The 144,179-nt window shown below is 33.5% G+C and overlaps 8 protein-coding genes, 2 long non-coding RNA genes and 1 other non-coding gene across 13 annotated transcripts; 4 read left to right on the top strand and 7 right to left on the bottom strand.

Annotated features, from left to right (window-relative positions):
• The first annotated feature begins 1,069 nt into the window (after nucleotides 1–1,069).
• Nucleotides 1,070–9,176, top strand: LOC130954340 (uncharacterized). Its single transcript, XM_057881080.1, has 11 exons — nucleotides 1,070–1,613; nucleotides 2,914–3,218; nucleotides 3,887–4,089; nucleotides 4,212–4,321; nucleotides 4,933–5,051; nucleotides 5,160–5,257; nucleotides 6,583–6,670; nucleotides 6,754–6,888; nucleotides 7,006–7,120; nucleotides 8,004–8,137; nucleotides 8,643–9,176. The coding sequence occupies exons 3-11, from the start codon at nucleotides 4,028–4,030 to the stop codon at nucleotides 8,691–8,693; spliced, it is 912 nt and encodes a 303-aa protein (XP_057737063.1). The 5' UTR covers nucleotides 1,070–1,613; nucleotides 2,914–3,218; nucleotides 3,887–4,027; the 3' UTR covers nucleotides 8,694–9,176.
• Nucleotides 9,177–33,864: 24,688 nt separating this feature from the next.
• On the top strand, nucleotides 33,865–39,497 carry LOC130956311 (uncharacterized). 2 transcript variants are annotated; one of them, XM_057883349.1, is made up of 4 exons: nucleotides 33,865–34,076; nucleotides 35,845–36,411; nucleotides 37,504–38,346; nucleotides 39,152–39,497. In XM_057883349.1, the coding sequence occupies exons 1-4, from the start codon at nucleotides 33,986–33,988 to the stop codon at nucleotides 39,262–39,264; spliced, it is 1,614 nt and encodes a 537-aa protein (XP_057739332.1). In that variant the 5' UTR covers nucleotides 33,865–33,985; the 3' UTR covers nucleotides 39,265–39,497. The 2 variants fall into 2 exon arrangements, with proteins under 2 accessions (XP_057739332.1, XP_057739333.1); XM_057883350.1 differs by having other exon boundaries at nucleotides 33,867–34,076; nucleotides 35,848–36,411.
• Nucleotides 39,498–46,865: 7,368 nt separating this feature from the next.
• Nucleotides 46,866–50,598, top strand: LOC130955658 (ras-related protein RABH1e). The gene is made up of 6 exons (XM_057882577.1): nucleotides 46,866–47,172; nucleotides 48,732–48,802; nucleotides 48,911–48,999; nucleotides 49,359–49,470; nucleotides 49,759–49,849; nucleotides 50,146–50,598. Exons 1-6 carry the CDS (start codon nucleotides 47,056–47,058, stop codon nucleotides 50,287–50,289), a joined length of 624 nt encoding a protein of 207 aa, XP_057738560.1. The 5' UTR covers nucleotides 46,866–47,055; the 3' UTR covers nucleotides 50,290–50,598.
• A 535-nt stretch (nucleotides 50,599–51,133) lies between these two features.
• Nucleotides 51,134–55,117, bottom strand: LOC130955657 (uncharacterized). The gene is made up of 7 exons (XM_057882576.1): nucleotides 54,791–55,117; nucleotides 54,199–54,310; nucleotides 54,036–54,094; nucleotides 53,125–53,406; nucleotides 52,840–52,915; nucleotides 52,088–52,196; nucleotides 51,134–51,566 (listed from the first exon to the last, which is right to left on the bottom strand). The coding sequence occupies exons 1-7, from the start codon at nucleotides 54,812–54,814 to the stop codon at nucleotides 51,491–51,493; spliced, it is 738 nt and encodes a 245-aa protein (XP_057738559.1). The 5' UTR covers nucleotides 54,815–55,117; the 3' UTR covers nucleotides 51,134–51,490.
• Nucleotides 55,118–76,129: 21,012 nt separating this feature from the next.
• Nucleotides 76,130–76,322, bottom strand: LOC130959702 (U2 spliceosomal RNA). The gene has a single exon (XR_009078771.1). It is a non-coding gene; the product is annotated as a U2 spliceosomal RNA (small nuclear RNA).
• A 1,870-nt stretch (nucleotides 76,323–78,192) lies between these two features.
• Nucleotides 78,193–78,633, top strand: LOC130956789 (uncharacterized). Its single transcript, XM_057883773.1, has 2 exons — nucleotides 78,193–78,342; nucleotides 78,421–78,633. The coding sequence occupies exons 1-2, from the start codon at nucleotides 78,193–78,195 to the stop codon at nucleotides 78,631–78,633; spliced, it is 363 nt and encodes a 120-aa protein (XP_057739756.1).
• Nucleotides 78,634–79,629: 996 nt separating this feature from the next.
• On the bottom strand, nucleotides 79,630–81,482 carry LOC130956788 (uncharacterized). The gene is made up of 4 exons (XM_057883772.1): nucleotides 81,076–81,482; nucleotides 80,706–81,017; nucleotides 79,835–80,585; nucleotides 79,630–79,749 (listed from the first exon to the last, which is right to left on the bottom strand). Exons 1-4 carry the CDS (start codon nucleotides 81,480–81,482, stop codon nucleotides 79,630–79,632), a joined length of 1,590 nt encoding a protein of 529 aa, XP_057739755.1.
• Nucleotides 81,483–83,066: 1,584 nt separating this feature from the next.
• On the bottom strand, nucleotides 83,067–84,230 carry LOC130956690 (uncharacterized). The gene is made up of 3 exons (XR_009077189.1): nucleotides 84,092–84,230; nucleotides 83,253–83,381; nucleotides 83,067–83,153 (listed from the first exon to the last, which is right to left on the bottom strand). It is a non-coding gene; the product is annotated as an uncharacterized LOC130956690 (long non-coding RNA).
• Nucleotides 84,231–85,643: 1,413 nt separating this feature from the next.
• Nucleotides 85,644–87,176, bottom strand: LOC130956689 (uncharacterized). The gene is made up of 2 exons (XM_057883702.1): nucleotides 87,083–87,176; nucleotides 85,644–86,573 (listed from the first exon to the last, which is right to left on the bottom strand). Exons 1-2 carry the CDS (start codon nucleotides 87,168–87,170, stop codon nucleotides 86,044–86,046), a joined length of 618 nt encoding a protein of 205 aa, XP_057739685.1. The 5' UTR covers nucleotides 87,171–87,176; the 3' UTR covers nucleotides 85,644–86,043.
• A 27,059-nt stretch (nucleotides 87,177–114,235) lies between these two features.
• LOC130954385 (ubiquitin carboxyl-terminal hydrolase 4-like) lies at nucleotides 114,236–119,313 on the bottom strand. Its single transcript, XM_057881122.1, has 6 exons — nucleotides 118,939–119,313; nucleotides 117,829–117,945; nucleotides 116,830–116,928; nucleotides 115,864–116,052; nucleotides 115,598–115,779; nucleotides 114,236–115,089 (listed from the first exon to the last, which is right to left on the bottom strand). The coding sequence occupies exons 1-6, from the start codon at nucleotides 119,053–119,055 to the stop codon at nucleotides 114,684–114,686; spliced, it is 1,110 nt and encodes a 369-aa protein (XP_057737105.1). The 5' UTR covers nucleotides 119,056–119,313; the 3' UTR covers nucleotides 114,236–114,683.
• A 2,187-nt stretch (nucleotides 119,314–121,500) lies between these two features.
• On the bottom strand, nucleotides 121,501–124,460 carry LOC130954765 (uncharacterized). 2 transcript variants are annotated; one of them, XR_009076413.1, is made up of 4 exons: nucleotides 124,285–124,460; nucleotides 123,833–124,046; nucleotides 122,046–122,321; nucleotides 121,501–121,858 (listed from the first exon to the last, which is right to left on the bottom strand). It is a non-coding gene; the product is annotated as an uncharacterized LOC130954765 (long non-coding RNA). The 2 variants fall into 2 exon arrangements; XR_009076412.1 differs by having other exon boundaries at nucleotides 123,833–123,999.
• Nucleotides 124,461–144,179: the final 19,719 nt, after the last annotated feature.

Below are 144,179 nucleotides of genomic sequence, written 5' to 3'. Positions count from 1 at the left end.
TTCTTCTTCCTTCTTCTTTCTTTTCCAATCATTCAATAAAACTTCAGTTATTCATTTTCTTGTTTTCATATTTACTCTTCTGCATCTGCATATGTGTGCGGACTACCGCCACATCTAACCTCATACCTAACCTGCATATGCATGCGGACTACCGCCGCATCTAACTTCATATTTATTTCCTTGCTCTTGCATCTGCATTCATTTTTATGACATTTGCTTTTGCCACCTTCTTCTCCTTTTCCCTCCTAGATCCCCCACATCTAAACTGATATATATAATTAATAATATTGTATTATATTTAAATTTTTACTTTAATTTATGTTATGTATGTAAATGATGGTTATATAATTTTTAAAATTTGATTTTATTTGTTGGATTAAATAATTATAAGGGCAGGTTAGGGTTTAACATTTTACTATCCGGTCGAGACGGATTTGATGCAGGTTTTTGTAGGGCGAGACGGGTCGAGTAGAGTAAAAACCTGCCCCTACCCATTCCGTTGCCACCCTTAGGAAAAGGGGCTGGGCAAAAAGCCAAAAGTTCTATTTTTTTAGTTGTTTATAATTTTATAATATTTTTAATTAGGTTTTATATTTTTCTTTTAAATTTTAAATTTGTAATTAAATATTTTTTAATGTAAAAAATATTTAGAGTTAATTGAGTATTTTTTTATAAATTAAAAGTATTTATAATTTAAAATCTACATAGATATTTGACTGTATGTATTTTGAGAGAAATATTCAATTGAGTTTAATGGTTTTAATATAAAAAAATCTAATTATAAAATTAAAAATAGTTTAGAGATCCAACTAAAAAAATACAAAAAAATAATTAAAAAAAAGTAAAACTATAAAGAACAAGAGTAATTAAATTTTTTTTAACTTTAATCCAAAACAATGTTGTTTCATACAAACACGGTTCGGACAAAAGATAAAATCGCCAAATTCAAGAACCGAAGTTGAACTGCCAAGAATCGGTAGGTTGAACCGAATCGTGGCTCGGTCGATTTTCTAAATTTTGCCAAAAACGCTGCGTTTTGACAACAGATCCAGAAACGAGCCCGAGCCTTCAGTCTTCAGTCTTTAGTTCACTCAGACTGTCAGACACCACTCTCGAGCCTCCACCCTGCAGCCCTCCACTCTCACCTCTCGCACTCAGTGGCCACGCCTGCAGTCTCCACCTCGTGCTTCCGGCGCAACCTCCGTCCAGCCACCGCCGCCGTCGCAACACCTCCGTCGAAGTCACTCACCGTCGCAAGTTCGTGGAGCCAGCTTGGAGATTGCGCATCCCTTTCCATCGCGAAGTCAGCCGTGGAAATCGCAGCCACCGCCACCACTCCTTGCCGTCGCGCAGTGTCGTCCTGAGTGACCTGAAGCCCTTGCCCCCCTCTCGAGCCCCATTCCTGATTCCTCAGTCTCATACATACTCTCATTATTTCTCCCCAAAACAAAACCCTAGTCTCATCGCGCCGCTGTTGGTCGCACTGTCGCCGCCTGGTTCCTCGTGGTCGTTCTTCAATCCTCCTGTTTCGTCGTACTCGAAGGCCCTTCCATTCCCCCAACGCCAATCCTCCTACTGATTGATGATAAATTGATACCGATAAATTGTTACTGGTTTGTACATGCTCTTATTTTTTTGCTGTTGTTAAATTTTGTTAAAGTTTCTTGATGATAAATTTTGTGCTCATTGCCTAAAGGAATACTTGTATCACATAGCTCACTACTAGTGCCTGCTGTTCGTGTTTGTTTTTTAGTTCATAAATTATCAAATTAGATTGATTATTGAATGGCTCTGCTCACTACTGCTATGCTTTGTTGTACTCTGGTTTGTGTCTTCTTTGCTGCTGTGCTGTGTTTTTTTTGCTCTCTGTTGTTCACTGCTGAGCATTTTTGTGTTTTATTAAGTCAATTAAAACTATGCTTTGGGCTTAATTGTGCTTAGATTTTTAAGTTAGTTAATCCAGCATATGTTCTGCTGTGCTGTTATTGTGCTGATGTTTTGTGTTTTGTGATTTCTTTGCGTAGTGATGTGCTGATGGAAACTGAATTGCTGCTGTTTTGTGTGTGTTTGTGTTTGTTTTACTGTTTTGTGATTTAATTATGCTTAGATGGTGCTGTCTTCATGATTATTTATTTCAGTTAAGTAGGATTTTGTGATTTCTTTGCATAGTGATGTGCTGCTGGAGATTGAATTACTGCTGTTTGTGTTTGTGTTTTACTGTTTTGAGACATAATTATACCTAGATGGTGACTGTCTTCATGATTTATTGATTTCAGTTTTCTAGGATTTTGGTGTTTTTTGCATGGTGATGTGCTGCTGGAGACTGTATTGCTGCTGTTTTGTGTTTGTGTTTGTGTTTGTGTTTTACTGTTTTTGTGACTTAGTTATGCTTACATGGTGACTATCTACATGATATATTGATTTTAGTTATATAGTGTTTTGTGATTCTTTACTTAGTGATGTACTGCTGGAGACCGAATTGCTGCTGTTTTGTTTTTGTGGGTTTCAATTTTGAGTTTGTATTTAAATAAGTTCATAGACTTTGGTTGATGATATTTGTGCAGTGTTTTAAATTTAGAAGACATCTTAAGATTTATATTAGACTAAAATTATGTTTTAGGATATTTATTTATAATTTATTTATTATTTTATTATAACAATTTTTCCGGTTGGACCACGATTTAACCGGTTAGACCAATAAACCAATGAACCAATGATTAGAACGGTTCAATGACCGGTTCGGTTTTTAGAACCTTAGATTTTTCAGTTTATTAAGGTAGTTAAGAACAGTACTATAGTTTTTCAGTTCATAAATGACTTGTATGTGAACAAAGATATTAAGGTTTATATTAGACTATAATTATGATTTAGGATGTTTATTTATAATTTATTTATTATTTTATTATAAAACAGTTCTTCCGGTTGAACCACGGTTAGACCGATTGGACCAGTAAATCAGTGAACCAATGACTAGAGCGGTTCGATGACCGGTCCGATTTTAAAACCTTGCTCCCTCACTCCTCAGTCCTCGCCCAGCCCCTCTCTGGGTCACTGCACTGCTGCCTGCTTGAGTACCTGACTCTGCCTTACTCTTCCGCGGTGCCGCTGGCCGCCGCCTCTACCTCGCTGCTGCATTGCTGCCTGCCTCTGCCTTGCTCTTCTGCGACGCCACTGCCCCTGCTTCTCTCTGCCCGAAGCCAGCCATCTCAGCCTTTAAGGTTTGCAATTTTTAATATTTACATTTACAACGCAGAAGTGAGTACAAATATTATCTAATTTATTTATATTTACATTTGCCTAAACCCTAAACTCTAATATTACAGTCGAGTCTATAGATGTTTTTATATCATTCTTTTTAATTTTGTGCCTGTCAGCTTGTTGAATATCATGTAGCATAGACAAGGATGAGTCGTGATAGCTAAAATGAAATAGTGCACATAAGAAAGTATATTATTTAATCCTTGAAACTTAGGGTTTGGAAATCAGATGAATGGGAGGTTCAAGTGCCTGCCAATGGGATGATTATTAAGAACCATCTAGGTAATTGTTTTCGTGCTGTGTCCAACACTGCAAAATTTAGAATTGAAGGCTTGAAGGGATTTATGCAGATTCAGGAAAGAGAAATATAGGTATTAAGGAAAACAATCTGAGCGATATGTAGGCAAGTAAGCAATTATTCGTGATAAAATTTAAATTAAATGGATTGAAAAAGATGACAAGTTATCTGACGTTGCTTGGGTCTACACCTTAGAATTTCTTATGGTTAATTGGTATCAGGTTATGGATTTTAATTTTCATTTTAATTATCCCAATGACAATACCTTTGCATTTTTTGCAAGTTTATTTGTATGGAAATATTTTAGTTTATCAAATGACGTCGTTCCAGGGAAACACAACTGCACAAGTTCCTTTCTTCTTCATAGCTCGCAGCCGCCGCTCCTGCAACTTCTTGTTTACACGCGCTGCCGTCAACACTATTGTCAAAGCCACTGGAATCAAAAGTCCCCTTTAAAACCCTACTCCAAAGATGCAGCATGATGAGGTTATATGGCACGTTATTAGGCACAACCATTGTAGTTTCATGGCCAAGTAAAGAAACACTACCATTCTCTACTTCAATTATTTTCATTACTCTCACGGTTCTTTCTCCTTGTTTTTGTCTAAAGTTCCAAATTTTCACAGCTTTTTGGTTTATTTTTCTTTTTGTGTAGAATTACAACGGGGAATTTTTGTAGAAACCCTTACAATGTTACTGGACTTTGCAATCGAAGCTCCTGCCCCTTAGCTAACAGTCGCTATGCTACTATACGAGAGGAAAATGGTAACTTTGCTCATAAACCATATTTGCTTTTTATTAAGCTCTTCTTTTTTATTTGTTCTCTTGGATTTTTTAAATTTATTTTTTGGTTGAGTTTTTTTTTCTTGAAATTAGTGCATAGTGAATGATATTATGCTTGTGGGGTTTGTGTTTGTCAAGCATATTCTAAGTTGATGTTAAACTTTGTTTCCTTTGGAAAGCACACTATATTACTATAAGAAGATGGCATATTGAGACCATGCTTTACAGCGAGTTTGATATGATACCTTGATGTGGAACTTGTTTTCCATATTTCAATATAGTATAGGAGTTTACTTTTGATGCATTGAGAATGTAAAGGCTTTTTGCACAATGAATCCATCATATTAGTTTATTTTGCATGATTATTCAAGTAGTAGTGGGTGTGGGACTTGAACCATATTTTGTGATATAGTCATGTGATTGAATGATAGTATAAGTTTTGGACCATTTGTGCATCAAAATTAATTTCATAGGGTAGGAGAAATTCATTATGGTTGGTGCATAGTATGTTAGTTATTAAATGGTGACCTTGCAATAAGTTGAGTTTGGTGATGAATATGTAGATAGTAATCGAATTATGTTGGGTACTGCAGGTGTGTTTTACCTTTACATGAAAACTATAGAAAGAGCTCATATGCCAAACAAGTTGTGGGAAAGAGTTAAGCTGCCAAGGAATTATGAAAAGTCACTTGAAGTCATTGACAAACATCTGGTACTGCAGATCCATGCGTGTTTTTATGTTTGAAAATTTGAATATTCGATGTTTTTACTCGTAATTTTCAGAATTGGTTCTCACCTTTTTGCACTGATTCATTGATAGATGTATTGGCCTAAGCTTCTTATACACAAAACAAAGCAACGATTGACCAAAATGACCCAGATGCGGATACGTATGAGGAAACTTGCGTTGAAGACAAGGTATGAACTATGAAGTTGAATTGTTGGTTATTTATCGTCTTTTAATGTCAAGGAATGCCTAATTTCTTCATAGTAAGGTCATCTCTTTGGTGCTCTAAATTGTTTATTAATTGATTTCTGCTTGTGGTTTGGAAGATATAGGGTCAGTTTGGATTGATTTTTGAAAAAAGTTCTTATTTTTTTTCATCTTTTTTTAATAGACAAAAGCTATTTCACATTTGGATAGGTTTTTTTTAATTGTTTTCAAGTATTAAAAACATCTTTTGCTTTTGTTTTTTTTTTTAAAGCAAGGTATTGTTAGCTTTTAGAAAAAGCAAATAATTTTCTTTTTTTAATAAAAGTACTTCTTTAAAGAGATGTATCCAAATAGGTTTAAAGTTGAATAAAAGTACTTTATTTTTGAAAAAAAGTACTTTTTTAACTCAAAAAAGCCAATCCAAACCAATACAAATTATGATTAGTCAAGATCTGTATGTGGGAGGAAAACATATAATTAGTTAGGATTTATGAAGAAATGAAATTTTGTTGGAATGAATTTACCATTTAAATTCAATCTTGTGGACATATCAATTAAATCTAAGTGACGAAGATTTTCTACTAACAGTGAGTTTGGGTTTGCATCATAGAATAATAAAATTGTAATCTGATGCTTCATTTAGATCCGAGCTATCAATATAGTGTGATATATATGTTTAAGCAGACATCAAGTATGTGCGTGTTTTTTTGTTTTTAACTTTAAAAAAATTGTGTGGGGGTGGGTTTTGTGTTTTTTTTTGTTTTTTTTCCCAAAAAGAAAAGGGGGGGGGGGGGGGGGTGTAGATGACATATCTCAAGCCCTCAGGGTTAGTGTATCACAGACCAAATTAATGGCATGTTTGATTTTTGTTTGAACTACTAGACATCATTGTGGGGAAACCAGATAAGCCAAATAGATGTTTGGCTGCTACCAACATGCTTAATTCTGTGTTACAATCTCATGTATTGTGTCTGGAGTCTACCCCACCTGTTCCACCCCAGGAGAGGTTAAGATAGTATAGGATATACAAGTTTGATAATCATTGAAGATGTGAGAAACTTGAAAATATATTTGTGCATATATGTAGCTTGTGTCTTCCTTGGGCTAATATTGTTTGTGATTTTAGGGATTCATCGGATTTTTGCTAATTGATCTGTTTTCCTACAATTACAAAATTACATACATATAACAAATTTTCTTCTCCTTCATCAATTATTTATTTACTTTTTGTGTGCTCTCGTTGAAAGTTAATTTCAGTTTCTCCATATTACTGATCTAATTTATCATGTTTATAATGGTTGTCTTAAAGGGAGAAAATAATGACAACTCCAAGGAAGGAGATAAAGAGAGAGGCTAGAAGAGAAGAGAAGGCTGAAAAGGCAGCTTTGCTAGAAAAGGTTATAGTTAATACTAGTGTTTCCTGTACACATGAATTTTGTGTTGTATTTGGTTTCCTCACCAGTGCTTATATTTTACTTAGTCTATTGAGAAAGAGCTACTGGAGCGCCTTCAAAAAGGAGTTTATCAACAAAGTGACATTTACAATTATCCTATTGAACAATACAATAAAGTTCTTGATATGGACAACCTTCAACCTGCTGAGGAAGAGGAGGAGGTATGCATCTGCATTTTCTGTTGTCATATATGTTCCATGCAAAACTGTTTGAAATTTTACTTGAACAATATGTTGCGTTGTATTTAATTTCTTTATTCGTTTTTGGTTATTAAACAGGAAGCAGAGATTGAATATGTGGAAGGTTATGATGAACTTGAAGAGGAAGATGACATGGAGGATTTTGTTAATTTTAGAATTGATGATGCTGGTGGTGATGACAATGATGAAAATGGTATGGATTAGACAGTTAAGTTTAGAGAATAGATCTTAAAGCAATTTCAAAAAATATTCTTTAATGGAAAAATTTTTTTATTTTGCATTGTTCAAACCCAGTTGCATGGATTTTGGATAGGATATGATTGTGTGATGGCTGCAACAGTGATTTCAGCAAAATATATTCCTCAATGTTTAATTGAGACCTGAAAACCAAGTCATATATAAATCCAATACCAATATGCAGAATTACAAGAGTGATAAGAAAGTTTAGGAAGTTGTAGAGAAGTATTTGTGGGGTTTTCTATGATTGTATGTATAAAGTACGAGTGAAGGGATACAGAGAAGTAAAGATGTGAACTAACCAGAAGTAGAATTGGAGGATATATTCAGGAACAAAACTGAGCTATACTACATTTGAGGCATCTCTTAGCTTGGAGTTGGTTATTTTGGCTGAGACCTTTGCCCATTTCTACTACTTGTGAATTTACAGCTATGTGTTCCTCAGTATTTTGCTGGTTGTTTCTGTTATTGGCCTTTTGTATCACAACAGATTGATATTTTAGTGAGTCGAGTGATTCATTTCACCTGAGCTGGATAAACATCATAATCACATATCAGATAGTGGTATTTTCTCATCAAATATACTGTAATTTTGATGCCATTTGTTGTACATTCCAACATATTTGTTGGCTTCTAGCAAATAAAATAAAATGTCATATAACAGTTACCATGATACAATACATTTTTTTTTTTTTTGAGTCTATTATTTTTCTTATATGTTGGAGGAAAAAAGTTGTGCATGTGGAGTTGGAGCTCTGTGGTTGAGTTTAGAAAAATGAAATAAACTAGGAAATGAACGCATTTGCAAATCAAAAGCATAACACAGTTTTCTAATGCAGCTGGAAGCTCTGAAGATGAAGAGGCAGAAGCAGCTGCTCAGAGAAGGGTAAAACGGAAGAATAAATTAGCTTCAATGAAATCTGAGAAGGATTCTGTTGATCTTAAATCAAAGAAGGCAAAGGTCCTTGTTGAGGTAAATATATATTGCTCCCTTCAATTGAAAAAATTATGTCATTTCTCTTTTAAACGCTGGTTTTTGTTCTGATATGAATTAATTTCTGTAAACGAAAACTTGTCCAGAAGTTAACCACTTCTTAATGGTGCTTTAGGGTATAGGGATTCCAAAATTAATAAATAGATGATGTCATAGACTAGATCTTTGATTGATCTGCCTGTATGTATATACTCAATGTTGCAGAATGCATAATTTTCCTTAACATTTTGGGATTGAAAAAAGAATTGAATGCTCCACTTAAGGAAACTATTTACAAAACCCGATTGCTTCAGCTTTCAGATTTATGTTATTTGTACGTCCATTATCCATGTACTAACAATGATTTGTGACTGGTCAAATCCTTACTCGTACAATCCCACTCGTGATTGATATATAAACTTCTGGTTATGTTTTGCTTATAACAAGAACATACCAATTGTGTTTCTTTGCAACCTGATATTACAACCATGATTTCTCATTTCAGGTTGAGCGTGATGATGCCGATGAAAGACAAAGGGAGGTATCCGTACGGTAGTTGCACTTGGTGACTCGGCACTGGTCATTGATAGGAGAGGAATCAGGAAACGAGAGGCGCGATAGGAGAAACAAAATTTTGGTTCAGTTTTATTAGTTTGTTTTGTACCCAGACGAGAAGAAAGCGCAGAAATTCATTTTTTTTTATTTCCAACTTTTGAAGGGCAGTGTTGTCAAATTTCATAACACGAGTCTAGGTTGGTTGGAAATTGAAATGGTATGGAGCATCAGCATCTCAATCCAATGTTAGTCTCCGTTATATGACGGAGAGTAATGATGTGTACTAAAATCTTGGATAACATGTAAGATGGTGTTTGACTGTTTGCTATATTTAGATCCCTTAAGAAAGCTGAGACTCCTTAAGCTAAGACATGTTATATTTTACTAATATGAATGAATACAAACTCTCTCTATCCAACAAGCAGAATATTTATATCCCCGAGTAGTCTTTTTGTATTATTGCTTTTTGATGGAAACAATTGTTTACTTTAGTTGTAGATATGGTTAGGATATTATTTTATAAGATATTGTTGTAAGAGGAAGTTACTTTATTTTACAAGATTACGTTTATGTATATAACTTTTATCCTTTTCTACTATTTCTTTGTACCAATGAGGACGTAGTACGTAACAATTTAAGTAAGTACCGTAAGAATTTAAGTAATGAGGACGTAGTACCGTAGCAATTTAAGTAAGGAAAGTTTTATGGTGTGGATGGAAAAAAAAAAATTTATATCTGTAGATATTATGTGGCAAGCTTGTTAGATGAACATGTTTTGGTTAGTCATAGACAGTAGTTCAGTTGATGGGACACTAGGTCAGGAAGAAGCAACTGCACATTATAAAAAAATTAATAAATGTAATTAGATGTTAATTATTTTTGACAAGTTTAGACTATTGGACAAGTTTTATTTTTTTTCTGTGTATGTGGTCATGAATAGATTTTGGGTTTGGGTCACATTTATTTATTATGCAAGTGAATAAAAATTAGTCAAAGATAACATTAAAAAGGAAATGGACTAAAATTTTTTTTTGGACTTATCTAGGTTAACCGGTTTTTTAATTTCTATGAAATGTGGCTAACTCATTATAAACCCATTTTATATACCATCCATGTAAGATACATCCCCACACAACTTGTACCCACATCTCATATGAGTGTTCACTGCTGATCATAATAATATAGTAACTGTTAATATTAAAAACATTAATAAAAATAAGAACAATAAGAAAAAAATTTACAAATTGATATCTTTATTCGGATGAATAAAAATATTAACGAGAAAAAATGTTAAATATCTGTATTTATTTATTCTTTTAACGCCTTTCATAAATATTATAATAAATTGCGTACTCATAACGATTTCATTTACATTATTAATATGAGATACGTAATGTTTAAAAGGAATTCTTTATTTTTATAGTTCACTGAAACTATGCAAATTTATGCTATATAAATAATTACTAACAACACACTAATAAAGGATAACATTCAAAAAATAATAAAAATATTATTTTTCTATTTTAAATATTATTTTATTGTCTTATTAGTAACATACGTCACATATTTCTTTCTTTATTTATTTAATTTTTTAGGTTAACTATCAAAACAATGCAATACACTACATCCTTTTGTTTTCTTTCTCCATTTAATAATATACAATCCCTTCTATTTTATGAGAACACCATAACAAAACAACAGTTACAGAAGCTTAGCCACATTCCTTGGAAATTAAAAAACCGGTTAACCCAGACAAGTCCAAAAAAATTTTTAGCCCATTTTTTTTAATGTTATCTTTGACTAATTTTTATCGACAAGAAAACTTATTTCTGCACACTTGCATAAAAAAAATGTGACCCAAACCCAAAACCCATTCATAGCCACATACACAGAAAAAAAATAAAACTTGCCCAATAGCCCCAACTTGCCAAAAATAATTAGCATCTAATTACATTTATTAATTTTTTTACAATGTGCGCAAAACTGCTGCTTCTCCCTGACCTAGTGTCCCATCAGCTGAACTTGTGTCTATGGCGGCCAACCAAAATGTGTTCATCTAACATGCTTGCCACATAATATTCACAGTTGTGGATTTTTTTTCCATCCACACCATAGAACTTCCCTTTAAGTAATACGATTTTTTATGAAGATTTTTTATTGAGCAATCCTACATTGTAGAATTGCTAGTAAATATTATTTTTGACTAGTATTTAATTAGCAATAATTTGTACCTATATTTATAAGGATTTTACCCACAAGTTTATTATTTACACTTATATTTATCAGAATTTGCACACATGAATCAATATGTTTGCACTCACATCTTTTAGAATTTGAACACATAAATTAGTAAAATTTTATTTGTTAAACTTCGACTACTATCGAAAGATTCGAGACTTCGAGGTAAAAGAAGGCTCTAAAGCAGATGAAAAATGGCAAGGCATTCGGACTTGATAATATTCTGATTAAAGTTTGAAAAGGTCTTGGAGAGAAAGACATCAGTTGGTTAACCAAGCTTTTTAATGAGATTTTAAGGTAAAAAAAAGATGTCAGATGAGTGGAGAAAGAGTACCTTAGTATCTATCTACAAGAATAAGGGGTGTATATAGAGTTGCAAAAACTATAAAAGAATCAAACTCATGAGTCATACCATGAAATTCTGGAAAAGGATGATAGAACAGAGGTTGAGACAAGAGACACAAGTAATAAAGAACCAATTTAGTTTTATGCCAGACAGATCCACCACTGAAGCTACATACCTGTTTAGAAGGATGATGAAGAAGTATCGAAGTAATAAATGGAATCTAGATATGGTATTTATTGATTTGGAAAAAGCGTATGATAGGGTGCCAAGGGAGGTCTTATGAAAGGTTTTAGAAAGGAAGAGAGTAATGATCACAAATATTCGTGTAAGAGGTAAATATCAAATTGGTACCCGAAAGATTCTAGCGTTAACAAAATGGTACCTGACTTTTGTTATTGACAAAATGATCCCGGAAAGATTTTAAAATTTGACAAAAACCCCAAACGTGAAAAGCATGACATCACATTGAACAAAAAACACTGATCTGGTCATCGGAAGAGCTTCAGTAATGGTGACAGAGAGCTCCAATGACGTTTTCGACGAATAGGGAAGCTTGATTCGCTAATCTCTTCCCTCACCTCCTCACCCTACCCGAAATCCTAATCCCTTCCCTCACCTCCTCCGCTTTCTTTTCTTCCTCCAAGCTTGATTTGCTTCACCATACATGGTCATAATCCAATCTCCAAGTTCATGAAAGTTGATGGTCTCAACCTTCACATTGTTAAAATCGGAACAGGTCATAATCCATTGTGCTTACATGCATTCCATTTTCTTATGGTTTTGATTTCTTAACCCTGTCACCTTCAAACTTTGTCTATAGTTTCTTATTTTTAGGTCAAAACGTTGTCGTATTCCTGCATGGGTTTCCTAAGATATGGTACTCGTGGCTCCACCAGATGATTGCCCTCACCAATGTGGGTTTCAGAGCCATTGCCCTCGATTTCAAAGGCTAGGGTCTCCCTCGCCAAACGCCACCTTCTCTCATCTTCTCGCTGACCTCTTTGTAATTCTCGGTTCTCTTGCTATTCCCAAGGTAATGCATGGTGATCTTAGTGCAAAAGCAGAGGAGGTGAAGGAAGAGATTAGAGAATCAAGCTCCCCTCTCACCGAAAATGCCATCGGAGCTCTCTGCCACCATCACTGAAGCTCTTCCGATAGCCAAGTCAACATTTTTCGTTCAATGTGATGTTATGCTTTTTACGTTTGGGTACTTTTTGTCAAATTTTAAAATCTTTTAGGGATCATTTTATCAATAACAAAGGTTAGGTACCATTTTGTTAGCCCCAGAATTTTTTGGGTACCAATTTGGTATTTACCTTTTCGTGCAATTAAAGACATGTATGATGGGGCTACAACTGGTGTGAAGATTCAAGGTGGTGTAACAGAAAAAATTTCTATTAGTATAGGATTACACCAGGGATCATCCTTAAGTCCATACCTTTTCACATTAGTCTTGGAAGTACTTACAGAGCATATCCAAGAGCCTGTGCCATGGTGCATACTTTTTTCTGATGGTATCGTTTTTATGGAAAAGTAAAGGGAAGACCTAAATAAGAAGTTGGATTTATGGAGAGAAGCTCCAGAAGTGTATGGTCTGTGCATAAGCCGTAGTGATAAACCCCATTTGTAGGGTTTATCTTGTGCTTGATTTAAGGGATTTTATGACCTTTTACCCACATTTATTCAATGAAATAGCATGGTTTTATAACTTCTCCCTTAATTGTGCTTAAGAGTGAAAACATGCTTTTTAGGACTTAAAATAGCTAAATCTAATTCTCCTTGATTCCATTAGATGCCTTGATATGTTTGTTAAGTGATTTAAGGTTTAGGAGGCAAAGATTGGATCAAGGGAATGAAGAAAGAAGCATGAAAAGTTGGAGAACTCATGAAGAAATGAAAGAACCGGAAAGCTGTCAAGTCGACCTCTTCGCACTTAAATGACCATAACTTGAGCTATAGAGGTCCAAATGATGCGGTTCCAGTTGGGTTGGAAAGTTAACATCCGGGGCTTCGAAACGATATAAGATTTGCCATATTTGCTACACGTATGGTGGCACGCACGCGCATAGTACGCGCACGCGCCGTTGCTGCCACCTGGTTCACTTAAAGCAAAACGTGGCCAGCGATTTTAGAAGCCTTGTAGGCCCAATCCAACTCATTTCTGATGCTATTTAAGCCAAGAATTGAAGGGGAATCAACATACTTAACATACTTTTCATACTTTAGATGTTAGTTACCATTAGTCATAGTTTAGTTTTAGAAGTAGTTTCTAGAGAGAGAAGCTCTCACTTCTCTCTAGGATTAGGATTAGGATTAGGTTTAGTTCTTAGATCTAGATTTTAATTCATCTTCTTCTACTTCTATTCTCTCAATTCCTTGTTGTTACATTCATTCTTCTTCCATTCTTTTGTTGTCATTTTCTTTATGTTGTTCTTATGTTTTGTTGTAGATCTACTATTGTTCCTTCCATTTTCTTTCAATTCAATAAGAGGTCATTCATGTAGATCTTGTTTCCTTTAATTGTTGTTGTTAATTCTTTACATTTGATTGTTGTTAGAATTCATTCTTGTTGTTATTTACTATGCTTTCCTTTTATGCCTTCCAAGTGTTTGATGAAATGCTTGGTTGGATTTTAGAGTAGAATTTTATACTCTTGGCTTTGAAAGGTAACTAGGGAACTCTTGAGTTACTAATATCCAAGTAATTGATGATTGGGATCCATTGACTCTAGTTCTCACTAATTGAATTAGTGGAGAGTTAGGACTTATGGACTAGGATTGATATAGCTCATTTGAATTTCCTTTACTACTAGTTAGAGGATGATTTAATGAGATTAATCCTTGCCAATTCTCATATTGTGGTTAGTGATTAGGATGGAGATCCTTGACCACCAACCCTTGCCAAGACCTTTTTAGGCCTTAGTTTACTTTCTTGCCATTTATCTTTCATGTTTCTTATTAAAACCCCAAAAATAACTCACAACCAATAACAAAACACTTCATTACAATTCCTAGGGAGAACGACCCGAGGTTCAATACTTCGGTTTATAAATTTTAGGGGTTTGTTTTAGTGACAAACAACTTTTTGTATGAAAGGATTAGTGATTGGTTTAGAAACTATACTTGCAACGAGAATTCATTTGTGAATTCTAAACCGTCAAAAATCCAATCATCAAAAAATGGCGCCGTTGCTGGGGATTTGCAATGGTGTTGTGTTATTGGTTATTGTACATATGTGAATAGTGTAAATAGTTTGTCTTTTGCTTGTTTACTAGATTTTGTTAGTTTTATTTTGTTTTTCCATAATGAATTCTCACTTTGGCTATGAGTTTGGCTCTAATTGTATTGTAGGAAATGTGAACTTCAATGCTAACATGTACCAAGGATGGAACACTCCAAGATGGGAGGAGCCTCAAGGAATTGATCACTCCTATTGGCATCAACCTCCGGACACTTATAGGTATAATTCTCATCCTAATGCATGTCAATTCAATGGTTATAGTGACTCCTTTTATGACAATCAACCACCACCATATGCCTATGAATCTTATCCTCAGCATGATGCTCAATCATACTCACAAGCCCCTTTCTACTAAGTACCTTTATGTGACCCTTATCCATCATATAACCAATCATCCATACCACATCCTTGTGATTATTATGAGCAAGAACCTTTAGAACCACCACAACCCTATCAAGATTACTACCATGAACCACCTCAATACACACAATCTCCACAACTTTACCAAGAAGAACCACCTTCCTACTATGAACCCTCTCTCCAAAATGATGAACCCTCTTATCTACCCCAAGCCCCAATAGATGATTCTCTTACCTTGCTACTTCAAGGACAAGCGGATATGCAAAGGAATACCTTAGAGTTTGTGACTAACTTGACCAAGGTAATGCATACTTTAGCCTACAAATGTTTGAACACTCAAGGTGCTTCCATAGCCACATATGGAGAATTAATTGAAGAGCGTAGCATGAAGGAGAGATTGGAAAATCCGGTGGGGGATGAGGGAGGCTATTTTGTGTTGGAACAATTAGAGGAGCCTTTGATCATTGAAGAAAAGGAAGAGGTTGTTGAAGATTTAGGAGATGTTAAAAGTCCATGGGAATGTAGCATCATGGAGGACTCTTCCAAGAAGCTTGATGTCGATGTTGAGGAGGGTGCGCAACCTCCAAGGCATATCATCGTTGGAGACTTGGAAGAGGCTTATCAAGAAATGGATTCAATCATGGATGAATTTCTCTCTATAATAGAATCCTCTCCCATTGGACATGGAGTTGAAATTATAGAAGAGTGTGCACAACCTCCCATACCCTTGGTGAGCAATGAGAGAGAGAGCTACCAAGAGGAAAAAGATGGCATGGTGTATATTGAGATTGAAGACTATGAAGAGGTTGATCAAGAGATGGATTCATTCATCAATGAATTCCTATCCAAAATTGAATCACCTCCCATTGGGCAAGATGAAGTTCTTGAAGACAACACCAAGCCAAGTGAAAAAGGGGTAAAGGTTGAAATTGAAGAAGCTTGCGAAGAGGTGGAAACAACTAAAGAAGAGCCTAAAGAAGTAGACCTTACATTGTCTAAGTGTGGGGAGGTCTCCCTCCCCAAGTCACCATCCAACACAACATTCGAGTGGGTAAAACTCTTATCCCTAAGCCTGACTTTCTCACTTGAATATGGTTTAATTGAAAATGATGGTCAACTTAGAGCTCTTTGTGGAGTCAAAAGTATAAAAGAGCTGTGTAGTGGTTGAAAATATCATTTTAAGCTCATGACGGTTGTAAGCTCAAAATTCAAGAGCAATGTTGGTGTGGAACCAAATGGCATGGGTCTAGGAAGTTGTTTGGAAGCTTCTTTGAGAATTCCAAGGCCATACCACCCGGATGGAATAATGACGATCAGTCTAAGGACGGGTGTCAAAACAAAGTGTGGGATCCCGGATCGCACAATGAAAATCAAATTTGGGAGCTCATGGTTTGTGGAGAACTCCATCTAAGCTTGAAGATATTGAAATTGAAGAATGGAGCTTATTGGAGATTCAAGCATTGGTGGAAGTTCCAAGATGAGTACAAGCACAAGCCACCTTGAGAGGAGCCCCCATAAGTCCAACTTAAGGACAATAAATAAAAATGCTAGGAGGGAGACACCCCACCATGGTAAAATCCTTTCATTTTCTCTTTTGTACATATTGGTAGAACTAGTTTAATTTCATGTTTAGATTAGTTGGTTGAGTTTAATTAGTATTTTAACATGTTAAATAAGGTTTTAGGGTGTTTTGGTAGTAGCTTGGAGGTTTGGAATGCTTGGATTGGTGCAAAAACATAGCAAAAAAAATTTTGAAAAACAGAACACCATCCACGCGTTCGCACACGTGACGCGTACGCGCACCTGAGCATTTTTCGACCACCCACGCGGACGCGCACTGTACGCGTACGCGTGGATGCAAAATTTCACCTCCAGCCAAAAAACCCGAGAGTTAGGCCTGCACTCTGCGAACATTGGGCCTAAGGCACAAGTCTATGCACGCGTGCGCGCACTTGGCGCGTACGCGCACATGATCTTAAATTGGCAATGCACGTGCATGCACATTGTGCGCGCGCGCGTCGATTGCACGATCCACACTCCTGGTACTTTTACCCGAGAGTTGTGCCAGACTTGGGCCGACATTATGCCTCCGGCCTAACTCGATGCGCGCGTGCGCGCACCTGGCGCGTACGCGTCCTTCAACCAATATGCACATCGACGCGTAAGCACGCATGACGCGCACGCGTCGGTAAAAAAAAGAGTTTTTTTTCTCATCTTCCATTTTCTTTTGTTCACTGCATTCGCATACTTCTACTCTTTCTATTTTCATTTTGTTTCTATAGCATGTTTTCAGATTTTTTTCTAAGTGTCATTTCAATAATGGTGTTGGATTCTTACACTCAATTGTTGAGAAATTCTTGCATTATTTTGGTGCTTCTTGACTTGTTTGATATTGTTGGGTGATGAAACTTTTAAATCAATGCTTCATCTTGTATGACTCTTATGTCTTTGTGCATTGATATGACCTCATATTGTCTTTCATGACCCACTTCTTCTTATGTGAACTTGATGTGCTATATGCTCTTCATGCTTCGATTTTACTCTTGCATCAGGTATTAGTTAATATGCCATTGGCTTATATTGTTTTCGCACCTGCATGCGTAGCTAACATGTAGTGAGAACCTTACTCTTATTTGGCATTAGCCCAGGCCTACGCTATACTTGTTTTGATATCTTTGTTGTAGGCCTAATTGTCGTTCTTCTTTCCTCCCCTTTTAGGTTGGCCACCAAGGAGGGAGAAAGGAAAAGCTTTTAAATGGGGCAACAAACAAGTCATCCGCACTACCATTTGAGGAGCTCATCAATTGTAGCAACCCATCCACTCTGCTCTTCTTTGCGTGCACCGAGGACGGTGCAATCTTCAAGTGTGGGGAGGTCGTTCGACCGATCTCCATGGGTAACAATTTTCTTTTTCAACACCAATGTTAGTTAGTTATTGCATTTGCATGATAGGTTGCATGTTAGATAGAATTTGTACATATTTTACTACCTTCTTCTTATTAGGACTACTTGGTGAGGGTGATGATTTCTTTTCCAAGAAACCGTTTTAGGGCACCCTACCAATTTGAAAATTTTTTGTTGAACTTGCTTGAAAGAATGTATTTTGTAACATGGTTTTTGAGCTAAGAACACAAGCTTGCGAGATTCGAGCCTAATGGTGTGGTTACATCTTATAACCACTTATTCTTCCTTCTTGTGTGCATTATTCTCTTCCTATGATTGTAATCTTTGATTTGTTTGATTCTTTATGTCCATTATTTTGTGTATTCATGCATTTATATGATTGAGGCCATCATTTCATTAGCTCACTTACCCAAATGGCCTTACCTTTTATCTTCCTTTGTTAGCCAAATTGAGCCTACGATTAACCCACTTTGTTCTTAATTTAGCACATTACAAGCCTTAAAGCAAAAAAACAATAAATGTCCTTAATTTGGATCTTTGATTGGCTTAGGCTAGTGTGTGTGAGTATCATTCAAGTGTGGGAACCTTGGGACATTGGGTGAATAAAAGGGTAGTTTTGTATTATTAGTGTAAATATTGGGAATTGGTACATACTCATGTATTGATCAAATGTAAAACCTTATGCATTGATACTCTTGTATATAAAAAAAATGAGAAAAACAAAAGAAAAAGAAAAGAAAAATAATATGGAAAAGAAAAAAATATAGAGAAAAAAATAGAAAAGAAAGAAAAATAAAAACAATAAAAAAGGGGACAAAATGCCCCAACGCGAAGCTCAAACAATAAAGAATCAATGCATATGGAATGTGAATCAAAAAGAAAATGCATGAGTATGTGAAAAAGTGAGGAATGGGTAGTTAGATTAGTACTTAATTGTATAGGTCATTATATAGGTTAGGTGGAAAAGTTTCAGTTAATCAAAGATTCAAATCCTAAGTCCACTAGCCATATATGATCCTACCTTGACCCTAGCCCCATTACAACCTAAAGAAAAGACCTCATGATACATGTATGTGTGCATTGAATAATTGTTGATTGTTAGATGAAAAACAAATCTTGGAAAGCATGATTAGGGGAGAATTGAGTGAATCAATCCCAAACACCGAGTGACTAGAGTGCAAACACTTCCGGTGAGGGTTTGATGCTCAATTCCTTGATTCCCGGCTTTCACGAGCGTTCTTCTTGCAAGTCTATTTGAACTTCAATTTTTATATTTGAATTGGTAGGATTCATGAATCGTTATATGATCTTGACCCTACTTGTGCATGTATGACTTGGAGGATTGATTTATTTTTAACCAAGTAGGTACAACAATTTTGCATCTAGTTGCATTCATGTAGATAGGATGCATATAGATAGGTTACATTGAATAAATGTTGACGCCCTTTGCTTTCTCTTGGCTTAAGCATGAGGACATGCTTGGTTTAAGTGTGGAGAGGTTGATAAACCCCATTTGTAGGGTTTATCTTGTGCTTGATTTAAGGGATTTTATGACCTTTTACCCACATTTATTCAATGAAATAGCATGGTTTTATAACTTCTCCCTTAATTGTGCTTAAGAGTGAAAACATGCTTTTTAGGACTTAAAATAGCTAAATCTAATTCTCCTTGATTCCATTAGATGCCTTGATATGTTTGTTAAGTGATTTAAGGTTTAGGAGGTAAAGATTGGATCAAGGGAATGAAGAAAGAAGCATGAAAAGTTGGAGAACTCATGAAGAAATGAAAGAACCGGAAAGCTGTCAAGCCGACCTCTTCGCACTTAAATGACCATAACTTGAGCTACAGAGGTTCAAATGATGCGGTTCCAATTGGGTTGGAAAGCTAACATCCGGGGCTTCAAAATGATATAAGATTTGCCATAGTAGCTACACGTATGGTGGCGCGCACGCGCATAGTACCCGCACGCGCCGTTGCTGCCACCTGGTTCACTTAAAGCAAAACGTGGCCAGCGATTTTAGAAGCCTTGTGGGCCCAATCCAACTCATTTCTGATGCTATTTAAGCCGAGAATTGAAGGGGAATCAACATACTTAACATACTTTTCATACTTTAGATGTTAGTTACCATTAGTCATAGTTTAGTTTTAGAAGTAGTTTCTAGAGAGAGAAGCTCTCACTTCTCTCTAGGATTAGGATTAGGATTAGGTTTAGTTCTTAGATCTAGATTTTAATTCATCTTCTTCTACTTCTATTCTCTCAATTCCTTGTTGTTACATTCATTCTTCTTCCATTCTTTTGTTGTCATTTTCTTTATGTTGTTCTTATGTTTTGTTGTAGATCTACTATTGTTCCTTCCATTTTCTTTCAATTCAATAAGAGGTCATTCATGTAGATCTTGTTTCCTTTAATTGTTGTTGTTAATTCTTTACATTTGATTGTTGTTAGAATTCATTCTTGTTGTGATTTACTATGCTTTCTTTTTATGCCTTCCAAGTGTTTGATGAAATGCTTGGTTGGATTTTAGAGTAGAATTTTATACTCTTGGCTTTGAAAGGTAACTAGGGAACTCTTGAGTTACTAATGTCCAAGTAATTGATGATTGGGATCCATTGACTCTAGTTCTCACTAATTGAATTAGTGGAGAGTGATAAACCCCATTTGTAGGGTTTATCTTGTGCTTGATTTAATGGATTTTATGACCTTTTACCCACATTTATTCAATGAAATAGCATGGTTTTATAACTTCTCCCTTAATTATGCTTAAGAGTGAAAACATACTTTTTAGGACATAAAATAGCTAAATCTAATTCTCCTTGATTCCATTAGATGCCTTGATATGTTTGTTAAGTGATTTAAGGTTTAGGAGGCAAAGATTGGATCAAGGGAATGAAGAAAGAAGCATAAAAAGTTGGAGAACTCATGAAGAAATGAAAGAACCGGAAAGCTGTCAAGCCGACCTCTTCGCACTTAAACGACCATAACTTGAGCTACAGAGGTTTAAATGATGCGGTTCAAGTTGGGTTAGAAAGCTAATATCCGGGGCTTCGAAACGATATAAGATTTGTCATAGTTGCTAAACGTATAGTGGCGCGTACGCGCATAGTACGCGCACGCGCCGTTGCTGCCACCTGGTTCACTTAAAGCAAAATGTGGCCAGCGAATTCTAAAGCCTTGTGGGCCCAATCCAACTCATTTCTGATGCTATTTAACCCAAGAAATGAAGAGAGAAACACATGTGTTAGTTACCATTAGTCATAGTTTAGTTTTAGAAGTAGTTAGAAGTAGTTTCTAGAGAGAGAAGCTCTCACTTCTCTCTAGGATTAGGATTAGGCTTAGTTCTTAGATCTAGATTTTAATTCACCTTCTTCTACTTCTATCTTCTCAATTCCTTGTTGTTACATTCATCATTCTTCTACTCCTTGTTGTAATTTCCTTTATGTTGTTCTTATACTTTGTTGTAGATCTACTTTTGTTCCTTCCTTTCTCTTTCAATTCAACTCAAGGTAAATCATAATAATTGTGTTCCTTTTGATTTGTTGTTATTAATTCTTTGCAATAATTGTTGTTAGATTCTATTCTTGTAATCAATTTACTATGCTTTCCTTTTATGCCTTCCAAGTGTTTGATGAAATGCTTGGTTGGATTTTAGTGTAGGTTTTGTTCCTCTTGGCCTAGGTAGAGTAATTAGTGACTCTTGAGTTATCTAATTCCTTTGTTGATTGATAATTAGAAGTTGCTAATTAATTTGAATGCCTCTAGAGCTAGTCTTTCCTTTAGGAGTTGATTAGGACTTGAGGAATCAAATTGATTCATCCACTTGACTTTCCTCCATGGTTAGAGGTTAACTAAGTGGGAGCAATGGACAATTTGTTATCACAATTGAAGAGGATAACTAGGATAGGACTTCTAATTCTCATATCTTGCCAAGAGCTTTGTTAGTTGTTAGTTTATTTTTTTGCCATTTATATTTCTTGTCCAAAATCTTAAAAACCCCAATTATAACTCACAATCAATAACAAGACACTTCATTACAATTCCTAGGGAGAACGACCCGAGGTTCCAATACTTCGGTTTATAAATTTTAGGGGTTTGTACTAGTGACAAACAACTTTTTGTATGAAAGGATTATTGTTTGGTTTAGAAACTATACTTTACAACGAGATTTCATTTGGAAAATTCTAAACCGTCAAAATTTCATTCATCAAAATGGCGCCGTTGCCGGGGAATTGCAATGGTGTTATATTATTGGTTATTGTATATATGTGAATAGTGTGAATATGTTTGCTTTTGTTAGCTCTTACTAGTTTTAGGATTTAATTTTCTTGCTTCTTATTTGATTTTGTTTTCATTTTCCTCTTGCTATCATGAATTCTCACCTTGGCTATGAGTTTGGTTATCAACATGTTGTAGGAAATGAGGACTATAATGAAGATGTGCATCAAGAATGGGACAATCAAAGGTGGGTGGAACCATATGCATATGATCAATCTTCATGGCAACAACCTCCACCAATGCACTATGAAGAAGAGCCATTCTATGATGCATATCAATCCAATGGCTATAGTGAATCACCTTGTGACTTTCAAGAACCACCACCATATGCCTATGAACCATATCCTCAACATAAATCTCAACCATACTCACAAGCCTCTTTTCACCAACCACCTTCATATGACCCTAATCCATATCCATCCTACCAACAACCATATGAGCCATATGAACCACACATAGAGCTACCACCATCCCAACATCAACATTTTCAAGAGCCACCCCCTCCATATTATTACCAAGATGAACCACCTCCAATATACGAAAATTTTCAACCACAAGATGAATACTACTTTCCACCACAACCTCCCATGGAAGAATACTCATATCCATTGATCCAAGAGCCACATGATCTTAATCATATTATCCAAGAGGAACAAGAGTCAAGGGATTATCTCAAGGAAGCATTGGATCAATTTCAAGCAACCATGGAGTGTGTTGTGCAACAAGTGGAAAGAATGGAAAACATTGAACCACCACAACTCTACCAAGAAGAACCACCTTCTTACTATGAACCCTTCTCCCAAAATGATGAATCCTTCCAACCACCCCAATCTCTAATGGATGAAACCCTTGGTGTTCTTGTTCAAGGGCAAGAAGAGATGAAAAGGGATGTGCAAAATTTCATGTAACAAATCAATTAGCCTCCCAATGCTTGAACACTCAAGGAACTCCCACGGCTACATGTGAAGAATCAAATGAAGAACATAGCATGAAGGAGAGATTGGAAACTTCGGTGGGAAATGAGGGAAGTTGCTTTGTATTGGAACAATTGGAGGAAGCTTTAATTGTTGAAGACAAGGAAGAAGTGGTAGAAGACTTAGGAGATGCGGAGCCTCCATGGGAACATAGAGTTGAAGAAAACCCCCCTAAGATGATTGAAATTGATGCTAGGGAGGAAAGTGCACACCTTCCAAGGCATATTCCATATGAAGACTTGGATGGGATAGAGAAAGAATTGAGTTCCCTTGGTGATGAAGATCAAGCATCAAGTCTTAGTGGTAAAGAATCCTTTGAGCATGAAGAACCTTCTCCGGTTGGATTTGAAAGCGTTGAGGAGGTAAATTTTTCTCATCCTCCCTATTATGATTTGAGTAAAGGAAAAGGTTTAGATAAAAAAAGGTTTAGATAAAATTGTTAACAAAGGATTGAGATTAAGAGATCTTGTGAAGAGGTGGAAGTCCTAGAAATGGAAAACGAGGGTTGGCTATGCTTTGTCAAGATCTTTGGAAGCATCTTTGCCTAGGTTGCCATCCACACCTTCATTTGAGTGGGTGAAATTCATTTCTATTAGCTTTATTATCCCACTTGAATATGGTTTGCTTGAAACGGATGGCCAACTTAGGGAAGTTAGTGGGATGAAGCGTAAGCGAAAAAGGTTTTGTGGTGGGCGTTGCAAATCGAGGCTCATCATGGTTGATGCATCAAACATGAGATATAAAGGTTGGAGTAGTGCTCAAATAGATGGGTCCAGGAGGATTGTTGGCCACTATATAGAGAATTCACTTTACTTACCACCCGGATGGACTAATAATGATAATCAACTTCAAGACGGGTGTGAAAATAAAGTGTGGGATCCTGGATTAGAAGAAGAGGATCAACTTTGGGAGCCCCAAGCTTGTGAAGAACTCCATCAACACTTGGCTCTATCCATGAGAAATCTTGGGGCACAATGGAGAACCAAGCATTGGTGGGAGTTCCAAGATGAGTACAAGCACAAGCCACCTTGATGAGGAGCTCCCCATAAGTCCAACTTAAGGACAATAAACAAAAGAGCTAGGTGGGAGACACTCCACCATGGTAAAATCCTTTCATTTTCTCTTTTGTACATATTAGTAGAACTAGTTTAATTTCATGTTTAGATTAGTTGGTTGAGTTTAATTAGTATTTTAACATGTTAAATAAGGTTTTAGGGTGTTTTGGTAGTAGCTTGGAGGTTTGGAATGCTTGGATTGGTGCAAAAACATAGCAAAAATTTTTGAAAAACAGAACACCATCCATGCGTTCGCGCACATGACGCGTACGCGCACCTGAGCATTTTTTGACCACCCATGTGGACGCGCACTGTACGCGTACGCGTGGATGCAAAAATTCTACCCCAGCCAAAAACCCGAGAGTTAGGCCTGCGTTGTGCGAACATTGGGCCTAAGGCACAAGTTTATGCACGCGTGCGCGCACCTGGCGCGTACGCGCACATGATCTTAAATTCGCAATGCACGCGCACGCACACTTTGCGCGCAAGCGTCGATTGCACAATCTGCACCCCCGGTACTTTTACCCGAGAGTTGTGCCAGACTTGGGCCGACACTATGCCTCCAGCCTAACTCGACGCACGCGTGCGTGCACCTGGCGCATACGCGTCCTTCAACCAATTTGCCCATTGATGCGCACGCGTCGGTAAAAAAAAAAAGAGTTTTTTTTCTCATCTTCCATTTTCTTTTGTTCACTGCATTCGCATACTTTTATTCTTTCCATTTTCATTTTGTTTCTATAACATGTTTTCAGTTTTTTTTCTAAGTGTCATTTCAATAATGGTGTTGGATTCTTACACTCAATTGTTAAGAAATTCTTGCATTATTTTGGTGCTTCTTGATTTGTTTGATATTGTTGGGTGATGAAACTTTTAAATCAATGCTTCATCTTGTATGACTCTTATGTCTTTGTGCATTGATGTGACCTCATATTGTCTTTCATGACCCACCTCTTCTTATGTGAACTTGATGTGCCATATGCTCTTCATGCTTCGATTTTACTCTTGCATCAAGTATTAGTTAATATGCCATTAGCTTATATTGTTTTCTCACCTACATGCATAGCTAACATGTCGTGAGAACCCTACTCTTATTTGGCATTAGCCCCGGCCTACGTTCTACTTGTTTTGATATCTTTGTTGTAGGCCTAATTGTCGTTCTTCTTTCCTTCCCTTTTAGGTTTGCCACCAAGTAGGGAGAAATGAATAGCTTTAAATGGGGCAACAAACAAGTCATCCGCACAATCTTTTGATAGAGCTCATCAATTGTAGCAACCCGTCCACAGTGCTCTTCTTTGCATGCACCGAGGATGGTGTAAACTTTTAAGTGTGGGGAGGTCGTCCGACCGTTCGGCAATCTTGGGTGACAAGTTTCTAATCCCAACACTTTTGCATTTCATTCTAGGATTTTAGAATTTTTGTTGCATTTTCTTAATTTTGCATATATAGACAAAATAAGCTTAGTTAAAATAATGAAATTTTTCGAGAAAATTATCTATAGGGCATCTCAATTGATTTGAGTGAAAACTTTTCATAGAACTTGCTTGAATTATATATCTTGTGGATCATGTTTTTGAGCTAAGAACACAAGCAAGTGAGACTTGAGCCTAATGGTGTGGTTACATCTTATAACCACTTATTTTTCCTTCTTGTGTGCATTATTCTCTTTCTATGATTGTAATCTTTGATTTGTTTGATTCTTTATGTCCATTATTTTGTGTATTCATAAATTTATATGATTGAGGCCATCATTTCATTTAGCTTACTTACCCAAAAAGCCTTACCTTTTATCATCCATTGTTAGCCAATTTGAGCCTACGCTTAACCCACTTGTTCTTAATTTTAGCACATTACAAGCTTAAAGTGGAAAACAATAAATGTCCTTAATTTGGATCTTTGATTAGCTTAGGCTAGAGTGTGTGAGAATCATTCAAGTGTGGGAACTTTGGGACATTGGGTGAATAAAAGGGTAGTTTTGTATTGTTATTGGAAACATTGAGAATTGGGTACATACTCATGTATTGATCAAATGTAAAACCTTATGCATTGATGCTCTTGTATATAAAAAAAATGAGAAAAACAAAAGAAAAAAAGAAAAGAAAAGAAAAAAAATAATATGGAAAAGAAAAAAAAATAGAAATAAAAGAAAGAAAAAGAAGAAAAAAAAGAAAGAAATAAAAAAGGGGACAAAATGCCCCAAAGTAAAGTCCAATAAGGGTCAATGCATAAGTGTTGTAAAGTAAAAAGAAGATGCATGAGTATGTGAAAAAGTGAGTAGGATGGGTAGTTAGGTTAGGACTTAAATTGCATAGGTTGTCATAGGTTAGGTGGGAAGTTTAAACTTATCAAAGATTCAAATTTCAAGTCCACTTGACCAAATATGCATCCTACCTTGACCCTAACCCCATTACAACCAAAGAAAAGACCTCATGATAGATGTATGCATGCATGAGATATATGTTGATTGTTAGAAGAATAACAAATCTTGGAAAGCATGATTAGAGGAGAATTGAGTGAATCAACCCTAAACACTTGAGCGAATAGAGTGCAAACACTTCCGGTGAGGGTTCGATGCTCAATTACATGTTTTCACCTACAATCATCACTCTTCATGCAAGTTTGTAAAAATATTTAATAGCTCAACTCAATTGTGGATTAGACTTGCTAGTCCTTAGCCCTTGTGCATATATGCTTCTTGGGAATTGATTTATTTTGACTAAGCAAATTGCATTCATTTAGATAGTTGCATATAGGTAGATTGCATTTAGTTAGTTCCCATTGAATAAATTCCATACCCTTACTTCATTCTTGGTTTTAGCATGAGGACATGCTTGGTTTAAGTGTGGGGAGGTTGATAAACCCCATTTGTAGGGTTTATCTTGTGCTTGATTTAATTGATTTTATGACCTTTTACCCACATTTATTCAATGAAATAGCATGGTTTTATAACTTCTCCCTTAATTGTGCTTAAAAGTGAAAAACATGCTTTTTAGGATTTAAAATCATGAAAAGTTGGAGAACTCATGAAGAAATGAAAACCGGAAAGCTGTCAAGCCGACCTCTTCGCACTTAAACGATCATAACTTGAGCTACAGAGGTCCAAATGATGCGGTTCCAGTTGGGTTAGAAAGATAACATCCGAGGCTTCGAAGCGATATAAGATTTGCCATAGTTGCTACACGTATGGTGGCGCATACGCGCATAGTACACGCACACGCTGTTGCTGCCACCTGGTTCACTTAAAGCAAAACGTGGCCAGCAAATTTTAAAGCCTTGTGGGCCCAATCCAACTCATTTCTGATGCTATTTAACCCATGAAAAGTTGGAGAACTCATGAAGAAATGAAAACCGGAAAGCTGTCAAGCCGACCTCTTCGCACTTAAACGATCATAACTTGAGCTACAGAGGTCCAAATGATGCGGTTCCAGTTGGGTTAGAAAGATAACATCCGAGGCTTCGAAGCGATATAAGATTTGCCATAGTTGCTACAGTATGGTGGCGCATACGCGCATAGTACACGCACACGCTGTTGCTGCCACTGGTTCACTTAAAGCAAAACCCAAGGAATGAAGAGGGAAACACATGTGTTAGTTACCATTAGTCATAGTTTAGTTTTAGAAGTAGTTAGAAGTAGTTTCTAGAGAGAGAAGCTCTCACTTCTCTCTAGGATTAGGATTAGGCTTAGTTCTTAGATCTAGATTTTAATTCACCTTCTTCTACTTCTATCTTCTCAATTCCTTGTTGTTACATTCATCATTCTTCTACTCCTTGTTGTAATTTCCTTTATGTTGTTCTTATACTTTGTTGTAGATCTACTTTTGTTCCTTCCTTTCTCTTTCAATTCAACTCAAGGTAAATCATAATAATTGTGTTCCTTTTGATTTGTTGTTATTAATTCTTTGCAATAATTGTTGTTAGATTCTATTCTTGTTATCAATTTACTATGCTTTTCTTTTATGCCTTCCAAGTGTTTGATGAAATGCTTGGTTGGATTTTAGTGTAGGTTTTGTTCCTCTTGGCCTAGGTAGAGTAATTAGTGACTCTTGAGTTATCTAATTCCTTTGTTGATTGATAATTAGAAGTTGCTAATTAATTTGAATGCCTCTAAAGCTAGTCTTTCCTTTAGGAGTTGATTAGGACTTAAGGAATCAAATTGATTCATCCACTTGACTTTCCTCCATGGTTAGAGGTTAACTAAGTGGGAGCAATGGACAATTTGTTATCACAATTGAAGAGGATAACTAGGATAGGACTTCTAATTCTCATATCTTGCCAAGAGCTTTGTTAGTTATTAGTTTATTTTCTTTGCCATTTATATTTCTTGTCCAAAATCTTAAAAACCCCAATTATAACTCACAACCAATAACAAGACACTTCATTACAATTCCTAGGGAGAACGACCCGAGGTTCCAATACTTTGGTTTATAAATTTTAGGGGTTTGTACTAGTGACAAACAACTTTTTGTATGAAAGGATTATTGTTTGGTTTAGAAACTATACTTTACAACGAGATTTCATTTGGAAAATTCTAAACCGTCAAAAATCCATTCATCAGAGAGTTAGGACTTATGGACTAGGATTGATATAGCTCATTTGAATTTCCTTTACTACTAGTTAGAGGATGATTTAATGAGATTAATCCTTGCCAATTCTCATATTGTGGTTAGTGATTAGGATGGAGATCCTTGACCACCAACCCTTGCCAAGACCTTTTTAGGCCTTAGTTTACTTTCTTGCCATTTATCTTTCATGTTTCTTATTAAAACCCCAAAAATAACTCACAACTAATAAAAAAACACTTCATTACAATTCCTAGGTAGAACGACCCGAGGTTCAATACTTCGGTTTATAAATTTTAGGGGTTTGTTTTAGTGACAGACAACTTTTTGTATGAAAGGATTAGTGATTGGTTTAGAAACTATACTTGCAACGAGAATTCATTTGTGAATTCTAAACCGTCAAAAATCCAATCATCACGTAGCAAGACGGAATATATGGAATGTAAATTCGGCCGCCGAAGAAAAAATCCTAATACAGAAGTGAAGATTGGAGAAAATATCATACAAAAAGTTAAAAGTTTTAAGTATCTTGGGTGCATCATATAGGAAAATGGAGAGATTGAACATGATGTAAATCATAGGATTCAAGCAGGTTGGTCAAAATAGCTGAGTGTGTCTAGTTTTATGTGACAAAAAAGTACTTTTAAAACTTAAAGGTAAATTCTATCGCACTGCTTTCAAACCGTCTATGCTTTATGATACAGAGTGTTAGGTGGCCAAAGGGGAGTACGAACATAAGTTAAGTGTGGTAGAGATGAAGATGTTAAGATGGATGAGTGTCATACACGATTGGATAGAATAAGGAACAAACATATAAGAGAGAGAATTGGAGTTGCACCTATTGTGGAAAAGATTGTAGAATTGTATCTCAGATTGTTTGGACATTTAAGAAGAAGATCAACAGAGCACCCAGTTAAGAGGGTAGATGAGATGGAAGACGGATAAGGAGTGAAAGACAGAGTAAGACCATCCATGAGGCAGTTAAAGGAGATCTATATGTAAACGGTCTCTTTGTAGACATGATACATGATAGAGCTCAATGGTATCATTTGATCCATATAGCCAACCCACCTAGTGGAACAAGCCTTTGTTGTTGTTATAAAGACAATTTAATGATTATGCTGATCAAATGATAGAAAAAAATACTAAAAATTGCTAGCCTCAAAAAATTTTTCTTTTTTTATTTTCATTTATATTTTTGTTGAACATTAACGATATGCTCACATGACATCATGAGAAAAAGAAAATTGAACAAATCTAAAAACAAGACTAAGTAGGTAAAGGAAAAAAATAAAAGAAAAAAACATCCAATCTCGAGTGTAATGATCGCATAGTAACCCATTAAAAGAAAGTTTAATTATTCTATTGATCTTTATAATTTTATCAAATTTTTAATTAGATTTTTATACTTTTTTTCCTTTTAATTGGGTCTTTACACCGTTTTTAATTTTATAATTAGGTCATTCATAGTGTAAAAGATGTTAGATAAACTAATTATTGCTAATTTCATACCTGTATAGTTAGTGAATGTTAGATAAATAAAAAAATAAAACAACTCACACTATTGTTAAAAATATAAAACATGTACATGATTGGATATTGATTTTATAGATGAGTCAATGTGTTGTTACTGCGAGGAGGCAGCAGAATATGCCATTACACGATTGCATCATCCATTATCTTTAGGCTGTTGAATTGTATCATGTTGCTAGGATTCACAATTACTAGTTTAAGCTTGATGAGACTCTTGTTAGTGCATTTATAGAGTGATGACATCCAGAGACCCATACCTTCCATATGCATTTTAGAGAGTGCACAATTACATTGCAAGATGTTGTCTACCAGTTTGGACTTCCAACAAATGGTGTGGTTGTGAGTGGTTGTTTGTCAGAGTTTGAGTTGTACATGTTCAAAAGAAGACCAACATGGGTATGGTTTCAGGATCGGAGTTATTTGGTGACTTTTCTCCTTATCAATATATTCACAAGCACACTGTCTATCATGCTTGGTTCCAGCAGAGATTTATGGTTCTCCCGCTGGATGCCAGTAAGAATACTGTTAGAATTTATGCTCAAGCGTACATTATGGTGCTCTTGTCACTGGTTGTCCTGTGTTGCAAAGATGGATGAGTTGAAAAAATATAGCTAGTGCTCCGCCACGTTGACATGGTTGTACCACTGCATGTGTCGTGTTGCCATTCAGAATGTGGTGTAGTTAGCTGGTCCATTGACCCTTCTGTAGTCATAAATATTTTGGCATTTTTCTATATTCAACCCTCATGGTTATGATTCATTTGTCTAGCCATTGGTCTCGAGGTAATTTTCTTCATTCAAATTTCCTATTTAATATAATTGTTCATTTTCTTTATATTTCATTCATAATGGTAAGATAATTGCATTACAGGTGGAAGCGATTTAGTCCTCCGTATCATGAGAGAGCGCCTAGGTTTATTCACACTAAGTTGAGGCTGGATATGTTGCGATCTATTAGGTCAGTATCTTCTTTGTCATTTATATAATGATATCGTAGAGTTAAACATTATATAGTTGTAACATAAACAATCTTTGTTATAATAGTTTCTGTACAGGCCATATGATGTTTTAGAGGTACAAGTTGCTGTGAATCCCGCTATCCTAAAGCATTGACCTCAAATATTATGGCGTTCTATTACTGCCCTGATCTACTTTACTGTTATTGAGTAGCATCAGTGATAAACCACTATTTTATGGTATATTTTGGATTGAATTGAGTAGATTTTGTAAATTATTCTCCCACTTATTTATATAAATTGCATGTTTTTAAGTTTCCTTCCTAATTTTGTGCTATGATTGAAACATCCTTCTTTTGCCTTAAAATTGATCATTTTTAATCCTCTTTTATTATTATTCGATGCCGTGATATGTGAGTTAAGTGATTTCAGAGTTTATAGGGCAGGAATGACTTAAAGTATGGAAAAGGAGCATGCAAAAGTGGAAGGAACACAAGAAATTGAAGGTTTGAGAAGCTAAAACTGACGCGCGCGCGTGGCTGAAGTGCACGTGTGATCACATCATCCTACAACCGACACGTACGCGTACGCGTGACCAGGAATTCGTCCATGCGACGCGTGCGCGTGACTGACACGTACGCGTGACGAGCGTCATGTGCTGCAATAAGTAGAATTCGCTGGGGGCGATTTTTGGGCTGCTTTTGACCCAGTTTCAGGTCCGAAAATAAAGACAAGAGGCCAGGGAGTGGAGCTGGAGAATGATCGAATCATTCATTCACACACATTAGGTTTTAGATGTAGGTTTCTAGAGAGAGAGGCTCTCTCATCTCTCTAGATTTTAGGGTTTTTAGTCTTATTTCTTCTTAACTTCAGAATTTTATCTTGCTTTAATTTAGTTTTCTTCTACTTTTATTGTTCTAGTATCTTAGTTTATCTTCTCTTGTTGATTCCTTTATTTCTCCAATTTAGTTTATGAACTCTTCTTGTTAGATTCAATTTCCTTTTAATGCAATTTGAGGTATTTCATGTTTATTGCTTCTTTTTATAATTGTTGGTTATTGATTCATTGCATTTGTTAAGCTTAGATTTTACTATTTCTTGTTATTTTTCTATGCTTTTATTTTGTGCATTTCAAGTGTTTGATAAAATGCTTGGTTGGATTTTAAAATAAATTTTTGTGTTCTTGACTTAGATTGATTAATTAGAGACTCTTGAGTTATCAAAATTCTTTTGTTAATTGGTAATTGAAAGTTGCTAGTTTGCTTGAGTCACACTAAATCTAGTTTTTTATTAGAACTTATGAACTTAAGTCGATTTTGCTCGCTTGACTTTCCTTCATTTGTTAGAGGATGACTAAGTGAAAGCGATTTGCACCTACCATCACAATTGATGATGATAATGAGGATAAGAATTCCAATTTTCAATCCTTGCTAGGACCTTTCTTAGTTGTTAGTTTATTTTTCTCGTAATTTATATTTTTTTGTTTTCAAACCCAAAACCTAAAGATATACAAAACTATAACCAATAAGAAGTACACTTCTTTGCAATTCTTTTGAGAGATGACCGAAGTTTGAATACTTCAGTTATTTTATTAGGTTTGCTTAAGTGACAAACAAATTAAACATTGACCGAAAATTGCTTGTCAATTTAAAACTATACTTGCAACAAAGTTATTTTGAGAAATTATTTACCGACAAAAATCCTCTGTCAATCAGCTCCTTTACAAAATGATAATCCAAGAACATGTGCTTCATTTTAGATTAAAAGTAGGATTAAAAGTATGTTATGTTAGGATATGTGGTAAGCTTGGTTATCTTGTTGATTAAGCATCCTTGGTTAAAATAAGATCAATGAGCCTAGGGATACTTTTGAGTTTTGAAACAGGAACAAAATGCGTGGTCCCTTGTAACGTAATTTTTCTCACACTGAGTACTCATTCTCTCAGTATAATGTTTGGTTTTTGTCATTTTGATTTTTCAAATACTTTTGTCAATACCTAAATTACTAAATTTTCAAAAAAGGTCTTATTTTCTTAATCTGTTTGAAATAATTACATCAAAATTTCATCTTTAAAGCCTTTTTAGAATATATATATATTTTTTTAATTTTTATTTACTTATTTTAATTTTTTCATGTCATTTTCGTTTTGATCTTTCTATATTCTTTTGTGGGTGGCTACATTTTCTATAATATCTTTGGTTTACTCTCATTTTTTTTCTCAACGCCATTTTTGGTTAACTCGAAGGGCCAATAATAAAATGCATGGATAGATGGATTATGCTACGTGTATACTAAAATCAGTCACTAAAATTAGTCACCTGTATAAAATATATGTTAAAATACAAATATATATATTTAAAATAAATTAAATCATACATATATTTATATATAAATATATTGGTGGCTGATTTTAGTGACTGATTTTAGTGTACAAATCACATTTTTGTGGATAAATAGATACAAAGTAATTAGAGTTACCACCTAGTGAACTCAAAATACGAGAGCATATCAAATATTGCAGTTTTGTGTAGTTAAAGGCCAACATTAATTGTCTTTTTAAGGTACCTTAGAAGCCTCTTTAGCTTATGCAGTTGAGACGAAAGAAATCAAAGAATATATATAAGTTGGAAAACACTCCACGCAACATAGTGAGTGACCCTCAATGTGAATACATTATAATCATTTTGACTCTTGGCTTTCCACTTTGGCAAAGAAAAATTCTTATTTTTTGTTCTTTTTGGTTTTCCTTTGTTAGTTGACTTGGTTTGCATGTTCTATATAAGGGTTTGGAATTGCATACCAAATTATCCACACTCTTCATCTTCACTAAAGTCTCTGCTCCTTTGTTTCATTTGAGTGATGACTAACTCAAAAGCCTGTTTTTCTTTTGTTCTTATTTTTGCATTCTTCGTCTCTTCTCATCATGTCTTAGCTCGTGAATTTCCCAATGGTGAGTCTTCTCTTTGTTGTTTTCATTCAAATGATACAAAATTCCAATATTTCATTTCTGTTAATTACGCTACATGAAACAAATGTTAGTTGCATTGTTGATGGTTTTATTTATTTTAGAATCAAATTTTGTTAAAAGGTGTTATTTTAAATAATTTGATTATAAATAGAAGCTATTTATTTTTGAATTGTAACATATTCAGTAAATGGTTAAATAAGTTTTGGAGTCCTATACAACTGTTTTTTTTTTTTAATAAAAAAATGAATTTTCATCTTATATACAAATCATCTTTAATCCATAAGTATGAAGCTAAATTGTATGCGGATAATGGTAAGGACTAGTTTCTTTCTTTTCTATTTTTTTTAATTAAAATCACATAAAATTATACAAGGACTAAAGCCATAAACCATAAACCATAAACCATTTAGTTTTGATCTAGTGGTAAGTTGATTGGAATCCTTAATCAACATATGAGGGTTCAAAATTTCAAATGCCATATTGAACATGGAGATTATCCCATGGTCGTCATTCTTATTTTTAAGGTTTTGAGAACTAGATTAAATATTAAAATTAGAGGTCTAAAAATTTAAAAGCTCAATTGAAATTCAATTGAAAATGAACTAGATGTAATAAAATATTTTTTATATTATTTTTACAAGAACTAACAATTTATTTAACACATTATCTAAACATATAATAAACACTACAAACAAAATTTTCATACCCGATATCAATAATTTACAAAATGTTGAAAATCTTACATAAACTAAACTAGACACATTATCTTAAATTTGTTTTTTGTTAAAGAATCCATTCATGAAGTTGATTTTATCATATAATTAAACATACATAAAATTAATCATTTTTGTACTTATCATTGAAAACATTTTAATTTCACATTTGTTCAATATGATGTCTAGGTAATAATAAAAGATGCTATCTATAGGAGTGTCCATGGATCGGATCGTATCCGCAAATTCGCGGTAAATATCTGCATCCGATCTGAAAATTGCGGATACGATCCGATCCGCAAATTGATTGGATCGGATCCACACCCTTTGTGGATCGGATCGCGGATATCTGCTCTACATCCGCGGATCTGCAGATCTGCACAATAATAATTAAAAAATAAATATATATGTTTGGTATTATATTTACTTGTTTGTATGTTTTAGTTAGTAATTATTATTCATATATTGTATTATTTTATTTTTGTTATTTAAAAAGAGTTTGATTAAAAATATTTTAAGAATAAATAAATTTAAAAGTATGAAAAAAATATTTTTATTGAATTTTTTTACATAGAAATATGATTAAAAAGAGAAAGTTTAATCATGCGGATATATCCGATATCCGATATCCGATCCGATCTGCACATTTGCGGATCGAATCGGATCGGATCCGTCACTAAAAAGTGTGGATATCATATCCGATCCGATCCGATAAAAATTGTGCGGATCGAATCGAATTTTCGATCCGATCCGATCCGATCTGCAGACACCCCTAATATATACATAAAAAATCAATGAATAAATCAGTCATTATATATCTTGTGTATTTTTATATGTGATGTTTTAGGCATTTTTAATGTATATTTTATATATATTTTATACGAATAGTTAATTACTGATTAATTTTTAGTGTATTTGGACGAAGTATGATTGGTTTACAATACTCAATTCCAAAAAAAACTCATCTTAGACTTTCTTATTATTTTAAGGTTTTTGATATTTAATTTAAAATTTTAAAGATTATACATAATTTCTAGCAGATAATGTGGAAGTTGATGACTTAAAAGGTTCAAGAAACAACAACATTCTATGGACTATTCCATTAACACCAACTAAAACTGAAGAGGATCATTATACTACTCCTTCAGTTGGATACTATTCTAGAAGCCCTCATCAGGGTAATGATCCTGTTCTTCCTATGTTATTCTTTAGAAGAAACAAAAATAAGAAACCACCAGAGACTAGTACACATACTCCACCAAAACCACAACCAGAACAACACATTCATAACCCAAATACCCATCCACATAATCCACATCCACATTATCCAAATGATCCACCCACACATCCATATTATCCAGATGATCCACCCACTAATTATCAACGACCAAATCCATTAATGGGTGTTATACCTCTTTTGGAACCATTAATACGTGGTCAAAATGGAGAAGGTCCAGAATCAGAGAAAGTTGATCCAGAATCAAAGAAGATTCCTCCACCAGATGATGGAGAAGAAGACTCAATGGATAATATTGCTCATCATTCCATTGGTTACAATCCATATAGCAGTTATCAATACCAATCCTCAGGTTTTCAAAATATTGGTAAGGCACACTACTTTATGAAATTTTTTTTTTTTTTCACTTTTAACATTTTAGTTAACTAATCAAACAAGCAGTATTTACTACTAGTTAATACTTAAACAATCTCACTAGATGAACAATAAAAGATGCAAACAACGTGAACAACAGACTACATTTTAGGTCTATTTAACAGAGGTTATATTTAATTAATTTAAAAAAATTAAATTTTAAAATTAAAATTAACTTTTTTTAACCTATTATTTATATTATTAAAAAAAGTGTTATTCTCCTGTACTTTTTCGTATTTAAATCTTACGTTAACCAGTAGTCTCATAAATTTTCTACATACGAAAACCTTCTATCTATATAAACAATGTGAAGAATGAGTTATAGAATTGACCCAATAAAAGAAAAAAACACTCCCCCCAAATTACCACTTAAATTTTAACATTAAAAAAATTATCTACACACCTAGTGAATTGAACATCCAGTTATTGTTATCGAATCAAAAGAAATAACCATCTAATTAAAAATAATCCACATAATCATCTGTATATCTATTGAATTGAACATTCGACATATTCATTGTTCACATTGTTATATTTTCATTACCCACCTATACTTTTCTATAATATATAACCAGAGAACCATATATAACAATATAATTATTAACCAGACCAGTGTGATGCAGTGGTAGATTTTACAAAATAAAAAAAAAATATTAGTAACTAAACCTCAGATAATAAAATACTGTAAACAAAATTTCCATACTCATATTTGTAATTTATTATATGTTGGAATTTTACATACAAACCAAAAGAAATACATTATCTTAAAAATGTTTTCTAGTTAATGAATGATTTTATCATAATTAATCACATAATGTTTATATCTAATAATTGAGAATATTTTAATTTCACATCTAATACAATATGATATATATAATTAATAATTCTCCATTGCAAAAAAAAAAAAAAAATTTCCATCTATCTTAGACTTTCTTGTTATGCAGGAGAGAAGGGTTGTTCCTTTTTTTTTAAAGAAAAAATGTTTACTTTAAAATCTTAATTAAGAATATTACTAATGGTGACAATTTTGCTCTTTATATTTTAGGAAAGAGACTTTCAGCATATAATATGGAAGAGGTTGATGAGTTAAAAGGCTCAAACAACAACCTTGAATGGACTATTCCATTAAAACCAACTAAAATTGAAAAGGATCATTATACTAATCCTTCAATTGGAAACTATCATAGGGACTCGTATCGGAGTAACACTCTTATTCTTCCTATGTTACGAAAAAGAAGACGTATAAGACGGAAACCTGATCCACCTCAAGGTACCAATACTAATCCAAAAAATGGTTCACAATCACATGATCCACCTCATGATCCCACTCATGGTCCACCTCATGATCCCCTTCAGGGTCCACCTCAAGGTCAACCTCATGATCCACCTCATGGTCCATATCATGATCCACCTCATGGTCCAAATTCTGGTCCATATAATCCATATAATGATCCAAATACTGGTCGATATAATCCATATAATGGTCCAGATTATTATGGAGACGGATCAGGGATGGATTATCCGAGTGATCCATCTACTATATCGCAAATATGGAACATGTTTAAGAATTGGAAAAGGAGATTTACGAATTGGTATAATTCAAATCCAAATAATCATCCAGATGAAGAGAGTCCTCCAGTTGATGAAGACGAGCCCTCATCAGATCGTCCTCATTCTTCAATTGGTTACAATCCTTATAGGAGTTACCAATATTATGTTCTGTCTGCACTACCCCAAACTCCAAGCAACAATTACTATACTCTTCCCTTTAACTACAATCCAAATCACTACTTACAATGGAATCATCATCATGTGTCACCGAAAATCTTAAATGCTGGTTACTCTGCTAATTTTGCTGCCTATCAACCCTCACCTTTTCAACATATTGGTAAGGCACAATACTTCTCTAAACATTAATTCTATATATTTTCTTCCCCTAGCTTAATTACCTATATACATTCCATAAGATAGGTTTAATTATTCTGTCAGTCCTTACAGTTTTATCGAATTTTCAATAGGTTCCAATACTTTTTTTTTTCAATTAGATCCTTATACCATATCAGATTTTATAACTAAATCCCTACCGTGACAAAATATTAAAATTAAACTATATATAATATTCAATTAAGTATTAGGCATATTCGTTTTACTTAACGGAAGATTCTGTTAATTCTAACGTTTTTATTACAGTAAGAACTTAATTACAAAATTTAATATGATATAGAGACTCAATTGAAAAAAAAATTATAGAGACTTAATTAAAAATTCAATAAAACTATAAAGATTGACAGAGTAATTAAACCCATAAAATAAAATAACTTAGAGGATTGCCCAAAATAATATCTTAGCCGTATGTTTAGCTATTGTGACGGTTACCAAAAAAAAGTTTTAAAACTTTGATTTTTTTTTTTCAATTATTTGACCACTAAAATAATTATGTTAGGTATACATTAAAATCAGATACTAATATAAAATAATAAAATATATGTGAGAATATAAAATATACATTAAAAATAAGTTAAACAGTACATGTATTTAAACAAAAATACATAGTGACTGATTTTAATAGTTGATTTTAATGTATAAATAATATTTGTATCTACTAAATAAATAGTTATTTTAACCGTCTCATAAGTTTTCTAATATGATAAAATTAAAGTCTTCTAATAGCTATGATACAAATGAAAATGCAGAAGCAGAGAACTACAAAGATGGAAATGTAGTCTGGAATCACAGAATGAAGAGCCCTTCAGAAACTGGCTGGAGCACAAATTATGGAGATAATGAAAAGGAACGAATGAACTAATTTCGACTCTGAGTCAGCTATGGCAAATACATAAATAGAATATATTATGGTAGTGCTGTGTCATACTACTTATCCTAAACATACTAAATAATACTTTGCGCAACGTTGGTCTTTAGCTATCATGTGCCATATGTTGCAAAGCTGGGTTTGTTGTTAGTGTTTTATATGAAATATGTATTGTTAATGATTTTACAAAGGGAGTTTTGTATTTTCGTAGAACTTTTTCACTTGTTTGTTAATAATATAATTAAAAAATATTTTACTATAATCTTTATATTTTCACAAGTTAGTATGAAGTCATAAAAATTATAGCATGAAGTGGATGATTATAAAAGTATAATAAATAGAGTATGAAATAATCATGTATGGTTGTATAGTATATCTATTATATATTATTTTATAATTAAAATATATTAGATGTTATTTTTTATTGTAATTAAAATTAATTTTTTTTATAAAATTAGAATGTTTTCTCTTTTTTTATTTCTCTTATTTTTTACCCACTTATATATTTTATATATATTATTATTGTCAATAACTAATTACAAATTGGAGAATCAAAATATACAACATCACATTCTTTAATTGTAATTAAAAAATTAAAATTAAAATATAGTTATATTGTATTACTAATTTAATAATCAAAATATATCACATGACACTCTCTCATTAAAATTGAAATAAAATATTTTCTTCTAAAATTAATAAACTCGCTTCTTCTATCCTCTTATCTACCTCTCTTCCTTCTCTATTTCTCTCTCTCCTTTCGTTCTATATATAATTTATAATTTATATTTTATATTACTAATTTGACAAATCAAAATATGTAATAAAATATTCTTTAATTATAATTAAAATAAAATATTTTTTCCAAAATTAACAAACTATCTCTCTCCCTCTTTCTTCCTTATTTTTCTCTCTTTTTTCTCTCATTTTCTATTTCTCTCTACATTTCTGTTCTACAAAAAATAAAATTAATAAAATAATATAATTCAAATAAATTTATAAAATTATAAAAAAATATATTAAATTTATAATTAAACATAATTAAATATAACTAAAAAATAATCCTGTAATATTATTTACATAAAAATATGTTGTTGTTGTTGTTGTTATATGCATATTTTTTTAATTTTAAATTTTTATCATTTATTTTTTTAATATATATTTTCACATCTCTTTCTTCAAATATTTATTACATATAATTTGGAGAGAATATTAATATTGTAATTAATAATTAATTAATTTAGAATCAAGATTCAATTGTTTAAAAAAATTAATTTCGAATTAATTTATAACTATCAATATAAATTTTTATACTAAAATCTAATTATATTTTTATATATAGAGAGAAAATATATTATTTTTAAATAACAAGCTTAAAAATTAATTATTTTTATTTGTCCAACAAACTTAATATCTAATTAAATGTAAAAATATACACATTAAATTCTTTCAAGTTTTAGATAGTAAATATTAACATTAATTATTAGGAAAAAATTAAACTCTTTCACATAAAAATAATAATTAAAAAATTTATTATTTAATTTTTTATTTACAGAGACTGATGCGGACCAAATGTCCATTAAAAATTTTCTTAAAAAAGAATCTCGTTGTAAGTATAGTTTCCAACCAACAAATGATTGGTATCAGAATTTAGTTTGTTGTCACAAATTCAAATCAACAAAATCGGGAGTTTTAAATTCTGGGTTGTCTCTCAAAAAAATTGCAAAGGTGTGCGTATCATTGGCTATGAGAAAAAGGGGTTTTAAAAATAATTGACAGGAAATTTGGTACGAATTTTGCAATCCACAACTTACCGGCAAGTGCACTGAGTCGTACCAAGTAATAAACTCAGGTGAGTGAGTATCGATCCACGAGAATTAACGGATTAAGCAAATAATAGTCAATTGATTATTCTAGTCAGACAATCAAAATTTAGGGTTTCACTAGTATAAAAACAGAGAATTAAATAAAGACAAATTAAAATTGGTTAAGAAAATGATGTGATAAAGATAGTTAAGGTGTCATAGATATTTAAATTTCCGAATTAATATTCAATATTAACTACCTTGATCGTATAAAAATTATGTTTATGGCAAACCTCAAGTGATTAAATTTCTATTCCTAGGCAATCAAATCTCCTCTAATATAACTGACCGTCAATTCTTTGATTACTCAATTATATTAGAGGGTTAAGTTCAAATTCCGATTTATAAGCCACACAACCCTAAAAATCCCAAAGCAAAATGTAGTTATATGTCACGTACCACATTAAATCCAAATAATTAGGAATTGTGAAAATTTGGTTTCAAGTTGTAATTCTAATAATATAACTTTTTCAAGACTCAAATAGAATTTAAGTAGAATTAGAGTTATTTTTCAATATTCACTAATTCCTAGGATGAAGAACGAAACCAATTTTTAAACAATAATTAAAGCATTAATCAAAAGTAGAAGAACAATGGAGGATTAGTGGCCCATAGTGCAGAAAATTCCAAATCCTACTCTAATATAAAACCTAAAATTAATGAGGAGTATAAGATGGAAGAGATGGAGAGTAAGTGCCTCTTTGCGGAGGAAGGAAATCCCCTTTTTATAGTAAAACCTTTAAAACTAAACCTAGAATTCAAATTCAAAATAAATCAAAACAAAATCAAATCAAATCAAATCTTTTCTTAATGATTCTTTGGTTAACTAGTGATCTTCCTTGTAATTTAAGCTTAGTATATTCAAATCTTCTTTAATTACGAATATTTCTCGAATATGGGGCTAATGTAGGCGTTTGGCGCCATTTTGGTGGCATTTGGTGCCTCTTTTTACGCAATTTTGTGCTTCCTTGCTGCTTGTCGAGTGGCCTTTAGTGGCGGGAGTCCTGAGAAGAATTACTGCTGGACGCGGTTTGGTGCTAAACGTCAATGTCGCGGTATTTAGCGCCATGATGCTAGTGAAAAAGTATAGACTATTATATATTGTTGAAAAGCTCTAGAAGTTGGCTTTCTAATGCCACTGAAACCGTGTCAAGTAGAACTCTATAGCTCAAGTTATGCTCGTTGTAGTGTGAAGAGGTCAGGGTTGATAACATCCACAAATTCTCTTTGCACTTGTCTTTAATTCTTCGTTCCTCGTTCCTTTTTTTTTGCTTTTCTTTTCCTAATATTTTTCTACAAGAATCATGAAATCAAAAGAATTAAAGTACTAATATAAAAATTTTGAAAATCATATAATTATTAAACAAAAGTCACAACTTTTCTATAAGAAATGCTAATAAAAAGTGCTTAAGATGCTCATGCATCAAAATTAAATGACAAGAAAATAAAGAGCAAACAAAGAGTTTAAATGCTAAAAGACATCTTGGAAAGGATTGAGAGTCAAGATTTTCTATCTAAGTCATTGACCACAAACATGGTAATTAAGAAGAGTTAATTTCACTTCGTCATTTCCAAACATTGAGAGAAAGTCAAATAGGCATAATTGATCTTAATCTACAAGTCCTAGTCAACTCACTAATTATTAGACTTAATGAAAGACTAGCGTAAGTAGAAAAAATCAACTAAGAATCCTAAATTACCAATCAATATTGGATATCAATAACTCAATGTCACCTAAGTTTTCAATTCCAAGTTTAGAATGCAAAATTCTACTCTAAAACTAAAAAATGTATTTTAACAAACACTTGAAAAGTATAAAAGTATAAATGGTAAATTGCAAGAATTAATAAAAATCTATAACTACCAAATTTAAGAAAACAATAATAGCAACTCAAAGAAACAACAATAAACATGAAAACATGAAATTGCATTAAAAGAAAATTAGAATTCAAACAAGTATTCATAAACTAAAATTGACAAAATAAAGAAACAAATAAATAAAAATAAACAAATTAAGATACTAGAGTAAGACATTGTAAAGAAAACTACATTAAAACAAGAATTAAAACCTAAATCTAAGAGACTAAACTAAAATTTCTAAAATCCTACAGAAAAGTTTCTCTTTTTAGGAATTAACCTAAAACATGGTTCTACACTACTATGACTACTTCGTTGATCTCCCTTGAGTCTCGTCTCTATATGCATCGGAAATGAGTTGGATTAGGTCAAAATTGGGCCTGAAATTGCGATCCACGTGTTTACTTAAGTAAATCATGTGTTGCTACTCGTGCGTACGCATCTGTTATGGTATGCACAATTGGACAGATTTCTAACACTTCATTTCTTCCTAATTCTTCCACTTTTGCATGCTTTTTTTTTCCATTTCTTCGAACTATTCTTGTCTTCTAAACCTTAAATCACTTAAACAAACATATCAATACATCGAATGGGATAAATGTAAATTAAATTTAACAATTTTAAAGCATCAAAAATATATTTTTCACAATTAAGCACAATTAGAAGAAATTCACAAAACTATGTATTTTCTATGAATAAATATATGATAAGTTGATAAATTTTACTCTTTTCAATCCAAAATTCATTATACAATATAGGTTTATCAGAGACTCTGATCTTTTTAGTTGACAAAGACTTTGATCCCTTACAACTTTTTTTATAAAAGTAATTTGATTTTATTAAAATATTTTTTTTGTCATAATATATAATATCAGGACAAAATCGACATAATTTTTAAAAATTTATATTTTCATAATGTTATTACGGGTAAAAAGTACTAGTATGATACTAAACGTTCAATTGTTCCACACATATATGTATATCAAAATATTTTTTATTTAATTCACATAATTTAAAATTTTAAATTATAATATTTTTAATTTAAATAGATATAATTTAAATTAATAATTAATTATGTTTATTCAATTTCAAAAAAATTAACCATTTAAAATTAATAATTTTAAATTAAAAGATCAATATACTAGTATTATTTTAAATTAAAAATAAAATTATAAATAAAAACACTCTTTCAATAGATTAGGCGCTTAATTCTCGAATAATTAAATCAACAATTTGAATCTTTAAAAAATATAATAAATTAATTACATGCTTTTATAGAGAGACAAATGGACAGCTTTAAAAATATTATATTAAAATAGACAGCTTATATAAAGATGGATCTTAGGCTCATTTTAAAAGTTAATAAAATTTTTAAAATATATAACATTGAACTCAAGATGGAAGTTAAAGTAAATAAGATATAAATATTATAATATTTAATGTATTATTAAAATATTTTACTTGTTAAATATCAAATTAATTTGAGAGAGTAAATTAAGTTAATTTATTTGAAATCAAATAAACATAATTAATCACATGAGTATAATAATATAATTTCGTTTATTTTTATTAAATTAAATTAAATTATTAATTTAAATTATATTTATTTAAATTAAAAATTTTATAATTTTAAATTTTAAATTATGTAAATTAATTAAAAAAATATATATCAATACGATCTAAATGGTATAAAAAATTAAAAATAAGAGCAAATTTGTCATATAAATGGACGAACTTGCTTCAATTCTTTTTTAAAAAAATATATTTTAAAAATTAAAGATAAAATTATTTGTTTTAAAAAATAATTATTTTTTAATTTTATTTCAAAAAAATTTTCGCATACAAAAAGCTGCGGAAAATGAATACCCGTTTTTATTAAGTATTGATCTCATAATTTCGAGGAAATACTTTGTGTGAATATTTGTTTCGAGCAAATACTTTGTCTGAATATTTGTTTCATTATTATAGCCATAGATATGTGCATATGGATTAGAAGAATGACCTTTTAATTTTTAAATATATGTAAGTATTATAATAATATTCCCATAAATTATACATACAAGTTTTATAATGATATTTTTATAAGATGTTTGATTCCAAAAAATCTTAAAAGATTATTATTTTGTTTAAATTGTTTAATATAACTATTAATAAAATTTGTAAAGTTCTCAGAAAAAGTGAAACTAATAATTAAATAAAATAGCTATTTTATGTTTTTTTTAACTCGTTTTACCTCACTCATTGAAAATGACTCAACTCAAATAAAGTATTGAACATTTAAATATAACATGTATTTATTAAAAATTAAAAATGTTTTATATTTATTTATTTTATTTTATTTTTGCTATACTTTATATTTATTTTTCACTTGACTTTTTGTTTATTCTTTTTTGATTTGGCTTTAATTTTTTCGACATTCAGTTTAGCTTTTCTAAAAAATTGTTGAAGTAACTGTGTTCCTTATAATTTTTGCTATTATCAAACAACCCATATATTATGAACTTCAAAAACCATAAGCCTTTTATATTAGTACAGTATAAGTACAAAAATAATGCCAAAAACATATTTTATATTTAAGCATGGCAAACTTGCATTATTGCTATAGTAGCTAGAATTTCGATTTAACTCTTAAAATCTTTTGATATTACGATTTTAAATGAGTCTATCGATCTTACGAAATTTATATTAAATCTGACTATTTTATGATTTAAATCTTATTAAAATTTTACGTTTTACGTTCTTAATTTATTTGTTCGATTTAATGTAAAATCTCAATTTTCTCTACTTTAATTACAACATAAACCCAGGATCAAGGTAACTATGTTGCATAAAGCAGGCTAAAACTTACCTTATCTTGATAGAATCTTCGATACATCTGAGCCAAGTATAATGGGTTACATTAGAATATCGTTTCTCTATGTTACAATTATACCCAAAATATAATTAATAGATAAATAATATACATAATATTTTATATATAAATTATAATTTATTAATAAAAAATTATAAATTATATTCATGTTATTTGAGTCATTTTTTTAAATTTTGATAAAGTAAATTTAAATTTTACAAATAGATTCAATTTTAATGAGTCAAACTGTAAACTAAACTTGAGTTTAGTATGGTTTGACTCAATTGGACTCTCTTCCAACCTTGTAGAGTTATATATGTCCAGGCATAATTAAATACATGTATACATTTTTTTGTATTATCAATATAAAATTAAATTCTTTATTTTATTAACTACATTTAAAAGAATTATTACGATGACTCGTATTATTTTACTTTATACATTGTTTATTTGCCACTTTATTTTTCTCATAATATTTATCATTCCTTTATACAAAAATTATTATTAAATATCAATTATATACTTAAAATTATTGAAGATTTTTCTAATATTTTTTATTAGTTAAAGATTATTAATATTTATCGTAATACCTTTGTATTTAGCCAAAATAACAAATAGAAAGACACGAACTGAATATTTCTAGTAACTTAGTAATAGAGTTAGACTGCCCTGCTTCTTTGCTTCCATTTTGGTTGCTTCAATTAAGGGAAGGGATATAACTTATAAGTACCCAAATGTAAGAAGGAAGGGGCAAAATTTGTCAAAATAAATAAACTAAAGAATAATAAGACACATTTAAATTTTTGTTATGAATAAAATTTAACTAAATTAAAAAATAAAATTTAAAATAATACTACACATAATTAATTTTCATTATGTTAGATATTTTAGTTGGACTTAATTAAAAAAATTTAATGTGTATTATTATTCTTAATTAAAATAATAAAAAGAAAATGGCGGTGACACGGTCCTCTTCGTCGTGGTTGGCGCTCTCCACAGCCATATATAAAGCCATCAAACTTTGAATTGCGACCCTCCGGTCGTCGTCAACAATTTTCTGTCCCTTTCTTCTCTCTCTCTCTCTCTCTCTCTCTCTCTCTCTCTCTCTCTCTGAGAGAGGTTCAGATCCAGATCTGAAACCTAATCTCACTCTCCGTTACTCGCATTCGCGTAAACGATACATTTCCAAATCGATCATTCAAAAAGAAAAAGATGGCGACGGTGTCACCTCTCGCCAAGTATAAGCTCGTTTTCTTAGGCGATCAATCGGTTGGAAAAACCAGTATCATCACACGTTTCATGTATGACAAATTCGACACTACCTATCAGGTCCTTCACCATATTCTCGATCTTTTCAGGTTTTGGTTTTGTTTGATCATTCTTCAATGGTTTTCGTTGATCGGTTCTCAATTCAATTTGATCGGTTTATCAAACGTGAATGGTTTTGGTTTTGGTTTTGCTTTTGAATTTCCCGTTGATCTCTTCTTCTTTGCGTAGTTTTGTGCGGATCAACCTGAATTAGAATAGTGTTTCCGTTTTCAAAAATTAGCCATTTCTGTGTATGCTCTGTTAGGAGTTAAGAATTAAGATCAGAATAAGTTCAGGCTATTCATTGATCACTTAATACTGTATTTAATTGGAAAATAAGTATCAGAATGACTTTTGCTATGATTTTTAAGACCTGTTTATCTCACGTGATTAACTGTGATATCTTGAATCGTAAGTTTAAGAGTTGTGAATTAGTACAAGTTAAGAAGTACATCCAAAACAAGAAACATAATTATGTTGTATGCATCATACATGATTCCCTGCCTAAAATATAAACAAGTTTCTTGAACCTCATACATGAAATCTTAAACTTTAAATATCAATAAACAAATATAGAACTCCAAATAATACGGTAAAGCAGTTAGGCATTAGTTATAAGTAAACTCGTATATTTTGACTGTTCGTGCAAACTTGTGGTACATCCTAATAAAAATTCAGTGTAATACTCGTATATCTTGAACACATATTATCTGCTGAGAACAGTGCAATACTCTTAGTTAACTTTCTTTTCTCCCTTTGGAACCATGTTAGTACTCCGAATATTCTGTTTGATAAGAATAATAGAGCAATGAAACATTTGGATATGATGCATATTTCGTGAGTGGGTGAATGCAAGTTCTTGTTATGTCAAATTGACAACAAAGTAGTAGAGAACTCAGGGTGCATTCAATAACATCCCCTTAGTTCCTTTTATCTAATAATTAAAGTTTCTTCAACTTCTCAGTTTCTCTTATGAGAATTGGTCAAAAGTACTGGAAAAATAAAATCCTGAACTGCAAAATCCAGAAAAAAATTTCCCCAGCCTTAAGATGTGCTTTGCTGGCCTGCTCAGTTTTCTCAAATCAAGAAATTCTAATTATGTATCATCCAATTTAAACAACTAGGAATTATGGATATTCTGCAATTGTAACTTGTACTTTTCCCTGGCTCTTCCCCCTCGCCCTTACCAGGGGCAAAACACATTGTTGTTTGATATCGTTTTGATATAATCGAAGATTGATTTTAGCTGGGAGTTAGACCAGTTGCTTACAGATTGATATTGCATTAGCAATGCACGTATTGAAGTTTGAGTTAGACAAGTGCTGAAGTAGAGTAGAACTGCAAAAGAGACTGTATGTAGTTGTAAAAATGTTTGAATTGTTATTATTTCACTTGAAAACAGATTTACAGGGGTTGTTTTTATGTGTAGTATATTTTGTGATGCTTCTTGTTTATATTAGTTATCTGAGATAGAATTTTGTCTTCCCTTTCATGCTATTTTCATTTCAACACCTTCATTTCCCTTGTCCTGCTATGACCTACTAGGCTCTTGACAAATTTCTTGATCATCTGATTTTCAGGCTACTATTGGCATTGACTTCTTGTCGAAAACAATGTACCTTGAAGATCGAACGGTTCGTTTACAGCTTTGGTAGGCTATGTTCCTCTTAAACTTGTTAGACAAGATCGTCCACTTTTGTTTTTCTCATTTTACCTATTCTTTGCATGTCTCTCAGTGTAGTGCATTTTAACTTCACAGGGATACTGCAGGGCAAGAAAGATTTAGAAGTCTAATTCCAAGCTACATAAGAGATTCTTCTGTTGCAGTTATTGTATATGATGTAGCCAGTGAGTAATGGTTTTTTTTTTTCTTTTCCTCTTTGGTACTAGGATAAAGTCTAATTAACGAGGTCCTTTATGGATCATACATATTTTATTATGACGTAATTTCTTCTTGTTATTTATGTATTTGAATTTTGAAGAAAAGATATTGTAGCAAATGAATACATTCTTAAGCCTGGTTTTTAACTGACTGTTCTGTTCTTATTTTACAAAAAGCATGTGGTATGGAAACATCAGCTTTCTGTGTGTCTTTTGTTTTCTCTTTCTCCGTTAAGTTTGCATGTGGATCTGACGTGTATAAACAATCTATCAAGATTCAAATTAAATTATAAATATTAAATTCCTTAGCAAGTTGTTCTATGCAGACCGGCAATCATTTCTGAACACTAACAAGTGGGTTGAGGAGGTACGTCAAGAACGAGGCAGTGATGTTATTATTGTCTTAGTTGGAAACAAAACTGATCTTGTTGATAAAAGGTTAGCAGTAAGATTCTAAATTTGGTCAATACTATGTTGCAATGACTATTGTTCCATAAAAATATTGATAATTCACATGTTGTCTTTGCATACTATGATGTGATATAAGTTTTCATTTATTACCTAATTTACTTGGGTAACTGGGTAATTATGTTACAAAAAATTATTGGTAATAGGTTAGATTATATTGTTGGTGGTGGTGGAGGAGTAGGCCAAACAGTGCTATTTTTGCAAATCAACAAATTTCTGTTTCAATTTATAGTGTCATTTTTTTTTATACTTGAACAGGCAAGTTTCTATAGAGGAAGGAGACGCCAAGTCTCGTGATAGTGGAGTCATGTTTATAGAAACCAGTGCTAAAGCAGGCTTCAATATCAAGGTAAAAATCAACGAATTCTCCCTGTAACCCTCATTTTTTTTTATAAAAGAAAAATATGAGCAACATACTTCTGATTATAATGTCTATGATCTTTACCATATCAATCTGGAAGAAAGATGGCATGTTTCCACTACTATTTTTTACGTAGAATAGGCCAGTCTAGAGATTTCAGTCGAGTTCAACTATGTTATTTCCTTTTTACATGTTCATTCCTTTGAGTTTTTATTATTATTATTATTATTATTATTTATTTTTATCAGTTATTCATGTATGTTACGTGAATCCCAAACTTTCAGCCTTTGTTTCGAAAGATTGCTGCAGCATTGCCGGGGATGGATAGCATGTCTTCTACAAAACAAGAAGACATGGTTGACGTAAATTTGAAACCCACTGTGAATTCATCGCAGTCAGATCAACAAGGAGGAGGTTGTGCGTGCTAAAGAAACTCTGTTAACGAAGGTGCTAATATAAATCTATTAACTTGGCACAATTATTGGTTTGTATGCTTGTGCTGGTGGAAATGTTAAACGTGCATGATTATATTGGTGAGGGGGCAAATCGCAATATACACAAATCTGGTAGTTATTTATTTGATTTTATTTATTATTTATTATACAGTTAGACCCTAGATGTAAGAGCACAGGTAATAAAGTACTAGTATAGAAATTTTGTTAGTGGTAGACATGAAGGAAGCACCGTTAGTTCTGACGGCTTATGCGTGAAGAGAAAGCTTCAAAGTTCAAACTGAAGGTTTGGTTAGAATTTCTAGAAAATGGTTACATGCTTAAATAGGGGAACGCTATATGTTCCACCAAAGCTAGTTCATATACGAGGGTAAAATGCACTTTTATTCTTGATGTTCAGTCAATGTGCATTTTATCCTCTAAATTTTAGAAACAATGCATCAAACCCCTTGTGTTTATTAAGTGCACACCCCCACTGACAAACTATTGGAGAAGTGGTTGCAAAATGAAAATTTGACAATTTGGATGTAGTGCACAAAATTTAAGGGGTTAGAATGCATGTGTTCCAAATCAAAAGGATACAATGTACAATGCACATTGATTAAACTTTTGGACGTAAGCATGCATTTTCCCCTATAATAAAATAAGGACCTGTTAATTTTGATGAATTTCCAATTTTTTCTCAAGTTTAGATCCCCTAAACAAATAATATTTGAACATAATCGTATGAGATCTATAGATGCATATCATGCTAACGTGATCGAGCATAAAAGATAAGTAAGATGTTCACAACTATTATTTTACTCTTGTATATTGAGATTTTCATGCCTTGTTTTTACCATCTTTGCGGAAGACTTGTTCCATGGAAAAATAAATTTTCTCATTTTTTTTCTCAATTGATCTTGTAAAATATAATCTCGCACCATTCAGTCATACAAAATTTAACAATTGAGAAAAAAGTTGAGAGAATATTCCCTTTCAGGCAACTATAATTTTCGGCGGATGATTCAATTAAAACTGGGGTTTTAGGAAAACGTAGACCTCAATCATCAAATCTTATCCCGAACAACATTTTCAATATAACTTGAGTATCATAAGCACCCCTACTACAATTCAAAGTTCATATTAAACAGCCATGGAAGTTTACACACACTTAAAGGCACCGAATATCAGAGCATCAAATAAGAAAGCCTTCAGCCTTCTGCCTAACCCTCAACGTCAGATATATCAAAACCAATGTTCCAAAGCTTGACCTGCAGGATAATTGATCATTATGGTTAATGTTCATATAGAATAGACAACAATTTGCATTAAATCTGTGTTTCGGCTCAATCGGACCAAGTCCCGACACATTGTACTGCTGTATCAAACACAAGCCAACTGTACACCGTACTAAAATAATGCTAATTAATGTTCTTTCAGTGGTGGGTGTTTTGTTTTCATTCTTATCAGCCTCCTGGAAACATCAACATTTATTTTCATAAATTCACAACAGAATGCTACATGTATAGCTTTAAAATATTTTCTGTTACAACTATGGGGAAAAAAAAAGAAACGTTTTACCAGGAAATGGAAAAAAAAAATCAGATAATAATAGATGAATTTATATCAACTGGTAAGTCTATTTTATTATTTTACGGCAATTTTTATTTGAGCATGTCAAATAATCACACTGGTACATAATAATATCCATCAATTAAATACTATGTAAGATATAAATTTACAGGGCAAGTAGATAACTTATTCTTTCATTGTCTAATCTGTTAGAACTTACAATATTGAAAACAGAAGAGCAACTTTTCTGGAATCAAATGAAGCTGCACGCTTATATCTTCTCCATCTGTTACTTGGTAAATCATGTAACTTCTCACTGACTGGTTTATCTGTTAATTAGAGATATAAAAGTTAAAAATGTATAGAAATCACCTATCTAGTTGATGTTGGAGAACATAAGCACATAAACACACTTGGTAGTTTAAACATCACAAAAAGGATTAGGATAAAAACATGCAAACTACGCTTTACCGAACTATGAAGGCTTCTCAATGTGATTAATCAGGAAATGCACAAGGATTATAAGTAACTTATCCTTATCTTCAAGTTCAGATCAACCAAATGTTATTACCAGAGTCTTTAATATGTTTGATTAAATGCAAATGCAATGGGGCAATACCAACCTATCCATGTTTACCACCTTGCAAAAGTTAACTATATGGTTAATCAATACTCTATAGCACATGTCATTGTCATCCAGATCCAATCAGAAAAGAACATGTTTCAATAGTAAAGAGGGCATCTGTTCTTTGAGATGTGAGAGGATACATCTATTTATCTTGCTGCTTCTAGCACACATTTTTGTTATCATGCCACTGATTTGTATCACTTGGACAATATTTCTTTTCAGATCTATCTATTCCAATCGTCTGCTTACTTATTGTGTGCAAACTATGTAATCATCTCCAGTAAAGAAAAACTATCATCTTATCTGAATTAAAATATTATGGTGACCAAGAATGTCAAACATACCTCTTGAATTGAAGCTCATCAGACTTTGCAGTTGCTTTCCACCTGATTTCAAACTTGATTCTCTCCACAGTACACTCTGCAATGTTGTGAAATATCAGTCCTGATACTCATAAAATTTGTGTCCTTGGTATATATATGCCAAGAGATTCAAAATAGTAATAAACAGAAATGAATGACAAAAGAATGATCACTGCTCAAATATATCTGGAATTAATTGAACCCATCTATTCATTTATATTTTAGAGAACATCGAACAAGAACATAAGTTTATGAGAATTGACTTACAGTTGGGGAGTTCCCGGTTTTAAAAGTTTCAACGCCCTCTTCATGGGATTCAGGTGAAACTGAGTTTCCATTCACACTAGGTATATCAATTACGCACTCAGAATACTCATCGCCTTTCATTTGAAAATCAAAGCAGTTTTGGCAATCTAGGTCAACATCTAAACAAGCCGAGCTTTTAGCTTGATCAGGAACCTGTAGGATGCTTAAGAAAGCTAGCGGCGAAGCATAATTTGCAGTTTCACCTTCCTCATGCAACATTGAAATGCTGTAAACATCTTGACCCTGTATTTATACAAGGACTTCACTTTTCAGAACATTGAATCATATCCATCATTAATAACATAAAATTAATGAAGCACTTCAAATTAGAAAAACATGCAGCACATTGGAAACTCATTCGATTTATACCGCTTCCTTTCCCCTTTCCTTTTGGTCCTTGTATTTTAACAGTTTTAATTAAAAAAATTAAAAAAATGCAGGTGGAATCGGCTTCATGGATCAAATGATCAAATGATGCCATTGTGCTGTCCCTATCCACTACTTGGATCAAGGAAGATAACAGTAACCCAAAAAATAAAAAAGTGAAACATCACTGCATATATTTTGTAACGTTTGTTGCTCTGTTTTCAATCTTACTGTTCTAATACTCTAACATAGTGAATCATCTCAAACCCATGAACCATCAACAATGAAATGCCAAAATGTAACAGTTTGGTTTTGTTTCTACTTTCTACTCACTGGCATGCCTTTTATATAAAGCCTAACATTCAGTGTTTTTTTTTCCGTCAATGTCATGCTTACCAACTAATAAGTAATAACTGTTCAGTCACATAAAGTTCACTTCGTTAACTAAAAAATTAGAAGGGAAAAAAAGAAGGAACATTTAAATCACTCTAAACAGAAGAACCAACATGTGAACCGTGCAATCTGGCTGCATGTGAAGTCTCTTCAACCCGAATCGGCGGAACCTCTGAAATAAATTTAGAAAAAATAACAATAATAATAATAAAAAAGAATCGTTTCTGCAATTGCAACATTGTAAAGTTATATTATGAATCTAGTAGAGTAAATTACCTAAAGGAAGCTGACGATTAAGGTCATCAACACCTGCTTTGAGTAACTTCAAACAAGAACAACCCACAGGTACATTCCCATTCACATTCCCTTCTCGAATTTGATGCTCTTTCTGCAAAACAAAATTCAACCATAAAAAAAAAAAAAAAAAAACAAAAAAGCAATGTCGGTTACGAATGCAATTGAACAATGTGACTCATCAGTTTAACCTTGAGTACGCGATCCGTTCAGTCAAAGTAAGACATTCAGCAAATCCAACTTAATGTACTCGAATTTTACAAAAAATGGCGAAAATCAATTAACATAATAACCTACAACATCAAATCGCGTCGTTTTCAGTTCACTTTCACACACAAAAAACGCACGCGCGTGCGTGCAGAGACTTCACCAGCTTTCGTTTTCGAATTAAAGCTGGAAAGTACCGCAACGCAACTCAACTTAACTCAACTTGCTCTTAGAAAGTAGTAGAAACGGAAACAAGTTGAGGTTGAGGCTCCGATTTAGTTCAAACGACGTGTCGTTTAGCTGGTGAACTCAAAATGCAGGTTGAAATTAGAGACATAAACGACAGAGGAAATGAAGGAGCGTTTACCGCGGTTGACGAATCGAGAGCCATTAGTGAAGTGCGGGTACCGTTTTGTTGTGTTTTTAGTGGCGGTTTGAGGAGAAGAGTAGAAGAGAACAAAATGTGAGTGTGATGGGTGAGGAAGTGAAGGTTACATTGGGAATGAGAGTGAAGAAGAGAAGGGAAGAAGGAAGGGAAATGGGTGTGTGAGTAGAAGACATGTAATGTAAGTAAGGAACGGTAAGAGAGGCTCTTGAATGCGACGTCTACTATAACGACAAAGAAAGATCAAACACACCCTTCAATCCTTCGTTGAATCTTCTCTCTCTCTCTCGGCAGCACCGAGTGGGAGAGTGTCACCATTGTCGTGCCCATTATGCCCCCCGTGCTATTGTGCCTTTCCTTTTAGGTCTAATTTCCAATTTTATAATAATTATTAAAATTATATTTTGTATATTTAATTATTTATAATTATATGGGGAAAAAGCATAGTGATACCTAATTGGCAGGAGAAGTTATTAATATCATTTCCAGTAGAAAATTCATCCCAATTCTTATTTATGATACACCTGTTATAAAAAATAATTTCATATCAATTTTTGTATTATAAATAGTAAATTAATTAAATGGAACTATAACAGGAACTAAAATTAGTTCCTTTTAATGGAGAAGAGAAATACTTTGAATTCTTATTTACTGTTTATGATGCAAAAGCTGATGTGGAGTTACTTTTTATGATAAGTAGGCCATAAACAAAAACTGAGATAAGTTTCCTATTGGAGATGGTCTAAAAAAATTTGTTTATCTGCTTCTCCAACGAATGAAACCAAAATTTGTCAGAAAAAGAAAATGAAACTTCACCGTTGGAGTTGGTCTAACAATGGTCTATTTACAAACGGCTTGGATAATATTGAATTGGATTTAACTAACATATATCTGCTTAGAACACCTAATAAAATTATTATTAATATTTTTTAATTTTTTTAATAAATACAAAATAAATATATTAAAAATTTTATTTTTTATATTTTTAATAGAAAATTTTTAAATTTATAATTTTTCATATATTTTTAAAATACAAGTTACAAACACGGAATACTAAAACAGATATACGAAGATACAAAATTATATTTAAAAAATAAGATATGAATATAAAAACTATGTTTTGAGATATTGAATTAGTATATTTTGTATTATTTTTAATAGAATGGATACAAAGATATTAGTAAAAAATATTTTTTTAATTTTTTCATTGTTCCTATCTTTTTTATAATTACATGCTTTATCATTATATATATTTTTTAAACTTTTGTGTGAAAAAAATAGAGTAAATTAGATTTCTATAATTTATTTTTTATATTTAATTTATTATTAATAAAAAAATACTAATTCTTATGTCTCAATTAATATATTTTTTGTATCTTATTTTTAGTATTTTAATTTGTTCTGTTCTTAAAATTAAACATAATTTTAAAATCAATTCTAGAAGTGACAATAGATTTTAAAAAAAATTTAAAGTTGAAAGTAAATTTACTATAAATTTAAAAAGAAACTAAGATTGAACTGTAGCAGTAAATATTTCACCAAACCCATATTTTACAATTTATAATTATTAAAAAATTTCTTTAGTTTTTATTTTTCTATTTATCATCATTTTAATTCTTAAAATTTTAATGTCTATTCACTATTCTGTATTTATTATTCTAGTATTATCTTATTATTTGTGCATAATTCTACTTTGACGTGTGAATACAGAATATTAAATGACAGACATTAAAATTTTAAGTGTTAAAATGATGATAAATAAAAAAATAAAAACTATAGAATTTTTTTAATAATTATGTCGAAGATATTCTTTCATATGCAAATTGCAAAATATGGGTTTGATGAAATATTTACTGCTACAGTTCATGTGCTTAAAAAAGTTTGCTTGTCATTTCCCTCTCACAAGGATGACCGCAAGTCAGAAAGCATTATACATTTGGTTAATATTTAAATTAATTTTTAAAATAGTAAATGTTGTAATTTAATTCTTAGAAAATATTAATATGAATTAAATTAGTGAATTTTTTATTGACGTGGTGTGTTATGTGACCATAATATACTCTACCTTAAGTCCTTAAAAGCTTCGGGTGGAAAATATTAAAAAGACTAAGTTGACTTATGCAGCTATTTTTCAGAGACAAATTGAGACTTTGGCCATTAACTTATAAATTACTTTACCAAAGATAATAAAATCTCTCATTTAATAGTTTACTTAAAGGAGTTCTAATAAATATCTTATCTAATAAGAAAAAATAAAACGACATTTAATAGTACAAAGTGAACAAATTTATTTAAAAAGTAAAAATGTAAAACTTTGAAATTTCAGTAATATTAAATATATAAAAAAATTTATTACTGTATTATTAAAAAAATACCCTTAAGACAATCTTAAATTATTTTAAAGCTTCTCAACTGCTTATTAGCTATTGCTCAGCTTCTCTAGTTATATTTTTTAGATTGACCGAGTCCAATTGGAGAACGCCTCAATTGCATTAAGAATTTTCTTAATTAATGTCCTTTTTGTATCAATTATGAAAACTCCCTTTTCATTAAAGAAAATTCTTAATTTATGATAGTGTTGTTGTCAAATGTTTTCCAAAAGCTCATTCATATATATCATGGACCGCTAACAACTGAACTTTATATATCACAATCAATCATTCAATTGTGTTAACATCATCATTTTCTAACAGATCTTAGTTTTCTACTAACATAAGGACACAACTATCCCCTAAGACATTGCCATCATTCCATCATAAAACAATTACAACATAACCCAGTTCATCACCATCATAAAATGAAAACTTATTAAATGTTCTCAAATGTCACATAAAATTGTGCCTACTTTTCTTATAAAATGGCATTTTGACAATTTGACTCGCTGATAAAATAGCATTTAATTACTTTTCATTTTCGCGTCCACACAAAATCATCTTAAATTAATTTTGAAATTCATTTGATAAAAATTTAATGACAGTCCTTGATATTATACTAAGATGACATTTTCTCTGAATTGATTTTTTATATATATTAAAAGATCAATTTTGTTGACAATTACCCCAGTTGATATTATTATTGTGAAAATTTCATGTTGAAAAACTAAAAAAAGAATAAATATTCAATATATTTATCATTTAAAAATTTTAAATAATTTATATCTTGAATAACCTTAACCAAACCGTCAAGAAATTTAGATCTAAAGACAAAATTATAATTAGAAACTAAAAGAAATTTTTGAGTGTTTGTTAGACAAAAGGGGAAGTGGCAGAATTGAAGAATTGGAGTGGATGTTGGGGTGATGATGAAAATAGAAGATGGTGAGGGCTGTAATGCATGTGAGTGAAGTTGTTAGGTGTGTAGCTGAAAAAGGTAGCCTTCGATGCCACGGACAACGAGACAAAAGTCAGTAACTATTAACTAATATAAAGAGGGTCACGGGTTGCTTCACTGTCCATAATGTTTAGTATTTCACTATTACTCCTATCTTCTTACTCCTTTCGTCCTCTTCTTAATTTATTTTATTCTATCTTTGTTCACTTTAATAAAGAAATTAATTAATGGAATGTACTAATTTATCGACCCTAAATATATGTATAATCAACAACTATGACATTCACGGATTAAATATGTGAAGAGATATGTCTGTGTAGATAATACATTAGTGCAAAATATGTATTTTGTCTTTGAAAAATTTGAAGAAAATAACTATAATGTCTATATGTATAGTGATTACCGTAGCTATAAAATTATAATAATATTTAAAAAATATTACTACTACAACAACAATAAAACCTTATCTCACTAGATAGGATCGACTACATGAATCAAACGATGTCATTAAATTTTATTATGTATCATGTCTACAAAGATTATTTATATGTAAATCTTATTTGACCACCTCATGGATGATCATCCTACATCTTCTTATGTCTTTCATCCCTTATCCATTTTTCATCTCATCCATTCTTCTGATTGGATATTCTGGCGGTATTTTTTTCACATGTCTAAACCACCTGAGATACAATTCTACCATCTTTTTCACAATAGATGCTACTCCAACTTTCTCTCTTATATCTTCGTTCTTTATTTTATCCAATCGCGTATGACCACTCATCCATCTCAACATATTCATTTCAACCACACTTAACTTATGTTTGTGCTCCCTTTAGCCATCTAACACTTTGTACCATAAAACATAGCCGGTCTGATAGTAGTGCGATAGAATTTACCTTTAATTTTTCAAGGCATTTTTTTGTCACATATAAAACCAGACGTACAACAATCCAACTTTTGACATCTCATGACCAATGTCGATTGCTAGGTGTTACTTGTCATATTGACCTACTTAGTTCTAGGCTTAGAATTTCTTTTCAAATATTTCTATAAGTTTTTTATCGGATAATGTGATAAAAACTGTTTTCAAAGTTAGTGAGCTAGTCACCTTCCCATCAGCATATTTAATTGGTTAAACATGGTATTGATCTAAAATTTAAACTGGAGGTTATAGACATACAAAACTTTAAATTGTCATTGCTTTTAACTTAATCACTTATCAGAATTAGAAGTTAACTGGATTAGAAGTTGATGCTTCTGCAGGAAAATAATAGAATTTTCTAAAATTCATATCTCAACCTACTTAACGATAAATTCTGAAATTTTTACGAGACATTCAAGACACACCAAGATTTTATAGAAAAAAGTTTCATCCAAAGTGGTGGTCTAGATTGTTCCCGAAATCTATTACAAGTTGCTGCCAAACATGTAGAAATTCTACATTGAACAATTTAACAACCTTACACCCCAAATTTTGTATCTAAGCTTTGGACTCTTCCAAAGTCACAATTCCAACTTCTATTTAATTAAACAAAGTTGTTAGAATCAGTAGTACAGTCCCAAGAACTCAGAATCAATAATTCACAAATTTACACATACATATTAATAATAGTTCATCAACTTCCAACAAAATTTTCAAGCATACCCTCATCATCATCAAATCACATAACCAACAGAAATCATTATTCTCAAACACAGCCACAAATTAATACCTAACTATCCTAACCCTTATTTTTGTCGTTGATCAAGCACAAGAACTTGTCCCTGCTGCCCCCTTGAACCGGAGCCCTAATCACAACAATAACTAGAATTATTTTTTGTCATACACAAGGCCATTCGGCCGAATCAAGTACAAGCAAGAAAAAATCATTTACCTTTCTTTACTTGTGGGTGGCTGTTCAAAATTCGAACAAGTTAAAGGAATGGAGCTACGGATGAGTCAGAAATTTGAATTGGAGGAGAAAAGAAGAAGACGAAGCCGTTGTCGTTACCTAATAGAGAATTCGATGGATCAACTAGGTGGGTAGCATGCAACTCTTACCTCAACTTCAATCGTCCTCCTCTTTGCTCTCTTTTCTATTTCTGTCGTTGGTCCTCCCTCCCTCTTCTTCGTTTGGGTATATATGATGAAGAACAAATGATGCTACTCATCTATACATGTACTGAAGAAAAGAAAGTCTGAGGTGTTGAAGAAGGCTTTGTGGCTTCTCCTCTCTTCAACACGGCAGTAATACATTGATGGAGAGGTGAAACTGTGGTTTGTGTCTGAATTCCTAATGGTACAAATAGAATAAGTATCAGGGTTTGGTTTGATTGGATGAGAAGTGGTTTGGTTGGAAAAAAAAATCAATTCGGTTTAAAGTTTGGTTGATCAAAATAGTGTGGTTCAATGATTCACTAATCAATTTTTTTATTAAAGAGATTATAAAAATTTTATAGAAATAATTATTCCACAGAATAATCGGAATGGTAATTTTTTAAATTACCAAATCTTGTCGTTAATTAAAACGTAATAAAATAATATTGAACTTGGCGATATAAGTTAAATTATATTCCTCTGCCTTAATATCTATCAATCACACATACATATATCAATTTACGAAAATTATTATTTTTAGAAAACAGATGAAATTTTCTTGGTAGAAAAATTAGGTTCTTACAAGACGCACTCTGCCATTTTGGCCAACCTGCTTAGATCCTATGATTTACATCATGTTCAATCTCTCCATTATTCTGTATGATGCACCAAACATACTTAAACTTTTAACTTTTCGTATGATATTTTCTCCAATATTCACCTTTGTATTAGGATTTTCCCTTCGACGGCCGAACTTACATTCCATATATTCCGTCTTGATACGGCTTATGTGCAGACCATTCACTTCTAGAGCTTCTCTCCATAAATCCAACTTCTTATTTAGGTCTTTCCTTGACTCTCCCATAAGGATGATATCATCGACAAAAAGCATGCACCATAGCACAGACTCTTGGATATGCTCTGTGAGTCTTCCAAGACTAATGTGAAAATGTATGGACTTAAGGATGATCCCTAGTTTAATCCTATACCAATAGAAATTTTTTCTTTCACACCATGTTGAGTTTTCTCACTAGTTGTACCCCATCATATATGTCTTTAATTGCACGAATATATGTGATTCTTACTCTCTTCCTTTCTAAAACCTTCCATAAGACCTCCCTTGGCATCATATCGTACGCTTTTTCCAAATCAATAAACACTATATGTAGATCACTTTTATTATTACGATACCTCTCTATCATCCTTCTTAACAGGTATATAGCTTCAGTGATGGACCTGCCTAATATAAAACCAAATTCGTTCTCTGTTACTTGTGTCTCTTGTCTCAACCTCCATTCTATCACCTTTTTCCATAATTTCATGGTATGGCTCATAAGCTTGATCCCTCTATAGTTTTTATAACTTTGTATATCTCCCTTATTCTTGTAGATAGGTACCAAGGTGCTCTTTCTACACTCATCTGACATATTCTTTGACCTTAAAATCTCATTAAAAAATTTGGTTAATCAACTGATGCCTTTATTTCCAAGGCCCTTCCAAACTTCAATCAGAATATTATCGAGTCCTACTACCCTACCATTTTTCATCTGCTTTAGAGCCTCTTTTACCTCCAAATCTCAAATCCTTCGACAGTAGTCGAAATTTTGATCTTCTTCCCTCGTGCATAACCGACCAAGGCTCGGAAGAGTCTTCTGCCCTTCATCAAATAACTTGTAGAAGCAGCTCTTTCACCTTTCATTGATCTTCTCATCTTGAGCCAAAACCTCTCCATCTTTATCCTTTATAAACTTAACCTGATCCAAGTCTCTTGTTCTTCTTTGACGGCTCTTTGTGATTTTATATATACAATTTTCTCCTTCCTTCATGCCTAAAGACGGCTAGAAACCCCCATATGCTCTTGTTCTTACTTCACTTACAACCACTTTTGTCTCTTTCTTAGCCGCCTTATATCTTTTCCAATTATCTGCATTGTGGCATAAAGATCACTCTTTAAAACACTCCCTTTTTGCTTTTATCTTTTCTTGTACACTCACATTTCACCACCAGGACTCCTTGTCTCTTGGTCCTATCCCTCTAGATTCACCAAAACTTTCTTTTGATGTTCTTCTAATAACTTCTGTCATCTCCTTCCACATCTCTTCTGCGCTTCCATCCCTTCCCACTTTGCCTCTTCTCCTACCCGTCTTAGGAAACTTCTTTGTTCTTTATATTTCCTCCGTCACCACCTCGTCCTTGGCTTCTCGTATGATGTCTTTATCTCAACTTTTGCTCAATATGAAAATTCATAACGAGCATCTTGTGTTATGTTGTTAAACTCTCTCCCGAAATAATTTTACAATTATTGCAAAATTTTCTGTCGACTCTCCTTAACAAGAAGAAGTCAATTTGAGAGCTTGTCATGCCACTCCTATAGGTTATAAGATGTTTGTCTCTCTTTTTTAAAACATGTATTTGCAATGAGAATGTCAAAGGTTGATGAAAAGTCCAAAATAGTTTTACCTTCGGTATTGACCACCCCTAAACCATGGACTCCGTGAATACTTCCATACATAGTCACTTCTCTTCCAACATGGTCATTTAAATCGCCTCCTAAGAAAATCTTATCTTCTGAAGGTATGTCTTGGACTAAACTCTCTAGATCCTCCCAAAACCTTATCTTGTATTGCTCGTCTAAACCCACTTGTGGTGCATAGGCGCTAATCACATGAAAAGTACCTCCTTCCACCACAAATTTGATAGAGATGATCCGATCATCCACCCTCTTGACATCCACTACGTTCTTCTTCCACTTCTCATCCACGATAATACCTACTCCATTCCTATTCTTCATCTTTTTTGTATACCAAAGTTTGAACTCGGAGGTATCCAACTCCTTAGCCTTCGCGCCGTTCTATTGTGTTTCTTGCAGGCACATGATGTTAATCTTCTTCCTTGTCATGGTATTCACCACCTCCGTAGATTTTTCTGTTAAAGTGCTATGTTCCATATCCCAAATCTCAACATTATGTCGCTTCGACCTTTACCTTTACTTTTTTTGTAAACTAGTTTATTTACCCTCGTCTGCTCACAAAAATACAGAAATCCTTACTCATTTAACACTACATCCGAGCATCAATGCAACAACTCTTGCTCATTTGACATTGTACGCAAGCCATACAGCGCGTTGCTTCCGAACAACGACCTAGTTTTAGTGCAATAACGTCTTTGATCCATATTATGAAGATTCAACTAAATTTTTATGTTGGCTGTCGAAGGCCTAATGCAATCCTCCTCCTTTATCCAGACTTGGAACCGGCTATGTACCGTAGGTATAGCATAAGCAGAGTTATTTAAAAAATATTACTAACATTAAATTAATATTTTTATTATTTAATATTTTTTAATTTAAAATAAAAATAAAAATATTATTAAAATATAAAAATATTATTTTAATTTTAACAATATTTTAAGTATTACTAAAGTTATTTACCTACCGTAGTAATAGGCTCATAGATAGTAACTTTTTTCACTTCGATGACACTCTTTTACTTTTTATTTCTTTTGTATATTTTTCTTTTCCCTTCTTGATTCATTCTTGTAGGGGTGAACGCGAATCATATCGAATCTGATCGGATATGACTAAAATCTCGATCTAATCTGCACTAAAATCAATGGATCAGATTGGATTCAATATCTGTAATTTTTAAACTTATATCTGATCCGATTTGATCCACAAATTTGTGAATCGGATCCGCACATTTGCAGATCGGATCAGATATATGCGCAAAACATAAAAATATTTTTAAAAATGTATTTTTATTAAAAATATCAATATTTTTTTTACTTTTTTAAACATGTTTATTCTTAAAATATTATTAAACAAACTTTTCTTAAATAATGAAAATAAAATAATACAACATATATAATAATTATTAGTTAAAATAAAATATAAAAGAATATTTACTTATTTATTTATTATTTTTATGAATCTACGGATATGCGAATACCTACCTAAAATCCGCTATCTGATTCCATTAGTGTGTGGATCAGATTCGATCTAATAGTCTTTTGGATCAGATTTGGATAAACATAGTAGATATATAGATTAAATCCGATCCATGAATATTCCTACATTCTTGTCTATCTAAACATTCATTCATTGTCTTTCTCTCTTTTTTTTTCTCTATCTCACCTATAAGTAGCAATGATATCACATTAAAGAGTGAAAGTATAAAATCTACAATATATGCAAGTTGTGACAACTATCACCTTAGCCTCGGAAGATTGTGTAGCAAGAATAGTTGTAGGAGAAGAGTGAGGCGGAAAGAACTTAGTATGAGAAGGGGGATTGTGCAAGTTTAATTTTTTCTGAAGTAAGAAAATTTTATATATTTATCAAGTCTTTTAACTTGTATGCAGTGGATAATATCATCATTAAATTCAAGATATTCTTTAACATGTTGATTTAAAACAAAAAGATTAAACAAATCAATATAGTTATTTTAGCATCAGTTGTTTTAGATAATATGTTAGTATACAACTAAAAGATTTATCTAAGATACATTAGATTGTAGAAAAGTTTTTAAAAATAGAAGACTTTAGATAGTAGCTATATGTATAAGTTAGTCAATATAGTTTTGATGAATAATAAACCTAAAAAAAATGATTGTTGAAGATGTACGCAAACATAGGAAAGTAATTGAAAAAACGTGAAGATCAAGATTAAAAAGCGACAAATGCTTTAATTTTAGGTCTAGTTTATTCATGTAAGAACCAAACTTGTATATCTCTCTCTCACACACATTTGAAAATGATTTCAAAGAGTTTGTTTTATGAAAATCATAATAGAAATTGATTAAGATCAAAAGATTTTATTAAATATTAGCCAAAACATTTTAAAAACATGATTTATACCAAATACAGAGGATAAAATCGATTCTTTAACCATAGAATTGATTTTTTGATTGCTTTATTGATTTAAACAACTCACACGAAAAAAGAATCGATTATTTTGAGTACAAAATCAATTTTTTTCAGCAAAGAATCGATTCTCCAACATTATAGAATTGAAGTTTGATTCTGTAAAGTCTTAAAATTGATTCTACGGTCTAAAGAATCAATTCTCTAGCACATAGAATCAATTCCATCATTTGAAATTTTAAATTTTCTCTTACAATGACTAGTAAAATCAATTTTCTTGTAAAAAAATCTATTCTTTCACTGATAAAAAGTTTGTGACGACTAGTTTTGACAAAATGACTCCATTTTACCTAACTTACAACATTCTAATATTTCGAAAATGCTATTATAAATAGGCATATTAAAGCCTCATTTGAGATACAAGACTTTTTCTAAGCTTTCTTGAGTTCATATATCAATCTCTATACGATTTCAAAGTGATTTGTACACAATTTGAGAGATATACAAGTTTATGTTCATTAAAACTTGATTTGCATTCATTCACTCTTCTTCAGAGTATTCAATTTCTGTTTTCTTAAGTTGTGAAAGGAGAGTTTTATAGCTCTTTTTATTGAGTGATTTGGAGTGTAATTCTCCTAGTTGTGAGGCTTGTTTATACACTATATTTGGTGAGGATACCAAAAATGTATATTAAGAACTCAAGAGAATTCTTAAAAGTGGTATCTCTAAGTGAAGTGGTCGAATATACCAGTGGTGATCATATATCATGAGATATATATCAAGTACTCGTTGTAGTGGTTTGTCAAGCACCTTAGAAGCTTGGTGATATAGTAAAAATCTTTGACACTTTAGTGGAGAGGACAGAATATGGACAAAGAGGTTACACCAAACTAGAATATATTACCATTTGTAATCTCTCTAAACTCAATCTCTTTTATTTTCATAGTTATTTACATTTTGATAAGTAGTGTAGAAAGTAGAAACTCCTTGTAAGTACTTGAGAAGTACTTAAGAAGTGACTTAAATCCTTGAAAAAAATACTAGTACAAACCCATTTGTGCATTTTACTTCAAGTTCATTTAAATTTCACAAAAACTTATCATTATGTTTTAATACTCAATTCACCTTCCTTCTTGAGTTTGTGTGCTTAGTGACCAATACAAACCCAATTAGATAGAAATCTGAGATATCAACAGATTGTGATATAACTATAATTTAAGATCTTTTTACTGAAATAAATGTAAAGTGTGAAAAATAGTTAAGATATCATAAGATATACATATAAAAATGACAAAATTAAGTTCTAAAAAATACTTAAAAATTTTACTATTAGAATAAGTGTGCAAAAGGTATTTTTTTGCATAAGATTTTTCCTGGCAATAACTTTGACTCAAATTGCCCCATAGCACAATCTTAAAAACTTTAAGTATTATTCCTCAAGCCTTATCAAGGCTACGAAATAACTCATATTGAATCGCAATACAATCTAAAAATCTTAGATATTTTACTGGCATTTTTAGGCAAGATTTAAATTAGACCATAGTCTAACATAAAAACCTCAAGCTTTCTCAGGCTAAAAAGTGGCTTGATTGGATACCCTACTAACCAGAACCTTAGATATTCTCTTGACCTTTATAGGCAAAACTCATATTAAACTGTAAGTTAACCTAAGAACTATAGATACTATTATCCCAAGCCTTCTCAGGCTAAGAAGTGACTTGATTGGATATTCCACCAACCAAAAACTTTAGATATTCTCCTGACTTTCTCAAACAAGACTCAAACCAAACTGCAACTTGACCTAAGAATCTTAGATAGTCATCTTTCCTTAAGACATCTCAGGACTAGGAATCACATGATGATCAAATTCAAGTGAAATCTAGAAATTTATAAGGTAAACTAGTAGAAAGACATTCTCAATTTCTGCAATTGAGTTGATGAATTCTTTTGAGGGTCTTTAGAGATAGTTATGAAATTTTGTTTATAAAGAATCAATATATCTCTGATGTTGACATATACTAATGAGTAATCGGATTCACAATAATACAAGAGTGTTGTAAAAGTTTTTAACTTCACAACTTCTAATGCAAATCTTATCCTATTTTGAGATGTAGCATAATATATTTGTTTTATTTCAAGCAACGCTATCTCATATTTATACATGCGTAATCTACAACTAATGTACAATACACATTTGAATTACACCTATATTTTAAAATTTTCATAAGTCTAGGACTTACGATTAAACTTATGCATGAAGATGAGAAGTTCCTTTAAAAGCAAACTCTTTAAATTGTAATCTTCTCAAAGATATTTATCAATTTGCAAAAGTTCCAAAATTATTCTATTTATATACTCTTAAGGTGAAAAAGAATAATTGAAAATACTTTCGGATCATTGTCCTTGCATACCCATTAAGATGAGTGAAGGTTGACTTTCTTCTTGTTTGTGTTAGTGCTTCTTGTCTACTTTTAAGTGTTTTTTGTGTACGTTGTAGCAAATAGAATATGAAGCTTCTTCAAAAGTGTTTGGCTTGTTGGGGATATTCTAATTTAAATTGTTGAAGTCAAAATAATTAGTTCCATGAATAACTTTTTAAGAAGAGCAGTTTTGTACATTCTCTTAGAGATAAATGTGTATGTCCAATAAAATATTATCATGAATTATTATTATTATTATTATTATTATTATTATTATTATTTATAAGATAAATTTTTATAATTTATGATAGTGTCTTAATTAAAATTATAAACAAATAATTACGATAGGGATCGTAATAATAAAATACACATTTTTAGGTACTTTTAATGTAAATGATTCTTAATCGTAGAGTCACTAAAATTAGCTTATTAGTGATTTGGGTATGTATATATATAGAGATATGACCATTGAACTGACTCACTTTGAGAATTTCTAATGGTTATAGTTACGTATATTTGTCAATAGGATATTCTTATGATGAATATAATATTAGAATTCTCCTTTGACCTGTGACTATCATAATAATTGATAATGTATTTATTATACTTTGATTCCAGACACCTAATACCCTACAATGCTAATTGAATAGATTTTGGGTATGATTTAAATATTTGTAGAATTAATGATTAGTCAATATGGAATCCATCAACTATGGTAATGAGTCTGAGCTCTACGATTATAATAAATGAAATAAACAATGCATTGGCTAAGAGATTTGAATGAACTAAGAAGTAAGTTTCTTAGGTCATTCATAAGTCATTACAATTATGGTAACAAGTTAGAGTTTGACAATCAAACTGTACTCTAAAAGTAGGGATGACAAAAATCCCTGGCAAGGCGGGTATCCGCGAGAATTTACCCGTCGGGGAGCAGATATGGAAAAAGTTTTGTACCCGCTTTATTATACGGGACAGAGGCAGGATGGGCGGAGACCTGTTTAATCGCCGTATATATAAAATTACTTAAATACCCCTGTGATATATGTGAAAGAGCCCAGCAGCAGAAATATCACAAATATCCAACACAAGAATAATATAGAAGCACTCACAACACAATATGGCAGCAACTATAACAAGCAAATATAGCAAGTAAAGCAATAACAAGAACAAACCGAGATTTTAACGTGGAAAACCCCCTCAATGTGAAAGGTAAAAATTACGGGTCGTCCAATCCAATGAAATAGCTTCACTATAATAAAATAAGGTACAAGAGAGTCTCAAACAAAGTATAAAAACGTGCATATAGCCAGCCAAAACATCAAAGCACTAATGCTTACAAATGAGAAGCAAGAAGATGAAAAAATATCCAAAAATATAGAGCTGCTGTCGAAGCCAATTTTTTCCTCTTTCGATCTTTAATTAAAATCTTCACCATTCAGACTGAAGAACAAGATGAGAAGAATCTACAGTCCAAATTATACGTCGATCCAAAGGTGAAAAAATGAGAAACGACTGTTCAAAGAATGATGCTCTGTGTAAAACTGAAAAACCTATTTTCTCTCTTGCGAAGCCAATTTCTCCCACTTTAGACTTCCCATAAACATGTCCACCGTCCAAAATGAATAAAAGGATGAGAGGAACATGTCGTTTAAATTTTAAACCGATCTAACGGTGAACGAATGAGAAACTGCCATTTAAAATTTGCTACTTTACATAAAAACGGGAATTCTATTTTTTCCTCTTCTCTCTCACTTTGTGGCTACACTCTCTACCTCACAATGACCCCAAAATCTAATTAGAGTTGTGGCACAATGGGTGCAAAGAAACACCCTCAAAATTTTGGGCTTGGGTCTCACAAAGGAGAGAAAAAAATCAACAAATCTCCCCCTTCTTGACTAGGTGGAGGCTCTCGCCATTCCGGCGATCAAACAACATGTTTCAAACTTTTATCTTGACAGTATTTTTGTCATCATATCAGTACCATTGTCATCAGTGTGAACTTTCTCAAGTTCCAACAACTTGGAATCTAACACATCCTGTATCCAGTGATACCTAACATCAATATGTTTAGATTTTGCATGAAAAGTAGAATTCTTGGCAAGATTAATAGCACTTTGACTATCACACAACAACACATAACAGTCTTGTTTAAAGCCAAGCGCTACAAAAAACTTCTTCATCCACAACAACTCTTTACATGCTTCAGTTGCTGCAATAAACTGCCTCTGTGGTAGAAAGTGCAACACACTTCTGTAGCCTTGATTGCCATGAAATAGCTCCCCCTGTAAACTTGACTACTTCAAAGAATCAATATCTCATACTATGTCTGCATCAGTAAAGCCAACTAGCAAAGGTTTTTCACCACCAAAACTCAAACTCAAGTTAGTCGTACCTTTGAGATATCTCATAATCCATTTAACAGCATTCCAATGTTCTTTACCTGGATTAGAGAGAAAGCGGCTCACAGTACCAACCGCATGAGCAATGTCTGGTCTAGTACACACCATAGCATACATCAAGCTTGCAATAGTTGAGGCATAAGGAATTTCATCCATTACTTGTTTCTCCTTATCAGTACTTAAAATGAGAAGTAAAAGAACTAGCAACATATTTGGCATCATTCATGGCAGACCTTTGAAGCACCTTCTTTATGTACTTCTCCTGTGACAAATAAAGCTTTTTAGAATCTCTATAATGAGTAATAGTCATGCCTAAAATCTGTTTGGTAGGACCCAAGTCCTTCATAGCAAAGAACTTACTCAACTGTTTCTTCAATTCGTTAATTCTCAAAGCATTCTTGCCCACAATCAAAATATAATCAATATAAAGCAAAAGAATGATAAAATCATCATCAAAAAATTTTTGCACAAATACACAATGATCTGAAGTTGTCTTACGGTAACCATGCTCTCCCATAACAGATTCAAACTTCTTGTACCACTATCTTGGAGCTTGCTTCAATCCATAAAGACTATTCTTAAGCTTGCACACAAAATCTTCCTTTCCTTTAACAACAAAGTCCTTCGGTTGCTCCATGTAGATCTCCTTGTCTAAATCACCGTGAAGAAAAGATGTCTTCATATCCTTTTGCTCAATCTCCAAATCAAGAGACGCTGCTAATTCAAGCACAGAATGAATGGATGACATCCTCACAACAGGAGAAAAAATCTCTTCATAATCAACACTTGCTCTCTGGCTAAAGCCTCTAACAACCAATCTAGCCTTATACCAAGGCTTAGAATTGTGTTCTTCATTCTCGATTTTGAATATCCATTTGTTCTTTAAAACTTGCATACCCTTCAGTAGCTTCACCAACTCATAGGTATCAGTGTCAAGTAAGGACTTCATTTCTTCTTGCATAGCTTCAAGCCATTGAGCTTTGCTTTCATCTTCAATAGCCTCTCCAAAGCATTCAGGTTCTTCCCCATCAGTCAACAAAACAAACTCATGTGGAGAATACCTTGACAAAGGCTTTCTCTCTCTTGTAGACCTTCTGAGTGCATTTGCAGGAATTTTCAAAGCTAGTTGTTCATTTGGATTATCATCACCAACTTCATCAAGTATCGAATCAACTGTTCCATCTTCACCTGCACTTGTATCATGCTCATTAATTTGAGCTTCAACTCTACCATCTTCCACCATAGGCATAGAGGGAGTAATATCTAAGTCAGAAAAATCATCACCAGACTAAACCATTGGCTTTTATGCACTATCAATATCCTTCAATGTTTGGTCTTCAACATAGACAATATATCTACTCCGAATCACCTTCTTGTTAACAGGATCATAAAACATGTAACCAAACTCATCCATGCCATAGCCAATAAAAAGACACTGTTTAGTCTTTACATCAAGCTTGGATCTCTCATTTTTAGGAATATGAACAAAGGCTTTACATCTAAAGACTCTTAAATGATCATAAGAAACATCTTTACCTGACCATACCTTCTCTGGAACTTTAAATTGCAAGGGAACACATGGTGTCTAGTTCAAGACATGAACAACAGTGCTCCAAGCTTCATCCCAAAAGGATTTTGCCAATCCAGATTGTGATAATAAGCACCTAACTCTTTCAACCAATGTTCTGTTCATCCTTTCAGCCAAGCCATTCAACTGAGGAGTCTTCAAAGGAGTCTTTTGATGTCTTATACCATTCTCTTTACAATAAGCATCAAATAGACCTGAGTACTCACCACCATTATTAGTACGAATGCATTTCAACTTCTTCCCAGTTTCTCTTTCAACAGAAGCTTGAAATTGCTTGAACACATTCGAAATTTGATCTTTGATCTTCAAAGTGTAAACCTATAATGTCCTAGAATGATCATCAATAAAGGTTATAAAATATATAAATCATCCAAGTGTTCTTGTCTTCATCGACCCACATATATCAGAATGTAGCAAGTCAAGTATCTCCGGCTTCTTTGAAGGTGGATGACTCTTGAAAGAAACCCTGTTTTATTTTCCAGCAAAGCAATGGTTGCACTTTTGCAAAGTAACCTTGCAACCAGATAAAAGATTCCTCTTGGATAACATAGTCATGCCTTTCTCACTCATATGGCATAATCTCTTATGCCGTAAATCAGTTCCATCAATAAACTCATCAGTATTAACAACATCTTTCAGAATCTTTGCTTGAGTTAAATAAAGAGTAGAGTATTGTGTACCTCTAGCAACAACTATGGAACCCTTGGTGAGCTTCCAACTATCACGAGAGAATGAACAAGATTTTTACTGCTACTATTATTTCAACCTAGTGGGATGGACAAGATTTTTACTACTATTATCATCTTCACTTCGATCAGTGATCTCTCCACCTATTCGCTTTCTATCTCTGCTAGAGTCCTTTTGCTCATGATGATAATTGCGATGGGATCGCAACAATTCCCCTCCAGTCCTCAATTCCTACAAGAAAAAATGATAAAATAGTGATAAATGAGAATCAGATTATAGTAATGCTGAATCATCTTGCTTTTGCTCTCCAATTATGTATAATGCAGAGTTCAAGAAAGGGAAAAAACATACATCACGGAATAGGATCTCGTCGGCCTCAAGCATGTGGATTATGTGTCCAATTTTATGTCTTTTTGTGGCATCTGGATCAACACATTTAAGAGCAACCAACAGACAAAGCTTAAGGGCCTTTGAAAATAGCTTTTCAAGAAGGTTCATATCGATGAGTTCCTCTGATTTTTTATTGCCAACCGTAATTTTCAATCACTCAATTAAATTAACCTGCAAGTATATCAAATTCTAGTTAGAAAAACAGCAAAAGAGAGAAAATAATCAACATAGAACAGTATAAGAAGATTAAAACCAAAATTGTATACTATTATTGGTTATAGCCTCTAACCTCTCCTTGGGGTTTACTATAATCAACAGGACTTCTTCTGGTAATTATTTCCATAATAAGTATCCGAAAGTTATAAATATCACTCTTCTTAGTCAGCATTCCAGTACATGCATACTCCGGTGCAACATAACTACAGAACAAGAAAAGAGAGAACATGAACTTTGAAACTTGAAATATTTGAGTATAGAAAGTGAAACTAACTAATAAAGGATAATGTTTGGTTAACTCATACTAACCCAAATGTCCCCATCATACAAGACACCATGTATTGTATTTTAGTTCTTCATAACTATTGTCCTACTTCTACAAAAAAGTAGGAACCTTATTCAATTAGAAATCAAAAGAGTTACTACCAACCAAATTACAACAATCAAATTCAATCATTTAAGAATAATCAAGGACTCCAAATCCATTTTGAAACTTTTCACTAGTTTATTATCAAATTCATTTAAAATTAAAACAACATTCAATATTCTGTCAAACGAAGAACATTTAAATTCACATAAAATTTTTATAGAAAAAAATAAAGTACAATAAAAATAAAAACAAAATGAAACCTTAAAGAAGTAGGTCGCAGAGGTAGAGGTGGAAGGAGAATGACAGAAATCAGAGTCGCTGAGGAAAAAGAGGAATAGAGAGGCGACAGAAAACAATGAAGTGGTGGACCCGAGTTAGCGACGGCGGCGGTAGCGTGTTGCAGCGTCGAGGATCAGAGAACAAGAACGATGCAGGAGAGAACGAGCAATCTTGCGGATGGAGAAGATCAGATAACGACCATGGCGCAGGGAGAAGATCAGAGAGAGAGCTACCGCGGAGGGGGAGGAACAAAGAACGAGCGACGTTGATGGGAAGCAGAGGGGGGAGGGGGGGCAAAAGCCCTAGCAAAGCTCTGAATTCTTCTCTTTGAAACTCATATTAAAGAAAATAGGAAGAATGTGTAAAACAAAAATATCAGAGGACAAATGTTTAATTATTAATTCTTTTAAAAATAAAAAATGGGATTTATTTTGTAAATATTTTAATGGTGGTTAATCATACTCCCACATAAAAGTAGGAGTAAGAAATCCATGGCCTAAAAAATAAAATAAAATTCATCGTACAAATAATAAAGGACACAATTGTGATATAGAAAATAAATTTTAGTTCAAAGTCAAAAAGTAAACGCAAAAGTTAAAATTTGTTGCTTTTATTAAATGTGGATTTCAGGCTACAATCAGATTTGTGTTTAGAGAAAGAAAAAATAGCCAAATAAACAAGCGAAGCTTTTAAAAAAATAAAACCAAGTTTGATACTACATCTTAAAATTTTCTTTAACATTAATCCCACTCCTACTCTCGCTCATTTTAATAAAAATATTTAACCACAATGTTACACCTTTTTTTTCTCTCCTATCTCATCAGCATCAGGATTTTTTATTTAAATTAAAAAATATAATATTTACCGATTTAAATCAACGTATAAATATTTACCAAATTACATTTAGAGTCATATCTCGAATGTAGTAGAAAAAAACCAAAAATCAAATATATCTCGGATGCAGTGATTCCGTTTTATGATACGGAACGCGCTGGTCATATCTCAAGTTCACCCGAGATATGCTCATATTCTGATATGAGGCACTGCATCTGAGATGCGTGTAAGGAAACAAAACAGGGACACTGTATTCGAAATATAGTGAATAAATCTTCTTTTAAGTTATAAAATATATTTTTTACACAATAAATAAATAAATAAATAAATAAATAAATAAAATATTTTTATATTGTTATACCTAAATATAATTAATAGGTAAAAAAATTTATATAAAATATCTAAACATAAAATTATTTTTATTTTTTAAAATTTTTTAAAAAACCAGATCATTCAAAAAAAAATGTTAAAACTCGCCTAAACAAATTATAAGTCTCAAGTATTATCATTTCTGTCGCATTAACCTCTCCCATAGACAAAATTAACAATGCAAAACTTTATTTTAAATTATAATAGTACGTTTCAAAGATAAACTCAAAATAATTAAAAAGGATTGACAAAGTTTACGTTATTTATAACCTAGACAAATGAAAAGGAAGTTTAGTAATGTTTAGTGTATTTTTCTGTTTTAGTTAAAACTTAAAAGTTTAATTTTTTTTCTTTTTAATTATACTATATAAACACTAAATGCCGATCATTAATCAACTACTCATACAAAAATATTGAATGACTTTGTGTATAATAATAAAACTTCATACATAATATTTGAGACTTATAATTTGTTTGGGCAAGCTTTAACATTTTTTTAATGGTCCGTTTTTTTTTTTAAAAAAAAATTAAAATAATAAAAATAATTTTATATTTAAATATTTTATATAAATTTTTTTTATCTATTAATTATATTTACGTATAATAATATAAAATTATTTATTTATTTATTTATTGTATAAAAAGATACTTTTAAAGTAAAAAAGATTTTTTAAAAAAAAATATAAATTATAACTTAAAAAAAATACAATGTATCTAATATGCTCTTTTGTTCATATCTCAGGTGCACATGAAATATGACCAGCGCGTTCCGTATTATAAAATAGGATCACTACATTTGAAATACAATTTTTTAAAATACGATTTTTCGGTTTCTTCCACTATATCTAAAATATGACTCTAAATATAATTTAGTAAATACTTATATATTTATCTAAATCGGTAGATATTATTTTTTTTAATTTAAACAAAAAAAATCCCATCAGCATCAATTTTGTATGAGAGATGAATAAATTGGTCCCTGAAACCCTTTTATATTGCTTCAGTGCCCAATTCGCAGCCATCATTACTGGGTTGGGCCAATTTGCAGTTGCCTACAGAGGTGCTCCATTTCGCTGGCGCTGCAAGTGAGTTGCTCTCGAACTCCGTCACGTAGGCCTCCATTTTGTGGCTGCAGGTGAGTTAAAATTTTGTTAGATCCACACGATGTAGAGGAGGTTAACCTCATTACAAAATGAATAATTAGTTAATTACAATGATATGAATATTTTATATATAATAAATGTAAAACAATTCAAAAAAAATTAAAAGAAATATATTGTTTTGTTAACGCATTATCCACAAGAAGCGGTGGAGCTGAATTGCTATTATAGTGATTAACAACGTCTTGCAATATCCGAAGCAAAATGGAAAAATGATAAAGTTTTTGTTTGGATTAGGTTTTTTGGGCCGTAAGAGAAAATATATTTTTGAAACACTGAAGGGAAAACCAAAAAAGACCAACAAGAAGTTAAGAACATAATATTTTCGTACTAAACTGGTTGGGGTGCGCCAAGCCCAGGCGATAGTGTAAGGCCTAGGCGACGCACAATGAGCCCAGTAGCAAGCTACTGTAGAGGCCATCCCTCAAAAAATAAATTTAATATCGTGTGGGCCAATGGCCCACATATCAGATATTAAACTGATAAGAACAGATACTACACTTGATCTTAGCCAAAAGGCCGAGAAAGGTATGAGTTGGTTAGCATAAAAAAGTTCCTTTTATATTAAAGAGCCTTCAGCGTTGCGTCGTGTTCTCTACGAGGTGGTACTTTTTAACAATACCAGTAATCGAATCATGTTCAGATATTATAGATAAGGATAAATGAATGAATGCAAGAGAATAAATGCAGAACGTTTTGAGTATTGTGATTGGAATCTATGATGGTACAAGCAATTATACATTTATACATATTCGAAACAGCTTCCATAAAACTTGCTCTGCAGTTTGGACTCTGGAGCATGATAACAAGGTCTAATTAATAAGAGGGCTCCATGGCAATTTTAATTAAGTTCTTAAATACATGCCTCGTCAAAAGAAAATAGAAAATAAATAAGTTTACAATTTTGTTCCTTATACGTAGTGGCACCTAAACATGTCAACCCAGAAAAAGATTTTTCTGCTGAAATCTTTTACTACATGTCTAATTGCCTATGTTATATACAAATTAGAATAAAATAATAATATTGTAACAAAAAATAAAATAAAAATAATTATAGAAAATTCGAAATGTTTTATTAATATTTATATTATTTATTAATTTTAATAATTAAAAACTAAAATAACATAATAATGTTAAAACAGAAAATAACAAAACTACTACAGAAAACTCGGACAATTTTTTATTTATATTTATATTATTTATTAATTTTAATAATTAAAACGAATATAAAATATTATATACCAAAAAATAAAAGATTAGAACATGTCCAAAAATATATTTAATAATAATTAATAACATAATAATAGAAAAAAAAAGTAATAACAAAAAATTCAAAAAATTCAAAAAATAATAACAATATTATCATCACAAAAAATCCTAAAAAATGAAAATAAATGACTAACTATAGTAATATTGCTAACAATAATATTAACTAAAATAATTGCAAGATATTAATCAAATAAACAACTTTAAATTAGTAAAAATAATATATTTACATAATTATGTGAACAATTTACATAAATAAAATAAATGGGAGAAAGTGTTACGTAGATACAATAATCCGAAAAATAAGACGTAAATGCAATAAATCTATCTATATGTAATCCGCTACATCCTATCATGGATTACGTTCAAAGGCTGAAACACATAAACCGGTACAGCGGTTTATGAAGAGATAGACTCAGTATATTCCGCGATACCCTGTAGTGGATTATGAAAGAGTTGGCTCACTATATAAACTGCGGTACTCTAGCATGTTCATGTGAAACTAAAATTTGTTGCTTGTGCGTTCATATTCATGGTGGCTGGTTACTGTTGAGAAATTAGATGAGAAATTTAGTTCATATAATATATGTTGTTGGTTTTATAAAATTTTTATTCTTTATTATCTGAATGAGTTTTTTTTTCTATTCTTTGATGTACTCTATTTTTGTTTTGTACAAAAAAATTTTATTTTTTATTCGACTTTTTAGAATTTGTAATTGTAATTATTATATTTTAGAAAATATTCTATAATTTTTTTAGTACTACTAGTAATCTGTAATTTAATATTATTTTAAACTATAAATTTTTATTATTTATGATTCTATTGTTACTTATAATTAGTTTTTGGGGTAAGTATGGTTTTGGTCCCTAACGTTGAGGGCCAGAATCGAAACCGTCCCTCATCTAATTTTTTATTTACAATCGTCCTTAATGTTGCATTTCTATTTAACATCGTCCTTTCTATTTTTTTTGGACATAAATGTCTTTTCATCGTAAGGGGTAGTTATCACATCAGTTTAATATAAAAAAGGAAAAGCATTATAAATATGTATGTAAACGAAAAAAAAGGGCAAAGTGGTTTGAATCTCCCACTGCTGCAGATTCCACCGTCGCAGACCTCGTGGAGGGAGAACGCCATGGCTGCCGAAAGCTCAGTCTCGTCTCGAAGCAAATCTTCCTTGCATGGTAGGTTGCTGCTTTGTTCCCATGGTGAGAAGTCGGTGCTGCAAACCATGGAGACGAAGGAAAACTATGGTCGCAGATTCTGGGGCTGTGTTTACTATGAGGTTTGTTTTTTTTTCTTTTCTTCTGAATTAAGCTGTTTGGGTTGAGGATTGGAAAGTGAAGACGGTGATACTGTGTAGGTGCATGAAGGCTGCAACTTCTTTCGTTGGACAGAGCCAGAGACAGAGGTGGAAAATCCAGAAATTGCAAGAATGATGAGGAAGGTTGCCTCGCTGAAATCAAGAACGAAAGCGGCAGAGTGGAAGTTAATGGTCGTTGCTGTGTTAGGGTTTTTTTGGGTGGGTTGGGTTCCTATATTTGCTGCTGCAGAATTTTTCTATGTCTGGGCCTAAGTGTGTAATTCCATTGAACCTGGAATGAAAAGGGTGTTTGGGTATGATGCTGTTGTTGTTGTTGGTAAATTGTGTTAGGATTTAGTTATTAGGTGACTTCCCTGAATGTGTTATGTTGAAATGGTTTTCAACATGTATGAATGACAATTATGTAAGCATGGTTGGTTCTTGAAATGTGAGTATAATTTCTGGTTGGCAAATACCTGGTTTTCATTACTGAATAATTCTATAACAATATCATATACTTGAAACAAAGACAAGATTAAGTCAATATGGTAAATGTCATACTAACATACATAATAAAAAATATTTCACATTCATAGGTAATCCCAAAAGGGTTGGCTGGTCCAAGCCAGCAATTAAGTACAACACATAGATGCTCATAGACAAAATATCACCAACAAAAAATAGTTAACAAGTCACACTAAAAATACCAGAAAATTAACACAAACATAAATTAAAATAAGCCAACATGCATCATATACAATCATGACAATAGGATGCTAAGTTTTCCATTTCCATAAAGCAATCCCCATTTTCTTGGAGGCGACTTTGCCATTAACTTCAGTTTCTTTGGAGAAATGTGAGGTGCTCCAGAAAGCCTGGCAGAGAAGTGAGCAACAGGTTGGCTTGAAGATGTGGCAAGGGTAGGCTGAGATGAAGGAAGAGTTCTGGTGGCTGGCTGTGATGAGGATGAAGGAGGTGCTGAACTTGTTGGGCTGGCAACCTATTTTCTGCCCACCTAGTCATTAGTTTAACCCTGATCTCCTCTAACATCGTAACTATAGGCTTCTCTCTAGCATCAACTATGGCAGAATTAAAGCTCTCAAACATGTTATTAACCAGTGTATCTACTTTAGAGTTATAGGTGAACCTAGATCTAGACCAATACATAGGAGGGATAACATTTAGGTACCTAAAAGCTTCCTGATTCACAGCTTTCAACTCGGCCATGTGCCTCTCCCAATCCTTCCAGTGAGTTGCCTTAGCACACTTCTACATCAGTTTCTTCAATTGTAACCCTGAAAACCTTTTCCTAAAGTTGTTGTACAAGTGTCTCACACCGAACCGATTATCCACTCCTGGTATAACCTCATCATATGCTGGCAACAAACCCTGCACTCATGAAATCAAAGAGGTTATAGTTAGGGAGAATTGAGTTGTCATAATTCATGTCTTAAATGAAGTGAAGTATGCTTACCTTCTGTTGGTCAGACATGAAGGTAGATCTTTCCATCTTCTCAAGCCCAACATCAAATGCAAGATGACTTAGAAACCAAGTCCATGAGTCTTTCGTCTCGGCCTCTACAACCGCATATGCAATGGGCAGTATTTGATCATTCGGATCCCAACCAATTGCAGTGAACAATTGTCCTCCCTGGGGTGTCTTCAAAAAGCAACCATCTAGACCAATGAAGGACCTGCAATGCTGGAAGCTCTGTTTGCATGCTTCCAAGCACACATAGATCCTCTGAAAGATGCAGTAATTGGTCATGGATGATGCTGGTGCTTCATTATCAAGATCTGGGGACCTCTGCACTTGTATGTGAATAAAGGATCCTGGATTTACCCTCATGATCTCCTGTCCATAGTCATAAATTCTTTTATACTGCTCTCGTAAGGTTCCCTGAATTTCATCCAGTATAATCTGCTTGGTCTTACTTGCCAATGACTTAGTGACAGTCAAGTTCCACTCTTTTTGTGCCTTTGAAATCAACTCCCTTATCTTCACTTTGGGATTTGCTTCAACTTTCTTCTTAAACGCCTTGCTGAGCCATTTCGAGTGTAATATCCCCACCCTGTGTGCTTGTGTATATGTGTGAGTCAAGTTCATGCTGCGTAGCTGCCAAGTTTCCTCATCTCCGATTTTTGCAGCATACACCCAAAAAGGACAATCACCCGAACAAACAGCCCTAACTCTCTTCAAATCACACTTCCTAAACCTGATTGCCCTTGCGGTATGCACAGCATAAGCAGTCACAGTTTTCTTGAACTCCTCCCGAGATGCGTACACCGTGCCAACTTCTCATTCGTATTGATTCATATCTTTTTGTGCCTTGTGAACTCGAAACCTCACTCCCTGATGCTCTGAATCAGACCCCTCAGTCCCAACCTCGTGTTCTAAATCTAAGTCATCACTGTTTTCTCCCTCTTCATCTTCAAAGTCCTCATTTGCTACAGCATTCTTTTTCACATCCCTGCATTTTTTACTCATGACATTCACATCTTGAAACCCACTTACATCATGATCAAGGTCATCATCACTATCAGTAAAGTGCAGATCATCTTCACTATCGTCCTCTTTTCCAGATGGTTTATACTCTGAATCGAGACTGTCACTGTCACTAGAATTACCATACTCAACTCCATTGTCGTCCTCTGCCCTAGAGTCAGCAGCACCTAGTTCAGATTGGTTTCGCCCCCTCATCTACTCCACCATACAGAACCAGCTCTTGCCTCTCACTAATGTCACCCATCCTATCTTTCTCCCCAATATCAATGTAGCCAGCATCAGGAAACACCTCTTCCTCCTCAACCTTGTGGACAACATACAACTCTACATAGTCTCTCAACTCTGCTATTCTACACATGGCAATGAAATCCGCATCACTTTTAAACAATTTCAGATTTTTCTCCATGTCTTCATATGTTGGATCCTTGAACCATAACGATGGGATATTCTCCTCCACGTAACCGAATTGCTTTAGCTCCACATAGGCTTCAAATACAGAGCACCGATCACCATCAATCTCTTCTATCACAGTTGTTTCTCCTCCCACATATTGTAATGGCCCGTTCTTATAAGTAAACCATCCTCCATAGTAGACCTTCACTTTAAAATAACCCATTGTCTTCTACAATACCCTGAATAATTACTATTAGAATACAACAACACAAAGAAATTAATTAAAAAGATGAAACACACAGACCTTCCTATTTCATAGCGATGCTAATCCCTAGTCTCCACACACATGACCTCATTTCAACCATAAACAGACCACCAAAACCTAAACCATCTAACTCTGAAACTAACTACTGCAAGGAGAGCTACCATAGTCAAAAGAATGAGGAAAATCATACCTACGCAAACCCTATCAGTACTGCTTGAGCGACTCGTCACGTCCCTTCCTTCCAGTTGCTTGATCTCACCTCCTCTCTTCAGTTTCAGTCCATCAATAGCTTCGGTCCTTTCCGATTCTAGGTTAGGGCACAATGTAATCGGTTTAGTTTATGAAGCGTTGTGAATAAAGGGTGTTGTAATTAATGTTTAGGGTTTTCATCCAATTGAAGACATCAAGTGTTTCATGCGAAACACAAACGTTGAAAAGGGTAGATTCGTCATTAAAAAAAATTATTAGAAAGGACGATGTTAAATAGCAATGCAACATTAAGGACAATTGTAAATCAAAAATTAGATGAGAGAGGGTTTCGATTCTGGCCCTCAACGTTAGGGACCAAAACTATACTTATCCCTTAGTTTTTTATTTATTTTATACTTTTTGATAGGATCATAATTTATATTATGCAAAATTTTGATAATAAACGTATTATATATTAAGTACAATTACAAATTTTACAAACTCGAATAAAAAATAATGTTTTTTATACAAAACGAAAATAGAGTACATCAAAGAATAGAAAAAAATTCATATAGATAAGAAAGAATAAAAATTCCATAAAACCAATCACATATATCATATGAACAAAATAATATAAAAATTAAAATATGAAAGAGAGTACTCAAAATAATAAAAAAAATCAAAATATTCACCTTGCTAGTGATTGAAACAAATTTAAAAGATATTGATGAAAAAAAGAAATTGGAACGAAGAAAATTTCTCATCTAATTCCTAACCGTAACCAGTAACCAGCTACCATGAACATGAACGCAGAAATAACAAATTTTAGTTTCACGTGAACGTGCGTTCAGAGGTGGAATCACTTCTCTTTTCTCCAATTCGTATCCTAAACACACACATATACATTTTCCAACCAGCTACATTGTGAAGAAACCGCGGTTTATATAGTGATCCAACTCCTTCATAAATTGCGTTAGGGTATCGCGGATCACGTGTAATTAGAAATCGCGTTAGGGTGTTGTGGATTACATATAGATAGGTTTGTTGCATTTGCGTCTGGTTTTTCGAATTGTTGTATTTGCGTAACACTTTCTCCCATTTATTTTATTTATGTAAATTGCCTTAATTATGTTGTCCCAAATAGTTGATAATATTTTCTGTCGCTGACTTATAATCACGTATCATTTTTATTAAACACACCTTTATAATTTTTAATGTATAAATTTCACACTAAATAAGCTAAATATTCTCAATAAAATGTTGAGAGTTTTCTTCACTCTCTATACTCTCTGAACTCTATTCACTCTTTTAACTCTCTTCTGAATATTAATCAACTAGTTTGAGAGAGGAGAGAAGCTCGAGTGGAGGATTTATAAAGCCAACTTTTGTTGCTTCGCGCGTTCTATCTCGGAGTAGGCATGCTTCTTGCATGTAGATATACTAACAATACACATACAGTGTGTTGGTCAAAAAGCAAAAAAAAAAATCTCTAAAAAATTGCACAGATTTTTTGAAAAAGCGCAAAATTTTTTAAGCCACCTGCTGCAAGAGCAACTCCAATGGTAATTATCCCAAGTTCCTCCTCTGACATAAGGGCACTTTTCCCCTTTGGAGTGTGAACTCAAATGAGTTCCTTCACATGGATCGATGAGGAGAGTTCCTGTCATCCTCCAACAAAAATTTGACACGTGAAATGCATGTCAATAAATAAAATTAAATTAAAACATATATATAAAATGATAATTGTATTGTATACATATATTTTATAATTATTCCATATATACGTATAAATGAATTAAAAAATGTTACATATAAATAAATTAAAATATATATTACATACCTATTATATGTATGTTAATTAATTTTACAAATTAGTTTAATTATTTTTTTATATTAAGTAATTTTATAAATTAATTTAAATTAATTAATAGTTATAATAATTAAATAGACAGCAGTATAGACAGTTAAAAGAGAATTTAATTGAACATATATGACAATTTCACAATATTTATCGTAAACTATAAAATTTAACTATGTTTTTTTGGGTATTAAGTAATTTTATAAATTAATGTAATCTCGAATTATATATGGTGTATTATTGTTATATATGATTTTTTTAATATTAATATCTTTTAATAGTGAATTATTTTTGAATTTATAAATTTAAATAATATTATTAAAAAATAATAATTATATTAATTTTAATTATTTTAATTAATTAATTAAGTGGGACCACAACAGGAACTAAAGTTAGTTCCTCCTAATGGAAAAGAGAGAAATGTTTTGAATTCCTATTTACTGTTTATGACGCAAAAACTGATGTGGAGTTATTTTTATGGCAGGTGAGTCATAAATAGAAATTGGGATGAGTTCCCTACTGGAGATAGTCCAACAGGCATCTTTCATTTTGGTAGTAATTCGTCACACATCCTACTTCACTGAAAAAGCTGCTTCCACTTACAGTAACATGCAACTTGTGTGTTGATGGGCTCACCACGCGTTCTTCTTTCCTGCAAAAGCTGGTTCGAGTTAAAGTGTGTGTTAGCTCAAACAATGTTGTAGATTTACAGTTCTACATTATAACATAACACACTAGGATAAAATATAGCTGCATAACACACAAATATTATTCATATTAAATCTCTTTTCCTTTCTTACCTTTTTTTCGTCCCTAGAAATCACTATCCACGGACACCGCCAACATTATAATCATAATATTTCGTCAATAAAAAAAGGTAAAAAAAAAAAAAGAAGATTTATAGCCTTTATACATATTTTATAATTTCATTGTTTCAAACACAAATGAAACTTATAGACTTGCGTTACGTATCAAATTGGACAAACAAGAAAAACTTAGCATAAGCACAAATTAAAATAGGCTTTGTATTATTTACCACACATATAATATAAAAAGTTGTATGATACACCATATAGCCTATCTGCCAAAATAACAGAGCTATATATATAGTTAATAAACTAATGTTTATTATATATTGTCTTCTTGTCACTGTCTCCAAAACTTGTTCTAACACCATTCATCAAGGAAGAAATTTTGGTCGGCAACAAATGGATATACCTCCAATTGATATCTGAAGGGATGATCAATGATCATCATTTTGTGATGCCATGGCACATTTTCATCATCGGTATAGTTCCGGTTCTGCACTTTCATTTGTAATCATATATATATATATATATATATATAGTTATAACAGATTTGCAGTGAGGATAATCAATTTGTGTGTTAAAGCAAGAGATATATAATCATTAAAAGGGTATATAAGAATTTGGAGAGAAGGTAGAGTAGAATATGTCTTACCAATTCTTTAAAGCCTGATTAGGATTGGTATAGAAGCCAACAAAATTTGTATAGTAGGAATATATGATTCTCTCCAATTTGTATAGTGAATATAATAACTTTTATGGTTCTAATTTCTATACGTATATTTTCATTTGTATAGTTAGAAAGAAAGACATTTGTATGTCCAAATTTATCAGATTATTAAATATACAACTATACTAAATATATATATTAAAATTAGTTACTGATATAAAATATATTAAAATTGAATTAAATAATACATATATTTATATATAAATATATTAGTGTCTGATTTTGATATAAATATTATATTTCTGTTAAATATACAAAAAAACAATTGAGAGCTTAATTTATTTTATTAATTATTTTTAATACATAAATAAAAAATTTTGAACTTTTTATTTTTTAATATTATTAAAATATAACATATATTTTTAAATTTTACTCATTTAAAAATTAAAAAATAATGAGGTTTATCCATTACTATTCTAGTACATATATATAACTAAGGATTTTGTTAGGTAGACAATTATTTTTGTAAATAATGTGAATAATAGGTTCTAGAATTGACCCAATAAAGTAAAAAATACTCTACTTCAAATTACCTTCTAAATTTTAACATTAGAATAACTATATGCACATTTAGTGAATTGAACATTCAGGTTATTGTTAACTGTGTATGAGTAAATTGAATAAAAAAAAATAACCATCCAATTAAAAATAATGAACATAATCATCTACATATTTATTGAATTGAACATCTAACATATCCATTATTCACATTGTTTAATATTTTCATTATCTACCTATATTTTTTCTATAACTATTAACTTTTTTGACTGGTGAAATGATTGGTAAACATGAAAAATAACATTATAATTTGCGAGTTTGTTAACTCCCACGATAGCCAAATATATTGAGGACTTTATTGTCACTTATTAAAAGATAAATTAGATCAAGGTATAGAAAGTAGTGTGCCTTACCCATTTCTTCAAAACCTGAGGGTTGTTAGCCAAGAAAATTAGTAAAGTAGTGATCCTTTCGAATTTTAGGTGACACATGATGATTCCATTGCAAATCATTTTGATGGTAGCCAAACAAAGGAGTATAGTAGTAATAGCTGCTTTTAGTTTCAGGTAGTTTTTGTTGCACTAAAGGAAAGAATAATGTATACTTTGAATCTCTATATTGGGATGGATACGATCCCTTATCCCTGTAAGGAGGATCAGTGGGATCTATCCACCGTGGTTCTTCTTTAGAACGTGGTGGAGTAGCCTTTGGATTTGAATTTAGATTTTGATTTGGTTCTTGTTGTTGTGGTGGTTGTTTAGGTTTTTTAGGAAATGGAATAACTATACCCAAAATTGGAAGAATAGGAATATCACCACCTGAATCATAGTTGGTAGGATAATTATAATCCTTTTGAAATTTCATTCGAATATCATTGAGATTAGGATTATAGTCAACCGGCCAGCTGCTGCTTCTTCTTGACCCTTTTAACTCATTATCCTCCACATTGTATGCTTGAATTTTCTTTTCTAATGGATAAATTAATGGTCATGATTGGTATACAATAATATTTAAGATTTTAGGTTAAACATAAATTAAAAAGAATGAAATTGTAAAGTTCACTCTAAAGTCCAAAATAACAAGAAGCTATAATTATTAAGGTCTAAAATGATTAGATACATTATTATATGTATGCGTACAATAATAGCTAGGGATCAATTTCTCATTTATTTATTTATTTTGATAATTTTAGACCAAAACTATATAAAAAAAAAACTTGCATGATGGATCAAAACCTAAATCACTAGCTAGTTTTATAAAGACCAAAACTTTTTCAATCATTTATTGAATATATTATAATTCTAAAATAAGTATAGATTCTATTTATAATCAAATTATTTAATAAAAATAAACCATTACTTTGGACTTAATGAGAATCATTAACAATGTAATTAATTCATCTTGTGATATGATGATGTCCTTGACAAAAATGAAAGATTGGAATTATATCGTTAGAGTAAAAGAAGCAAAGACTTACCATTGAAAAGTTCACGAGCAAAGACACGAATAGATAAGAAAAATGAAAAAAGAAAAGCAGAGAAAAAATAGGCTTTTGAGTTGGCCATCACTACTATAGGTGAAAATTTGGAATGCGAAATGCAATTTCATTGTTACATATATATTGAGAAGCAGCAATAATAAGAGATTAAATATTGTCATTTTTAAATTGATGATGTCATTATCAATTTAAAAGATATTATGTTCAATATAAAAAAATATTTATAATAAGATTATATTTTGCGACGACGACGACGATAATAGCCATGATAGCTACGTAGAAAGGATTATGCTTCTAACTTTGCCAGTATGGAAAACCAAGAGTCAAGCAATAAAGATTATACTATACACCAAGAGTCAAGAGTCGGTTGTGACAAAGCATTTTCCAATATTCCTCAGTTCTATAGCTCTGTGGAGGCGTTGGGAGCTTATTATTTATAGGGTTAAATATGGCCTAAGGAAATTTTGTATCGAACGTTATCATTCAAAAAAAAAAAAAAATACTTTGAGGTTCCTAAATTTTAAGAAAATAGGATATATATATATATATATTTATTATATTTTTGAGAACATATTTATTCAAATAAAAATAATAAAAAATTTCACTAAAATAAAAAATTATATGTATTATTTTTAAAAAGTTTAGAGATTTTAATGTAATAAAAAAATTTTTAAGAATGAAAACGTTTGATACAAAATTTTTTATGAATATATTTGAGTATATATTTTAGAAGAATTTTAAATGTATCAAATATATCGATATTCTAAAAATTTTAATCATTGATCTCAATTATAAAAAATATATAAAATATATACTTGTTCATACCCTGGCCCAATGATAAGGGCCCAGGTCCAATTTAAAAGCCTAATCCAATAGATTAAGCCTTACTAAACGCCGGCCTTCACATACGAAGTCGGTGTTCATCCCGACCTGCGCTGAAGAAGTCGGACATGAGATTGGCTGGCAGATAAACACTCATTCAAATGAGTAACCGCCCCTAAAATCTCTCTAACCGCTTCCTAAAGCCATATCTTAACCTCCCCAAGATAATGGGACGGTTAATATCCTAAAGATACGGCACTACACCAGCGGTGGTTATTGGCTCACCACTATAAGTACACTGACGCCTATCAGGTATTTCTAAGCCCAATACTCTCTAGACCTGCTCACACCCTTGCTAACTTAAGCATCGGAGTGTCTTTGCAGGTACCACCCCCCATTCCTTCGCGCGCGCAAGTCGGACGGAGCCTCCCGAGTTGCTGACCCATCCGGAGTTCTCCTCCTTCATACATTTGGGCCCCTCAACGCCATCCATTGCATTTATCTCCGGTTACCCACCGTAACATTGGCGCCGTTGCCGGGGACCCGAGAGATCATCCATCGATGGCGGATAGATCCCACGAGAAAGTACATGCGGAAACGGATTCCGAAGAAGAGAATCTGAACGCAGGTAACGACAATGTGGATGTAACCCTCCACCACGAAGTTAATGATCAGAATAGAGAGGGTACCTCCGGGGTAAAAAACCCGAAGGCTAACCCCTCAGACGAGCGAGAATCGGGAAAAGGTGGACCATCCCACATAACTGAATTAATGGGGTTAGTCCACAGTCGCTTAGAACAATTGGAGCAAGAGCGGGAGAAGCAGAAAGAAACTGAAAGGTACCTCAAAGAGGAGATGGAACAGCGAAAAGAGTTAGAAAGAAAACTCTTACAGCTAGAATCCTCCCTCAAGGGTCACAACTCCCGCGACGACCAAGAAGATCAATTCCCAGGTGGAGAGGATCCTTTCAGCGAGGACATAATGAGGGCAAAAGTTCCAAGAAACTTTAAAAGCCCTGATATGGACCTCTATGATGGGACCACAGACCCAAAGCATCATCTAAGCAACTTCAAAAGTCAGATGTATCTAGCTGATGCCTCCGACGCTACGAGATGCAAAGCTTTCCCGACCACTTTATCGAAAGCGGCAATGAAATGGTTCGATAGCCTCCCACCAAGATCAATCACTAGCTTCGAAGACCTCTCAAGGAAGTTTTTGATGAGGTTCTCAATTCAGAAAGATAAAGTAAAACATGCACCGAGCCTCTTGGGAATAAAACAGGAGGTCGGAGAGTCTTTACGAGCCTATATGGAAAGGTTCAATAAGGCATGTTTGGAAATCCAAGACCTGCCCACAGAGGCAGTCATAATGGGGTTAGTCAATGGACTCAGAGAAGGTCCCTTCTCACAGTCCATATCTAAAAGGCACCCCGTCTCTCTAAGCGATGTACAAGAAAGGGCGGAAAAGTACATCAATATGGAAGAGAATGCAAAGTTAAGAGACCTGAGTTGGCGACCTGGATCCCATCTCTCATCTAAAGAGAGGGAAAGGGAAGCCAAGAAGAAGGAAGAACTCGGTCTCGAGAGGCCCAGAAAATATCACTCTTATACTCCTCTCAAAACTTCTATAGTGGATGTATACAGAGAGATTTGCCACACTGAAAGGCTGCCACCCCCTAGACCTATTAAAAACAAAAAAGGGGGAAGCCGCAGCGACTACTGCGAGTACCATAAAATATATGGTCACTCCACCAACGACTGTTACGACCTCAAAAATGTGATAGAAAAGCTGGCCAGAGAAGGTCGGCTTGATAGATATCTCATGGAAAGGTCGGACACTCACGGGAAAAGAAAACGAGATGATATGGATAGAAGAGATCCACCACCGCAGACTCCAGAGAGACATATTCATATGATCTCGGGAGGATTTGCGGGAGGGGGCCTCACTAAATCCTCTCGCAAAAGACATCTCAAAAGAGTCTATCAAGTCGAGGAAGAGACACCCGACTTCCCCACTATCTCATTCACAAAAGAAGATGGGCAAGGGATAATTCCCGGGCATGATGATCCCGTGGTGATAACTATGATCCTAGCCAATGCCCATCTCCACAGAACCCTAGTAGACCAAGGAAGCTCGGCGGACATCTTTTTCAAGCCCGCCTTCGACAAGCTAGGGTTAGAAGAAAAAGAGTTGAGAGCCTACCCCGATACCTTATATGGATTAGGGGATACGCCAATAAAACCACTGGGTTTCTTACCCCTTCACACCACTTTTGGAAAAGGGGAAAAATCAAGAACTCTGAGCATAGACTTCATAGTCATCGATGAAGGGTCAGCCTACAATGCCTTAATCGGCAGGACTACTCTTAATCACCTTGGAGCAGTGGTATCTACTCCCCACCTTTGCATGAAATTCCCAACCCCAGGAGGAATAGCAACGGTGAGGGGAGATCAGAAATTGGCAAGAAAGTGCTACAACGAAAGCCTAAATCTGAGGGGAAAGGGCAAAGAAGTCCACACCATAGAGTTAGGCGGCACAAGGACCAGAGAAGAGCTGCGACCCCAACCGGGAGGAAAAACCGAGGAGATACAAGTCGGAGAGGAGGAAGGAAAAAACACTCACATAGGAGCCAACCTAGGGGAAACCCTAAAACAAAGGTTGGGTGAACTCCTGAGAGTTAATTCTGACCTCTTCGCATGGAAGGCTTCCGACATGCCCGGGATTGATCCCGAGCTCATGTCCCACAAACTCTCGGTTTACCCAGGATCCCGACCTGTGCAACAAAGAAGATGCAAGCTCGGCCCAGAACGAGCCCTAATAGTAGAAGAGCAAGTACAGGCGCTCCTGGAAGCCGGCTCTATTAGGGAGGTCAAATATCCAACATGGCTAGCCAATGTAGTGCTAGTCAAAAAACAGAATGGTAAATGGAGAATGTGCGTCGACTATACCGACTTGAATAAGGCATGTCCTAAGGACCCTTACCCCCTACCAAGTATTGACACCCTGGTGGACGCCAGCTCGGGGTATCAATACCTATCATTCATGGATGCATACTCGGGGTACAACCAAATCCCGATGTATGAACCAGACCAGGAAAAAACATCTTTCATCACGCCAAAAGCCAATTATTGCTACGTGGTCATGCCATTCGGACTAAAGAATGCAGGAGCCACATATCAAAGGCTGATGAATAAAGTGTTTTCCCCCCATCTAGGGAGCCTAATGGAAGTATACGTCGACGACATGTTAGTAAAAACCAAACAAGAAGCCGACCTCTTATCCGACCTCTCACAAGTCTTCAACACTATAAGGTCGCATGGGATGAGACTAAATCCCGCGAAATGCGCCTTCGCGGTGGAGGCAGGAAAATTTCTAGGGTTTATGCTAACGCAAAGAGGGATTGAGGCCAATCCCGACAAATGCAGAGCCATCTTAGAAATGAAAAGCCCGACTTGTTTGAGAGAGGTTCAACAGCTCAATGGCAGACTTGCAGCCCTCTCCAGATTTTTGGCAGGCTCGGCACTTAAATCCCTTCCACTATTTTCCTTATTAAGGAAGGGATGCCAGTTCAAATGGACTCCAGAATGCGAGGAGGCGTTCCAAGAGTTCAAAAAGTTCTTAAGCCAACCTCCTATCTTGACTCGACCAATACCGGGAAAAGACCTCGTCCTATACCTATCCGTAGCAAACAGGGCTGTGTCGTCAGCCCTGATAAGAGAAGACGAGGTCGGACAACACCCGGTCTACTTCATCAGTAAGGTCCTGCAAGGCCCTGAACTAAGATACCACAAACTAGAGAAGTTTGTCTACTCCTTGGTGATAGCCTCACGAAGGTTACGACCTTACTTTCAGGCTCATACAATAAGAGTCCGCACAAACCAGCCTATGAAGCAAATCCTCCAAAAGACGGATGTTGCAGGAAGAATGGTTCAGTGGGCGATAGAGCTCTCCGAGTTTGATTTGAGGTATGAAACTCGGACGGCAATTAAAGCCCAATGCCTCGCCGACTTTGTTGCAGAATATGCAGGAGAGCAAGAGGAAAAGTCGACTACATGGGAACTCTATGTAGACGGATCCTCCAACAAAACAGGGAGCGGCGCAGGCATAATATTGGTAGATGAAAAAGGAACCCAAATAGAGGTCTCCTTAAAATTTGAATTTTCAGCTTCAAACAATCAGGCAGAATATGAAGCCTTGATTGCCGGATTAAAGTTAGCAGAGGAAGTTGGTGCCACAAAGGTGACGATCTACAGCGACTCACAGGTGGTGACCTCCCAAATAAGCGGAGAATATCAGGCAAAAGACCCTAATATGAAGAGGTACTTGGAAAAAACCCTGGAGCATCTTGGACGCTTTGCAGAAACCGAGGTCAAACACATAACTCGGGATCTAAATAGCAGAGCGGATGCCCTATCCAAGTTAGCAAGTACCAAACCAGGAGGGAACAACAGAAGCCTGATTCAAGAAACCCTTCAAGAACCCTCGGTAGCAAAAACAGAAGATAAACAAGAGACCCTTGAGGTAGTCGGTTTAAACCTCGGATGGATGAATCCCTTAGTCGAATACCTGAAATTCGACATCCTCCCTAAAGAGGAAAAAGAAGCTAAAAAGATCCGAAGGGAAGCACAACACTATACTTTGGTGAGAAATGTCCTTTACAGAAGAGGGATATCAACGCCATTACTAAAGTGCGTACCGACCTCAAGAACCACCGAGGTGTTAGAGGAGGTACATAGTGGGATCTGCGGAAACCATCTAGGAGCAAGGTCACTCGCCAGGAAAGTAATCCGAGCAGGATTCTATTGGCCGAACTTGCAAAAAGATGCCACAGACTTTGTGAAAAAGTGCCAGCCATGTCAGATGCATGCAAATTTCCACGTAGCTCCACCAGAAGAGCTCATCAGTATCACTTCTCCCTGGCCCTTCGCAAAATGGGGAATGGATTTGTTAGGTCCTTTTCCCTAAGCACCAGGACAAGTTAAATACTTGATCGTGGGAATAGACTACTTCACAAAGTGGATAGAAGCAGAACCATTAGCTACTATCACCGCCCAAAGAAGTCGCAGATTCCTCTACAAAAACATCATCACAAGGTATGGGATACCTTATTCCATCACCACAGACAATGGTACTCAATTTACCGACGCTACCTTCAGAAGTCTAGTAGCCAGTCTGAAAATCAAGCATCAATTCACCTCGGTTGAACACCCACAAGCCAATGGGCAAGCCGAGGCAGCTAACAAGGTCATACTGGCAGGACTCAAGAAGAGACTCCAGGAAGCAAAGGGAGCTTGGGCAGAAGAGCTCCCTCAAGTGTTATGGGCTTATAGGACAACTCCTCAATCCGCCACAGGAGAAACACCCTTCCGACTAGTCTATGGCGTAGAAGCCATGATTCCAATAGAAATCAATGAGCAAAGCCCAAGGGTAATTCTCCACGACGAGGTCGGTAATATGCGAGGACACAAAGAGGAGCTCGACCTGCTCCCCGAAGTCCGAGAAAGTGCCCAGATAAGAGAAGCTGCGCTAAAGCAAAGGATGACTACAAGGTACAACAAGAAAGTCATTCGAAGAACATTTGCCCTAGACAACTTGGTCCTAATCAGAAACGACATTGGAGTTAACAAATCAGGGGAAGGAAAGCTCGCCGCAAATTGGAAGGGGCCATACAAAATCAAGGAAGTGTTAGGGAAAGGTTATTATAAAATAACCGACCTGAATGGCACTGAGCTACCAAGGTCGTGGCATGCTTGTAATTTAAAAAGGTACTATAGTTAAAAGCGAACTCTACTCCCTGATGTACTCTTTTCCCAACTTCATGATTTTTTTCCAAAAGGGTTTTTTCTAGAGAAGGGTTTTTAACGAGGCATCATAGTAGAGACTAAGGGAACAGACTATCAAAACCCTTAGTAGCGAAAGAAGGTACCTCCCCAATCAATAAAGATCTTTTTCATTTATAATATCTCTTACAATATCCTCCTTTATTTTTCTAAGTCTTTCTACGAAACGCGCCGACTTAAGCTCGACAAAACGTGAAAATCCCATGAATCGACCTAGATGGTCGTCAGGATAAAACGACGAGGTACAAGTCGGTGTAAAGAGGTTATATGAGTTGATCGTAAAAACTCGGGAACCAACCCGACTCATAAGTCGGAACGAGACCCCGAGTATGAAAACTTGGAAACACTTCGATCCATAGATCGGAGTGTAAAACCGAGTAGAAGAAAAACGCATCGCAAAAATAACCTAAGTCATGAGAACTCGCTAAAACAAAAGTTGAGTATGAAGAATAACAAAAAGAGATAGGAAAACCTAAGGAGAAGTTTCAAGGACGCCTCGAAAGTCCTCAACGAAAAACAAACAATCCAAAAAGAAAGGTTTTCAAGAAAAAGCTAAGGGGAATTCAGGAAAATCAGGAAAGCATACACGCAAAAGGTAACTTAAAACCCTTATCCAAAAAAGGGGCATTCACCTTTGTTTAAAAAGCCCTTATCCAAAAAAGGGCACCGAGCAGAATATTTTGTTTACGGCCTTAAAAGGCCAAAAATTGTTCACACAAACCAACAACAATGAATAAGTTTAAAAAAGGGGGGACTCACAGGCCGAGCCCCCATATAGCCATAAAAATAAAGTTATTTTTTCAGAGGAATAGAGGAATCACCACCGCCAGGACCAGGAGGAGGAGCTGAAGAGAAAGTCGGAGGAACGGAGGACGAACTCGGAGGATCTCGAGGAGGAGACTCAATAATCCTCTGCCCCCGAGTCTTCAAATCTGACTCGGAAACAACCTCGGGGGCAGGAGGATAAACGATGGCGCCATCAATAACTACCTTGTCAGGATGTAGAGGAGAAAGATCCAAGTCGGGAGCGATAACTCTGACTTGTTCCAAGAAAATTCTCCAAGACTCCTCGGCACCATCGGCAATAGAGTCCTCCAACTCGGCGTATGCGTTCCGAGAATTCAGTAAGTCCTTCCTCACGGCCACAATATCCTGAAATAAACTATGATAGCTGTCTTGTGCCGTTTTCCTCAAATTCGCCTCCAAAGTACATTGAGCCCGCAGCTTACCCTCCTCCTCCTTAAGGTGATCCCTCTCCTTCTTCAACTTATCTCTCTCCTCTTTCAACTCCTTCTCATGTTTTTCAAAAAGAAGAAGCCTCCCCTCCAACTCCTCAACCTTCGAGGATGCCCCCAAAGAGCTGAGGGGAGTCTTCTCAAAAATGTCCAAAAGTTTGCCACAAACACCCGCTGTCCTAAAACTCTCCTCGGCCATGGTGGTGAGGTGGTTGCGAACAGAAACATCATCCATACTTATAAAAGGATAGATGTTCTTTCGGACGAATGCCAGAGCATCCGCCTTAACCCCACCATCAAAAGAAGAAGAGCCAGACTCTGAAGTCTTGCGCTTCTTCTTCTCTGGCTCGGAGAGAATTTGGGCAGAAACGGGTGGTCGAGACAAACTTGAGGAAGAAATGACAATAGGTTGAGAGGGAGTCCCAGTATTTTTAGGAGGAGGAGGAAGAGGAGGAGGGGAGGTGATCGCCCTGGCACCCCCGGACCTAGCCCGGGACTTCGCCTTAGCCTCCTGGACCCTTTGGTAAGCCTCCTGAGCATTCTTCTTAGCCATATCTACAAGAAAAACAACCAACAGTTATAAGTCGGCAACATTCAAGTCGGTAGAAACAACTCAGGAATGCATGCACTACCTAATTGAGTTTGAACAAAGGTCGGCGTTCCTTGAAGGATTTTCCTAGTATCCAAGTACGGGGACCTCCCCCACGCTTCTCGGAAAAACCCCACAATGGCCGCTTCCACCTCGTCCAGGTCATCTGGACCATACTTTTCACAAGGGGAGGCCGGCAACCAATAAAGGGGAAAGCGAGGGGAGGAATGCTCATCCAAGAAAAAGGGGTGGTGACCCTCTACGGCTTGAACTTTGAAAAAGTAGTTTTTGAAATCATGAAAAGACTCGTCAAAAAGGGTGAAAATCCTCCGACCTTGTATGGCTCGGAAGGATACCCACTGCTGTTTGTTGTTTAGCCCACTAAAGGGCTTAGTCATATGGAAAAGAAAGAAGAAAATCCTCAAAGAGGTCGGAAAGTCCAGAGCGTGGCTAATAAACTGGTAGATCTTCAAAAAACCCCAAGAATTGGGGTGAAGTTGAGTAGGGGCAACTCTACAGTGGTGCAAAACAGATATCTCGAAATCCGAGAAAGGAAGAAAAACACCCAAACGGGTGATCATACATTCGTACATGAAGAAAAAATGAGGGGCCGCCTCATTAACCCTCCCAAAACAGACCCGGTCTTCATGACCTGGGATTATCAATTCATATTTTGGCTCGTCCTCCTCCGAAGTACAGAGCCGGTGATGAGTACGAAGATGAGTGATAAACTCAGCATCGACCAGGGGTTCCTCCCCAAGGACAGTGTCATCAACCCACAGAGAAAGAACATCTACGGAAGCCATTTTTTTTATATAAAGAAAAGTGGCAGAAACCTACAAAAGGAAAAAGAAAAAAGAAAATCAAAAACACGGTCCCTAAAGGGGAGGGATGCGAAACCAAGAATCTACAGGCCAACCTATCCACTCACAATACAAAACATGCAAACACAAGGCATGATATGGAAGAAACAAAACTAACCTTTATCCAAGAAATGAAGGTTGGAGAGAGCGGAAATCTTCAAGCACAAGAATACAGCACAAGCAGGGAAAGGAGAAGTTTGAAAGATTGCAGAAACGGAAAAACGAAAGAGAGGGAAAGTATTTGTAAATAGGCTGAGGGGCATAATGGTAAAAACGAGGCAGTCATTAATGAGACTGCACCGTTACCAAAGCCCTCAATCCCTAAATGATCCCTCAACGGACACGACGCTTGAATTGACGTAACTGTCAGAAACAAAAGGTCGCGAAAATCACATCGGTTCCAAAACCCGTGAAAGTCGGCTACGAACCCGAGTTGAATACTTGAACCCAAGCCTTAAAAGGATCTTGGGCTCAAGTAGGGGCACTGTTCATATCCTGGCCCAATGATAAGGGCCCAGGTCCAATTTAAAGGCCTAATCCAATAGATTAAGCCTTACTAAACGCCGGCCTTCACATACGAAGTCGGTGTTCATCCCGACCTGCGCTGAAGAAGTCGGACATGAGATTGGCTGGCAGATAAACACTCATTCAAATGAGTAACCGCCCCTAAAATCTCTCTAACCGCTTCCTAAAGCCATATCTTAACCTCCCCAAGATAATGGGACGGTTAATATCCTAAAGATACGGCACTACACCAGCGGTGGTTATTGGCTCACCACTATAAGTACACTAACGCCTATCAGGTATTTCTAAGCCCAATACTCTCTAGACCTGCTCACACCCTTGCTAACTTAAGCATCGGAGTGTCTTTGCAGGTACCACCCCCCATTCCTTCGCGCGCGCAAGTCGGACGGAGCCTCCCGAGTTGCTGACCCATCCGGAGTTCTCCTCCTTCATACATTTGGGCCCCTCAACGCCATCCATTGCATTTATCTCCGGTTACCCACCGTAACAATACTAATTAAAATTAACGATACAAATTATTGAAATACTGATGTTTTAAGTATATTTGAAATTTTTTTTATATTTTTATTTCTATTTGGGAGCATTGAATAAAAAATGTTACTTATCTTTTAAAATTTAGTTTTTAGTTATTTTTTTTAAATTAATTATTATTTAATTAATTTAAATACTCACTTTTATATATCAGTTATTTAAAAAGTCAAAAAAATTATTTATTATTTATTTTTTTTCTAAAACTTGAATAAAAAATATTTAAAAAATATCTAATTGTAATGGCTCTTAAATTTGTTTAGTCTCAAAATGATTTTAACATTTCAATTAATTCGTATCCTCAAATTCTGATGTGTGACTAATAATGTTAGTCATTAGATTTATCTCTATGGGTAGTGTTAGGGAGCTAATGGCCTAAGCGTATAATGTGTACAATAGGTTAAATTTTTTATTCATAAATAAAATGAACATCACCCATATTATCCAGAATAACCATTCGGATACCAGGGATAATAAACTTCTCATGTCATAAAATCACTCATCTCAAAAACTTAAGTTGATTTTGGAGTTTACCAAAGATCAAACCCTTGACCTTTCGGATCTAGAACTCTAATATTATATCATGAACCCACTCATCCCAAAAGCATAACCTAACAGGATAATGTAACACTAATGGTCATATCTCTAATACTTCTTAAATTTCTATTGTACATATTATACGCTTAGGCGATTGACTCCCTTATATTTTCTCTATCTCCATTAGCCACGTACCAAACACAGTAAATTGTCACAATGGACAATCCAAATGACACTGATTTTGTAATAGATACAAATTAATGAAACAAACGACATCATTTTATTACCAAATTAACAAATAATGAATCTAAGGGCTCACGTGAGTGAAGTGATGAATCGAAATTTGAGAATTCAAATTGGATTCATTGAAATTTCTTAGGTCATTTTGAGGTGTGATGCAAATTTTTAAAAATTTTTGTGACTTTACCTAAATAAATCTCATAAATTGTGTACCTTTTTAATATTTTAAACTTGTTTGAGGATGTTTTATAGAACTAAAATCATCGATTATAGTTTTATTTTTCTTGAATCACCTTAATTTATAAATAGATTAGCTTATTATTTTTGTTTTAGTCCAACTCATATTAAAACTAAAAATTTATTACATATTTAATTATTTATATATTTATACTCTTTTATTTAAAAAAAACACTACTTGTTACTGTTAGAATAAATTGTTTAATAATTCAAATCATCCATATTGAATTATCAAAAGTTATATATTATAGTGTAGAAACATATCTTTAATTTACTCATAAAAATTAAAAATTAGAAATTACTAGAAGAGTTGTCTCAATCTTTTTTAACCAAAACTTTCTGTATCCTTAATAAGGCAATTGAATGAAAGAGTTGTCTCAATCTTTTTCAACCAAAACTTTCTGTATCCTTAATAGGGCGGTTGAATTGCAATCCCTTTGATGAGAACATAGTTGTTAAGGCAGTTTTGGTATATTGGGAACTTAACCCTAAAATCACTATTTATATTTGAGCATGACACCAATTAAACTCTAAAACCAAAATAAAATTAGTATCTAAAACCCATAAAGATATTATCTGATTTTATTCTCATTTAATTTCAAATCAAAAGTAATTATGACTTATTCAATTTAGCATTTATAACAATAAATGAGATCACCATTATATAAGTCATTTATTTTGAAAGAGCATAATTTGTGATTATAATTAATATATATATTGTTCACAAACAAATTAAAAAATTAAACAATTTCTTAACAATTTTTCACTTGAGCTATACATTCTTTCTTGAGATAATTACATCTTATAAACTTTATGCGTGCATCTGAATGCTATTTCCTATATTGCTTTACCAATATGGCCCGTCTCATATATTAGATATAGAATTAACGCAGCTTTTTAATTATCACATTAATATCGTGACTGAACCACGATAATCATTATCCTAATATACTTAACGACATAGATCGAATTTGGATGAGTAATATAGAAATTGCATGCCAAGTGATCTCATGTATGTCTATTTCCAGCTGGTCCAGTTTTAAAACTTTATTGAGATCCAACACAAAACAAATATTGCAAAATGATTATTTCACATAACATAAAATAAACCATCAACTTAATTCTGCAGAAAGATAATTCAATATCTGTTATAGGACATATAACATAAAATAAACTCTCACTAAATTAAGGCATCACATGTATTGACACCCATCCGAGCAATGTGCTCATGAAAGACTTTAGGGATCAATCCCTTGGTTAATGGGTCTGCTAGCATATACTATGTTCCTATATGTTCTATGGAAATATGTTTTTCTTGAACTTTCTGCTTGACAACCAAGAACTTGATGTCTATATGCTTCGATTTCGTCGAGCTCTTATTGTTGTTAGAGTATAGTAATGCTGACTTATTGTCACAAAATATTTTCAATGACCTTTCAATGTTATCTACTATACGAAGCTCAGTGACAAAGTTTCGCAACCATATGCCATATTTGGATACCTCAAAGCAAGCAACATACTCAGCCTCCATTGTTGAAGAAGCTACAAGAGTCTGTTTGTTAGACTTTCATGCAATAGGTCCTCCAGCCAACATGAAGACACAACCTGAAGTAGAGCGTCTACTATCTTGATATCCTGCAAAATCAAAATCAGAGTACCCAATGATCTCCAATTTTTTTATCTTCAATAAGTAAGCATGTAATCCTTTGTTCTCTTCAGATAACGCATTACGCGTTTAACAGCTATCCAATGATCCGTGCTCGGATTGCTCAAGTATCTATCAAATACTCCCACTATGAATGATATATCGAGATGTGTGCAGACTTGAGCATACATTAAGCTCCCTAGTGCTGATGCATAAGGTTATCATGCATTGCTTTCCTCTCAAGATCATTTTTGGGATATTGCTTGAGACTGAACTTGTCTCCTTTAGCTATGGGTGTGTCCATTGATCTACAACTTTCCATGCCATATCTACTTAGAATCTTTTCAGTATAGTTCTTTTGTGATAATCCAAGAATACTTTGAGAGTGATCTCTTAGTATCTCGATTCCTAATATAAAAAAGGCATCAGTAAGATCTTTCTTTTCGAATTTGTTCGATCAAAATTTCTTAGTTTCATGCAACAAGTCTATATTGTTACTGGCAAGTAGAATATCATCAACATATAAAACCAAAAAATATGTATTTACTCCCACTGAACTTGTGATATACACGTTCATCTATGATATTTACCTCAAAACCATATGAGGTAATGATTTGATAAAACTTGTGATAAGCTTGTTTGAGACCATAAATGAATTTCTTTATCTTACAAACCATAGATTTTGAATCGTCTGATACAAAATTTTCTAGTTGTACTATATATATCATTTTATATATGTCACCATTGAGAAATGCTTTCTTCACATCCATCTTGTGTACCTCCAAGTCAAAATGAGCTACTAGTGCCATTATGGTTCTAGAAGAGTCTTTTGATGATATCGGAGAGAAAGTCTCTTTATAGTCTATGCCTTCCTTTTGAGTAAACCCTTTAGTGACTAGACGAGTTTTATATCTCTTGACATTACCCTTAGAATCCCTTTTGGTTTTAAATATCCATTTACAGCCAATTGGTTTCACACCTTCAGGTAATTCTACGAGGTCCTAAACGTCATTGTCTTTTATAGACTTCATCCCTTCTTTCATGGCATCAATACACTTTTCAGAGTTAGAACTTTACACGAGTTGAAGAAAATTGATTGGGTCATTTTCTGTCAAACCAACGCCATCCTCATGTTCTTGGGGATAGACTACATAATCATCTGAAATTGCACTTCTCCTTACTCTGTTAAATCTCCTTAATGGCACTTCTTGAGGCTGTTGAGCTTGCTGTATGGGTTAGAATTGAAGAGGATTCTCATTATTTTCCTATAATGTAGTAGTATCTTGAGCAACAACAATATTCTCATTGTTCTCTTGTACTGTAACTGAATCTACAGTAGGATTCTCATTGTACTTCTGTACTATAACTGCATCTTGAACAATAATAGGTACAAAGACCTGATCATTATCAATTACAGAATCCTCATCAAAAGCAACATTCCTAATATTTTCTCCCCCCTCCTCCTCAAACTCAACATCTTCAAGAAATTTCGCATTTCCCGTTTTAAAAATCGACCTTGATATAGGATTGTAAAATGTGTATCCCCGCAAACGCTCAGCATAACCAACAAAGTAGCAACTAATTATTCTTGAGTCCAATTTTCTTTTATGAGGTATATAAGGTTGCGCCTCAACTAGACATCCCCAAATGTATAAATGATTTATACTGGGTCTTTTCCCAGTCCAAATTTCATAAGGAATTTTATTAACTTCTTTGTTTGGTACTCTATTAAGGATGCACATTACGATCTTTAAGGTTTCTCCACAAAGTGATTTAGGTAAAGAAGAATGACTAATCATACCACTCACCATGTCCTTAAGAGTTCGGTTCCTTCGCTCTGTAATACCAAGCTTGGCACGGTGTATTGCGAAACAATACCCCACTCTTTTAGGAAAGCACACCCGGGACGTTGCTCACCTGAACCGTCATAACTTCCATAGTATTCACCACCACGATCAGATTTAACAACTTTAATTTTCTTCCCAAGTTGAAGTTCAACTTCAGTTTTGAAAGACTTGAAAACATCCAAGGCTTGAGACTTTTCATGAATCAAATATAAATACCCATAACGAGAGTAATCATCTATGAACGTAATAAAATACCGTTGTCTATTCTAAGAGATAGTATAAAATGGGACACATATATCGGTATGTATTAGTTCTAAGACATCTTTAGCTCTCTCAGTACCTAATTTTCTTTCGTTTGTCTTTTCCCCTTTATGCACTCAATGTAGACTTCAAAGTCTGCCAAATTTAGGGGTCCAAGAATCCCATTCAACATGAGCTTCTGGATTCTTTGTTTAGAGATATGACCTAGGCGTTTGTGCCATAATGATGCCGAATTATCATTTAGCTTTTGTTTTGTACCTATTTGCAGTATTTCATTATTATAGAAATTTAAATCAAGCCTATATAGATTATCCATCAAACGACCAGAGCAAATATTATTTGAATTATAAAAGAGACTGACTTTATTATTTCTGAACAAACAAAAATAACCTAATTTGTCTAAACAAAAAAACAGAAACTAAATTCCGCCTAAACGACGGTACATAAAATGTCTCAAATAAATCCAAGAAAAATCCACTCGTGAAACATAATCTAAAGGTTCCTATAGCTTCGACTGCAACTATATTGCTGTCTGCCACATAGATGTATCTTTCGGCATCACTTGCCGGTCGACTTCACAGGCAACCCTGCATAGTAACACTTACATGAGTAGCAGTAGCAGAATCTACCTACCAACTATCAACAGGTGCATAACTTAAACTAGTCTCAAAATAAACAAAAGTAAGAATCATACCCTACTTTACATGCCAAGTGGCATATTTAGTACAATCTTTCTTTATCTGTCCCACCTTCTTATAGAAGAAATAGGTTAAAGCTTGATCCTATTTCTTAACATTTTTCTACTAAGAAGGCGCATCCGCAATAGTATCACGCTTTCTTTTATATTAAGAAGATGAAACCATATGAGCACTTTCAATCTTATCTTGTTGTAGCCTCTATTCTTCTTGCATATAGTGAGATATAAGCTCATTTAGGGATCAAGTGTCCTTCAGAATGTCATAACTCACTTTGAATTGTCCAAAGTGTGCAAGATCAAAATGAAATGCACGAGTAAATCTTCAGACAACTCTAACTTTAGTGCTTTCAATTTAAAAGCAAGATGAGACATTTCCATAATGTACTCCTTTATGTTTCCTTTACCTTTATACTTGATGGAAATAAGTTTGCTCAAAAGATTACTTGCCTCAGTCTTTTCATTCTTAGCAAAGAATTTTTCAACATCTTTCAAAAACTGTTTGGCATCTTTATCCTTAGTAATTGGGCCCTGAAATGCCTCAGGAATTGAGCGTTTCATGATCATAATGCTTATTCGATTGGATCTCTCCCACTTCTCTATTTTAATCTCATTGGAATTTTTTTGGAGTAGAAGTGAGTTTCTCCTCTCGAAGAGATATATACGGATCCATACAACTAAGGACAAACTCTACGGTATCCATTCATACCTTAAAGTTTAAACCATTCAACATAGGAATACTGCTAATTTGTACAGAAATATTAGTAGCTGAAGCCATAGTTTCTTTATTCAAAAAAAATATGCAGTAAATATTAGTTAAATAATAGAGAAAAAATCATATTGAAATATCTAGAACAACATTAATTTTCAATCTTTGGATAAAAAAATTAACTGTAAGTGATACTCTCGTTGCAGTAATCAAATATTGTCAAAAATTTCTGTCACACATTAAGCCTTTCTTTGGACCGACTGAATGTGCACATGAAAACTTAAACTTCGCAACCTATTTATTACCGTATATATTTTCTATTAATTTTGTCAACAATAACCTTCTTTTGGCCGATTATTGACGGTATAATTAATAGAAAATAAACAAGAGTGTATAATAATTATTATTTGGCCAAACGATAAACTTTCTTTGGACTGATTATTGTTCACATAAATAATGACCATTATTTTATTACTCAAATATTATTAATGTGTACATATAACTTGTCCAAATATAGATCTTTTTTTGGATGGATTAATATTCACATAAATTACCTACACAATAATCTTTATATTCCAAAAGAAATAATTAATTAATTGGGTTAAGTACTTTTTTCGTTCCTAAAGTATTTAGTCAAAATCAAAATCATTCCTGATCTTTTTTCTTATTAAAATCATCCTCAACGTTACAAAACGTTATAAAATCATTCTTTTATCCAAAAGCAATATTTTTCGAAAAATTTTACCCTTAGACAAAAATAAAAAAACCCTCTCCCCTTCACCACTAACCCTACATCATCATCACCATGGCCACTGCCACCAGAATCATCACACTTTCTTTCTCTCTATTATCAGTTCTTCATCCTAAATTAGTACCACCTAGCCACTACCTCCAATCCTTTTCTTTTCACCGGAACAGCAACAATTTAATAACAATCACCACTTTCCTTCTTTGTGCAATAATTTAACAACATCAACAACCCCAAAATAAATCAATAAAAATTTCATATTAAACAACAATTCAGTAATCATTAACAACGATTTTAAATCCAAAATTAGCAACACAATTAAAAAAAAAAAGAAAAAATAAACGAAGATGAAAATAAGAACAACGAACAAGAAAAGAGCGCAAGGGAAGAAAATGGCAAATGGAAACTCGAAATCACAGTGTCTCCTCTGCCCATTTTGAAATTGTTCCACAGCCACAAGCCCATAAATTTCTTCTGTCTTGGATACTCTTGATGAATTGGGTGAATGAACAAACGCTTCAATTGAAAAATTTACTGACCTATATCAAGATTCAACTTCAAACTGGTATCTTTGGACTTGACATTGGAGAAGGAGACCGAAACTGGAAAGCGAGGCCGACGTCAATGGAAAAAGGGTTGAGACTGGTGATGGAGAGGGAGAAGAAGGTGGAAAAGGAGGCAGGACAGAGGTGGTGGGATGGCGGAAAGGGAGAGAAGAGAAGAGTAAGGAATAAGAAGGAAGAAGGGGGGCATGCGAGGAGTTGGAAGAGAGAGTTGGTAGAAGGAAGGGGATGGTGAGGAAAGACCAGAAGAGAGTGAAGAGATAAGGGGTTGGGAAGGGTTTATTTTGTTTTTTAATATTTTTTATTTTTATTTAAGGGGAAAATTATCCGAAAAATATTTTTTATGGACAAAAGGACGATTTTATAACATTTTGTAATATTGAGAATGATTTTAATAAAAAAAAAAGATCAGGGACGATTTTGATTTTGACCCAAGACCTTAGGAATGAATAAAGTACTTAACCTTAATTAATTTTATACCAAATTAATGGCACACACAATTAAAACAAAACAATCATAATTCAATAATATTCCATCAATATTTCAAAATAAATCATCAATATTTATTTATCAAAACAACTTTAAGAGCATCATCTCAAAAAAAAAAAAAATAAGTGAAATACGGCGTATCCATTATAAGTGCACAGCGATGTGTATAGCCAAATAATAATATGATAATATCTGAATATATATACATAAGAAACCTACAATGGCATCAGTATCAAAAGTTAAACATACTAATATATATATATATATATATATATATATATATATATATATATATATATATATATATATATATATATGGTGAATTCTACCCAACCCCCTCTAAAATAACATGTAAGTTACCCTTCATGATGTGTCACACTTTAATTGGTTATTATCTTAACTATAATTAGGTTATTTTGTAATTTATTATTTTAGATGGGTAATTGTATAATTTCTTAAAATATTAAAATTCTACCCGGTAAGCAGCGCTGACTTAGTTGCACACAATCTCTTTTCTACAGTGCATCATTCCTTAACGAGTCGTTGAATTCCCATGGCTTGTAGCTTTCCCGTTTTTCCCAGTATAGCCAGCGCCGACTTCATTGCTATCTCCTATCCTCTCACTCAATCCCTTTTTTTCGTGGATCACTCCTTACCAACATAATTAATGGTTAGTTCGGTTATTAAATTTTTTTCATTAAAAATAATATATGGAATATATATTCATATGTAAAATATAATATAATAAAATAAATCTATTCAGAGTACTTAAAAGTATAATTAAAATCAGAAATATACAAATATAGTAATAAAATTTGTACTCTAAACAAGTAAATATATCTTTTATCATACATAAATTATTTAAAAAAATATAAATTATTAAAATTAATAACACAAATTTAAAATGATAAAATTCAACTTTCTTACAAGTATTTTTATAGTTTTTATTCTTTTAATTTTTAATTTATTAATATTTTATTATTTAATTAATGATTAAACAAATTATTTTCATGAGAAATTATTTTTTGTATAATCTTAAAGAAGAGACCAATATAACAGTTTAAAAATTAATGTAAAAATGATATTTTAAATAAAAAATAGTTAATATTAAAATTTTTAAATACAAAAATAAATTGTATAGATATTCAAGATATAAATATGAAATATATGTTTAAAATAAATAAAGAAGATGAGTACTCCCATTTTATCTGTTTTATTTATTTTATGCATATATTGATATTTATCTTTCAAATATTTATACAAATTATTTTTGTATTTAAAAATTTTAATATTAAATATTTTTATTTAAAATTTTATTTTTACGTTATTTTTTAAATTATTATATTGGTCTCTTCTCTAAGATAATACCAAAAAAATTTTATAAAAATAATTTGTTTAATCATTAATTAAATAATAAAGTACTAATAAATTGTAAATTAAAAAAATAAAAATATTATAAAAAAATACAGTAAAAAAATTGGATTTTATTATTTTAAATTTGTATTATTAATTTAATAATATATTTATTTTTTAAATAATTTATGTATGATAAAAAATATGTTTACTTGGTTAGAGTACAAATTTTATTATTATATTTATATGTTCATGATTTTAAATATACTTTTAAGTATTTTGAATAGATTTATTTTATTATATTATATTTTATATTTAAATATATATTCCATCATGTAATTAAATAAATATATATTTTTTTAATGAAAAAAAATTTAATAACTGAACTAACCATTAATGATGTTGATGTTGGTAAGGGATTGAGTGAGAGGACAAGAGATAGAAATGAAGTCGGCGCTGGCTATACTGGAAATAACGGGGAAGTTACGAGTCATGAGAATTCAATGACCCGTTAAGGAATGATGCACTGTAGAAAGAGAAGAGATTTGCGTGAGAACGTGCTTCAATTAATGGGGTAGAATTTTAATATTTTAAAAAATTATATAATTATTCATCTAAAATAATAAATTACAAAATAACTCAACTATAGTTAAGATAATAACCAATTAAAATGTGACACATCATGAAGTGTAACTTACATGTTATTTTAGAGGGGGTTAAGTAAAATTCACCTATATATATATATATATATATGATGCACGCACATAATATAATATACATATATTAAACTTAACATATATGTGAAGTAGTAATAAACCGAACCAGAGAAGAATGTTCAAAATATATATAATTTTACTGTACAACAATTCTAAATATAAACGACATACGCATATACATATATGGATTCAAAAGAATAATAAAACTGAATACTTTCGATAACTAAATTATGAATGCTTCTGATATCACTTGTTAGAATAAATTATTTTATAATTCAAATCATCCATATTAAATAACCAAAAATTATATATTATAGTGCGAAAACGTATCTTTACTCATAGAAATTAGAAATTGATAGAAGATTTATCTCAATCTTTCTCAATCAAAATCTTTTGTATTTCTAATAGAGCGGATGAATTGCAATCCCTTTGATGGAAAAAGAGCTGTTGAGGCGGCTTTGGAATATGACCGAAACCCTGAAATCATTATTTATATTTGAGCATGACAATCATTAAACCTTAAAGTCCAAATAAAAATAACATTTAAAACCCACAAAGATAATATCTAGTTTTATTCTTATTTAATTTCAAATAAAAAATAATTATGATTTATTCAATTTAGCATTTATAACAATAAATGAGATCATCATTATATAAGTCATTTAATTTAAAATAACACAATTTGTGATTATAATTAATATATGTATTATCCACAAATAAATTAGAGAATTAAACAATTTCCTAATAGTTACTACTATATTACAATACACATTATACATACTAAATTATTGACATATAATTTTTTTCATGCCTAATATATTAACATATGTTTAAATATTTAATCCATAATACACATATAATGTGTACTACTACTACTAAATTGTTTTAAAAGAATTTGAAAAATCATGACCACTTTAGTCCTCCTTAAAGCCACCACTGACAGAGATCCATGATAATACAAATTATATGTTGTTGCTATACCTACTACTACTTTCATCCTTATACATGGATGGACTATCAAATGAAATACATTACATGAATACATGGTATATATTCATGTAATACAAATGATCCATTCTCGAATATATGTTGTGTGACTGTGTCTCTAACTTTGCCACCGTATTTACTTAGCACCATTTTACTTATCTACATTTCTTTCATTCGCACCTCTTTTTCATTCATCCCTATCATTTTTGGATGTTATATAGCAGTTATATGTTTTGAATATAAGAAAGTTTTAGGGCAACACTTTTATTAAAATCTAACCAGTATTTAATTAACAAAAAAAAAAGTGTGTAATTCTCACTATTAGATATAATCTCACACCATAAACAATATTAATGATGATTAATCGATGACTACATTTTACAAAATGTGCTGACCCTAACACTACTATTTGAAAATATAGATTTATAGTAGATAATTTATTTCTCAATAATTTTTCTTATGAACTATTTTTATTTTTAGAGTTTAACTAACATGTATTCTTAGAATATATGATAAAATTATCATTAGTAGAATATTTAAAATTTTTTCTTTTAATAAATGTAAAACACAATGTATTGAAAACTTAAATTTTTTATATTTTTAATATTTTTTTAATTTTTAATCTTAACATGTGTCTTTAATTAAGACACAAATTATTTTTAGAGTTGAAGAAAGTAAATAGAAAGTCGAAGGAGAGTTGAAGATGTTGCAGACAATTAATGAGATTAATAAAAAATGATTGAGTAGCAATATAAAATAGATGCAATAATTAATAGGCACATTGAACTCCTTTGCAATGCACAAAGGTATCATGACAAATAAGGTACCGTTTGACAGCCACTACTGCCAAAAAATTATTCAAATAACAGAAGGATAGAAATGATAACGAAAGAGTAGAAACAATAACATAATATACATCTGTTCACCATGTGAAAATTCATGTGTATTCTTGTCCATGCCTTCTTATTTTTATTATCCATCAAATTCAATGTTTTTATATAAAGTAATGAATATACCTTCCTTTTAAACGAGTCACACTCTTTAAGAGAGGACTCCTAAATGGCTTGAAATGTTACTTCCTCCCAATATTGCTATTATTCACATGAATTCTCTTTGTTACAAACCCTCCATGGTTTTTTCCATTATTTACACACAACTGTTACGTCTACTTTTTGCTCTGGTCTTTCTTCTTCATAATTCTTGGGCTGAGTTGTTGCTCTTTCTTGTTCTTCTTTATCGAATTCTACACTCCATTGGTTACTTAATTTCCAAGTTGCTACTCAATTTATGTTCAAAGATAGTTTGTTTCTGCATTTTCAGATTATCCAAATAATTACAAAGTACATATATGACCATTTTCTATTTTTATGGTTATCAAACTCCATTCTCAATTCTCCATACTCCATAGGTGGTTATATTTTGCACGGTAACTTTTTTTTTTCACCCTCCTTTGTTCTCTGAAAAAACCTGCTCTCTGCATAAGTATGATTTTTTTTTGCTATTACTTTTGGCATCTTAAACATACCAAGATTGTACAGTGGAAGGCTGTTGACCATTAATTTAATTATCACTAATATCCTCGATGTTGATCTCTAGCTGCTCAACTTCTTTTTTAATTTGTTTATCATCGTTTTCCAAGTAAATATTACAGAGGAGTTAGCTAGTATTTGCAACACTAACTTATAATACACACAGCTGATCACAAATGTCACTACCACTTAACAAAACTAATCAAAACAACCACTACAAATAATTTTGTATAAAACGGCACTAACATTCTGACGATTTTATAAAACCGCCGTAATATTTTGTATTACGGCAGTTTTCCTTGTTGTCACAATTTTTCTCAATCTGTTGGACTCCAACTTTGCTAGCATAACCAACTCTAACAATAACTAACCTCTAATGACTCTATACAAGTGGTCATAACAAACTCTACCTCACTATGTTCTCACCCTTTCAATTGAATACCATCCTTGAAGTATCGTCTTGCAACTTGTTTGATTAAAACTTGGCATTTAATGTTGAAAAAATTATGATTAAGATGGCAAAATTTAATAGTGTTGTAGTTTCAAAATACGATTATATTATTTTTTTAGAGAAATATTTATCTCTACACTTAGTGTTATAAGGTTAATGACAATACTCTCCTAAGATACAATGAAATCTATAAATTTCCTACTTAGCAATAATAAGAAATTCTCAACTCTCTTAAACAAGAAATTAAAAACACATTTTTAATTATTTGTTATACTTATCTCAAATTGTGAGTTATTCATCTATATATATACCGCATGCATAAGAATACAAAAAGTCACATAACTTATATAATTAATAGGTGTGACTTTTGGTTATTCATTGAATGGGTAGTAAGTACCGTTAACACTAACAAGCACGATGGTTAAACAATAAACTAAATCGAAATGGTCATTGTTTAACTGTTTACATGTTTAACCGTTTACATTTAATATTAATATATTAATTTGTAAGTACTCTTCAATCCCTCGTTATTTAGAAAATTCAAATATCATACAAATATATGTAGGAAGAATGTGAGACTAAGATTAAACATCTTTTTAACATAAATTTTATAGCTCTCACCTTTCATTTTATAGCTCTCACCTTTCGGTTCTGACAACTATGTCTGAAAGGTTTGGGTCAACCTCGAACATTTTATAGCTCTCACCTTTTATTTTGGGAAAGGTTTCCTAGTTCTGCATTTGTAGAGAATCTATCTATCCTAGCTACTTGCACAAAGTAGTCCCTGAACTTGCACTCAAGTCTCAAAGTGATCCCTGAAATTAATAATTCCTCAAATTTGTCCCTGAAATTGCACTCCGGAACTTATAGTAGTCCCTGAGACATTTTTCGTTCACCAAAACCTTAAAACGATGTCGTTTTGAACCAAAAAAAAGGCGCAGTGTAGACCCCCCAATTCGAATCAGAAAAAAGAAAAAAGAAAAAAAAGAAAAGAAAGTGTAGCGTAACCCCCCTCCCCCCTCCCTCCCAATTCCCAATCTGATCCATCCCCACCTTCTCCTTCCCCTTCCCCTCCATACCCAACCCCTTCTTCCCCTTAGCGTAGAACCATCCCCTCCCAATTTTCAATCTGTTCCATCCCCATTCCCATCCCCCAATCTCTCCCTTCCCCATCCCCAACCCCTTCTCCTTTCCCTTCCCATTCCCCTTCCCCTTCTCCTTTTGCTTTCCCAACCTTCCACTTTTTCTTTTACATATATGTTCTGGTTGTTGTTGTTATCGCCGCTAGATGAGAAGGTGAAGATGGAGGAGGAGGAGGAGGAGTCATAAGCAGGTGGTTGTTGGTGCTGCGCGGTGGAGGTTGAGCGGCAGACAGTATGAGAGTGATGATGAGAGTGGGAAGAGTAGTGATCGGAATTTTATTGATTTCAGAAATTTTGTTATTAAATTTGCCATTTTTTTGTTTGCAATGGTGGTTGTTGATAGTAAGAAATTTTGAAAGGATTTTCTGAGACAGATGAGTTGAATGTTTTGGAATGAAGCTAGTTGCATGATCCGTTTAATTAGAAGAGGAAGGGGAAGGGGAAGGGGAAGGTTGGGGATGGGGATGAAAGAGAAGGAGATGGGAATGGGGATGAGGATGGGGAAGGAGAAGGGGAAGGGGAAGGGAAAGGGGACGGTTTGGGATGGGGATGGGGATGGAACAGATTGGGAATTGGGAGGGGGTAGTTCTACGCTACACTTTCTTTTATTCTTTTTTCTTTTTTTTTTTTTGGTTCGAATTGGGAGGGGGTAGTTCTACGCTGCACCTTTTTTTATTTTTTTTGTTTAAAATGACGTCGTTTTAAGGTTCTGATGAATGGAAAATGTCTCAGGGACTACTATGAGTCCCAGAGTGCAATTTTCGGGATAAATTTGAGGAATTATTAATTTTAAAAATCACTTTAAGACTCGAATGCAAGTTCAGCGACTACTTTGAGACTTAACTCATGGGAATATCTGTTAGGCTCATTTCATTCCGCCGTTCTTGGTGTTCGGTGATTGATGATGTACATTTGATGGATGTAATATATAGAGATAAAATATAGTAGAAAAAACTTTAAAAATAATTTTATTTTAATATATCTTTTATATTGATAACTGATACACACCTGATATAATTGATAAAAATTAACTTAAAAGTTAAAACAAAACAAACTATGAAATTATTTTTATTAAAAGAAAACCTAATTTTTGTTCTTTTTGGTTTAAATAAAAGTGTAGTGCAACTAGGTATCTATTAAAATTTATCTTTTAATCAGCTATTTATCTATAAAAATTTAACAAGATAATTATAATAATTATTTTTAGATATTATGTTTCAATTCTCTCTCATATATTTAAACTTCAAAATCATATCTTCTTGAATTTAGAATATTTAAATTTAAACCTAATAAAAACAAAAATAACAAACTAAAATTAAATTATAATCAAATTAAAATTAAAATAATACTCATTTTTTACGGTTCTAGGTGTGGTATATGATTATATAACAAGAGTAATAAATACAATTATTTTTAGATGAATTTCGGATGTGTTAAAGAATTATTTAGTGAGCAATCTTATAACTTTAGATGTGTTAAAAAATTATTTATGTTAAGAAAAATATAAATACAAATTTAAACAAATTTTAGATGTGTACCAAATATATTTTATGTGTTATCTTATTATAAAAATTATTTATGTTAAAAAAATATAAGCACATATTTAAATGAATTTTAGATGTGTATTAAAAATATTTTCTATATTATTTTATTATTTTAGATATATTATGAAACAATTCGAAAAACAGCTAATGTAAAACAACAACATAGATAAGTTCCTAATGCACACAAACAAGGGAAATTATCAATAATATACTCCTACCTTTCGAAAATGCATCTTGTTAGTTGCTCAAGATTACTCCCCATCTTTCTTGCACCTGATTCCATCTTCAAGCTATAATTTATTCTTCATATTCCCATCTCACCAATCTTTCATTTTTTTTTTAGTCAAGTGGATTGGACAACTCTCAATCTTAAGCATCACAACACACTCACACTACACACTCACCCACACAACATTTAAGGGTTCATATTCAACACTTGATGCACTCACCAAAGTTTGAACCCGGGTGCAGCATATTAAGAGGCACATGGTTTAACCAGTTGTTACTATACTCTCCAACCAGCTTGATTACTATACTCTCCAACCAGCTTGATATCTTCCTTCAGTCCATCCCACGATATTGTTATTATCCACTGCTATCGCTATCTCTTTTTTAATATTCACCTTCTCCAAACAAAATTTGAATTAGAGGTGGTTACTATTTTTATAGTGCTAAGTATAATGATTATAAAATTTAAATTAAATAAAAATAGTAGTAGTTTCTTAAAAATAAAAAATATGATTAATTAAAAAATAAAATAATAAAATGTTAGATTTAAAGGCTGAGTGGGTGAAGAATAGTATTTAAATTTTAAAAGATGAGTAGCAATCTTGATAAAAGTAATCTAACTCATTTGTGAAGTTCCTAAATACCCTCTTATAAATTTTTAATCTATAGGTAAGTTTTGGTTTTAGTTGCTTCAATAATTTCGCATTAAAATTGAGAAGTGATGCCAAGTGGAGATGGAGCTGAAGCCCTGCATCGATTTATTTTGGATAAACTTATAAAGCTATTATCCCTGCATAACTGCATTGTAGTCACTAGATAGCGATTACCGGGTAGATAGATTTTATTGATGAGACAAAACCCTAGCAAACTATTGTAATACAGAAAAATTACCATGAGTTGAAATTGCCATTGATTTGTGAATTGTGTATCTAATGTTCGATTAAACATTTGATACCATGAATACATGGTCCGTGAAATACTCTCTTGCCATATATATACTGCTCTATCTGCTCTTATTGTGGGAAGGGGAAAAAAAACCATGCTTCCACTATCCACTGTACATTCCATCAATTTAAGTATACATTTTCACAACCCTTATCCTATCGAGGATGAATAACAACTCCTCAAACAGGTTGAATGGGAAAATGGTTTAAAAAAAAAAGAAAAAAGAAAAAAGAAAATTAATTAACAATAAACAGAAGACAGAGGAAAAAGAGACAAGTTCAAATGATTCAGGTATCTAAAAAAACTCCTCCATCTAACTCTTGTGACCAGAGGCTATGCTCTCGTAGAACAAAATGTAACCATGGTCTGTATTACTGGAATATTCCTGTGATGACCCAAAGAATGTCTGAACGGCTGACTCATCTATCATCTCAACATTTTCGTCGTCAAAAAATAACCAGTGGTTATGGCTTTTCACAAGGCTAACATAATGGCCATGGTTAGGGCCACTACCAACATGGACAACTACTGCAAACAGAGAATACTCAATGTCTGCATCTTCAACGGTATCACTCAGCTTCAGCTCAAGGGGGAAGACAACCCGGTAAGATAACTTCTTGTAGCGGCCAAGCTGTTCAATATACTTAAACCGTTTTAGATGGATGACCAAGATTTGAGGTGGTTTCTTTATCTTCATCCTCTTCTGAGCTTCTTGCAAACTAACATGACAAAAGAAAATTTGCAACTTCATTACCAGAACAGTAAAAGGACACGAAATTAAAGCAGATAATGTTTACATTTTACACACTTTATAATGTCAGCCATCAATGACCTTTCAGATAACAAATAAGATAAATGTCTATTTTCAAAGGAATGTGAACTTGTCTTGGTTTGGTACTTTGATTTTTCTCTCGTAATGTTAGATCACAACCATATATCCCAAACCAGGATACTTTATAGTATAGGCAAAAAACAGATACCAACTTATTTTCTAGCAAAAGGAGCCAAACAAATTAAGCCGTTTAAACAACTCTACACAGAAAAATTGAGTCAAACAAGAAGTAGCATGACTCAGCAATGCACTCAAATGGACATGGTCGAACTCCCAATTTACCTTCAGAAGAGTTCACACACAAAAAATATCAGCTACTGTTTTCACACACACAAATAACATGTATGCTCTTCTAATAATACTAAACTCAATCTGTGCCATGAAAAGCTATATACCTGCAGCATTTGTCACAAAAAAATTTATCTTCGGCATTTAATGTCTCTGTTGAACTGAAGTTTTTCAAACAGCTTGTAATTGAACTGTTCTGTTCAATGTCGAGGCTCAAGTCAAAAAAGGTTTCATCCCTAGCAGTCACTGTTTCGCATTGTAGGCACCTTGTCTCATTGGTGAGTATTCCCTGCAGACAAATTTACGATAATTTTCACTGCTGGAGCAAGCAACATGAATAAACGAAAACATTAAATGGGCAGATCAAGGTCACCTGAAAGTTTTTATGAACCCAAGTAACTAAAGGCTCTTTCTTGGCGCCATTAACTGGACCAGCTATAGGCCCATTTGCAACCTTTTCAGAAGGCGGTAATGGATCTTGATCATCTTTTGCAGACTGGGCCTCTTTCTCCAAAATGTCGACAAGTTCATTCAACAAAAAGTTCAAGAATTCATGGGCATCCTACCAAAATGATAAAGTCACAATGATAGTATTGCTTTAAAATTACTTTCCCTAGAGAATAGGACAAATATGAAACATGATGCAACAAACAGAATATTGAGTCTAGTAGAGAAATAACATCACATTTGATAAATAAAGAATGCCATGCTCTTGTAGAGAACTAAGATTAGGAAGGAGATGTCTATAAACAAATTGAGGCACACAACCTTGTTTGAACTTATCAAATTGCCATTATGTAGCCTAGCTGCCATATATAGATTTGAAATTATTACGTTTCTCAAAACCTATATACTAACCAATAGAAACATGAACATGTATCAATTCAACTACAGATCTTCATGTTTATCTACTTTTCTACAGAGGGAAAATGTGTCTGGCCGTGATCATTTTAACAGGTCATCATCTTATGATATAGTTCAAAAGAATTCCCTGTTCAACATGTTGCTTTCATGTTTAACTATAACTCTAAATCATTTTACTGTCAAGAATGACAAAGTGACTAGCAAGGGTAACCCAGATCTAACTAGTGATATATCTAGAGAACTATAATAAAGAGTACAGAGATTACAGCATCCTTTACTAAGATTAACTAATCAGAAGCAACTAAAGAGGGACATTTACAAAATGAACACAGTATGCATGCGTCTTCCTTAAATATAAAAGCCAAAAATCCTGTATCCACAAAATGACATTCCATTTTCTTACAGTCACATATATATATCTCTAGATTAATCATCCTTTGACTTCTGGTTCATTCTTGACCGTCTAAACACATACCTGGTGCATATAGCTGCGGAAGAGTTCATTTTGTTTTTTCAACCTCTGTACAAATCTTTTGGGAGCAATCACACCAGTTTTCTTCTTTTGGGAACTTATCTACAGCAAAAGAATTGTATGTTAAGTGAAAATGAAGCAGACAAGTGCATTCAAGCAATTTTCCATTTCACAGGCACAGGGCTTATATACTGAAGCATAGAACAAAACACACCTAGACATGCATGCAATCACATCTACCAATTCCTTACATATCAATAGAAATGAACAAAATGTAGAGATAAACAAAAACATATTTACTAAAGAATGTACACCATAAATACATTGAAGCAAACCCTCTGCCAATCTCTCATATCTCAGAAGAAAAACAGCCAATGGCAATGGCTAACAAAGAAAAATAAATGTTAAACTAGGGATACAAATTAAACATAGGTCATTTCTTAATCAACTTTACTAGATCTGCAGATAGACACAATGTTCTTTATAAGGAACAACTGAACGGATGCATGCAGCTCTCTAGGTCAAAACCGCATGTTTTCTAGATCAATCATGCTATATGTACACAAAAATTCAGTCACCATTCAGCCATCCTGTATAGAATACATGTTGAAATATGAAAAATGCATTGAAATGTATAAAACAACACATGTAAATATACACATATTTGGTGGCTATTTTGGTGTGCAGGGAGCTTTTTTTGTTCCTCAACATATAGACAAAAATAAGAAAAATCTATATATGAATTCCTGGTGTTCAAGTTTGATTCTAACTACTAAGAATATGAATTATGAATTTCTTTATAGTATGACAGAGGGCCCTAGAAATAGTTGATGCTGCTGGAGTATAAGGTTGCTATTGCAAATGATACTCAAGTAACCCCAACATGTGTTCCTTTCTTAAAATCAGTGAAAAGAACTCTGATGCTAAATCATGCTCAAGTCAATCAATATAGTGGTTTCATTCAAGAAGACCAAGAATTTTCTACGCTCATTAAGTCATTACCTGTGAAAATAAGTCAGCTAGGCAAGTTAAAAGATTTTCCTCTGCATCTGCCATGCTTTTGTTATTTGCATAATAATCTAACAATTGTTCACGAAATGGGACACAGAAGTACAGTGCCTGTATAAAGGAGGTACACTTTATCAGCAAAGAACCTAAAGAAAATATTAGAAGGAATCTAAATGGGAATCCTCAACAGATATTGAGTATCCAAACAACATTCTTTTAGGTTTAAAATAACTCTACACCAAGCCAAAAGTTCAGATAAACCAAGTGATCTCTGCCTGGCTATTCTGAAAGCCCTATGAGCTGGCATTATGCTACTGTACCCTTTCAAATAGTCAGAACAGTTAATTAGCTTCGCTATTAAGCCACCGTACCTCACGCGGATGCAGACAATTCAAATTGGCAAACCAAATAGCTACATTGGATATAATAAACATCAGAAAAAGAAACTTCGACAAATCAATTTTTCCGCATCCATAAAAGAGGACTGCTTAAATTCAACAAGTCCAAGGAACTAAGCTTGTATTTTTTATAGTTTGTTAGTATTTGAAAAACCATTAAAGTTAGTTAGTTCGATAGTCAGTTATATTCCCCAAATTCCAGACTGTGAAAACACCTTGTATATAAAGCATTTGCTTAATTAATGGAGAGTCACTTGAATTCTTCCCATCAATTCATAAATTTTTACTTCCAATGCAGTGATATATGATAAACCTCAAACATCTCCCTATCTCTCTTTCAATTAGATTCTCTGCATTTCCTTTTAAAAGTAATAACCTCTCCCAATGAACAAGTAAAAGTTTTAATCTTTTATGTCAATGCACATCTTTTTTGTTCGTTGGTAAAATTCAATCAAACTGAACCAAAAATAACACATTCTCCTGGATCCGATTCCCTTAATCGATAACCTCTCACAATCTATTATAACAATCTATATGCACTAATGAACATTGAAGAATCAAAATGTCTATAGATAAGAAAGAAGCCAAAATCAACCTCCCTGGAAAGAAAAAATCGTGGTTTTCATGTGTAAGATGGAATTCCAACGTGATAAACCAAAACATAGAGTAAAGGAACAAACAGAAGAAAATTAATCGGATTCATGACCTGCAAAACGCTGTTGCAGTAACAAGTGTTGCCGAAATTCTCGAGGCCGAAGTAACGTTCACCTTCAGGGAATTGGTCACCGAGAGCCTTCTCGAGCTTGGAACCCGCAGCACCCATCACCGCGTCAAACCGATCACTCTCACTTAGATCTTCTTGTTCGATTCAACTCACCAATCCATCAATGCCAAATGCCAATTTCTCTCTCTCTCTCTCTCTGGTTTTCAAATCTTTAGGGTTTGTCTGCAGAACCAAGCGGGACGGCGTCGTTTTGGCTACAGGAAGAAGAAGAATAATAATGAGAAGAAGCAGGTCAGAAAACAAGGGTTTCGTTCGAGGAAGCGAATGCACGCACATGGACAACCAAAAAATACTGAGCTAAAAATAGAGAAAATGCAGAAACAACGTTGGCTTTCTGTTTTTTTTTTTTTTTCCTTCTTCTTTTTTTAATGGTAAATAAAATAAGAGAATCATAAAATACGAGAACAAATGCTTTTAAAATTCTCAATATTACTATTTATATGAAAATACAATTATTATTAATTGATTATAAGCTTAAATTGTTTTATAACTTCCAAAACATAAAAAAGACGTATTGATTATAAAGAAAATGAAAATTCAATTGCAGTCAACTTTACGTGAAGTTGATAATTAAGTATCGATAAATAAAAATTTAGTCAAATCATTTAACTGTTTTTGACTATCAACTTCAATAAAATTGATTGCACCTGAGTTTTTACTTTAAAAAAATATTAATATTAAATAACATCTATTATAAAAATTATAAGACAAAATGTTAGTGAGACTTAAAAATACTTTTCGAACTTTTTTTTTATGAACAACAAGATTAATGCCTAAAAAAAATGAAACTATACCGAGACAAACTCTTAGAAGAGTTGTGCCACTAGAATCAGCAAAAAAAACATAATGAAACACAAGAGAGCACATTGAAATAAATGTGACAACCAAACTCTAGATTAAGCCCAAGTATAAGAATAAGTTTTGTGTGATATTTCTTAATACTTTGTGTGAAGTTTCTTGAATTACAAGTTATTCAAGAAGAAGATAGAAAATAGAATTGAATTATAGAGAGAAGAGCAGGACTAAATTAGTGAAATTATATTGAAAAATTTATGCGATAATTGTACATCAAATACTTAATTTTCACTCACAAGTTAAAACCTATATATAATAAGGCTGAGAGTTTGTACTAAGACTTCAAAGCATCAAAATAGAAAATTAACCACTACAACTACCTTTATGAGACTCTTAATTTTCTATTACTTTCAGTTTCTCTTTTAGATGATTCTTAAGCCAAACAACATTTGCTGATGCATTTTCCAAACATCGAAATTGGAGAACTATTCACTGAAGCTTGATTTTACTAAACCAAATTACTGGATTAAAGCCTAAGAACATGTAGTAGCTGCTTGTTGATCTTCGATCATCAAGGTTATTTGCCAAATCAGAATCTGCAAAGGCAAGGATTCTAAAGTCAAGACTCTGTTAAATAAAGACCTTAAGAAATTGCACCTGAGAGATATCTTTGAATTCGCTTGACAGCTAGCCAATGTTGTTGAAGAGGTTTGTGTAACGGGTTAAAGTAGCATATTAGAGTCCCTTTCCTATAGTGATAAAAGTAGCATCTTCAAACAAATCTAAATCAGAAGAGGTTAGCTTTAATGTGGACAGCATAGGTGTTGGCATAGGTTTCAATTGTAGCATGCCAGCCCTATTAAGATGGTTCTTCACATATATTGAGAAATATGTAACTCAGAGTAAGGGAGCTCATTAATTTCTAAACCAAGATCTATGTAGGGTGCCTAAATCTTTCTAAGAGAATAAAGAATTAAGATTGAAAATTAATTGATTAACTTCCTGAGTATTACTTCATGTAATAACTACGTCATCAACATAGGCTAACATAAACACAATAGAGGAATGAGTAAATCTTGTGAACAAAGAAGGATCAGCTCAAGTAGGTTGAAAGCCAAATTGAGAGAGAGTAGTTTTGAGTTTGGTGTAACAAGTGAAGAATTTGCTGATTTAACACTTTGTTTGGATGGATGATGGAAAATGAGAGGAAAGAAAATGGGAGGAAAGAAAATAGAAGGAAAGAAAATAAAAGGAAAAGTTAATTTTTTTTATGTTGTTTGGATGAAGAGAAAATAGATGGAAAGAAAATGGGAAAAAATTTTTCTTTTGTTTGGATGAAAGGAAAAGTAGGAAGAGAGAAAACCATAAACAAGTGAAATTACATAAATACCCTTCTTTATATTATATATAAATTATAATATATCAATGTATTTAAATTATTTCTCTAATAAAAAAATTATCTAAATTATATTTCAAAATTTTAACGTGTTTTTTTCGTTAAAAATAATAATTTTTTGAATTTATTTTGATGAATTTATTATTTTCTATTATACTTTAATGTCATAAATACAAACATATATTATTCTTTTTAAAAATATATAAATACATAATCTTGTAAAAAAATAATAAAAACTACTCATACTTTACGTTGTTAATCTCCTTAAGCATATTTTAAAAAAATTCACTAAATTGTAATTACAAAATAAAATATTCTCAAAACTTGGTAGCATTTCTTTCCAAGTATGTGAGGCCAAAAATCATATACAATTTTTATAAACATATAACAAAACGCCAAAAAAGTAATAACCAAAAGAACTCCTAGAGAGTACTATTTTATCACCAAACAACACTTTTCAAAAGGGTAATTCTTCATGGTCAGCGACATCGCCTACTTCCAAAAAATAAAATCTACATAGTTGGAGTCATCTGTACCCATCTACTTCAAAAAAATAAAGTTTCTCCGACTCAAAAATATTAACACATGATCGAATTTTACTTGTACTAAGCTGTGACCTTCTTGTTCCCAAACATTTTCAAGTTATGATTCCTGCACGAGCATATACAACAAAGACAACTTAATTCAGAGATTAGAGTTGATCATGATAATCTACTATATCGTTGTCTTTCTATTTAAACAACCAATCAATCTCAAAGTATATAAACATAAAGTGATTTTCAACCATGGTTAACATACATACATGAAGATATACCCATGAAGGGGATGATTCAGTTACCTGGCCAAGGGAGAAAAAGGGTTGCTACACCGTGGCTTCAGGATATTTACTGGCGCACTTGTTCTACCACCCTCCATTCGAGCTGATGCCACTCCACTGCCGGCAGAAGAAGATCTGGACTTCTATTTGGGACCTGAAAGTGCAGCCGAAAATAAGAATCTTCTTCTGGAAAGTAATGCACAAGGGATTGCCAGTGAACCAACAACTCCATGGAAGAATCAGAACAATACCCCCAACCTGTCGAAGATGTACCGCGATGGAAGAAACAGTCCAACACTGCATAATTAGCTGGGGTCAGTCATGGTCCACTTGGCTCAGACCCGAAATTGGAACTATTAACAATTATACTAATACTAATATCAGTATATAACACAAAAATTAAGCTATGCTTTTCTACAATAAGAATATAATTAGAACTTATCAACGGTAATTATTATGACATACATATAGATTGAAATTTAACAAAATTAAATATAAAGTATCCAATTAAAATTTCTTAAACTTTTTAAGGAGGAAACATATTTTATCTATGAGCAATTGAGAGCAAATAGAAACATGTATACTATATAGCAGTTGGGAAACGAGACCAATTCAAAGGCCATCAAAAGCTCATAGATGTCCTTACTCAAGTAGGCCCCTGCCTTTAATTTGATGGCTGCACCATACTAACTTGTCCCTCTTGTTAAATACTGTTTGCATATTGAGTGAGTAACCTTAAGTTAGAAACAAGTATACTATAGTATTAAATTGCTAATAGGGATTTCTTTTTACCAATTCAAGTTCTTTTCAGTGGCCTTGTTATTATATCTAAGTGTATATTATAGTATTAAATTGCTAGTACTACAAAAGGAGTTGATCATCATAAGGAGTTGATCATCATAAGCAGATAGTTTAAAAGCAAATATAACCTTAGCACAAAATATTCCAAGTCCTTTAATGACCTTGGTTCAACTTCAAGCACTCTTTGCTGTTCAGGGACTCAACTCTACTGATTTAGTTGCACTCTCAGGTATAAGAATCTAACAATTACTTTTGACCAATACATGACTAGCTTTTTACCACTACAAATAAATTAGAAGAAGTAAATTTTATCTTATCACCACTTTAATATCTACCATGTAAAATATCATCCATTTATCATAAATTTTCCACCACCAATCTTTCATTAAACTAAGTTAATTAAGATTCATTTTAAATTATTTAAATGTACAGCAACACTCAAGAGGTAAAACTTTTGGCATTTTCTACTTATTTTTCACACACCCACTTTTCATAGCATTATTAATCATAATGTACATAGAGTTCATAATCACTAGTGAATCCTTTTCTTTCATATGTGGACCACTCCATCAGATTTAAAAGACCTTGTGTATGTATCCAATAATAAATTATAATGATGTAGTTCTTGAGACAATCAGAGCATAAAACTGAATTGGATAAGAGCCTACTCTAACATTGGACTTAGTTACTTTGATAAGTTGATTGTATAATATTATCAAAAATCATAAATAAAAAGGAAGACCTTATGATCTTTATTTTGTGATATACTTATTATATTAATCTATTACTCTGTTATTACTAGAACACTAATATGAATTATAATATTGAACAGAACATGAAAAATATTACACGGTTACTATTTTTAACTAATATTAATTAATATTTTAAATTAATATTTTTTATCAAATTCTTATGCGTTAAAAATTATTTCTTTGTGGACCAAACAAATGAAAAAGAACTAAAACGGGGAAGGGGGAGCAGTGATGTTTGAAGAGTTAAATAATAACCTTTGTATCAAACCAACAAACACTTGGTGTGCGTGTGGTTGTTTCTGAAATAAACTGTTTCAATGCCAGCAAAAGACTCCTTCTGCTTTGTTTCTAAGGTACACTCTGTGTTTCTTTTATGATGGTTCTTCTGTTTTTTTCCTCTGAAGCTTCGGAGAAAATTGCCCCTAGGAGAAGAGGAGAGAAGAGAGAGCAGTTAAAGAACAGAACAATCCTGTTGAAAACCAAAGAATGTGGTTGGATTTTTGAATTAGGATGAAAGACCCAATTGAAAATAATGAAAAAAAACATGGATTAATTTTCCACTACAAACATAAGAATCATACATAGAACATAGAATCAGAACAATATCTCAGTTGAAAACCAAAAGAAGAATTCAAAATATGTACTGTGATGATTTTTGCATTTCATTTTTTGGGAAAAACTACCACTACAACAGAAAAAAAACGCACCTTTGGCATGAGGATGCAGGGATGAAGATGCGGTGGAGCTGTCACTACGATGATGAAGCTCATGCAGCGATGCCGACGGAGTTAGGAAGCTCTGGCGTCGCTGTTGAAGATGACGGGAAAACAGGGAAGAAGAAGAGACGTGTTTTTCTTTTCAAAACAGTGAATTAGGGATTTTGTTCTGCTACTAATGAAAGGGCATATATGTAATTTTATCTATTTTGGCACTTTCATCCCAGTTTTCTTCGCAGCTTTGGGCGGAAAAAAATAAGCTGGGCCCTACATACGCTTTTTTGTTTTCCAAGCAATTTCCCTGCTGATCCAAACAGAGGAAAATTAAATTTTCCACCTATTTTCTTTCCCTTTGTTTTCTTTCCTCCTAAATTCTCTTAAAACAAACACTGTGTAAATCCCCAAGGTTGCTACATGTACTCTATTTTAGTTAAGTCTCCGTTTAGAAAGGCGTAGTTGAAGTCAAACGGACTTAAACACCACTATTTTAATAGAGCAATCATGAGCAATGTTGTAAGAATTGGACCGAATTGACAAGTTTGATCGAAAAACTGGTGAATCGAACTCTCAACTGATCCGGTCCAATAATATGACTGTTTAAAGATTAAAATCGGTGAGAATCGTTCAAAATCGACAAGAACTAGTTAAAATTAGTAAAAACCAATAAAAATTGTTCTAAAAAAATTTTAAAATTGTTGAAAATGTAATTTGGACCTGGGTCCTCTTGTTTTTGCATGCTTCCTTGTCACTAAACTATGTTATCCCTTGTTATTTTATATGCAAATTATTAATTATATAATAAAAATATACAATAATTTTATTAATATTATTTTAATTTTATATTCACTTATATTTAAATTAATTATATTTTTTATTATTCATAATTATTAATATAAACGTTATTAAACATATATAAATAAAAATATCAAATATTTTTATTAATTACAATATTATTATTCTTTTTATATATGATTATATGATATTTATTAAATATTATTTTTTAATAAAAATAATATAATAAATATAAACTAATTAATTATTTATTGAAATAAAAAATAGTTACTTTAGTATGAAAATAAAATTAAAAAATCTTTATTATGAATAAATACTAGAATTTTATATATTTATTTAATAATAATTGGATTATAACTTGTTAAATATAATTTGTTGAAACTTGATTGTTTTTAAAATATTAGTGAAAATATTTATTTTAAATTTTAATTGTAAACTTTTGACTATTTTATATTTTGTATGGACTTTACTAGATAGACAATGATTTTTGTAAACAATATGAACAATTGCTCTATAATTGGCCCAATAAAGTAAAAACACATTACACCTAAATCTTAATATTAGGATAACCAGCACACCTAGTGAATTAAATATCTGATGTATCTATTGTTCACATTATTTAGTATTTTCATTGTTTATCTATACTTTTTCATTTTTTATTTACGTAAGATTGGTTTAACTAGTAATTTATCGATTAAACTAATAAACCAGTAACTTAATCGGCTCAATCACCAATTCGGTTCTTACAACTATGATCGTGATAACAAAGTTGGAGGTTTGATGATAGGAATAAAAATCTTATCAAAATCGACTCCACACTACTGATGACAGCCTTGGCCGCAAGTCTGGCCTGAGACTTCAAAACTGAATTGTCTGGAGCTCATTTTATAGCACAAACCCATGGACAACAAATGATTGTAGAGTTTGGAGGTGGTGTAGTGAGGGTCCAAGTGTTGTTTCTTAGAAGGGATTTATATTCTTCCTTCATGGCATCGATCCAATAAGGACATGTGAAAGCTTGTTTTGTGGAAGAAGGAACATTCTGTACAAAAGATGAAGTTCAGGAGAGACAGCAAGAAGAGCTTTAGGCTTGTGAATGCCAGCTTTGAATCTTGTTATCATAGGGTGTTGATTCAAGGTAACTGTTGTAGAATCATGTGAAGATGAATTCGTTCTTAGTAGCTAAATTTCTATTTTTAAAATTGGCATAGTGCCTTAAGGTTCATTAACAGAAAGTATAGGGGTAAGAAGGTCTATGAAGAATTTTATTGTCCTACAAAAAAGACTTAAAGATAGTAGAGAAAAATTCTTTGACATTGTCAGTTTGCAAAGCTTTAAGAGAACAACCTATTTGTTTTTCAAAAAGGTTCTTAAATTAAACTAGAACTTGAAGGACTTGAGCTCTAGATTGCAGCAAATATAAGCATGTAAAACGAGTAAATGCATCTACAAAACTAATATAATATTTGTATGACCCCACACATTCACATATACTAATTCAAGAAGAGAGTGATATTTAGTAGTAGAATCAGAAAATGGTAATGTGTGCATTTTAGCAAGCCAATAATCAACACAAAAGAAAGGTTCAATTTTATTGGAATTGGTAGGAACATTACCATATTGTATCACAGCTTTAACAATGGCATTTGATGGATAGCCAGACCTTTGATGCTAGATTTTATTAGAAGAAGTACAATGAGTGAGAGAAGCACGATAAGCAAATATGTTTTTAGCAAATTTATGTAAAAAAAAGGTCTTGAAACTAATATAGGTCATTCCTAAAATATCCCTGTAGAAGGATCTCTTGGGTAATCTGTGATTTCACAAGACAATTAAAAGGGTGAAACTCAAAATAAACATTATTATCCAAACAAAATTGAGACACATTAATTAAATTCTTGGTGATCTTTGAAATATGAAACACATTATTTGTATGAGAGTTTGTCAGATATGTCATGTCAATTTTTGAAATTTAAAGACTTGTGAAATCGGCAACATATAGTTTATCAAGACCATTATAATTAGTAGAGGAGTAAAGATTTGATGGATCATTAGTTAAATGGTGCGAGGCACCTAAATTAGAAAACCATTATGCTTCTGAGATGATGGAAGAATGAGGGTTGTGAGGAAGAGGAAGGACCATGAAAACTGTGATATCGATGAAAACACTGCAATTTACAAAAAGGATGATTCCCTAAGTGAGAAGAACTTCAACTTCCTTCTCTTCCTCTCCTACCAGCAAAATTTCCTCTATCAAAGGCATTTGGAACTTAAGCAAATGATTGAGAAATGAGAAGATCAGAGCTTCTACTTCTCCAATGGTATACATGTCAGATTTTAATTCTTCAATGAGTTCATCACACAAAGCTTCTATATGATCATCAGTAGAGATTAGAGCACCAATAGCTACTAATGAGTCCACAATCTTCTTGATGTTCTTGAGTTAAGGCTTGAACTGCTTGGACTTGATTTTAGTAGAAGAAGCAAAATGAGCTTGCTGTAATTTCTCCCAATTTCAAAGGCTGACTTATAATGTACCATACTATTTTTAAAGAAACATTCATAGATTCTAAAAGCCATGAACCCAAATTGTAATCCTAAAGATTCTAATCTGTGTATGTTTTGAAAACTGTGCCTGTAACTTGATCAGCATCTGTTGCAAATTGAGGTGGTTGTGTAGCAAGTTGAATATGATCTTGGAGATTCTGACTAAGAATTACAAAAAAGGCTGAATTGGGTAGAGAAGAGGTTTGGAGGTTGCAATTGATCAGCAATCTAAGAAGCACGGACACACCAAATTACTGCCGTGTCCACGTGTCGGACACGCGGTGGACACGTGTCCGACACATCTGAGCATGTGTCGCAAAAAAAAAATTTTTTTTTACTCGGACACGCCATGACACGGCACTGGACACACGAGGACACGGCACTGGACACACGAGGACCCGGCATTGGACACGCCAGGACACGATTGGCATATAAAAATTGCAGAAATTTTTTTAAAAAAAATTACCTTTAACCCAAAAAAATCTTGGACCCCATAAGCACAAGGAGTCTCTCACACATTTTAAATAACTCATAAAAAAACAACCCTCATTTTTTAGGGGTTAGGAAGTGATTATAAGTTCAATTGTAAATTTTGACTTCATATTATATATATGATATATATTATGACTTTTGATTTTTTTTCTTAAAATTTAATATATATATGCCGTGTCCGTGTCCGGTAAAATTTTAATTTTGGTGTGTCTCCGTGTCCGTGTCCGTGTCGTGTCCCATGTCCGTGTCCGTGTCTGTGCTTCTTAGTCAGCAATGATAAACGCCATTGAAAAAGGTACCAAAGATCTCAAGCTTGTGATACCATGTGAAGTTTCTTGAATTACAAATTATTAAGAAGAAGAAGAAAGAAAACAAAAATAAACTATAGAAAACAAAGAAAGAATTTGAATAAGTAAAATTGTATTAACAAGTTTATGTTATAATTGTACATCATATACTTAACTTTTACTCATGAGCTAAACCTATATATAGTAAGACTGGGCACAGGATTCGGTGGTCCAGGAACTTTTGGACCACTTAGTGGTCCAAGTAGAAAACATGTTTTTAGAGTTTTTTATCAATTGTTACGTAGTTCTTGAACTAATTTTAATTACAAATCAACCTCATATATTTTATTTAATTATAAAAATAGTTTTTTATTTTATAAATTATTATTTTATCAATTATCAATTATATTTATTAACAATCAAATACAAAAATAACAACCAATTATATCCTCCATTCATCCTAATAATTCCAATTGATTAAAAAATTAACTTTGATCTCGTTACGTTCGTCCATGGCATCCAAATCGTGTTTCTTTGAAATTCAATCGATTGGTTTTTCAAAACAATCGATTGAATGATAACTCAATCGATTAGTTTACACTATATCACAAAACAATCGATTGAAAGTTGTAAGGTAGAATGGTAAAAAACTTCTACCAATCGATTGTTTATACTTTCCAATCGAATGAATGCCTCAAAACAATCGATTGTTGTTGTTACTCAATCGATTGAATTCACGAAAACAACATGGATTTGCCAAATACAATCGATTGGAAAGTGATGACATTGAAGTTTTAGCCAAATTCAATCGATTAGTAATGTAATCCAATCGATTGGAAGGTGATGAAGTTGAATGTTTTGCCAATTTCAATCGATTGGTAATGGTACTTAAAATTTATAAAACGTCAATGATATTTTCTTTTAAATTAATTTATAAAATTTTTTAGATTTGTGTCTTATGAAAAGTAAAAAAAAAAATTATAGTAGAGTAAAACTTAGCTGAAACCAAATAACATAGTGTAACACACATCTTTGATCAATGTTAAAAAAAATTAGCCTAATTATGTACATAAAATCCTAAAAAATACAGTTCTATCTTTTTTAATTAAGTTAGCTTTAAAATACCAATAATGCTTTTTCATGTGCTGCTTTTAATCTAAAATCCTAGAAAAAAATTGATTTAAAATATTATAATGTTATTATATTGGCACAACACTTTATTTTTGTATGATAAATATAAGTACATTTTTATATCAAGTATTTAAAGTATATAAAAATGTACTCCTATTATAAAAAAATATTTAAAAATTCATTAAATTTTTATATGTTATTAAAATTTAATAAATACAAGTACATTTTTATATGTTATTTTTAATTCAATGTACTAATAGGAGTTAAAATTAATTTATATTTAATAATTTTATACTAAAATTAATTTACTATAATTTTGTTTTATACTTCTTTTAGTATATTTTTTATATTATATAGTATTTTTTCTAGTATCTTATTGTACAATGTGTAATTCGAATTACCATTTGATTCGAAATGTGAGTAATTCGAATCAATTTGATTCGAACTTCCTCCTACTCACGTGTTCCTACTAATTCGAATTGATACAATTCGAATTATGCTTTTATAATTTGTTCTAAGTTGATTCGAATTACTTGTATGCAATGGTTGGGAATAATTGGAGCTGTATTGATTCGAATTATTAAGGAATGTAATTCGAATAAAGTTGTTTCGAATTACATTAAAGTGTGCTTTGGTGAATTCTTGTATCAGATTCTTGTTTGGCTTATATGCGTAATAAACTTCTCTCCTTGGCTTAAATACGTTTTTTACCCTCAGTTTTATATTAACTCTAAATATATTAAAAGAATTTACTCAATATATTCTAACATTTAACTAATTGCAAACACTTATCCCAAAACATATTTACAAAAATTAGAGCACTGGTTACTAATATTTTAACGAAACTAAATTTGTGCATAACACAAATAAATAAATTAAGCATACTTACTACTTGATACGCTGCTACCTTATCAATATTATATACTTTTTGTATTTTTTACTCTGCCTTACTTGAATAAAAGCAAAAGGTACTATTGATCGGCAAAATTAATTTTATAAATTACCAATCTATAAATTAATTTTATGTACCATTACCAATCGATTGAAATTGGCAAAACATTCAACTTCATCACCTTCCAATCGATTGGATTACATTACCAATCGATTGAATTTGGCTAAAACTTCAATGTCATCACTTTCCAATCGATTGTATTTGGCAAATCCATGTTGTTTTCGTGAATTCAATCGATTGTTTTGAGGCATTCATTCGATTGGAAAGTATAAACAATCGATTGGTATAAGCTTTTTACCATTCTACCTTACAACTTTCAATCGATTGTTTTGTGATATAGTGTAAACCAATCGATTGAGTTATCATTCAATCGATTGTTTTGAAAAACCAATCGATTGAATTTCAAAGAAACACGATTTGGAAGCCATGGACGAACGTAACGAGATCAAAGTTATTTTTTTAATCAATTGGAATTATTAGGATGAATGGAGGATATAATTGGTTGTTATTTTTGTATTTGATTGTTAATAAATATAATAGATAATTGATAAAATAATAATTTATAAAATAAAAAACTATTTTATAATTAAATAAAATATATGGAGTTGATTTGTAATTAAAATTAGTTCAAAGACTACGTAATAATTGATAAAAAAATTCTAAAAACATGTTTTTTACTTAGACCACTAAGTAGTCCAAAAGTTCCTGGACCACCGAATCCTGTGGCGTAAGACTGAGACTTTGTGCTCAGACTTCAAGACTTCAAAACAAAAACTTAATACAACTACTTTGTACTAAATAAAGAAGGGAATAACTATTTAAATGCTTTTCATAGTAGATAAAATCTTTTAACTTTATTTTTTTCTATTTGGGTGATATTGCTTTAAAATTATTTTTAGGATCTCGTTCTAAAAAATTAAACTCAAACTTATTAGATGTGATCTTTTGAACTTTTAAAAATTGTATTAGATCATTTTTTATGATTCTTTAAAATAGTGAAACTATCAATAAATGTTGATATGTAAAAAACATACCTTTTTTTTTTTTCTTGAACATTAGTCTTTTTCTTTAAAAAAATTAATTTTTTATTTTCTTTTATCATTATAGCCGTAGGAAGTTTAGAATATATATATATATATATATATATATATATATATATATATATATTACTATAATAAATATAAAAAAATATAATGTATACTTATTTAATATTTGAATTTTTTTACTAGTAAAAAATTACATTAAAGAACTAATAAAATATAAAAGAATATTAATTAAATGGATAAAAGATTATCTAATTTTTCAAAGATGATACATGAAAATATAATTGTTTAAAACTTAAAAGATTAAAACTTTAAATATAATAACATTAATACTTATTAAATATCTTAATTTTGTATCTAAAAAATTAATTTAAAATTAATAAAACATAAAATAACATTAAATTGAATTGAGAAAAAAATTAAACAATTAATCAATGTCCATTGCTATAACATGCATGCCAAATAACAAAAGTCCAAAACCATTATGCTAAAATATCCAACTCAAAGCAAAGCTATTATGTTGAATTTAAGATAAAAAAAAGTACACTGACAAAAAAAATGATAAAAAAAAGTACTATGTGATTGAGTTATGTGAGTATCAAGCGCATCTAATTAACTTTGCATAAAAAAATTATTGCAACTAAATAAGCTTATCATCACCTTTAAAAAAGTTCTCATTTTGCTAGAATATATTTTTGGGGTGGGAGGGCATGGCCCTATTGCCATTGAAAAGCTCTACCACTGCGAAAAATAAATTTTAAGAGTTTATTTTTGTCAATTGAACTAAGAAAAACATAATGAGTGTTCGAATATTGCAGTTAAAACAGTGATGATGAGGAGTTTTTTTTAAATTAATATTCATGTAAGTTGTTAAATTATTATATGTGCAAATTATTTTTATAGTACTCAAAGTTATCAAAAAATCCTAGTTTTGCTTCCGCTAAAAGAGATATAATATTACATGAATTTTCTAAATCAATTTCTGATACGTGAATCTCCTTTTCTTATATTTATATAAATTGTCCTAGCTAATTAAGCTTTATGTTAATTAGTAAAAAGTGGCACCCTAAGGCGATTTAAGTTTGGAATTCATTTTCAAAAAGCATGTAATTCATCCCACGATGTTGAGCGTGCAAAGTTGAGTATAAATCATCGCGGGGTGCAGTAAATAACGCTTTAAAGCTCAAATCACAAGGATCTGGAACGATTCAAGTGTTATTATAACATACAAAAACCTGGGATAATTTACTCATTCCCAAAAAGTTGAAAGGAGAAAGACGATTTATGTGAACTAGAGAATCACAACACCCATTCGTGATTTATTTTCATTGTTTTGAGTCCTCCATTTTCACTTTCACAGCATAGCTTGGTAATTGATGTGTAGTGTTTTATTTTTGTTAGAGATTGTTCATAATGAAATTTAGTTATTTGTTTTGGAGATTGGTATTTTGTTCGGATTATAGGTTTAAAATTTTGTGATTACATGAATATGATATATGTTACAGTTGTTAAATTATGACTTTGACATTTAATATTAGGGATAATAATGAAGGCTTTTTCGTTTTCTTTGTTAGAGGTTGTTCATGATGAAATTAAATTAGTTATTTGTTTTGGATCGGAGATTGGTATTTTGGTCAGATTATAGGTTTAAAATTTTGTGATTACATGAATATGATATATGTTAATGTTATGAATGTCACGTTAAATATCAGGGATAATAACGAAGGCTTCTAATTGAGTTATTGTATGTTAATAATTTAGTTTATAGATTTGCCTTAATTTATGTTATTATATGTTATTTGTTTCTAATTATGCATTGTTTTTTTTCGATGTGTAAGGAATATTTATAGGCAATAGAAGATGATAATGGATGATCGTATTGTGCCTTATTTAGAGTGTTAGGTTATATTATGTTGCCAGGTTAAATGGTTATTGGTTTAAACTTGATGAGATACTAATTAATTAGTGCATTTGTGGAATGATGACAATTCGAGACACATACGTTTCACATGTTCTTTTAGGAGTGCACGATAACCTTACATAATAATCTTATAGATGGACATGTAGTTAGTGGATGTCTGAGTGACTTTAAAATGTTGATAGAAGAGGAAAGCCAACATAAGTGTGGTTTCAAGATTTGTTTTATGAGCAGCCACCAGATGAATGCATTGATGAGTTTATAGTATCGTATGCATGGTTTCAGAACAAGTTCAAGGTCATGCCCCCTAATGCAATAGAGGATACTATGTGGGTTTATGCACGGAGTTACATTATGATGTTGCCTGTGATACTTTTCAAGGACAAGTCTAGTGTTAGAGTTCATCTAAGCTGGTTGCCTTATGTTGTTGACCTTGACAGCCTTAGAAAATATAGTTGCGGATCAGCCATTTTATCCTGATTGTACAGGTATTTATAGAGTTGCTAAACAGAATGTGAAAAACTTACTTGGGCTGCTAACATTACTACAACCTTGTATTTTTGGCACTTTCCTATATTCCGTCCTAGAGGATTTGACACAATTCTTTGGCCGCTTGCATCAAGGTGGGTAGTTTTTAAAAGTGAGGTTCATTTTGCAATAGTTTATTGTATTTTATTTCCTAAGTTTAATGGTTATCATCATGGATCCTTCAGGTGGAATAGGTTCTGTTCATACCCTGGCCCAATAATAAAGGCCCAGGATCAAGCAAAAGACCTAATCCAGAGGGTTGGGCCTCACCAGTACCAATCTTCATCCTATGAAGTCGGTACTCACCACGACCTGTTCTAAAGAAGTCGGGCACGAGATTAGCCGGCGGATAAACACTCATTCAAATGAGTAACTGCCCCTAGAATCTCTCTAACCACTTCCACGAGCCATATCTTAACCTCCCTAAGATAATGGGACGGTTAACACCCTAAAAATATGGCACTACTCCAACGGTGGTTATTGGTTCACCGCTATAAATACACTGACACCCCTCAGGTATCTCTAAGTCCAATAGTCTCTAGACCTGCTCACACTCTTGCTAACTTAGGCATCGGAGTGTCTTTGCAGGTACCACCCCCATCTCCTCGCCCAAACAAGTCGGACGGAGCCTCCCGAGTTACAGATCCATTCGGAATCCTCCTCCTTCACACATTTGGGCCAACCAATTCCATCCAGCCCATCAATCTCCGGTTACCCACCGTAACATTGGCGCCGTTGCCGGGGACCCGAGAGATCAACCACTGATGGCGAACAGATCCCACGAAGAAGTTCATGTGGAGACAGATTCTGAACAAGAGAATCTGGACACAGACAATAACGATGCGGACTTCACCCTCCAACAGAAAATTAATGATCAACACAGGAAAGGTACCTCCGGAGTAAAAAACCCGAAGGTAAACTCTTCAGAAGGGCGCGAATCAGAGAAAGAGGGACCACCCCATGTAACTGAACTCATGGGATTAGTCCACAGTCGTCTGGAACAGTTAGAACAAGAACGGGAGCGACAAAAAGAAACTGAAAAGAACCTAAAAAAGGAGATGGAACGACGAAAAGAGTTAGAAAGAAAACTCTTAACGTTAGAATCCTCCCTCAAAGGTCGCAACTCCCGCGGCGAACGAGAAGAGCCGGGGAGGACCCTTTCAGCGAGGACATAATGAGGGCAAAAGTTCCAAGGAACTTCAAAAGCCCTTATATGGACCTCTATGACGGAACCACGGATCCAAAGCATCACCTGAGCAACTTCAAAAGTCGGATGTACCTAGCCGATGCTTCCGACGCCACGCGATGCAAAGCTTTCCCGACCACTCTATCGAAAGCAGCGATGAAGTGGTTCGATAGCCTCCCTCCGAGGTCGGTTACTAGCTTTGAAGACCTCTCAAGAAAGTTTTTGATGAGGTTCTCTATCCAGAAAGACAAAGTGAAACATGCACCGAGCCTCCTGGGAATAAAACAGGAGGTCGGAGAATCCTTACGAGCCTATATGGAAAGGTTCAATAAAGCGTGTTTAGAGATTCAAGACCTGGCCACAGAGGCAGTCATAATGGGGTTAGTCAATGGACTCAGAGAAGGTCCCTTCTCACAATCCATATCTAAAAGACACCCCGTTTCTCTAAATGATGTACAGGAAAGAGCTGAAAAGTACATCAATATGGAGGAAAACGCTAAGTTGAGAGACCTGAGTTGGCGACCTGGGCTCCCCCCTCAACAAAAGAGAGGGAAAGGGAAACTAAGAAAAAGGAGGAACTCGGTCTCGAGAGACCAAGAAAATACCACTCTTATACTCCTCTGAAAGTTTCTATAGTGGATGTATACAGAGAGATTTGTAACACTGAAAGACTGCCACCCCCTAGACCCATTAAAAATAAAAAAGGGGGGAGCCGCAGCGACTACTGTGAGTACCATAAAATATATGGTCACTCCACAAACAACTGTTACGACCTTAAAAATGTGATAGAAAAGTTGGCCAAAGAAGGTCGGCTTGATAGATATCTCATAGAAAGGTCGGACGGTCATGGAAAGAGAAAGCGAGACGATATGGATAGAAGAGACCCACAGCCGCAGACTCCAGAGAGACATATCCATATGATCTCAGGAGGGTTCGCGGGAGGGGGACTCACCAAATCCTCTCGCAAAAGACTTCTCAAAAGAGTCTACCAGGTCGGAGAAGAGTCATCCGACCTCCCTACCATTTCATTCACAAAAGAAGATGGGCAAGGAATAATCCCTGGACACGATGATCCAGTAGTAATAAATATAATCCTGGCGAATGCCCATCACCACAGAACCCTAGTAGACTAAGGAAGCTCAGCGGACATCCTTTTTAAGCCCGCTTTTGACAAGCTAGGGTTGGATGAGAAAGAATTAAGAGCCTAACCCGACACCCTATACGGATTAGGGGACACGCCAATAAAACCACTGGGATTTTTGCCCTTCCACACCACTTTTGGAAAAGGAGAAAAATCAAAGACTCTGAGTATAGACTTCATAGTCATTGATGTGGGGTCAGCATATAATGCTTTAATCGGCAGAGCTACCCTTAATCGACTCGGAGCCGTGGTATCCACTCCCCACCTTTGCATGAAATTCCCAACCTCAGCAGGGATAGCAACGGTAAGAGGGGATCAAAAGTTGGCAAGGAAATGCTACAATGAAAGCCTAAATCTGAGAGGAAAGGGAAGAGAAGTTCACACAATAGAGCTCGGCGGCGCAAGGGCCAGAGAAGAGCTGCGACCACAACCGGGAGGAAAAACCGAGGAGATACAGGTCGGTAAAGAGGAAGGGAAAAATATCATATAGGAGCCAACCTAGGGGAAACCCTAAAACAAGAATTGACTAAGCTCCTAAGAGATAACTCCGACCTCTTCGCCTGGAAGGCCTCTGACATGCCTGGGATAGACCCCGAGCTCATGTCCCACAAGCTCTCGATTTATCCGGGATCCCGACCTGTACAGCAAAGAAGACGCAAGCTCGGCCCAGAACGAGCCCTAATAGTAGAAGAACAAGCACAGGCGCTCCTAGAAGCTGGCTTCATCAGAGAAGTCAAGTACCCAACATTGCTAGCCAATGTAGTGCTAGTCAAAAAACAAAATGGCAAATGGAGAATGTGTGTCAACTATACCGACTTAAATAAGGCATGTCCCAAGGACCCTTATCCACTGCCAAGTATTGATACCCTAGTGGACTCTAGCTCGGGGTATCAATACTTATCATTTATGGACGCCTACTCGGGATATAATCAAATCCCAATGTATGAGCCAGACCAGGAGAAGACATCATTCATCACACCCAGAGCTAATTTCTGCTACGTGGTCATGCCATTCGGATTGAAGAATGCAGGAGCCACATATCAAAGGTTGATGAATAAGGTGTTTTCCTCTCACCTTGGGAGTCTAATGGAAGTATACGTCGACGACATGCTAGTAAAGACCAAGAAAGAAGTCGACCTCTTGTCAGACCTCTCACAAGTCTTTGACACCATAAGGCTGCACGGGATGAGACTAAATCCCGCAAAGTGCGCCTTCGCGGTGGAGGCAGGAAAATTTCTAGGGTTTATGCTAACACAAAGAGAGATCAAAGCCAACCCCGATAAGTGTAGAGCCATCCTAGAAATGAAAAGCCCGACTTGTTTGAGAGAAGTCCAGCAGCTGAATGGCTGACTTGCAGCTCTCTCCAGATTTTTGGCAGGATCGGCGCTAAAATCCCTTCCACTGTTCTCCTTATTGAGAAAAGGATGTCAGTTTGAATGGACTCCTGAATGCGAGGAGGCGTTCCAGGAATTCAAAAAGTTTTTAAGCCAACCTCCTATTCTGACCCGACCAGTACCTGGAAAAGACCTCGTCCTATACTTATCTGTAGCAGACAAGGCTGTCTCATCAGCCCTAATAAGAGAAGATGAGGTCGGACAACATCCAGTATATTTCATCAGCAAAATTCTACAAGGCCCTGAGCTAAGGTACCACAAACTAGAGAAGTTTCCTACTCCTTAGTAATAGCCTCACGAAGGCTACGGCCTTACTTTCAAGCTCACGCAATAAGAGTCCATACGAACCAACCCATGAAGCAAATCCTCCAAAAGACGGATGTTGCAGGAAGAATGATTCAATGGGCAATAGAGCTCTCCGAGTTCGACTTAAGATATGAAACTCGGACGGCGATCAAAGCCCAATGCCTCGCCGACTTCATTGCAGAATACGCAGGGGATCAGGAGGAAAAACCAACTACGTGGGAACTCTATGTAGACGGATCCTCCAACAAAACAGGAAGTGGCGCAGGCATAATATTGGTAGATGAAAGAGGAACCCAGATAGAGGTTTCCCTAAAATTTGAATTTCCAGCTTCAAATAATCAGGCAGAGTATGAAGCCTTGATTGCTGGATTAAAGCTGGCAGAAGAAGTCGGTGCTACAAAGGTGATGATATACAGCGACTCACAAGTGGTGACTTCCCAGATAAGCGGAGAGTATCAGGCAAAGGACCCAAATATGAAGAGGTACTTGGAGAAAACTCTAGAGCACCTTGGGCGCTTTGCAGAAACCGAGGTTAAACACATAACTCGGGATCTGAACAGCAGAGCGGATGCCCTATCCAAGTTAGCAAGTACCAAGCCAGGAGGGAACAACAGAAGCCTGATCCAAGAAACCCTCCAGGAACCCTCAGTAGTAAAAATAGAAGACAAACAAGAAGTACTTGAGGTATTCGGTTTAAACCTCGGATGGATGAACCCCTTGGTCGAATACATGAAATTCGACATCCTCCCTAAAGAGGAGAAAGAGGCTAAAAAGATCCGAAGGGAAGCACAACACTACACCTTGGTGAGAAATATTCTCTACAGAAGGGGGATATCAACACCATTATTAAAGTGTGTACCGACCTCAAGAACTGCCGAGGTATTGGAGAAAGTACATAGTGGGATCTGCCGAAACCATCTCCGAGCAAGGTCACTAGCCAGGAAAGTAATCCGAGCTGGATTCTACTGGCCGACCTTGCAGAAAGATGCCACAGAATTTGTGAAAAAGTGTCAACCATGTCAGATGCATGCAAATTTCCACGTGGCTCCACCAGAAGAGCTCATCAGTATCACTTCTCCATGGCCCTTTGCAAAATGGGGAATGGATTTGTTAGGCCCTTTTCCCCAAGCGCCAGGACAAGTCAAATACCTGATCGTGGGAATAGATTACTTCACAAAGTGGATAGAAGCAGAACCATTGGCCACCATCACCGCTCAAAGAAGTCGGAGGTTCCTCTACAAAAATATCATCACAAGATATGGGATACCTTATTCCATTACTACAGATAATGGAACCCAATTCACCGATTCTACCTTCAGAAGCTTAGTAGCCAGTATGAAATTCAAATACCAGTTCACCTCGGTGGAGCACCCGCAAGCCAATGGGCAAGCCGAGGCAGCCAACAAAGTCATACTGGCAGGGCTAAAGAAAAGATTACAAGAAGCAAAAGGAGCTTGGGCTGAAGAGCTCCCCCAAGTGCTATGGGCTTACAGGACAACGCCCCAATCCGCCACTGGAGAAACGCCCTTCCGACTAGTCTATGGCATAGAAGCAATGATACCAATAGAAATCAATGAACAAAGCCCAAGGGTAATTCTCCATGACGAGATCGGAAACATACAGGGGCACAAAGAGGAGCTCGACTTGCTCCCCGAAGTCCGAGAAGATGCCCATATAAGAGAAGCAGCATTGAAGCAAAGGATGACTACAAGGTACAACAAAAAAGTCATTCGAAGAACATTTTCTCCGGATGACTTGGTCTTAATCAGAAACGACATTGGAGTCAACAAATCAGGGGAAGGAAAACTCGCTGCTAATTGGAAGGGACCATACAAAGTCAATGAAGTTTTAGGAAAAGGTTATTATAAAGTAACCGACCTGAACGGCACTGAGTTCCCAAGGTCGTGGCATGCTTGTAATATGAAAAGGTACTACAGTTAAAAAGCGAACTCTACTCCCTGATGTACTCTTTTCCCAACTTCATGAATTTTTCCCAAAATCAAAGGGTTTTTTCTGGAGAATGGTTTTTAATGAGGCATCATAGTAGAGGCTAAGGGAAAAAAGGCTATTAAAAACCTTTAGTAGCAAGAAGGTACCTCCCCAATCAATAAAGATCTTTTTTCATTTACAATATCTCTTATAAACTCCTTTCTATTTTCTAAGTCTTTCTACGAAACGCGCCGACTTAAGCTCGACAAAACGTGAAAATTCCATGAACCGACCTAGATGGTCGTCAGGATAAAACGACGAGGTACAAGTCGGTGTAATGAGGTTATAAAAGTTGATCGTAAAATAAAAACTCGGAAACATCCCGACTCATAAGTCGAAAGGGAAAAACCAAGTACAAAAGAAAACGAATCGCAAAAATAACCTAAGTCATAAGAACTCAATAAAATAAAGTTGAGTATAAGAGATAACAAAAAAGAGATTAAAGGCTGTCAAAAAGTCCTTAAACAAAAGGGCTCAGAAAAACAGACAAGCCAAAGAGAAAGGTTTTCAGAAAAAGATCAAGGGGACTTCGAAAAATCAAAATCAGAAAAGCATACACGCATAAGGTAACTTAAACCCTTATCCAAAAAAGGGTATTTATTTTGTTAAGTTAAAACCCTTATTAAAAAGGGTATTTTTAAAATATTTTGTTTACAGCCTTAAAAGGCCAAAAAAAATCGTCCAAACGCCACCAACAAACAAAGAGTTTAAAAAAGGGGGGACTCACAGGCCGAGCCCCCATATAGCCATAAAAAAAATATTTCTGCAGAGGAGTAGACGGATCACCACCACCAGAGTCAGGAAGAGCGCCACCAGGATCAGGAAGAGAGGCAACCACGGGAGATGAAGAGGAAGTCAGAGGAACAACAGAAGAACTCGAAGCGTCCTTGGAACGAGGAGGGGACTCAATAATCCTCTGCCCCCGAGTCTTCAATTCTGACTCGGAAATGATTACAGGGGCAGGAGGATCCACAATAACACCATCAATGACGACCTTGTCTGGATCTAAAGGAGAAAGATCCATGTCAGGAGCAATAACTCCGACCTGCTCCTTGAAAATCCTCCAAGCCTCCTCGGCACCATCAGCGACAGAATCCTCCAACTCGGCATACGCATTTCGAGAGTTCAGCAAATCCTTCTTCATAGACACAAGATCTTGAAATAAACTCTGATAACTCTCCTGTGATGTCTTCCTCAAACTCGCCTCCATGTTGCATTGGGCTCGCAACTTACTCTCCTTCTCCCGAAGGCTATCTCTCTCCGCCCTCAGCATGGCGACCTCCTCCTTCAACTCCCTCTCATGCTCCTGATAAGAAAGAAGCCTCCCCTCCAGCTCCTCAACCTTCGAGGTTAACCCCAAAGAGCTGAGAGGAGTCTTCTCAAAAATATCCAAAAGCTTGCCACAAACACCTGCCGCCCTAAAACTCTCCTCAGCCAAAGTGGTGAGGTGGTTTCGAACAGAAACATCATCCATACTTATATGAGGATAGATGTTCTTTCGGACGAATGCAAGAGCATCCGCCTTAACCCCACCATCGAAAGAAGAGCCAGACTCTAAAGTCTTGCGCTTCTTCTTCTCTGGCTCAGAATGAAGTTAGGCGGAGGGGAGCGGCCGAGATAAAGCTGAAGAAGAAATCACAATGGGCTGAGAGGGAGTCCCCACGTTCTGAGGAGGAGGAGAGATGATCGCCCTGGTGCCACCAGCCCTGGCCCGGGACTTTGCTTTAGCCTCCTGAACTCTCTGGTAAGATTCTTGAGCATTCTTCCTTGCCATATCTGCAAAAGAAACAAATAGCAAAAACAACAAGTCGTCATTACCTCAAAAACGGCAGATATAAGTCGGAAGTAAGGAATATATATATATACATATATATAAGCTACCTAGTTGCGACTGAACAAAAGTCGGCGATCCCTGGAGGAATTTCCTAGTATCCAAGTATGGGGCTCTCCCCCACACTTCTCGGAAAAATCCCACAATGGCCGCCTCTACCTCATCCAGGTTGTCCAGACCGTACTTCTCACAGGGGGAGGCCTCCAACCAATAGAGGGGAAAGCGAGGGGAAGAATTCTCATCCAAGAAAAAGGGGTGGTGACCCTCTACAGCTTGCACTTTGAAAAAATAATTTTTGAAGTCGTGGAAGGATTCGTCAAAAAGGGTGAAAATTCTCCGATCTTGTATGGCTCGGAAAGACACCAATTGTTGCTTATTGTTTAGCCCACTAAAGGGTTTGGTCATATGGAAAAGATAGAAAAAAAATCCTCAAAGAGGTCGGGAACTCCAAAGCCTGGCTAATAAATTGATAAATTTTCAAAAAACCCCAAGAGTTGGGGTGAAGCTGGGTAGGGGCAACTCGACAGTGGTGCAAAACAGACATCTCAAAATTCGAAAAAGGAAGAAAAACACTCAAACGGGTGATCATACATTCATACATAAAGAAAAAATGAGGGGCCGCCTCATTGGTCCTCCCAAAACAAACTCGGTCTTCTGGACCTGGGACTACCAACTCATACTTTGGTTCGTCCTCCTCAGAAGTACAAATTCTGTGGTGAGTACGAAGATGGGTAATAAACTCAGCATCAACCAAGGGTTCCTCCCCTAGGACCGTGACATCAACCCATTGAGAAAGAATATCTATGGAAGCCATTTCTTTTTCTTATAAAGGGTGACAAAAACCTACAAAAGAAAAAGAAAAGGAAAATAAAAAACACGGTCTCTAAAGGGAGGAGATACGGAACCAAAATCTACAAACCAACCTATCTATCTACAAAATAAAAGCATGCAAACACAAAGCATGTTACGAAAGAAGAAAACCTAACCTTTATCCAAAAATGAAGGTTGGAAGAAGCAGAAGTCTCCAAAACACAAGAATGCAGCACGAACGAAGAAAGAAGAAATTTGAAAAATTGCAGAAACGAAAAAATGAAAGAGAGGAAAAGTATTTATAAACATGCTAAGGGGCATAATGGTAAAAGCGGGGCAGTCATTAATGAGAATGCACCGTTACCAAGACCTACCACATCCCTAACGGACACGACGCTTGATTAGACGTAACTGTCAGAACCAAAAGGACACGGAAAGTCACGTCGGTTTCAGAAAATCACGTCGGTCCTCCAACAAGTCGGCTACGACCCCGAGCAGAATACTCGAACCCAAATCTTGAAAAAATTGGGCTCGAGTAGGGGCACTGTTCATACCTTGGCCCAATAATAAAGGCCCAGGATCAAGCAAAAGACCTAATCCAGAGGGTTGGGCCTCACCAGTACCAATCTTCATCCTATGAAGTCGGTACTCACCACGACCTGTTCTAAAGAAGTCGGGCACGAGATTAGCTGGCGGATAAACACTCATTCAAATGAGTAACTGCCCCTAGAATCTCTCTAACCACTTCCACGAGCCATATCTTAACCTCCCTAAGATAATGGGACGGTTAACACCCTAAAAATATGGCACTACTCCAACGGTGGTTATTGGTTCACCGCTATAAATACACTGACACCCCTCAGGTATCTCTAAGTCCAATACTCTCTAGACCTGCTCACACTCTTGCTAACTTAGGCATCGGAGTGTCTTTGCAGGTACCACCCCCATCTCCTCGCCCAAACAAGTCGGACGGAGCCTCCCGAGTTACAGATCCATTCGGAATCCTCCTCCTTCACACATTTGGGCCAACCAATTCCATCCAACCCATCAATCTCCAGTTACCCACCGTAACAGGTTCCATCCCTCGTCAAATGAGAAGGGTCCTGGGATCATTACTACACGGCATAAACTCGACAAGTTGACTGTAGATCATGTAAGTTTGAGATTCTATATCTGGTTTCAACCATAATTTGTTGTTATTATTTTTCTTGATCATACTTGCATGTATTTATTTATTTTATGCTAATTTTTGTTAATTGTGAGATTGTAATTCATTCGTTACTCTTGAATTATGTTGCAGTTCTTTCGTATTGTATTTTATTTCGATATGGTACTTTTGAGTTAAATTCGACTTGAGTTATATGTGTAAATAAAGAAAACAACTAGAAAGCCACAAAGTTATTAAGTAAAATAACATAGAAAAATCATGAAGTCACTAACAACATAAATAATATCCTTGATAAAGGAAAGTTACATAACACAAAAAAGTGCAACACGAAAATAGGAATGTAAATCGTGCAAATTGCTAGAACATAACAG

Source organism: Arachis stenosperma, chromosome 10, assembly GCF_014773155.1.
Source record: "Arachis stenosperma cultivar V10309 chromosome 10, arast.V10309.gnm1.PFL2, whole genome shotgun sequence".
Lineage (NCBI taxonomy): Eukaryota > Viridiplantae > Streptophyta > Magnoliopsida > Fabales > Fabaceae > Arachis > Arachis stenosperma.
The sequence above is the reverse complement of the archived record's forward strand: the minus strand, read 5'-3'. Positions and strand labels throughout refer to the sequence as shown.

What these genes read in the sequence shown, in the direction of transcription:
- LOC130954340 (XM_057881080.1), top strand. Translation starts at nt 4,028, where the DNA reads ATGCAGCATGATGAGGTTATATGGCACGTTATTAGGCACAACCATTGT. An exon ending in AAGTCATTGACAAACATCTG is followed by an intron (nt 5,052 to 5,159) that starts GTACTGCAGATC and finishes ATTCATTGATAG; the next exon opens with ATGTATTGGCCTAAGCTTCT. An exon ending in AAACTTGCGTTGAAGACAAG is followed by an intron (nt 5,258 to 6,582) that starts GTATGAACTATG and finishes GTTGTCTTAAAG; the next exon opens with GGAGAAAATAATGACAACTC.
- LOC130956311 (XM_057883349.1), top strand. Translation starts at nt 33,986, where the DNA reads ATGACTAACTCAAAAGCCTGTTTTTCTTTTGTTCTTATTTTTGCATTC. An exon ending in AGCTCGTGAATTTCCCAATG is followed by an intron (nt 34,077 to 35,844) that starts GTGAGTCTTCTC and finishes CATAATTTCTAG; the next exon opens with CAGATAATGTGGAAGTTGAT. An exon ending in CTCACCTTTTCAACATATTG is followed by an intron (nt 38,347 to 39,151) that starts GTAAGGCACAAT and finishes ATGAAAATGCAG; the next exon opens with AAGCAGAGAACTACAAAGAT.
- LOC130955658 (XM_057882577.1), top strand. Translation starts at nt 47,056, where the DNA reads ATGGCGACGGTGTCACCTCTCGCCAAGTATAAGCTCGTTTTCTTAGGC. An exon ending in ACGGTTCGTTTACAGCTTTG is followed by an intron (nt 48,803 to 48,910) that starts GTAGGCTATGTT and finishes TTAACTTCACAG; the next exon opens with GGATACTGCAGGGCAAGAAA. An exon ending in AAGCAGGCTTCAATATCAAG is followed by an intron (nt 49,850 to 50,145) that starts GTAAAAATCAAC and finishes CCAAACTTTCAG; the next exon opens with CCTTTGTTTCGAAAGATTGC.
- LOC130955657 (XM_057882576.1), bottom strand. Translation starts at nt 54,814, where the DNA reads ATGGCTCTCGATTCGTCAACCGCG. An exon ending in TAATCGTCAGCTTCCTTTAG is followed by an intron (nt 54,095 to 54,198) that starts GTAATTTACTCT and finishes AATTTATTTCAG; the next exon opens with AGGTTCCGCCGATTCGGGTT. An exon ending in GCTCTTCTGTTTTCAATATT is followed by an intron (nt 51,567 to 52,087) that starts GTAAGTTCTAAC and finishes ATTATCCTGCAG; the next exon opens with GTCAAGCTTTGGAACATTGG.
- LOC130956789 (XM_057883773.1), top strand. Translation starts at nt 78,193, where the DNA reads ATGGCTGCCGAAAGCTCAGTCTCGTCTCGAAGCAAATCTTCCTTGCAT. An exon ending in GGGGCTGTGTTTACTATGAG is followed by an intron (nt 78,343 to 78,420) that starts GTTTGTTTTTTT and finishes GATACTGTGTAG; the next exon opens with GTGCATGAAGGCTGCAACTT.
- LOC130956788 (XM_057883772.1), bottom strand. Translation starts at nt 81,482, where the DNA reads ATGGGTTATTTTAAAGTGAAGGTCTACTATGGAGGATGGTTTACTTAT. An exon ending in GAGAGGCAAGAGCTGGTTCT is followed by an intron (nt 81,018 to 81,075) that starts GTATGGTGGAGT and finishes TGCTGACTCTAG; the next exon opens with GGCAGAGGACGACAATGGAG. An exon ending in TCAGAGCATCAGGGAGTGAG is followed by an intron (nt 80,586 to 80,705) that starts GTTTCGAGTTCA and finishes GCATACCGCAAG; the next exon opens with GGCAATCAGGTTTAGGAAGT.
- LOC130956689 (XM_057883702.1), bottom strand. Translation starts at nt 87,170, where the DNA reads ATGGCCAACTCAAAAGCCTATTTTTTCTCTGCTTTTCTTTTTTCATTT. An exon ending in TGCTCGTGAACTTTTCAATG is followed by an intron (nt 86,574 to 87,082) that starts GTAAGTCTTTGC and finishes TTTATCCATTAG; the next exon opens with AAAAGAAAATTCAAGCATAC.
- LOC130954385 (XM_057881122.1), bottom strand. Translation starts at nt 119,055, where the DNA reads ATGGGTGCTGCGGGTTCCAAGCTCGAGAAGGCTCTCGGTGACCAATTC. An exon ending in TCCGCAGCTATATGCACCAG is followed by an intron (nt 116,053 to 116,829) that starts GTATGTGTTTAG and finishes TCATTTTGGTAG; the next exon opens with GATGCCCATGAATTCTTGAA. An exon ending in TTTTGTGACAAATGCTGCAG is followed by an intron (nt 115,090 to 115,597) that starts GTATATAGCTTT and finishes TTGTCATGTTAG; the next exon opens with TTTGCAAGAAGCTCAGAAGA.